We start from the raw sequence: 112861 nt of genomic DNA on the forward strand, positions 1-112861 counted from the left end.
AAAAAGAGAGTCACGTGACTTGATACATATTATTTTCCAATAGAAATACTCCCAACACCTCGGTGATTAGTAAGTTGCATATGAGAAGTCATAATGACTCTTTGAAATGTACAAACCAGACAAGAATCATGAGATTTTCTCAAATTATCAACATTGTTGTACAGTTACATCACTGCTACACTGAATCAAACTTTACATCAAACCTAAGTTGAATCAAACTTGAACTGTTAGGGAGCAAACCAAAATGAAAAAGAAAAGGCTGGCTACAAATCTTTATTAACTTTGTTGTAATATACAAGGGCCATTCTCCACCAGTTTCCAAGTAAGTTAGAATTCCTTCTTTCTGCCAAATCAGATCCGTCTCTATGATACTACAACTGACTGATACTGAGAAATGGTTGACCTATCTCTTCAATGATTGCAACTTTTATTAGTACATTTGGGATGGCAATGCAAACCCAGGGCTTTCATGAAGGCATTGTATTTATCTCGCTTTGAAGTAGCTCTTGCTGGAACTTAACATTCCAGGTTACCAACTTCAGTGAAAAGGGCTTGCAGATGGATCAACTTTACAAGGAAGAATGAACCAGCTTTGATGTCTGGCTCGGAGAAAAAATACGAGAAAAGAAAAACTAACACTCAAATATGAATATCCCATGTAATCAAGCAGGGCTCCTATATACACTCTCAGCAACAAAAAGAATTGTTCTCCTGAAAAAAGTAAACCAATGGGCAGTGTATTGTCAGTTCTTGATGGCACACAAGATGCTTTCATAAAATTTCCCTATTTTTTCATCTAATTTTTCATAATGAACAAGTATAGAACACGAACTAAATCTTTGTCAATAAAGAACTTACTACTGGGAAAACTCTGAATCCATTTAAAGCGTCCCGGAGAAAGAGCGCCTGTGCTTATGTCAGCAGCAAGTCTTCAATTCAAGTCCTCTCTACAAATTCCCCTTTGAAGTTGATTGGAAAAAACGTGAAACTTCACGATAGAGCTGTTCAGCTTCAAATGGTTTGGAAACATATCCATCCATTCCACAGTTTGTGCATTCTTCATGGGTGGCCTGAATTACATCCGCAGTCATGGCCAGAATTGGGACATGCCATATTAAAATATTTCCATAATCCTCCGCAGAAACTTTGCCATTTTGAATACTGTTGCTGATATTGCGTTCCATATCGCGTATTCGTCTTGTAGCTTCAAACCTGCAGGGGAAGATTGATGTTATAGGTGTAGTACTAGTGACCAAATATTAACCCATGATAACTAAACTGGAACAAAATTACCAACAAATAGCCTAGTATGCCACATTTATGAATTATCTGACAGCAAATTAGATGCAAACGGCTGTCATTACATATAAAGTGATTTGTAGGACAGCCCAACAGTGTTCTTTTCTATTTTTTTTGAAGTAAACAAGCAGGGATCTTGCAAAGCAGCAAGCCTCATGCATTTAATGGTATTCAGATCTTAATAAGAAAATGGGGAACGAGGGGAAAAAGAAGTTTTGACATTTCAGCAAGATTTTCAAATTTAATCTACAAAAAATGATTCCTTACATCAAAAGCTTTTAAAGTTAGAAGCACCACATACCCATCCATCTCTGGCATTTGGATATCCATGAAGCAGGCATCAAAATGGTGGGGCGGTGTAAGCAGTGAGATTGCCTTTCTACCACTGTCTGCACAGACCACTTCAGCCCCATACTTTTTCAAAGCACCAGCAGCTACTCTTAGATTGACATTATTATCATCTATAATAAGAATTTTTCTCCCAAGTAGAAGTTTGCAGAGAGTCAAACTTGGGAGCTCCCCATTTCGAGGATTACCCTTGTTGCCAACTCCCATGGCTCTTTGTAGTGAGGCAGCAAGCATACTTGCCCTAAGAGGCTTCATGATGACAGTTGGGTTAGAGACAACTGAAGTTGCAGAGTTTATTCTGCAAGAGCTACTAGAATTAGTAAGAATGAACAGATTCGGTGGACGGCAACGAATTTTCCTTAAATTATTGATGAAGAGAGCTGAAGTGCCCGAATCTTTATCCCAAACTTCCTGTTCAACAAGGACCATATCGACAGATGTATTCCCACAGCTCAAACTGGATAAACCCTGATCCAAATCAGAAACTACTTCAACACGAATTCCGAGCCGTTGGATATGATATCTTGACATCTTGGCCCTAACAGGTCTTTGGTCCACAACTAATGCTGTCATGCCATGAAATTCTGAGGATGGAGCATTTGATTGGCTGTTGATTTGCTGGATCTTAAAATCATCTGAATTACAGAAGGCCTTGGTGAAAACAGCAGTAAATGTAAATGTGGAACCAATCTTTGGAATGCTCACAAATCCGATTTCCCCTTTCATGAGGCCAACCAAACACTTGCTTATGCTTAGCCCAATTCCTGTTCCTCCATGTGTACGTGAGATGGATGGTCCAACCTGCATAAAAGGAGTGAAAACGCGAGATTGGGCTTCTAGAGGGATTCCTACTCCTGTGTCCTCAACAGATACAATAACATTAATGAGATCAGAGGACGATGCGAAATGGCTTGCAGATCCCTCTTGACTGAAACACCTAAATCCACCCCAGCTACGGTGTCTATCTGCAACAGGGAAACCACTCAAAGTGTTCTTCGATGATGATTCAGTCTCAACATCTATTGAGCCGATCAGCTCGTCGACAAGATGAACCGTCACAAAGATGTGTCCTTTCTCTGTGAACTGTAAATTAAATAATCAATTTAGCTACTATTTATATGCAGGAATCGGACAACAAAGCTAAAAATAATTTCTTCCCCTAATTTTTTTTAGCTGCTAAAATACAGTATGACTTGAACAAAAATACAAGGTGATATCCAGGGCAATGAATACGTTCATTCTCACCATGTCACTCTTTTTCTCTTATTAAGGGAAGAAAATTTCATCCAGAAGGCACATTCTTTAAATATATTTGGAGGCAAAAGGAAGATGATCTTTTGGAGTCCTCCATTTTTTTCCACTATGTTTAACTAGACTTGAGAACCCACTAGAAACTTACTTTGATTGAGTTCCCCATGAGGTTGGTGATAATCTGCCGAAACCTTCCGGGATCGCCAATAAGCATTTCAGGAACCTGATCTGAGATGTATACTGCCAACTGCTCTCCACAAATTTGATCATGCAAATTCCAGAAATTTAGTTATTAGACATTGAAAACCTTGAGTAGAAAAGCACGGGTAAAAAGGCAGAAGATTTTTTTTTCTTCTTGGGGGGGAGGATGGTGGAAACATCATTTACCTCTACTCCTTTTTCTTGAGACTTCCCAGAAAATAGTGATAAAACATCATCCAGAATTGCCCGCAGATCAAAACGCACTGCCTCGAGCTCCAGCTTACCAGATTCAATCTTTGCTTGGTCCAAGACCTCATTTATAAGTGCGACTAGTGCTTTTCCGCTGGCCTGGGCAGTTTTAACATAATCTTGTTGGGTTACATCCAGGTCTGTGTCCATTAGCATGTGTAACATTCCTGAAAAATGAACAGAATTGTCGAGGTTCAACAAGGTTCTTTTTGGCCTGTACTTTTTTTCTAAATATTTGGGCAATGCAGAGACGCGACTTGAACAAATAAAGGGGGCAGTCTCACAAACTCACCTAGGACACCATTCATTGGCGTTCTGATCTCATGGGAAACAGTTGCAAGGAACTACAGAGGATTGAGATCTGATTAGGCACAAGCATAGTAGAATCCTAAATAAACTTCTAACTGCATTAACCAAAATCATGAAGTACCTGAGATTTGGCAACATCAGCTGCCTCAGCCTGTTTCTTGAGCTCCATCATCTTATGGAAATCATCCTCCACTTTGGCAATCCTATTTACAGTTGCATGAAATATATGCCCAACAAGCAATGCAATAATGAGGATCCCAATTGAAGTTGTAATGGCTAACCACGGCCATGGTGGCCTGTGCTTGAACCTGTGTAAAGACGAAATTTGGCTTCTGAATACAGTCTTAAAAAACTTTCTAGATGCTTAGGTGCCTCAGAAACAACCAAGGAGAGGCCTATAGAACATGGAAATTCAACACTAAAAGTATAAAGCACACGACTTATTTATTACCTGCAGCGCATCTCATGGATCCTTAAGGGATCTCCAAAACTTAAGGTGCTAATATGCTGCATTTCATCATCTGAAACATTTGAACCATACATGCTGATTGGATGCGAATTATTGGTAATGTCATACACATTCACTAGGATGGTTTGCTTGCTTGCGAGTTGTTGAAGTAACTTCTCCACAAGTGACTCGATATGAAAGACTCCACCAAGATACCTGGTTGGCAGAAACAACCACCTTTATAAAGCTTCTTCTGAATTTTAACCAGGGTGAATCTTCTATATTTTCTAGCATGTAATAGCAAGCCTTGCGGATAAAACAAAGGAATATGAATAGCTACTTATCTACAGAAAATTGCAATACACTTTTCTTAATAGCATGTTCTCATTCAAAAAAAGCATACCCATCAGTAGCTTGAATTCTTTCATTTGGAGTTGCATTTGAAGGCAGATCTCTTTTGTAGACAGCAAACGTCAATATTACTCCAAGGCGCTTTGTTTTAAGCAGCCGAAAAGGAGCAGTTAGAACCCCCTTTCCCGATTCTCTTGCGCGCAGCACATTTTCTCGATCTTCCTGTTGGAACACAAAGGAATTAAACTTCACGATTGAGGATCACAAATCAGGAAATCAACTTTTTTCCTATATAGCATGAAACAATGTTGGAAATGTTGGAAATGTTGAAGAGCTTTCTATACTGTAATCTATGAGTTGAAAGGCCAGTTCAGCTAAAAAATTATCAGGCTATTAAGAAAGACAAAGGTTCTACCATCCATGTTTTGGATAGATCACCCCTACAAAATAAAAATAAAAATTCTTGAATAACTACTAGATGACATGCTGTTTTAATCAAGATGACACAGTTTTCAGTCAGATCTACCAATAAAGTTGAAGAATGAATTACAACAAGTTGACAACAAACAGAATCTAGATAAGGAAATACCTTCCCCGACAGCATATCAAAAGAGATGATGTGTGAGACGGTATCCTGTGCAAAGATGACAGGAGCATATTCTTCCTGAACTGGGGATGGTTCCAAGGCTTCTGGGGAATAGTCATTCTTATGATCTGGGTTTTGTTCGAGGGTATCCATTCTCTTGATAGTCCAGCCCTGCTGCTTCTCAAATTGTTCCTTTTCCGAGTGGAGCACCCTTACAGCATATGCCACACCACTCGTGAGGGGCCTCTCAAAAGCAGTTCTTTCAGTGTACCTCGCAAAAGTTTCCTACAGGTTCAGAAGGTTAGGATGTTCTGTTGACTAGATGCTAGTTACCATAGCTAAAGAAAACTCATATCTGACTAACATATCAAATTAACATTTGGTCAAGAAACCGCTACTAAATTCTTCGAATTTCATGTCCTCAAGTAAATCCTCACATGACAAAAAATGCATCAACTAAGAGTCTAAGACCAACTATAAAACAAAATAGTAAATTAACAGACGGGTACTTGATCAATTACTCGCAATTTGAGTAAACATACACTCAAGTCTGGTAGTGAATCAAGCCATATATACCATTCTAGGCTGAGAACCAATGACAAAACAAGGACACAGAAAGCAGTGAAGCAGTGAAGCACTGACTGGTTGGTGGATGAATATAAATTTCAACAGATTTGGCATCCTGAAATTGCTCAGAGATGAAGGATGATCTAGTTACCTGGTCAATAGCAGATGGGTACTTGGCATGGTGGAAAGTCGAGATCAGCATGGACATGGCCTGAATATGGTTCATGCTCACATTAAATTGATCCTGCAACATCCTTGCCCTCTCATCACACATACTTGAAAGAGTTTCTTTCCTCTTCTCATTAGCTTGTGAGCTCATGTACCAGAAGATCCATAGGCTCCCAATCGTCCAACCAACCACCCATGAAACCAAAAGCCTTTTCCACCAAGTTTTGCGGACTCTCTTGGACCCAATATACTGGTAGTAATGATGACGGATCTTACTAATATTCATTGGGATCTTCTCCCACCATTTGAGGCACATCTTTCCACCATCACCAAGCAAACCAGCCTTGGTGTCCATAATCCCACCAGTAAGGTACCAGTTCATGGAAATCACAGATATAATCCAGCAACATAGCATCCAAAGTAGATGCCCCACCTTTAAACCAAACCCAAAGACATGGAAAAAACTCATCCACAGCAGTAAACAAGGGAAGTTAACTAACAACAGTGCCAAGATGAAGTGACTCTGACTTCTTGTTGATTCCAGGTGGAGAGAGAGAGAGAGAGAGAGAGAGAGAGAGAGAGAGAGAGAGAGAGAGAGAGAGAGAGAGAGAGCCAATCAAATCTACAGGAACTGTCAAGCTTAACCCAACATTAGAAAGAAAAATCCAAACTTGGAAAAACAAATCCACCGACCTCCAATTCACTAAACCAGGCAGATAGATTGCAAAGGATGTGTGGGTGTGGGAAGATGTTGAAAATGTTACCTTATCCACCCACCAAATAACTTCCAATTGGAGAGTGCAAGCAAAACCAGGTCCCAAAATTAGGAAAGACAACAAATTTACAGCACTCCCGATCCCAAGAAGAACCAAAGAATCTCAAGATTCTGGTTTCTATTCTAAGAAGAATTTGATTATCCTCTTGAACTACCAACCAAAGCCCAAAACAAGCAATGGGGCCAAACTGGGCAACAAAGATTCCAAATTTAGTTATCAAATCAGAAACAAACAGCTCCCCAACAAAGAATCTGGAAGGAAATCTAGTCTAGGAGACTCCTTAAATTCCTGAAATCAAAGCAGAGAAAGTTGAAGCATGTGGGTGTTGTTAAGGTTTGACTATTGAGTAAGGCAAGCTGAAGAGATGTATTATTATGCAGTGGAGCAACACCAACACTATAAGGAATAAAGATAATGGTGGAAGAAGCAGTTTTGGGAGAGAAGGAAGAAGCTAACAAGTGTTGATTCATGGACACTAAGAATGATGAAGAATCTGTGACTGTGAGAGATAATTTAGAAGAATATGATGGTAGAAATGTCTGCTAGCTTCACCGGGCCATTATCTCTATCCAAAAACATCCACCCAAGCGAACAAATAAAAATTAAAAATTAAAATGATTAAATAATTTGTTTATAGAATTACTTACAAATAATGTCATTAAAATATTTAGAAATTAAGGGCAGTAAAGGTATACTTCCCTTCCCACTCAGCAGAAATCCCTGCTTTTTTTCCAACTTTCCCTTGCGTTCACATCCCTATCCATCCAATGCCCAGTAGACAAATTCTACACGCTAAAGGAAGGCGCCAAGTCGTTAACTCTGTGTTTGTATGGCTGTACTTTGATTGACAAAAGTACCCTCTGCATGGAAATCAAATTTCACTGATGCCCATCTCTTGCCTTTGGTCCTTTCTACCAAATGGCATTAGATACCCAGTACTTTTCCGAAATTGCCATGAGAGGACCAATAGTCAAAAGAGTAGGTAAAGAGAGAAGGCCCCAATGATAGGAACTTCTAAGAGGTGCCATTATGCTGCTATCATCCTCCTCACCCCCTGTTTTGTTCTCGAATCTAAACCCACTGTTTGGTTGCAGGCTCAGTGTTTTTTTTTATTCTCTTGTTTTTGGATTTTAGATTAGGTTGATAGGGTAACTTTTGTTCTATCTTACATTTTTATAATAATGTTCACAACTTACCGTTGGGCATGAGAAAAATGCCATCTTTAGTTCATTGGTTCATTGTTCTAACACAAAAGTCAAGTGCTAAATATGTTAAATATAATGCAAGATTCCATCACTGTTAATATGATGCCTCATTTCAAAGACTCAAATTCGGAATTGTGAATTAGGTCAGTTGATAAGAATGATGTGAACGTCTTTTTACACTTGAGTTCGAAAATCCCTTTCCGTAAATTATTTTTTATACAACAAATAAGAATTTATATAATAGAATAATGGTTAAAAATAAAGTTAAAACCAACCCCACCAATGATAAAGAAGTTTTGTTAATACATATGCAATCTTCCTCCAACCTAAGCGCTATAGGGTAGGCATCTTTATAGCTTTTTATTTTTATTTTTTCAAAACTTGTTTACCATATAGGAAGCAAACAAAGAAACAAAAGTTGGACAAGGAACAAGGCATGGAAGCAAATAGAACCCAAATGCATGGGCAAAGTTTGTCAACAAGAAGATAAGCAGCTACAGAGAGAACTGGTTAGACGACAACAGTGGCAGAAGAGTAAATTTGTGATAAAGCAGGGGTAAGAACGCAAGGGCACTTTAATCAAGGCTTGTCACGAAGTGATTAGGCCATCACTACTACTACCCACTTCCTTTTTTCGGGGCCTCCTCTCTGGGTGAGCTCTTTCTGAAAGCGACCCTCCCATCCCACGTCAGCGCACCGGTTCTCCAGCGCCGGCCAATCAGAATGTCCAATGTGTAATGTCCATAATGACCCTTTCTTGCTACTTGTCAATTGTGGGGGAGAGGATGGAAAATGAGAGCATCTCTCTCCCACGTGTACTAAAAGCCTCTCTCTCTGCTCCGCTTCGACAAACCTTGTCGGGGCCTGCAGTTCAGCATCGTGTTCGATCAACTTTTGTAACTGTAAAAATTGCTTCTTCACTTCACCACAGCTTTTGGTGAGCAATAATAGTTTTTTAATTTCTTTCTTCATATAAAATATTTGGATCATTTCTTGATTTTATTATGCGCTATTTCTTATGCATGATTTGCGTTACTTATTTTTGTATTGACCACATTGCATCAAATGTTCAATAGCTCCTCTATCCAATCATTTTCCTTTTTCTTCTTGTTGGATATTTCATTCGTACACATTCGATACAATATCATTTTAATATTATCGAAAACAATTAAAAAAAGAGTTTTCAAATGTGGATTTTATGTTCAATGGATCACACTCACCAAGAACAAGTATTTGATTGCGGTTCAACATGCAATCTTTTTTTCTAGTCGAAACATGTAATCATATGAAAGAATGATGATATAATTTAGAAACATTTTTCCCACTTAATCTCATCTCCACTATTGTTCTCATTTTCATTCTCCCTCTTTTTCCTTTACGCTCTAGCACAAAAAATGAGAACTAAAAACTAAAATTGAAATGGTTATCAAACGGGCCCTTAAATTACAATCGACAAAAACAAAAACATTGATTTAATTTAAGTGTCATTCTTAGTGTATCAATCACATGTAATGTTACTTTATATGTATATATTCTAAGGAATCAAATGGGTAGAAGTTAGTTGAGGAAGGTATGGTGTTTGTGGGAGCAAATTTCCCCACGAGAATATTCGCCCAAGATTCCTTCGTCTTCTCCGCTTCTCTTTCTCCCTGCAAAACAGATCGGAGTAAAAGGACCACACCCGGGGGTGTTGGCCAAAGGTCCTCCGATGCCTAAGTTAGGTAGGGTAATTCAAGGAAAACCGGGTGGCCGGAGCCGTGTGTGGTGGCCGGAGCCTTGTGTGAGAGAGAGAGAAAGAGAGTTGGTGGCTAGGGTTTTTGAGAAATAACTTCTGTAGAGTTTAGTAGGAATTTAGGCGTACCTCAACCCTTGTGTATGACTATGCTTTTATAGTAGTCTCGGAGGCTAGGGTTTCTGAGGAATAATTCCGTAGATGGAAGTGAATTATTCCTCCCCTTTTTGGAATTGATTTGACTAATTAGGGATTTGATTTATTAGGGTAAATCAAATCCCTAATTGTGGTAGGTATCAAATCAAATCCCGATTCAATTAGGTAACTTCTCATTTAATTGGGGATCGTGGTAATTAACCAAATCAAATCTCAACCTAATTAGGTAACGTTCAGTTTAATTGGATAATTCCCAATTAAATTGAGTAACTCCTAATTAGGTTGATTGATTCCCAATTTGGTCAAACAATCCCCAAATAGTAGGAATTATTTGACCTAGGGTTTGATTTAATTAGGTTCTCACAGTGTTCTTTTCCTTAGCTAAGAAAGAACACTGAAAACCTATGATTGTTTCCCAAGTTGAGGCATTCACTAAACCAGAATCAGATAGACAGAGTTAGATAGTAGCCACACCTAAAAGTAGAAATAGTGGCCACACATACTAAATACTTTAATTACTGGGGAGTTTAATTGTAGTAAATATGATGCGTGCGAGCAATATGAGGCTTTTCAGGCATTATTAATTGTACCGTACCAACAGTGAATTAATAAGATTATATTATTTTGTCTTTGTGTTAAATGGTGTAAATAAATTGCCTCAACAGGTAGATTTCGTAGTTCTTTTTCCATTGGATCCACAAATTGTACTTGGTTTGTAAGGATGGATACAGTTTTGTCATCTCAGAGGAAATTTTTATTTTTATGCCAGCTCATTTCAGGGCCTAATTGAATTTTATCCTTTCAACTGGTTTTTATTTATATTTATATTTATAATAATAGAATAAAACAAATATATACATATAAATTATGGAGACAAGGAAACAAGGTAGCCAGCTTCCGATAAAAATGGTGGCTGTCCAAGACCCTTAACCCTTCTCCTATTTTGCTTTTTCATTTTTGGTCTGGTTAGGTTAGGTATTGTTCAACTTATAAAGTCCAAATGCTTAGAACATCACCGTCATAGCAAAGGACATAATTACCCACCTCATCAAAGGCTTCATCATTTTTTTTATTAATTTGAAGAATTTTGATGCTCATTCTCTCATGCACGCCTGCGTTATAATAATTATTGATTAATATAACTATCAATCGATCACGTACACGTGACAATTATTCACATTGGCCGGAGCTCTGCATCCAAATATACAGAAAGAATTGTGTTATTTATTTATTTATATAATGTAATCCATCAAAAATGACTTTGATAGTACATATTTGGAAGCTTCGATCAGCAAACGAACAAATTGAGGAGGAGTTTAAAATAAAATATAGAGCTTGAAGGAGGGTATGTCCAAACCGAATAACATAATAAAGGTGAAAGGTGAAAGGTGAAAGGTGAAAGACAGGACAAGTTTCAATATCGATACCCACCTAATTTACAAAAACAAAATTAATTAATTAATAGTAAAACATACTTAGGTCACTCTCAACAAAGCTCCCTTTCAATTCATTAACAAACAAACTAGGTGTCAGAGATTACGGCATCCCACCCGCCCAGAAAAGAATCAGCTTATTACAAAGAGAGAGAGAGAGAGAGAGAGAGAGAATAAAGGGTTAAAGCTGTCTATGAAGCATCTCTAAACCCTACTTAATTATTAATCTCATGATCAAGAGAAAGTAATTTGTGTTAATTACGTTATAATATAATATAGCTGTTTCGTTCTTGCAAGCCATGTTAGGATGCTGCCTGCTGGCGGCCACCGCCGAGCACTATCCCACGCGGCATGTTACGGACAGTCGGATTGTCATTGTTGGGACCTACAAAGTTCTCAAGGGCCCTGATCCAAGGAAATTTGGCATGTGTTGGTTTAAGTGTTTTAAAACACTGCACTAATCAAATAGATTAGAATAATTAATTGAGATTATTGTTGAAGGTGGACCAACCAGTCCATTTAGTGTGTCTCTGTGTGATAGGGATGTGCCCACATGCTCGCTCGACGGTGGGAATTTGCCAAATTTTATTGCTTCCCAACCTAACATCTAATCAGACCAAGAATAAACTGGAACTGAAAACGTACAGGTTTAATTAAGCATGGAAGTTTGGACAAAATGAGGATAGGAATGCAAAAATTAAGTGCGTTTTACATGAAGAGATTATTGTTGTGTGGTACTGAAACTCCATCAATTTTTTAATATATTATAAAAGTGACGGTCTTGATTAATTTAATATGTAGTGATTTTAATTTAGGTACAAGGTAACGGATGATCAACTTACTTAATCTATATCTACAAACTGGAACATATTAAAACAATGAGCAATGATGTGGTATAGTTGTTTATCCTTATTTTTTGATGACGAGCGAATGCAATAACCTCCTACCTAGTTATAGGCCAGAGTTAATCTAACAATAAAAAAGAATTGGATTCCAAAATTACTTGAGTTTGAGAATTCGAGCACTAGATGATTGTAACCCTTAATAAAACTCAAGAAAACAAGTAGTATTATTGATTATAGAAGTGGCGGATCCATTAAGGAGCATTATAGGTGCTTTAAATTGCCCATTTGCTCAACCGGTGTACAAATTACCTTATTTCTAGAGGTGCAGCTGCACCTCCCCCTTGCCGGAAAAATCATTATAAGTGCTTCAAATTGCCCCTGTGCTCACTGGTGTACAGATTACCTTTATTTTCATTTTTAACATTTAAGTAAATGTCTTTGTCTTTTTACTTTCATTTATTTTTATATTACTCCATTTACTTAAGTTTACAATGTGAATAAAGAAGTACTCCCCATTTGGATTCAAATAAAAATACTAGAAAATCAAATTCCCACCAAATCAAAATATGAAAAATCGGTTTTAGTGCAAAATATGATTTAGGCTAAAAATAATGGCTCATTAAGTCAACATATACTTCATACTAAAATATCATAAAATCAAGTTTTCTTATTTGATCTGTAAGGAATAAAAGACGCAAAAAATTATCTTGAGAAAATAATTATTCCGAAAAACCATTTTTCATACTTAGTCAATATTGCACCTCAGTTAAAAGATTTCTAGATCCGCCAATGGATTATAGCATTGATTATGATATTAGAAATAAAACTATTTCAGAACAATAAAAAGCACATTTAGGGACAATGTGGATTATTGCTGATTAAATTTATTACTTCGGTGAGTAGTGCTGAAACATTGTTGGAGGAATCGATGGCTTGGCACTTATTAATGTTCCAATAATTCTCTGGAATATTCAGAAACATTTTTGAAAGAAAAGAAAAATTATTGTCCTAACTGGTACATCACAAATTATGCTGCTACATTTCGACCAAAAAAGGAAAATTTATGCAGCTCCATGCCATCAATTTCAACTCAGGCAGGCCAGCCAAGTACTTCAATTGCAAATAATTTAATTGTATATTTCCCTAAAATACAAGAAGCAATAAAAAATGAGAGAACTTTTTCCAGGCTCCAGCAATATGTGTCTTCAATTTGCATTGGGAATTAATTTAGTAAAAAACAAAACCCTAACTTTTAGAATGGAGTGTTTGGAGATGCATGCATATAGTAGTGGCTGTGGGTATATGGGGGTCCAACAAGCAGAAGCTGGTCACAATCACCAGCAGGCTTGCAAAATGGTTGCTTCAATCATTGTAGTTTTAGCACAAAAGATAATTTATATACATCATTACCCACCAGTTTAAATGATTATATTTTCATTTCAGTTTTATCTAACGAATGTGTATAGAAATCATTTGCGCATTTTATTTTTTGAGTACAAGCAATAGTCTAAATCATATAAGAGGAGATTTCTCACACACACTCGCGTACACAACTAAAATGTCATGGGAGTTTGAAATTGAGACGCTCCTTGACTATTATTATTCTTTATAATAAGGCATTCTAAAGGTTAAAAAATTCTGCAAAAAGTATGTGCAGTATATGGAATATGATGAAAACCTACCAACCGTGTACACGTGGAATCAATGTTAAAATCCAACGGCAGAGGATTCACCAAGAGTTCAAGTTTGTTGAGGTATCAGTTCGGCAGCTTGATGGGTCTTGATGGATCCTATCCTAGTAATTTTTCTGTATCAGCAAAAGTGGCGAGAGCAAAACTTTCCATCTCATCGCCCAAATTGCTAAGTCTCATCATTGACGACAATAGCAATCATCTGCAGTAAAAATCCTCAAATTTGGAAGGCCAATATGCAACTGCCTGTCACAATATTGGAAATAGGATAAAGTTAATTTGACTCATTTTCAACATTATTTTAGGGTCCAAAATATTGCACAAGCTTCCTCCAGATGTTTGTAACTTTATGTTAGATAAACTTCACAATCATCAACTTTGGTGTAACTTTTCTTCTTCTTCTTTCTTTCTTTGAAAACAAAGCATTAATAAATTTTTAATTTTTTGTCCTTCAAACTTGTTGGATTTCTTAGGTACAAGACCCTAAAGCCCATAACTTTTGATTTGTGTCCTCATTAAAGGGTCCACTTTTCCCCCAAACAAAAATTTGGCCATCAAGTTGGGCCTATTATTAATCTCATAGCTTACACGACCCAATAAATTATAAACTACTTCTGGGTTGAGGGGTCGAAACATCATAATCAAAGTTTTGGGTTATGGGTTATGGAGTAGACAATCTTGTTTTTAGCTACTTCTATTGTTTAATTTTTTTTAAAAAAAAACACGGGCTTTAGCCTAGTTAGAGCAGATGTGCTCCCTATTCTGTATTAGTAGTTTCGTTTTTGTTTTTTATCGTAATCCCTTTCTGTAATTTAGATTAGATTAAAGTAAAATATCACTTATATAAAATAATAATAATAATAATAATTTTATCCCTAAATACTAATACTAATAGTGGTTATGCAAGTATAGGGTTGTTTTATATTCGACTTTTTATTACAAAATGTCACTGACATTTGCGAAACTATCAGATTGCATTCTTAAAGTTTTTTTGTATCACTTATGGTCCCTAACATTAATATGGGTGCTCTTAAATAGTCTCTTAGTAAAAAAAACTGTTCAATCCAGGAATATAATCGTTAAATCAAATCCCCTTTGACCTCTTCAATGCCTCATCAACTCACAGTTTTAGTGACGAAAAATCTGAAGAACATCGTCGCAGAAAATGTTTAGCCACGAAAAAACTGATGAACATCCGTCGCTAAAAATATTTGGTGACGAAAAAACTTCAAATTTCTGGGCAAAATAGCAGCTGGGTTTTTTGGGTTTTAGATCCTTTTTTGAGCTTCAAATCGTCCTATGACATTAGAATGTAAAACAATTTCATAGAACTGATGTATAAATTAAATAAATAAACCGCAATACATCATATGATGATATGCAGGGGCACGCAGCAAGATGAATTCCGTCAGGCGAGGAGGAACCAGCTGGACCTTACTCTGGAACCATTATATTCATGCAACCTCTGATGCTTTGCTGCTTGATCATCAATCAGTACAAAAAGAACAAAACAAAACTACATATGTTGGTTTGGTTGTGTATTAAATTTCTGGTTTCTTGGTAAATTTGAACCTAGACATTGCTAAGGTATGTGATCGCAATCCAATCATTGACAGACTGATTATCAAACACAGCCAATGAGGATTTGAACTTTGAAAAACTGTTCTATTTTATTGATGCCATAATTGTTGAGTAAATATATGTATGCTATAAACTCCATATGACTGCCTTTTTGTCTAATTTACTCCCCCCCAAAAAAAAAGAAGCCAGAAATCAGAAATAATTGAATGGTAAATAAAGTTAGGTTACAGAAAATGTTTGAATATAAGACACTATGGTTATGCACAAGAAAAGCAAATGGAAATATCATGTGAATGGAGTTCATATATAAGAGAAAGGTTAATAGTTAGAATAACATATATCTCATTTTGGACCATTAATTCAGGGATTGATTTGAAGATTATATTCCTGAATTTAACAGTTTTTTTAACAGAGTGACTATTTAAAAGCACTCATATTAACATTAGGAATCATGAGTGGTACAAAAAAATTTTAAGAATGCAATCTGATAGTTTCGCAAACGTCAGAGACGTTTTGTGATAAAAAGCCTTTATATTAAGTTGAGCACACGTTAATTTTTGGTGTTTGTGCTAAACTCAAAAAATTATATGTCAATTTCATAAAACATAATTTCCTTTCGTAGAAAATCAAACATCTCATGATTTTACATATTCAACTAACTAGCTCTTTGGCACACGCTCACGCATTTGCCAATTGATTTTATTTTTTATTTTTTATTTTCTTTTTAGAATTAAGAAAATATAATATGGGTAGTTATGTTCCATAAAAATATGACATATTATATAATTTTGTTTTTAATTTTAATTTTTTAATATAAAAAATGTGAATTTACCATATTATCCTTATTTAATTAATAAATTTAATTCTTAATGTTTAAATTAACCAAAGGTATTTTTTAGTATTTTGAATATTTCACAATTCTCTATCTTCTACTTTATATGTATATATATAAATAAGCACTCTCCTAGCAACGTCCGTTTCACTGTAACGTGGATGTCACCTCACGAGTTCGGTTGCTTTTAGATTTTGGCATGTTGCCCCTTAACGTCCGTTACAACTATCACAAAAAAGGAGAGGCTGTTGCCATGGGCCACGTGGTCGCCATGCCTCTTGTATTTTTATTATTTTGGGTCTTGGGTTTTCATTTTAAAGACATTGGACCATATCTCCGTATCCCATTAGATTAGAGTTGCATTAAGAATAGAAGTTTTGGAGTGGCTAAACCCAAAGCAACGCTATGACCACCAACTAAAGTACTCATTTTGACTTGCTTCAATTATCATCTTATAAAGTTATTCTTTTTGAAGGGTATGAAATTTCCATCTCCATCTGGTCTCCATAATAGCAGAAAAAATTATATAAAATGGGATAACACTATTTTATTATTTTTAACTAATTATAAATTGTCACGTGAAAAAATTATCACACGTGGCATATCGTGATTGGTCAAAAATAGCAAAATAGTGCTATCTCCGTATCATGTAAGTGTTTCTCAATACAATAGCAAATCAAAATTTTATTTGTTTGTAATTTCCCATATTGCCCATTTTGTTTAACTCTAAACAATTTTAAAGTTAAATTAAATTATATTAATTTAGAGTTGTTAATTATCGCTTGTAAAAAAAAAAAAAAAGTTTCATTATTTTTTCTTTACATTTCAACTAGGTATTATTGTTATTATTTTATTTTGTCAAAATTAAATTTTTTTTTCTTATAAAAATTTAAAGAATTAATAATTAGCTCTTAATCTAGCAGTAATTCTCTTAAAGAAAACTTAACAATTAAAAAATCTTTTAATAAAATATGGAGAGGCTGAGGATGATGATATATGAAATGGGTCGACTAGAAAATTCATTTTCTTTTACATTTGTGATTAAACAATAATCATCGTCATTTGAACTCGTAACGTTTTCAATAAAGTGAAGACTTGGTAACACTAAATCAAATTGCCATTGACTTCAAAATTCACTATTGAAAATTGATCAATGTCAAGTGAAAAATAAGAAATCAAGTGGGCGATTGTGTGTTAGTTTTTATACAATTAAAAGAGATAACTGAAAGTTGGAATATTATTGTGAAAAATCAAGAAATATGGAATATTATGAGCATATGTTGTTTGGAAATAGTCAAGTAAAAGTTTTTTTTTTGTACATATTCGGTAATTTGACACTTTGTAAAAATTTTAACTCAACATAAAATGTAAAAATAATTTTTTTTTTAGTATAAGCGATAGTTTAAATTATTCTAACTTAATTTAATCTACAAGAAGAAGAACTCAAACTTGAGTGAAGGGAGGGCACACTTGACAGGACCCGACCCAATTTCCACTTTGGAATTCGGGCCAAGTCCTGTGCGTGTCCGACACCTGACGAATGTCGAGCACAAAGGACCTTTTTACCTTTCTTGTTTCAAATTCTTTTTAAACTCTCCCTTAGACTTCCGCCGGAATTTCGGCAGAGTCTTCCCTGTAATTTGACCAAATCCAAATTTTTTCACCTGTTAAACAATCAAATAATTTCACACCAACTGCCAGAATAGGATAACCACTTAATTGCCAGCTTCAGTATTTCACTAAAACCAGATATCAGAGCAAATTCTAAAGTTCACAGGATTTCAAGAATTTTTCCCCAAAATTCTACCTTACTTGGTGGTGCGGAAGCTAGGGATGGCCCGGTGGTGGATCCTGCGCACTTCTACGGCCTGGGGGCGAAAAACAGGTTGAAAATGTGAGTGGATAAAAATAATGTTCTTGAAAACAATTTTATAAACATAATAACCCCCATTTAAAAATAAGAAGGGATCTAAATCGAGGGTTTGTCTATATTTCAATACAGAGTATTCAAATAAGCATGTAAAACCTACTGATGACTGTACTTGTATAACTGAACAAATATGTAAAGATATAAATGCACGAATATCAAAGAAACTGATATAAAATAACTGAAAGTCATAATTGAATAAAAGAAAACTCAAAATCCTTTGAAAATACCACCTATTTGTACCCCTGTCATAACCGTCAATTCCCTGACAGGTCTCGGGCGTCACACAGGCTACCCGAGCCGCAAACTGGCGAAATCGGGGGACTATGATCAGCCTGTCCCGCCGGCAGATTCCTCGATGACACCAAGTCAGCTCGAGTCGCTCTGGCAGGATGCAGGGGACCGTAGTCGGCCTGATCCGCAATCCTGGCAGGTCTCGGGGACACAGAGTCAGCCGAGCCGCAATCCTGGCAGGTCTCGGGACACCAAATCTGCCGAGCCGCAAATCCTGGCACTCACGGTCCGAGCGTCCCCGAAACTCGTGAGGCAAAGTCAAGTGCTCTGACATAAACTGAAATCGGACTGGATGTCCGTAGACATCGGTCCAACTCTGGGTAATCACCAAATAAAGGGTGGGTACATGGTGGTTCTAAAATAAACTATTTTTTAGAAAAATCTAATAACTCCCTGCCTTTTTTTTTTTTGTGAAACTGAAATGTAATTGCTGTCTCCTCTGATAGAGTTCTCAAACTCTGCTTTTTATATTTCTGGAACTTCAGTAACTAAACGACACGTAAATCAAAGCATTGTACCGCTCAAATCACGTTCGAAATGAATAGTTCATAAAACTTCTTCAAGATCAAATAATGACATTAACCCATATAAACTGATTTGTAAAAGCTTATTTGTATAAAATCATTATAAAAATCACTTAAATAATCTCATTTATATAACTCATGCATATAAAATCGTTTAAGATATAACTCATGCATATAAAATCGTTTATGAAAGAAAGTCCACTCATAGATGGTTCGAGCTAATTGGACCCTTCGAAGGTCCCGGCTGCGGGTCGACCGGACCTCTGGTGCCTGATTATCCATAAATAATAAATCAATAAACTGCTGAATAAAAAGAATTTAAATTAAACACCCTGCCCCCGGCTCCTAGAAATACGTGCACTCGTTTTAAAGTTACTCTTATGCCCACATTAGCTTTTTAGACAGTTAGAACGGCCTTAAGAGACCCGAAGCCTCACTAAGCGATAAGCTGCCAGATCGGCCGATCCGGGACCCCGTGGGTCCACGGTCTCCGATGGCCAATCTGGGCTCCTCTGAAGGTTCCTTACAGAGAAGGAACCATGTTCTGCGAGTTTGGTCTGAAACGGACGGTCGGATTAGCCAAAATCGCGTTATCGCTTAAAATCCAAACCCTAGCCCCGGGGTTCGCGATTTCGGAGTATCCGGGACTCCGATTCGCAATCCGTCGAATCCTACACGATCCTGAAATCATGTAGACCGACATATCCAAAATTCAGTGCGATCCAACGATTTGACGACACTGCACCCAAGGATCGCGCGATATGGAAAATCCGTTCGGGGCTCAAAAGGACTCCGAATCGAGATCCGCGAAATCCTACGCGCTCGTGACGACACGAGGATCTCAAAACTGTCCAGATTACTCCACCACCCTCGCCCACGCGCCCCAGCATGCGTGGGCAGATTCAGGTGTCTAAAGTGATACCGGGTGGCTGAAAAATCTCGGAACCAAGACTCCAAACTCCTATCCTAGGTAAAACACCCCATTTGGAGTCACTTTTGTTCTTGGACATACCCCAAAAAGTGACCAGAAACAGTAGTTTTCGGCGGCCGAAGTTTCAGCCAGAATTCAAGTCGAAAATTGATCGCTTTAGAGCTAAAATCGATCGAAACCCATACATCCATCAGCTAGAACACGAAAAATAGCTGAAAAACCATACCTTACTCGATTGATTTGGTGGAGAAACGAAGGAGAAATTCGAGCTGGAAGATCGGGTGAACTCGGGTGAACATCCGTCGGAAATCACGACTTTCCGATCAACTCCGGGCGGCCCAAGGGTGGAGGTCGGTCATGTCGTGACGGCGAGAGGGAGACGGAGCCGACGGTGCCCATGGCGGAGATCAGCTCGACCTGTGGTGGCCGAGCCGTGGCCGAGAAGTCGAAGAGTCGCACCGCTGGGTGCGACGGGAGAGGAAGAGAGGAGAGAGAGAGAGAGAAAACTGACGGGGGAGAGGAGAGAGAGATAAAAATCTGACTTTTTTCAAATTATCGTTTTGCCCTTCGCGGTATTTAGACCATATCTTCTTTGTTACAGCTCCGATTCGGGTCTACTCCGTGTCTACGGACTCGTTTCGCCGTGCTCTACGCAACGGCGTAAACGGAATTGCCAAATTCTTTCTCGATCAAAAAGTCAATTTCCCCCCTATTAAATAATGCGAGGGCAAAATTGTCTTTTCGCTAGAAGATATTATCCTTACCTTTTAGATATTTTATTTCTTTTTAGATATTTTATTTTGAGTTATTACAACACTGCCCTGACTAACTTGCCTAACCCACACATGCTATATTATATTTTTAAAAATAGACGGGCCAATATGATGATTAAAGCTTTATACAAAAGTAAATAATTGTTAGGTCCACCGCGAGTAAATATTTAAATAATATTTAGCTAAAGTTTGATGTGATGTCAATTTGATATTAATTTTACTGCCTTAAATTCATATACAATTTGACTATTCAATTGAAATAAAATTTTCCTTTAATTGTTGTCATCTAATTGTTCACATAGTAATTTGACACATCGGTTCAAGATGGTTTTGTACATACATTTGTTTGTCTTTTATTAGAGATTCTAGAATCATCGAATCTGTACATTAAATGATGTTTCAGTACATGTATCAATACCTTACGAAATATGTCAGTACACGTATCAATACCTTACTTCGTAAGTGGGACCCAAACATAAACCAATCAAACACTGCCACATCATTTGCTGAATAAACACACAAATACACTCACCAAAAAAATTTCTACTCATTGCAAATTCAAGAGTTAAAATTTAACCATGGTTAGGATGAGAAGTTGGGTTAGGTTAAGAATTAAGAATAAATACTTTGGAGAGGAAGGCACATGCCCTTGTGCTATTTTATAATTTGCTATTTGGGATTCCTGTCTAGGTTGTGATAAGTTTTTTTGAGAAAGGGACCAGTTTTGGGGATTTTTAAGATTTAGGTTAGAAAGAGGGGCAAAAAAAAGAAAAAAACTGGTGAAGGAGGTCTGTCCATGGTGGCTCTCTGCGATTCAAATTCCTCAGCCAACACAGCTCATATAATAAGGTGAAGAAACTTATCTCTGAATCTAGGTTTTACTTAAATTTGGTGCTATTCATGTACTGATCACTGAATCTAGGGATTAATTTCCGACTTAAAATTATCAAAATCAGGGTCTTTCATTAAAAAAAAATTTCGTTTTTTGGAGCTGAATTGTAACTGATTGCCCTAGATCCATGGATGAATTTCATTTCTCTGATTTTGGATATGCTTTTTACTCTCATTAATTTTGCTTCTCTGTTAGTTTGTGCCGCATCTCTGCTCAGCTAACCAGTTGAGTGGTCAACTTTAAGTTCGAGAGCTAGAAGAGATATGATTTTGAGAAATGTATCTGAATGAATATTTTGGTTATATTGTGGTTGTGTGGTGGAAATGAGGGTCTAAAAAAGCATTGCTTTATAAATTTTATTTGACCCATTTCGTCTTATCAATTCGTTTTGATAGACATCTTGTTGGTATGCATTTGTTGTTGGATGCTTATGCTTCCATGGAACTTTCATGACAATTTTCTAACTGAATTTATTCTTCTGAATAAACCATAAGGTGGCTGAATTGTTAGAGCAAGTGGGAGCATTATTTCAGCAGTCAGCGAACATCACACTGGAAGATAGTCTAGGAATATGGAGTGCAACAGAGATGAGGCTACCAGGGCAAAAGAGATTGCGGAGAAGAAGTTCACTGCAAAGGATATTATGGGGGCAAAGAAATTTGCGTTGAAGGCTCAGAATTTGTTTCCAGGGCTAGAGGGTATTCCCCAAATGTTGGCGACCCTTGATGTCTATGTTGCTGCAGAGAACAAAATGAATGGGGAACCTGATTGGTATGGGATACTGGGTGCGGATCCAAAAGCAGACGATGAGACGGTAAGGAGACAGTATAGGAAACTAGCTCTTATGCTTCACCCTGACAAGAACAAGTCTATAGGAGCTGATGGAGCATTTAAGCTACTTTCAGAAGCATGGAGTTTGTTGTCTGACAAAGCTAAGAGAGTAGCCTATGACCAGAAAAGGAATGCGAAAGTACACCAAAAAGTTGCGACTGCAAGTGGGGCTTCACAGGCTTCTTCAGGAGCCAATGGTTTCTACAATTTCACAAAAAGTACAACGTCCGGCACAAAGACTCAGAAGGGTACCACACGGGCTAGCCGCTCTTCAGCTTCTGCTTCTTCTCAGAAAGCAAGGCCTAGTACCTTTTGGACTGTGTGTCATAAATGCAAAATGCAATATGAGTATCTCAGAATTTATCTTAATCATAATCTTCTTTGCCCCAATTGCCATGAACCATTTCTTGCTGTAGAAATAGTTCCACCACCTATGAATGGTTCCAAGTCAGCCACTGCATGGAATTCCTCACAGCAGCGGCAGACTCCAAAGCATGAAACAGCCAATAAAAACACATTTAATACAGGGAGGAATAATGCCACCTCTGCAGGTTTCAACGCACCTGATTCATATAACCAAAACAGCTTTCAGTGGGGTCCATTCTCGAAAGCATCCAGTGCTTCTACGGCTGCCCAAGCTGCAAGCGTGGTACGGCAGGCCTATGAGAAAGCAAAGAGAGAGCGTGAGGAGGCTCAAGCTGCAACAAAAAGAGAGGAGGCCTTGCGGAGGAAGGATCAAGCCTCCAAGAAGGTGAGTGGTGCTTCATCTATAGGACACCCTAATGCTGCAAAGAGAAGAAGAGGCATGGAGGAGGTTAGTGAGAGCAGCTATGGAAAGGATGTTACAAATCAAATGGGTGTGGGAGCCGGAGGAGCTGGATCGGTTAATTTTTCTGGATTGAAACAGGCTAATTTTGAATCAGGTAGGGTGAATGGAAACTCCAGGACTATCACAAAGGATATATCCCTGCTTGAAATTCAGAAACTACAAAGGGAGAAGGCAAGGAAAGAAATTCTAAAGAGACTGAATACATCAACTGTAGCAAAAAATGCAGTCAAAGAGGTGGGGAATGGGAATGAGAGAGAAAAACCTTTGGGAAACATTGACGTGCGACGCGACCAAAACAGGTGTCGTGAGCCAGTTGATACAAAAAATGGTGCTAGTGACAGGAAACCTTCTGGAATTTCTGGTGTCCGCACAGATGCAGAAATCTTGGAAACAATGTCAATAAATGTTCCTGATCCTGATTTTCATGACTTTGACAAGGATCGATTGGAGAAGTGTTTTGAAGAAAGTCAGGTCTGGGCCGCTTATGATGGCGATGATGGGATGCCCAGATATTATGCCTTAGTTCATAATGTGATTTCTTTGGATCCGTTCACAATGCGGATCAGCTGGCTGAACTCAAAAACAAATAGTGAATTAGGGCCTCTAAGCTGGGTGTCTTCTGGCTTCTCAAAAACATGTGGGGATTTCCGAGTAGGGAAATATGAAGTGAATAAATCACTCAATTCTTTTTCGCACAGAGTTCGGTGGACAAAAGGTCCACGGGGCGCCATCTGCATATACCCCAGGAAGGGCGATGTTTGGGCCCTATATAGGAATTGGTCCCCTGACTGGAATGAACTCACTGCAGATGAAGTTATACACAAGTATGACATGGTCGAAGTTGTTGAAGACTACAATGAAGACCTAGGTGTACTGGTAGCTCCCCTTGTGAAAGTGGCTGGGTTTAAGACAGTATTTCACCGGCATTTGGATCCTGAAGAAGCCAGGAGAATCCCCAGAGAAGAGATGTTTCGGTTCTCTCATCATGTCCCTTCATACTTGCTTACGGGTCACGAGGCTCCAAATGCTCCAAAGGGTTGTCGGGAGCTGGATCCAGCAGCTACTCCATCGGAACTTCTTGAGGTAACTAAAGGTTAAAGCTGAAGACAAAAAGTAGAATGATGCAAAGTTGAAGTAGATGTAGTGGATGACGATGCTAATGACATAGAGATGGCAGTGTATTCCAGTACTGTCAGGAAGAGAAGAAGACAAAGGGAGTGACTTATAATAGAAACTGTGCAGGATATCTGGAAAACACATCAAGATGAAAGAGTGGAGCATGCTTCAGAAACCAAATTGGTTGAGTATTGGATGACTTGATTTGATGCAGTTGGAATTTATTGACTTGGTTTAAGATTGGATCAAAAGTGTTTCATTATCTTTTACCAACCATGTAATGTTGGGGCTATGCAATATCAGCTGAAGTTTTGTGGGAAGTTCCTAATGATAATCCTTACCTTGCCGTTATCTGCAGCACAGATTTAGTTTGATAGGTAAACATCCCTTGTTTCCTGGAACTTGAAGAATCAGCTAAAAGATTGAAGGTCCCTTTACGGCAGCTCCATCGAGGGTTTCGTTGAAGGAAATAGAATGATTTACATACCCTCTTCAAACAGCCGTGTTTTGTTTTTTGAAAAATATCTCCTTATGGGGTTGCCCATGAGCTGTTGCTCCATTTCCTTGATGTAGTTGTAGTTCTTACCTGCCCAATTTTCATGTCTTATGAAATTGCATGATCTTACATATTTTCTGTAAAACAGGTACTTTTGTTAGTTCTTCTGATTAATGATCAAACAGTAGTGCTACTGATACCCATTTGATATTAGTTCATGACATTATTTATGTGGAAAATCTTCTCCTCCCTAACCTTAAGACTATTTCAAGTTTCCACATTATTATCATTTCTCTTCCTTTGATCTTACATATTGGAGGTTAGATGACACTCCAGTTGAAAACTAATGAAGGTTATGCCTTCTTCCATCTACTTGCATCTCAGTCTTGTTTTAGTGTTATGGTTTGCTAATCTTCTTTTTCTTTTGTTATATATATATATATATATATGTATATATATATATATATATATATACACACACACACATGTATATATATTTGTTGGTTGGTAGCAAGCAGCTATATGTTAATTAATGATGACTTGAATTGAAAGTACAATTTCCCCAATTGCATCCTATCCAACTCAGACATTTAAATAGCAGACCGAGTTTTTGTCCAAATGACTTGTTTGGCTGGGGGAGAAATTTTGGTCAAGGCAAGGGGGCGCTAATTTGTGCTATGTCCTAATTACTAATTAACACTAACCTCTGGGTCAGCGGAGGGTGTTTGAATAGAGTCATCATGGCCCTATCCAAGAACATTAAGACATAAACTAGAAAATCTCTCCCTTCTATATCCAGCAAAAGTGATATTTCTCTCCCTAAACACTCTCTTAATAAGAGAACAAAAAAAAATACCAAACAAAATATAAATAAACAAAAACTTTATAATCTTCACATTTGGGCATGATTGTGAACCTTGTTAGAAATTGAATCTGGGAATGGTAGTAGAGTATCTAATTCGTCAAAGCAAATTCGGGTCCGTAAATTGAAAACTGAAGATCAGACTTGTTTACTTAGAGCATCTCCAGCAAACTCCTTATCCTCTCATCCCTAGCTATTTTTGCTAAAAAGAAGGAAAATCCTCCTTTCAGCAGACTCCCTACTTGGCTCTCTATTTTAAAGAACCAACTTTTAGCTCTCTACATCTAGCAAGGAGGAGAGAGAAATGGAGGTTCGTCAAATTGAAGAGAAAGAGAAAGAGAGAGAAAAAAGGGGAGAGAGATAGAGACATTTGGGAGGTTGCTGGGGTTGAGTTTCTACTTTTCTTTTTAATATATTTGATTTGCAAGAGAAAGAGAGAGAAAGAGGGAAAAAAAAAAAAATTCAGATTAGCCAAAATATAGAACATTGTTGGAGGGAACACCTTTTATGGTTTGCTATAATAGCTTTCTAGCTATTTTAGCTATAATTTGGCTAAAATTTGGAGACTCTCCTGGAGATGCAAGGCATGTTTAATAACCATTTTAATTTCAGTTTTTAGTTTTCATTTTTTGTACTAGAGTATAGAGAAAAAAGAGGGAGAATAGAAGTGAGAATAAGAGCGGAGATATGATTTAGAGAGAAGACGAGATGAGAAAATGGGAGGGAGGAGTAACAAAAGTGAAAACAAAAACTAAAAACTAAAATCTATTTGAAATTATTATCATTTTCACTTTTTATTTTCATTTTTGTTACCCCTTCCTTCCATTATCACTTTTATTTTCATTTATTATATATGTTGCTTTATAGGTGGAATCTCTTCTTGCTTTCTGATATATGTTTTTCGCTTTGCATAGTTATTTTGATTGATTTGTTGAACTAACATACATATGCCACATGATATGATAGTAACACATGCATATGCCACTCACTCGAAAGCAACCAAGCACATCCACACTTCGGTTTTCAAATCCTACCAAAAAAAGATTATTTGCCGACTTCTTTGATATCAGTAAATCTATATATATATATATATTTTAAACTATAAAAAAGCATCTAAAGTATGGTATGAGCTTTAACAATGTTATTTTTTATGTTGAACCTGGCAGTCAAAATCCAACCAAGTTATTCAAGAAGATTTTCCACATCCTATAGGAAACTTGATTAAGCATAATATTCAATGGAAAATCATGATTAAAATTGATTAAAGTGAGATGTTGTATCCCTTTAGCCACTGAGAGATGTTAGTATCTCAATGCAACCTTTGTATCCTAAATTTTTTCGTTTTAAAAGCCACCCAACCTCCCTTGTTTTTTTTTTTTTTGGGTTGAAATGGAATATTCATTCAAAAGGCCATAACAAATAAACACATAATACATATTTTAATATTTACCCGAGCATGTATGAAGATCATGACAAAGAGGAAGAAGATTTGGATGAAGAATTTTATGAAGCCATTAAGATCATAAGTAAAATTCTACAGCAAATCTTTTGATTCTTTGGAGAATACAAAAAGTCCTAAGTTAAGTAAAATCATGTAATTACAATCTATTAAAATCATAAGTAAAATCTTATAATTACACAAATCGTGCTTAAATCCATTACATTAAAATCCTGTAATTACAATCTATTAAAATCGCAATTGAATATACCTTCCTAAAATTGAAATGGTTATCAAACGGACCCTTAATTATCTTAAACCATGATGTCAAAATTATTAATTATTTTGAAGTTGAGTATCTAAACCCTCTCTCAACTTAAAAAATAAGCGGAGCACTTACACTAAATAGTTTTCTCCTACAAATAAAAACTCACTTGTCTTCAACAATTAATTTTGAAGTTAAAAGTGTTAAAACAATGTTTCTCCAATTCTCTCAACACTGGTTTTAATAATGTTAGAAAATTGTAAACACATTAGTTACTCGTCTAAATATATGAAAAAAATTGAAAATCATAAGAGCAAATTAAATATACCTCAATCTTCAGATCTCCCGAGAAGTGTCCTCAACCACTACCGACGTCCCCGATAATGCATTGGGATGTGTATATTTATCTATCTCTTGAATCGAAATATGAGCATGTTTAAAAAAGGATCCTAGAGTGTCTAGGGTTGAGCAAGGAGGATCACGACTTCCATTTTCTTTCCATTTATTCTCTCACTTGCAATTTTGCCGGTGAATAATAGGAAAACAAGGTTTTTGTCTTTCAATTGAAGAAGAAAGAAGTAGTGATTTCGAATTTTCGATGAAGAAGGAAATGTAAGGGGGTAGACGGAGGTAGACTCAGAGAGTAAGAGAAATAATTTGGGGAAGTGTTTTGAGTAAAATATTAATAAGATTTGGGTGTATAAAAGTTTAAGGGAATATTATTCGCACTCCTGATTTGTCATTTTACACTCTTTTTGTGAATATTTAGGCGCCCGACGTTAGTGCTTCATTAAGCATCGGCTGACCATAGATATATAAGACTCAAAAACACACATACAAAGTCAGTTGTAATAAAATAATTTAAAAAGTAGATGGACCAAATAGTTTTGGATGAGAATAGTGCCACTATAAAGTTGTTATAATCTCAAATTTCAAACTCAATTAGAAAAATTAATATACAAAATTTCAAACTCATTTAGAAAACTAATAAGTTAACCATGGTTAAGATAAGAGATAATTATTGGGTTAGGGCTAATACTTGAATATTACTTTGGATGTCATATTTGGGATACATGTTTAAGTTGTGAACATGTTTGGAAATTGCACAAAAAGCACATAAATTTCCTAAATATTTTCATTTTTGGTAATTTATCTTGGTACATATATTGTACCCATATTTTTGTTGATATTTCCTTATTTTTATACCCTCGATATCTTCGCCAACATCAATATTTAATATACTGTATGTGAGAACTTCTCTGAGAAAGAGACTAAGGAGGGTGTATTCAATTTAGATTTTAAATGATTTTAAAAGAGTTATAAAGTTGATGGAGTTCAATTGAATTTAATTGAGTTTGACTGAATTCTACAAACTCCACATAGATTTTGTGACAGGACCCGCCCCGAAATTTTTCAGAAATCGGAGCGGACCCCGTCTTTGTTCCGACATCACCCCGATGCTGGGCCCACTTACTAAGAACCGAGACTCTCTACCAAAATTTTGACAGAGTCTCCCCTGTAAATTGAGCAAACCCAACAAAAAAATTTCAACCTGCAACATACATAAAAATAATCTTAACCAGCAGCAAGCTTTCATCATACAACAAAATATACTAAATGGCATCCGGCCTCACAAGTAAAATCTAGCATAGGCGATAACAGAGCATCTTCTGAATTTAGTTTACAAGAACAGTTGAGTAGAAGAAATTACTCAAATCCTAACTAGGGAAGTTCACAGTTCGAGCCTCGTACACCACTTGCACGCTTTCTGGAGTGACTACTAGCTCAAGACATGCTCAAGACAATATAGTAACCCCATCGTGTAAAAGTAATGCTCAAGACATGCAGGTTCACAATTCATAATTTAATGCTCAAAACATATTTCATTGAAAACCCTTTAAAACAACAAATCACTCCATCCATAAACCTCATTCCCATAATTTTGCTGCTTCTACCAACCCACTGATAAACTCTAATTGCTTCACTCTCACAACTATATATAACTATACAATATACTCATCACACTACCTAGGTACCGGGAAAACAATCCAACTGTGGGATCGTTTAACTAGCCCGTAGGATTTTCAGGTGCTATCCTGCGTCTAGGAATGAGCGGAACATCCAACATCATGTGTGATGATCCCAAGCAATATACAGAGCCTTCCCACACGCTGGAACATCCAACGCAGAGTATGGAAAGTGTCTCACACGCCAGAACATCCAACGCTGCGTGTGAGACTGATAACCTATTCTTCCGACACGCCTGAACATCCAACGCCACGTGTGGGAAGTCTAATAACTGGGGAAGGTACTTACATAGTGTAATCATACAACTTCTCTCAATAACCCCTCATATTCAAGTTCTTCCACAAACCCACCTCAACAACCCAAGTATCCCACCTATAGACAATATATATATATATATAACATACTCTCGATACCCAAATATGCCAAACCCACAATATATTGCCAAAGTGCTATACGAACATCAAATTCAACCCATGAATATAATATATTCAATAAATTATTAAAAAACATTATGCATAAATCTTTCATCAATAAAACCATGCATATGATTGAAAACAAAGTCCACTCACAAGTATTCCCAAGCTTCTTGACCACGAGAGGTTCCTGCCTACAGAGTACGTGCAGTCGGAGCACCTATTTCGAGATACGAACTCTTAATTAATATAAAATTACTTCGAAGTGGAAATCACAAATTAAATACTTCAATCCCCAAGTTCCCAGTACGTGTACGTTGAACGAGGTATCCTAAGGTCCGGGTACAGGTTTAGGAATCACTCACGATTGTACGATTATCGCTAACCCACAAACTTTGCATTATTGAACCGGAACATCCGGGGCTCTGATTCATGATCCGTGAAGTTCTACACGGTCCTAGGAATACCTAGAACAACATATTTTAATTGGAAAAAGATCCAACGGTCAGAACCTATCGAACCCGGATAATGCACAATATGCGAAAATTCGTTCGATAGTCAAACGACGTTCGAATTGAGATCCGCAAAATCCTACGCACTCATGACAACTTGAAGATCTCATCGGGACAAAGTGCAACTTCAGCACCCTCGCCCACGAGCCGCCACACGCGCCGGCAACAAGTGGGTGTGTAGAGTAAATTCCGACGACGGAAAAACTCCACACCCGAGCTCACCCTTCCTACCCTAGCTTCTACTCGAGGTCAAGATCACATCATTCAACTACGAGGAGCTCCAATTCGGACGGCAACTAGCTGGAATTTCACTTTGAAATCCGACCAAAACCTAGGTTTTCAAATCGGTTTTCTACACAGCAAATCGATCCAAACCTATGCAACAGTCATCTAGACCAAGGAAAAAGAGGAAGAAACCTCACCTTATTCACCGGGTTTGGGCGACGGAGGCGACGACTCGATGTCAGGAAGACTGGGGTTTAAACTAGTCGATGCTGTCGGCGATTCTCGAGTTTTCCGACGGAGAAAACTGGCTGGCCTCGACTGGGACGTCGAGACGAAGCTAATGGGACCGGTCTCGCGTCCTCCTGTGGCCGGAGCTGAGAGAACCGAAGAGAGAGAGTCGGTGTCGGGGAGAGAGAGTGACTGAGGAGAGAGAGAGCGAGAGAGAGAGAGAGAGAGAATTGATCACGTGAAGAGAGAGAGAGTTGAGGTGAAAATTTTGATTTTTACCAAACTTTTCGAAATATTTACAGTTCTGCCGCTAAAAGTGTTTTGATCGCCAAAGCTTCGTTACAACCCCGATTCAAGCCTACCGCGTGTCTATGAATTCTTCTTAGTACAACCTACCCAAAAATATCAGTTGTGGTCCCAAAATCCTTCCAGATAAGAAAATGACCAATTTACCCCTATCCCAAGGGTAAATTCATAATTTCACTTTAAATGAATTAAAATAGGAATTAAATTTGGAGTCGGGATGTTACATTTTGACTAAATTCGTGTATAGATTTTAACTGAGTTCGTTAGAATTTTATTATTGATTTTAATGGAGTTTATAACGATGGCGGTGGTGATGATGACAATGGTGGTTTGTAGGGGAGGTAGTGGTGGATGAGGTGGGGGTGAGTGATGGTGGTGGTGGGAGTGAGGTGATTAAGGTGGTGGTGGTGGTGGTGGAGGTGGTGGTGGTGGCAATGGCAACGATGGTAGTGATGTTGGTAGTGGCTGTGGTAGTGGTGACGATGGGGCTGATAGTGGGAGTGGTAGTGGTGGTGGAGATGGGGGTAAGAGTGGTGGCTGTGGCAGTGATGGTGATGGTGATGGTGACTGTGGGGTTGGTAGTGGCGGCGGCGGCGGGTGGTGGTAGAGGTGGCGGCGACTATGTTGATAGTCATGATAAGATGGTGGTAGTAGAAGTGGTGAAATCATATCTTGAGAATAAAAATAATATATTTATCAAAATATTTGGGGGGAAGCAAAGATTTGTCATGGCCTAAAATTAGTCTATTATCAAACGAAATCCGCCACCTTTTGTATTTCCTTTAAAATCAATGAGTTTTTTAATACACCTAAATTTTTATAAAGTATTTTAAAGTCGTGATTGAATACATCCAAATTTGAATGAAGTTTAAAAAGTCTGAATTGAATAGACTTCTTTAAAATCGTGATTGAATACACCCAAACTTTTAAACTTCTTTAAAATCTTTTAAAATCTAAATTGAATACACCCCCTTAAGTTTTGGGATTTAGGGTAAGAAAAAAGGGCGAGAACAAAACATGGTGGAGGTCTACCCATGGTAACTCTTTGTGATTCAAATTCCTCGGCCAACACAACTCGTATAATACGGTAATTAAAGAAATTTTGAATCTCCATTTTACCCACATGTAGTGCTATTCTTGTATTGTTAGTTGACTCTAGGAATTCATTTCTGAATTCTATGTATTAATCTCACGGATCAATGATTTTCATATTAAATTTTATTTTCGTTTCTGAAGTTAAAATGCAATTTAACTACACCCTAAAATTAACTGAGTACACCTTATGATTTAAGTACACCCTAAAATTTTAATCAAAACATAAAATTAACTAAGTACACCTTACTTTACTACCAAAATACCTTTGGTACACCCTAATAAACTCTATCACACAACACCCTATTTGATATTCATGTTTTAGTTCAATAGTTTAATTAGCCAAGTGGTGTTTTCTTTCACACACGACACTGCAATAGAACTGCACATGAGGTGGCAATCTATGTTTCTAGGATGGGTGGTAATTAGGTCTGGGATCAAGCAGGTCCAGCATAGGTAGTGATGTAAACAATCTTATTCATCTTTAATAAATTTCCCTGATGTTTTGACCCAAAAAAAAGATATGCTAGTAGAGTTACAATCGTCAGGAAGCTCACAATCATCCCTCCTAGAAGAAAGCCCTATCAAGAACCCCTCATTCACCCAAACTTCCTTGGGTCTGCTCTTGCTTTTTCTGGGGTCAGAAGCCTATTTCATTCTCCACAGGTTTCCCAACATGGTTCTTTCGCTTCCTCAATACCCTAAATTTTGTTGAACACTAACAAGTCTCATAATGGTTGGAATCAGGGAAGCATTTTTCTTGCTCAGGCCTTTCATTAAGGTTGAATATGGTGAGTAGGGTGTACTTATTAAAATTATATTTGTTTTGCAATTCAATATATCTTTTTTGGTCATTTTATATTATAGTAAATTAGTAATTCAATAAATATTTTGGTAATAGGGTGTACTCAGTTAATTTTAGGGTTCGTTTAGCAGCACTCTTGCCTAAATCCATGTACTTGTGCTATTTGTTGATTCATGTTTTTTTAATTTTTTATAATAAAAGCGATAGTCTAAACTAGAAGGGGATGAGGGTTTCTTAGTTCTTACACACACACACACACACACACACACACACACACACACACACACACACACACACTACCAAGTTGTCATGGGGGCATGGCTGGTCTTGGAATTTCTAAGGCGCAGGGCAAATTTCTAAAGTGTGCCCTTTTTGACAAATTAAAAACTAAAATTACAAAAAAAAATATATATATCAACAAATTAATTTTATTAGGTAACATTTTTTATTTTGCTATAAAAACACAAACACTAACAATAAAAATAATGAACAAAGAATGGTAAAAATCTGGATTTTGAGCATCTTTTCTTCAACTCGAAACTTCAAATTATAAATAACAAGAATCTCTGTTGATTTTTTTGCTAAATCAAATAAAAAAGAAAACAAGTTAACAAAGATGTCTTTGTGTCATTCTATTTATACAAAAGAATGACACATAGAAAAAACCTTCAAATTGCTAATGCTTCCGATGTGTGTTGCTGCCACTACTAGGTCTTTTTTGGGCTAAGATAAGAATGTTTGTTTGTTTATTTTTTTTTTGTCAAGGACTCTTTGTTTCCATATATTTAGTTTCATTAATTTTTATTTTTTAGAATATTATATTATATAATTTATAATTAGTTTCCTAGAGAATCTCGAAGAGGTTTGTGCTGCCATGATTTAATGATTACGGCTACTTCCTATTAGGACATTAACGGGTTTGGGGGTTTTTTTTTTTTTTTTGTTCATGTAAATATATAGGCTAAAAAACCATATTTTTGTGCCCCCCATAGTTTTGGGCCTTGGGCCAGGGGTGGTTTTGCATGGGGATTCGAATTTAAAACCACTGATCTGCAAGTAAAGGTTATTTTTCACTAGGCTATACCCCGTTGACATTTGTTAATTCATGTTTAAATTGAGCATGGTCTAATGTTTGATAGTATCACCGTAAAAGGGGTCTAGCCCAGTGAAAAATGACATTAACTTGCAGACCAATGGTCTTAGGTTTGAACTCTTATAGCACCCTGGTTTGAGAAATCCCCTCCCCTTATAATTTAAACTATCAAGTATATTTATAAATAAAAAAATGTGTGATAGTATCACTGAAACTTAACTTTTCTTTGAGTGAGTATTGTTTTTAATACATTTTATATAGGGGCGGATCTGTGGCACCACAAATTTGACACAATTTTTGACATAATTTTTTAACCATTAGATTAGGCTACAATGAATGGTTAAGATTAAACAAATTAATTCTTTTTCTCTTACTATAATATTTTATCTCTTCATTTATGTTTTCCAAACATCCTAAAAGCATTAACATTTTCTCTCACGTCATCTTCTTCTTCAAAATCTTCTTTCTGCCTTTGACAATTTCTCTATCACTACCAGCACTAAACAAGAAGTAACTCTTCTCCCTCCCATATTTCACATGTTAGCCATTAATTTTTTTCCCCCTAAGATTTCAATCAATATAATAAATAAATGGTATGATCTAATTCTCTGAGTATGATTTTTTTTTTCTAATCCTTTTTTTTTATTCGATTGGGGTTTGGTTCAACTACTGTCTCTCTCTATCTTGCAGCAAAATTTGGAGAGGTTTATCTTGCAATCTTGTTCTTGGCACTTTTGTTATTTTCTTGAGCTTTGAGTCTCTAAATCCTTGGATTACTTTCTATTCGAATTTCTTTTTCCTCTTACATTTGTGGATTACTTTATGTCTTTTACCATGAGAAGTTCAAGTTCATTCTCAAACAGTTTAGCATCTAACTGCAGCAAAAAGTATCCATAGCTTCTTAGCACAATTAACAATTAAAATTTTCAAACAATCTCCATGATATTTAGCGAAAATTGCATGAAGTGTTGGAGTGGAAAAATTTGGAATAGATCCTTGCATGTTTGGAGATCAACTTAGAACTTTTTCCAGATAAAGAAAAAAAAATTAAATAACAAAAAAGTTCAAACTCAAAACGTGAGAATAAATGAGATTGGAGGAGATGGAGAGATTTTAGCCTACATTTATACTACCTTGAAAAGTGGTGAGTTTAATATTTTATTTTATTTGTTATGTTATTGAAATAAAATAAATAAATAATAAAATCACATTTAATCTTAACCTTTGAAAATGCTTGCATCTAAAGGCTATAAAATTGTGTCAAAACTCGTGTCAAATTTATGGTGCCACGAATCCGCCTCATATATATATAATTTCTCTCAATATTGATTCTCATCACCATTTCTGTTGATATATAAAAATATTTTTAATAATACCGTTGATATTTCTATTACCATCGGCATTTAAAAGGCCTTTTGCGACATTTTTTCACATGAGCTAGGGCCCAATTTGAAAGCTTTTTGGATTTGGGTTAGAAAAAAGAATGGTACTGACAAAAAACCGGTTGATGAAAGGGTTGACGCAGTTTGGTTTAGGCCTCAAACTGCAGACCAAATCAATAACATCATGGTCTAGGTTAATTCGTTTTATGCATCAACAACGAAGGTAGAGAAATTAGATGACATCAAATTTGAATGGTTGAGGAATTTTGTATTTAGCATTGAAGGATTGCTATTTTGTACTGCCCATCCACTTGATTTGACTCATTTGTCATGATAATTCCATTTAATTTATTTTGCTATACATTTTGCGTTGAATATATATGTTTCCTTGCAACCTTCATGGCAATTTTCCAACTGATTTTTATCATTCTTTTGTTTGAAGTTGAACACTAAGTGGCAGGCAGCATCGCTGTAACAATACAATTTACGTAACAAGAAGACTGTTATATATCTAGGAAGATGGAGTGCTTAAAAAATGAGACCATCAGAGCGAAAAAGCTTTCGAAGGGTTGTCCGCCCAAAAGGATCTTGCGGGGTGAAGAAATTTGCTCTCAATTCTCAAAGCTTGTTTCCAGAGCTTGAAGGTCTTCCCCAAATGCTGGCAACATTGGATGTCTACGTTCATGCAGAGAACCGAATTAATGGGGAAGCTGACCGTGGATCACTACAGTGAGGAGCTAGGGGTAACCGTAGTTCCCCTTATCAAAATAGCTCATTTCAGGAACGTGTTTCTTTTAAACCGAGTTCCTTCACACCGACTTATTGTTGGAATTTTAAAAAGGTTTTAAAAATTTAACCGTTTTATTTATTTAATTATTTTGGCTATTTTATTTTATTTATTGTGGGAGTTATAAATATATAATATTCAGGTTTTATTCCTATATTGAATGCATTGATTTTCTGGTTGGTGAAGGTTACATGTTATTGGATGCCTATAAAATGTCACTCTTCCTTCACATTTGAACAACCACAATACACCATCAGAATATCACATACCACAATCACCACCACAAACTAACTCTCTCTTTTTCTACCTTTATATATATTCTCTACTTTATATTATTATTTTGGCAATGGTTTTGTTACTTGGATACCTATGGCGGATCTTGAGTTTGTATACAAGGGGTCGTATCTTGGAGTCTTGTAGACCATCAGTACCTGCACGTAGGGAGGCTACAAATGCTTTATGACAACGTATTTGACGTGCTTCATTGTACCAAACTCATCTCTTACTTATTATTTACTTTGCTTGTACTCACTTATTATTTTGTTTTCTTCAATTTCATTGTACCTTAGTTAAAAGTTTTCCAATTTGTTTATAAGTTATTTATAATATAAATATTTTTGTATTTGGCTTTACGGAAAAGGAAAGCTATATTTTTTCATAACACTTACAGGTTGAGAAGGCTCCAAATACTCGAGAGGGTTTTTGGGAGTTGGATCTAGCAGCTACTTCGCAACAACTTCTTCAGGTCATAGACTCGTAACTATTGTTCAAGATAAACAGAAGGTGCAGAATGATGAAAATGCAGAGCCATAAAACAAATCAAGATGAAAGACATAAAGATTGAAGCATGCTGATTTTAGTTCATGAACAATAGATGATTTGCAAGTTTGGCAAGTTTCCCATAAAGAAAAAAAAAATCTAAATTGATTTTGATTTATAAAATCTTATAATTCAGATGTGACACTATATAATAAAAATGTTATATAAATTAAGCGACTTGACACTATATAGAAAAAATTATTATGCAAATTAAATAATGTGTCGCGCTATATAGTAAAAAATGTTATGCATATTAGGACATGATTCAAATCCATTCTCTTTTCTTTTTCTCCTTGAATTTTTAATTGAATCCCTACCATAAAAGAATTCCATCCCCCTTAAAAATACATTGGACCTGATTTTCTGGTTTTCTTTGTCCAGTTTTTTTTTTTTTCTATAGTTGGACTAGCCTTTATGCACTAGATTCCGAGCCTGCGAGAGGCTTTTTTTTAAAAAAAATTTAAATTTATTTTAGAATTAAAAAAGATAATGTGTAGTTGTGTTCCATAAAAATAGGATCCATTATATGATTTTTCTTTTAATTTTAATTTTTTTTAAATATGAAAAAGTGTGAATTTACCATATTATCCTCATTTAATTAATAATTTCAATTCTTAATATTTGCATTAACCAATGACATTTTTTGGTATTTTGTATGTTTTATCATTCTCGGCCTTTTGCTTTATATATATATAGATTAAGACAAATATATAAGTTATTCATTTTAAAGATAATAACGCCACATGGATATTGGATATGGGCAACGTCTACGGTGCACCTGGAGCACTGGTGCGCCAATTTTTCAAAATTGCCACAGCAGGTAGCAGGTAATATTATATATATATATATATATATATATATATATTATTTTAAAAACAAAAAGAAACAAAAAAGAAATAGAAAAGATTATGGTGGTGCTCTCCACACCCTAACATATTTCTCTATCTCAACCCTAATCCCTAATTTCATTTGAGATTTGTTTTTCTCAAAACAGAAAAGCTACTCTTTTATCACTCTCTCGACGACGACCAAAAATCCACCCATCTCAATTGCCAACTCCTCTATTTCTCGACGACGGTGACTGAGTCTTCCTACCATGTACAGATTGCTCAGTTCTCTTCTCTCTCGATAGTGACGACGACTTGATGCAAACTGTGCGCGCCATCTTCGATCTCATCTCAGCCCATGTATGATGTGTTACTGCTGTATATGACGGGACCCATCCCGAATTTCCCGAAACCCGAGACGAATCCTGTGGAAATTCCAACATCACCCCGATGCCGGGCCCACTTAATAAAGACTGAGACTTTCTACCGAAATTTTGACAGAGTCTCCCCTGTAATTTGGACAATCCCAAAAATCTCAACATGCATAAAACACATTTAATATCCCAACAGGCAGCACGCACAATATAATTTCATGCAATTCACAAACTCGGCCTTCGCCCCTCACATAAACTGAAGCGAAACCAAACGACAAGGTCTGCACCACACTCAATAAAAGTTTAACCCAATGCTGCCTACGTACCCTTACTGAGAGATCAAGCCACATGTAGTTCTTTCTACTAAATCCCGTTTCCAAACACATACAATACCTTTATTCATCTCTGTTAATCACATAATCTCCTCATACGCCGGAACATCCAACGCCATGTATGGGGTCTGTCAGCAAGCCGAAAAATCTTACGCCATGTGTGACCTAATAATCACATAATCTCCCCATACGCCGGAACATCCAACCCCACGTATGAGGTCTATCTCAACGCCGGAAAATCCTACACCACGTGAGACCTAACAATCATAAAACTCCCCATACGCCGGAACATCCAATGTCACGTATAGGGTCTATCAGTACGTCGAAAAATCTTACGCCATGTGTGACCTAACAATCATATCATCTCCCCATATGCCGAAACATCCAACGCCACGTATGGGGTCTGTCCTCATGCCGAAAAATCCTACGCCACCTGGGACCTCACAATCACAGGATGGTACTTAGGGTAGTGCGTATAGCACTTCAAACTAACATACTCTCAATTATCTAAACTAAAAATAGAGGTATTCCCAATTTAGTGATACCAGTCTATAGTAGACTGCAACGTAATTTAATCAGGAAAATAATATTATTTTTTAGACCAACGATCATGCACATAAACTTAAATTCCATAAAGATCCTACAACAATTTAAATATTATTCAACGCTTGTTTTCACACAAATTCCATCAAATATTGTATTACACAACTAGAACATTATACTTTATTTATAATCAAATCATATTAATTAATGATAAGTAATAACCTCAAAGGAAAATCCTAAATCGAATCAATTTCCAATTTAATCTCAAATAACAATTAAGATTTGATAAAAAGGTTATCCTAATACCTTCCGAATGGTGAAACTACCTCGGAAGACTCACGGTCAACCGAGGGGTCCAACTACCCAACTGGGTCAAACGGGCCCACGAGGCCCACGACCATCAAATTCCGATCCGAAAGTTCCTATAGATTCCACAAGGTTTAGGATACACGTCCCGCAAGTTTGGTGCGGATCGGATGGTCGGATCTCTCACGATCGCACGATCGGACGGTTACTAGGAACCTAGCCCTAGGGTTGGCATTTCTGGAGTATCCGGGACTCAGTTTTACGATCCATCGAATCTTATACGATCCTAAGAATGTCTAGATTGACATATAATAAATCTAAGACTATCCAACGGTTCAAACATATCGAATCCGGATAACGTACAATATGCGATATCCTTTCAAGACTCAAACAGTATCCAAATTGAAATCCGAGCACACCTACGCGTTCAAGACAACAAGGGGATCGCATCGGGACACAATACCCCTTTCCACAGCGCCCACGCGCCGCCACATGCGCTGGCAGTGCGTGGGTGTCCAAAGCGATTAGGCATCGCCGGAAATTCTCAAAATCATGGCTCAAGGTTCCTACCCTAGGTTTAATACCCTATTTGGAGTCACTTTTGTTGTTGGACATACCCCAAAAAATGGCTGAAAGTGGCCTGAATTTCATCCCCAAATTCAGCCAAACTATGGGTTCCAAATCGGGTTAACTACGCAAGGAATTGATCGAATCCTACCAAACAAGCAGCTAGAGCATGAAAAATAGGTGAGAAACCATACCTCATTCATCGGAATCGATGGCCGGAGGAGGGAGAACGAAGTCGGAGAAGTCACGACGAAATCACGATGGCAGGCGGCGGGACCTGGTTGAGGTTGGAAGAGTATGGTGGCCCAGTCATTTTGGTACCGGCCCCGTCAGCTTTGGTGGTCGGACAATAGCACGACTGGCCAAAACGTGGCCGGCTGTCACTGCCGTCACGAGAGAGACTGTGCGAGAAGAGAGAGGGAGAGAGAGAAATCAGATTTTATCAAACTATTTTCACAAATCAGATTTTATCAACCTATTTTCACCAAAATTACGGTTATGCCACTAAGGGTATTTTGATCGTATGTCTCTAGTTACAACTCCGATTCGGACCCACCACGTGTCTATGAACTCATTTCGTTATGCTCTATGCAACGGTATAGTCTAAATTTCCTATGCAACGGTATAGTCTAAATTTCCAAAAAAAATTTCGGTGAAAAAGTCAACTTTAAACCTAATAAAATATTCTAGGGGCAAAATGGTCTTTTATCTGAATAAAATAATATTTACCAATTTATTTAGGACCGGGTCGTTACAGTATATTCAAATCTTGGACCCCATCTCATCACCCTTTAGCAACGATCATTTTGCTTGATTTTGTTTCTTTTTTGATTCTCTTGTATTTCTTGTGGAGCCTAATATTTTCTAGATTTTATGTTCTGTTGCAGTTTTTTAGTTGAATTAACTCTCAAGATCCACTTGGTATGAAATTTTAGATTGAAATTCTAATTTTAGGTGGGTCAGTTTGAATATCTATAAATTGTTTCTTTATTGAACTTTATACTAGTGTTTAAATTATATAAGGATGATCTTCTCATAATTATTGAAATTTCCATTGAATATGAATTTTTTCTCTAATTACCTCTTCCAAGGTCCACTATAAAAGCTTAGATTTTAAGGTATTTCTTGTCAAAATTTGGTGAATTTTATTTGATTAGAGGGAGTGTGCTGAGCGGAGGACTACCAAGAATGACTCATGTTGGTCCCAACAATGCTTCTCAGAGTGCCTTGAGTGTGCATGAGGGGTTCCCTTTTGGGCTATTATTTAACCTGCTCGTGTTCTTGTGCAGGGTGCCTTGAGTTTATATTTATTTTTAGTTTATATTTATTTTTCTGTTTATCGTTCTCAGTGTTTTGCTGGCCTTTGGTGCCTCTGGCTGATGCTTTAATGAAGCAAGCTTGAATGACCAAAAAATAATATATAAAAAACTGTCGGAGATATATAGTTGGAAATATGAAGAAGAAAAAAAACTTGTTTGATCTGTTAGTGTTTGTTTTTATTTTGGGGAATGGTTAGAGATTTGTTTTAGTTGGTTTTGGAATCTATGAATTTTGGATTGTTTGATTTTGGAGATGTTTTTTTTACAGGTTTGGTGCATATGCTTATATATGCCCATATCTATCATGACAGGACCCGATCCCAATTCCGCTTTGGAATTCGGGCCAAGTTCTGTGCGTGTCCGACACCTGGCGAATGTCGGGCACAAATGATCTTTTTACCTCTCCTGTTACAATTACTATTAAAACTTTCTTCGGACTCCTGCCGAAAATTCGGCAGAGTCTCACCTGTATTTTGATCAAACCCAAAATCTTTCTCCTGTTAAACAAACAAATAATATCACACCAACCGCTAGAATAAATCAATTCAACCAATCACCAGTTCAGGTTTCCCACTAAAATTAGATATCAGAGCATTTTCTAAAAGTTCACAAGGTTTTCAAGGACTTTCCACAAAACTCTATGTTACCTGGTGGCGCGGAAGCTAGGAATGGCCCGGTGGTGGATTCTAGCGCACTTCTACAGCCTGGGGGGCGAAAAACAGGTTAAAAGTGTGAGTGGACAAACGAAAAATATTCTTAAAACGATTTAGAACTATAATAACCCCCGTTGTAAAAATAACTCGATATGTAAATCTAAAATTCGACTGTATTCAACAAAAAGTATTTAAATCGATAGGTATATGTATATGTATGTATGAAGTAAGAAACGGCTCGAATATCAAATAAACTGATATAAGATTTCTGAAAGTAATAATTTTATAAGAATACTGAAATTCCTTTTTAAAACTACCACCTAAGTGTACCCCTGTAAAATCCGTCAATTTCCCTGGCAGGTCTCGGGCGACACGCAATCTATCCCGAGCCGCAACTGGCAGGATTCAGGAGACTATGGTCAGCCTGATCCGCCGGCAGGTCTCGATGACACCAAGTCGACTCGAGCCGCTCTGGCAAGATACAGGGGACCATAGTCAGCCTGATCCGCAATCCTGGCAGGTCTCGGGGACACAGAGTCAGCCGAGCCGCAAATCCTGGCAGGTCTCGGGACACCAAGTCTGCCGAGCCGCAAATCCTGGCACTCACGGTCCGAGCGTCCCCGAAACTCGTGAGGCAATGTCAAGTGCACTGACAGAACTGTAAAACAGACTGGATGTCCGTAGACATCGGTCCGTATGAGGGTAATCACCAAATAAAAATGGGTACGTGGTGGTTTTAAAATAAATTACTTTAGAAAAACATGATTAATAGCTGTAATCTCAAATTATGCTGCTACCTCATCTGATTCAAACCTCAAACTCTGTTTCTGTCACTTTTTCTGTCACTTTTTCGCATAAGTAAGCAGCACAGAATTATAGAACGATTTCTATACTAATCATGCTCGGAAACATAATAAAACTTATTTAAGATCAAATAATGAAATTTACTCATATAAACTTATTTATATAAATCAAGATAAAATCATTTATATAACTCATTTATATAAAATCATTTATGAAAGAAAGTTCACTCACTGCTGGTCCGAACTAGCTAGACCTCTTGAAGGTCCCTCATGGGCTCAGTCTGGCCTCTGATGCCTGATTAACCATAAATAATAAATTAATAAACTGCTCAATAAAAGAATTAAATTAAACACCCTGCCCCCGGCTCCTAGAAATGCGTGCACTTATTTTAAAGTCACTCATATGCCCGCTTAACCTTTCAGACAATTAGAACGGCCTTGAAAGACCCGAAGTTTTACTAAGCGATAAACCGTCAGAACGGTCGATCCGGAGCCCCGTGGGGTCTACGATCTCCGATGGCCAATCTGGGATTCTCTAAAGGTCCCTCACAGGGAAAGAACCATGTTCCACAAATTTGGTCCGAAACGGGCGGTCGAATAAGCCAAAATCGCGTTATCGCTTAAAATCCAAACCCTAGCCCCAGGGTTCGCGATTTCGGAGTAGCCGGGACTCCGATTTGCAATCCGTCGAATCCTACACGATCCTGAAATCATGTAGAATGACATATCCAAAATTGAGTGCGATCCAACGATTTGATGACACTGCACTCAAGGATCGCGCAATATGGAAAATCCGTTCGGGGCTCAAACGGACTCCGAATCGAGATCCGCGAAATCCTATGCGCTAGTGACGACACGAGGATCGCAAAACTACCTGGAGTCACTTCACTACACTCGCCCACGCCCCGCCACACACGCGGGCAGTTTGGGTGTCCAAAGCGATAACGGGTCGCCGGAAAAACTCGAAACCAAGACTCCAAACTCCTATCCTAGGTAAAACACCCCATTTGGAGTCACTTTTGTTCTTGGACATACTACAAAAAGTGGCCGGAAATGGCCGATCACGGCGGCTGAAGTTCGGCCGATTTTGAAGTTGAAAATCGAGTGTTCTAGAGCCAAAATCGATCAGAATCCATACATCCATCAGTTAGAACACGAAAAATAGCTGAGAAACCATATCTTACTCGAACCATTTGGTGGAGTATTGAGGGAGAACGAAGAGCTGGAAGTTTGAACTGAAAACCGGCGGAAATTTGTAGATTCCGGAGAGCTCCGGCCGCGGCAAGGGCGGCGACGGGTCGGGGATGGACGGCGGTGGAGTGGCGGTCCTTTTGGTGCCAACGGCGGAGATTGCTCGGCCTGTGGTAGACAGTGCGACGTCGAGAAGGCGCGGAGGTCGCGCGCGCGGGAGAGGCGACGGGAGGAGAGAGAGAGGAGAGAGAAATGAGGAGAGAGAAGGGAGAAAGGGATAAAAAAAATCTGACTTTTGTCCAAATTACCGTTTTGCACTTCGCGGTATTTTGACCGTATTTTCTTCGTTACAACTCCGATTCGAGTCTACTCCGTGTCTACGGACTCGTTTCGCCGTGCTCTACGCAACAGCGTGAACGGAATTGCCAAATTCCTTCTCGATCAAAAAGCCAACTTTTTCCCTATTAAATAATGCGAGGGCAAAATTGTCTTTTTGCAAGAATAAATAAATCCTACTTTTTTAGATATTTTGTTTTTTTTTAGATATTTTATTTTGGGTTATTACATATCACAGGTAATTTGGTTGTGTTTATGTAATCTTCAAAGAAGTTTTACCTGCAATTGGAAATGATTTTTGCACAGGGCATTGAGCATTTTTCTTTTATCATTTCCTTTCCGTTATTATTTCGTTTCCATGTTTCTGTGATTAATTGAATAATGCCTCTTTCATATATTTATCTTTGCAATGCTTTCAATGATTTTAGTTTTTGATTGGAGGAATCAGTTCAAATTTTTTTTTTTTTTATGCGGCATAAAATTCTACATGACCATCAAAACAAGTTAAAGAATAAAAATGCCATTAAAAATGCAATTTGCAAGTGTTAAGCTATTTCCATATGCAATTATTAGCTCCCTGCCTGGTAATTGCGAGGAATCACCTTCTATGAGTGTAGTCACTAATAACATATGGGAAGTGCAGATGAGGGTGTGAGGTGATCAATGTGATAAAAATGTCCAAAATGTCTCTCAAATAATGTTAAATTTTCAAACTAGAGCCACCAATTACATGCAAAATGGCCATGGAATGTGGGCAACCACTTCGCAAATGCAATTACAATTACACTCTGTTTGGTAATTGCAAATCCGTCCAAATCTCATTCCATTACATGTGCTACAAGACTTCGGGTCCTAATTTACACAGTTTTTCCTGTTAATTAAAATGTCATGATTCACCCCAATCCATAAATTTGTAAAACGCCTAAAGTTAGAAACCAACTTGGACTGGCATAACGATGCATAAAATACAAAAACTTCAAGAAATCTGAACTTGTTCTAGGTAACCTGTAATTGCCAAACAGGGAGACACTAATTGCATAAATAAATGCAATTGCAAGCTAATAAACGCAATTATTCTACAACTCCAAGGTCTACTGGATGTTTGGATCTCCCTGTCTACTAGGTACAGTAAATACGGCTCCTGACGAGCCTCTAACAACAGATTACTCTACCGGTTCAGATACCGGTGCAGTTCCTGTCCGACTTGGGAATTTCATCCCTTTACGTCGGGATATCTGTCTACTTTCCCTACGGACACCACCACCATTTGGGCCCAACTTGAAAAGAAAACGAGGATGCACAGAGTGCGAAGTCTACAGGAAGTAAAACCTATGCTCTGATACCAAATTGACAGGACCCGATCCTAATTCTGCTTTGGAATTCGAACCAAGCCCTATGCGTGTCTGATATCTGGCAACTATCGGGCACAAATGACCAATTTACCCCTCCTGCTACAGTTAGTAGGAAATCTTTCTTTGGACTTCTGCCGAAAATTCGGCAGAGTCGCCTCTGTATTTTGACCAAACTCAAATTTTCCACCTGTCAACAATCAAATAAATCCACACCAACTGGCAGAATAGAATAACCAAGTATTTACCAGCTCCAGTTTTCCACTAAAACTAGATATCAGAGCATTTTCTAAAGTTTACAGGGTTTCAAGGGCTTTTCCACAAAACTCTACCTTACTTGGAGGCGCGGAAGCTAGGAATGGCCCGGTGGTGGATCCTGCGCACTTCTACAGCCTGGGGCGAAAAACAGGTTGAAAATGTGGGTGGACAAAAATAATATTCTTGGAAACAATTTATAACCATAATAACCCCCATTTAAGAATAAGGAATGATATAAATCGATGTTTTGTTTATATTTCAATACAAGGTATTTAAAAAAGCATGTAAAAACATACTGATGAATATACTCGTATAACTGAACAAATATATAAAGATATAAATGCGCGAATATCAAAGAAACTGGTTTGAAATAGCTGAAAATCATAACTGAATAAAAGAACTTAAAATCCTTTGAAACTACCACCTAATTGTACCCCTGTCATATCCGTCAATTCCCCTGGCAGGTCTCGGGCGTCACGCAGTCTACCCGAGCCGCAAACTGGCGAAATCAGGGGACTATGGTCAGCCTGATCCGCCGGCAGGTCCCGATGACACCAAGTCGACTCGAGTCGCTCTGGCAAGATACAGGGGACCGTAGTCAGCCTGATCCGCAATCCTGGCAGGTCTCGGGGACACAGAGTCAGCCGAGCCGCAATCCTGGCAGGTCTCGGGACACCAAGTCTGCCGAGCCGCAAATCCTGGCACTCACGGTCCGAGCATCCCCGTAACTCGTGAGGCAAAGTCAAGTGCACTGACATAACTGAAATCAGACTGGATGTCCGTAGACATCGGTCCGACTGTGGGTAATCACCAAATGAAAAGGCTTGTACATGGTGGTTCTAAACAACTATTTTTAAGAAAAACCTGATAAGTCTCTGTAATATGATAAATTTGAGGTAAGCTGCCTTTTCTGTATCACAAGTCTCAAATTTACTGCTCAACTGAGTAATATAAAAATAAGGATGTTTTATGCTACATTTTATGCTCGGAAAACATGTAATAACACTTATGCAAGATCAGATACTGAAATTTATTCCGATAAACTCCTTTATAAAAACTTATTTATATAAAATCAATATAAAATCACTTATGAAATCTTATTTATAGAAATCATCTATATAACTTATTTATATAAAAGCCTTTATGAAAGAAAGTCCACTCACTGGTGGTCCGAGCTAGCTGGACCTCTTGAAGTTCCCTCCTGTAGGTCGACTGGACCTCTAGTGCCTGGGTCGACGAAAATGGTGGGTGGAAGTGAGAGAACGAGCTCCCAAAAATTTTCAGAAAAACTATTGGAACCGGCCTGTTTCGTGGCAGTTTCCGGCTACTGCAGTAGCTGATGGAGGCTGAAGAGGGGCAGGGCTGATAGAGGGAAGTGAGGTGGTTCGTTTGGGACCGATATTGCCTGAAACGGTGGCCTGAGTTGGGAGAAATCGCTGTCTGAAGTTGGCTGGTCGAAGTAGTTGCAAGAGAGAAGAAAAGCTGGGTTTATAAAACTGAACTTCGAAATATTTACGGTTCTGCCACTGAGACTCTTTTGACCATAACTCCTTCGTTATAACTCCGATTCGGGTCTACTCCGTGTCTACAGACTCATTTCACCGTGCTCTACGCAACAGCGCAAGCGGAATTATCAAATTCTTTCTCGATCAAAAAGTCAACTTTTTCCCTATTAAATAATGCGATGGTAAAATTGTCTTTTTGCTAAAAGATATTAATCCTACTTTTTAGATATTTTGTTGTTTTCTTGATATTTTATTTTGGGTTATTACATAAAGTATATTCATAATCTTGTAAACACAAAGTTTACAAGTTCTACAACATTTTGGATGTTGACGTACTAAACAATGTAAAAAAGGTCCTTAATATTGTAAACCCTTTTGTTTACAAAAATAAGGACCATATTTACTTCTCCAAGGTTCACCATTACCTTAACATTGTAAGATAGATCATTTCTAATGTAAATTATAAAATTACAAGATTATGGATTAAAAGAACCTTAAAGTTGTAATCACGGTGCAAAAACGCGTAAATGAGAATTCAAATCTTAGTAAATTTTTACAAGTTTATGGAACGCCTATGTCCAAACCATTGTAATATGGGTCATTAATATTGTAAACCATTGCATTTACAAGAATAAGGACCAAGTTTACATCTCCAAGGTCCGTTCTTGACTTCATCTTGGAATGTAGATCCTTTTTGTTGTAAATTAAGATATTACAACTTTATGGATACACTTTATAAGTTTATGGAATGTGGACATCCAGAACATTGTCAAATGAGTCCCTACCATTGTAAACCCTTGTGTTTACACGAATAAGGACCAAATTTACTTCTCCAAGGTCCACTCTTACTGGAATGTTGTAAAGAGGCTCCCTAAGCTTGTATGTTACAAGATTTGGGTAAGAATTTAAAAGTTTTGGCACATGTATTACAACAGTTGGGTTCACATGATCCATAACGTTGTAAATCTCATATTTACAAGGATATGGATCCACATTACAAGGAATTGGTAAATATAGACCTTGGAGATGTAAAATTGGATCCATATTCTAGTAAATATGAGGGGTTACAAGTTTTAGGACCTGTGTTAAAATGTTTTGGATACGAGGGTACCATAATGTTGTAAAGAGGCTCCCTAACCTTGTAGGTTACAAGATTTTGGTAACCATTTACAAGTTTTGGACCTTGGAGAAGTAAATGTGGTCCTTATTCTTATAAACACAAGGGTTTAGAGTATTCAGAACGTCTTTTACAGCGTTTTGGACCTCAATGTTCCATAAACTTGTAAAGTGTATCCATAAACTTGTAATATCATATATTACTACATAAAGGATCTCTATTACAAAGTTAAGGTAAATGTGAACGTTGGAGATGTAAAATTAGTCCTTATTCTTGTAAATGCACGGTTAACAACATTAAGGATTTGTATTACGATGCTTTGGAAGCAAGAGTTCTATAAACTTGTAAAGTAAATCCGTAATCTCATAGATTACAATATTTGGGTTCCCATTTATTAGTTTTTGCAATCTGATTACAGGTTTAAGGTTCTTCATAATCCATAATCTTATAATACCCTAATTTATAATAGCAAGGATCCCCATTACAAGTTTATGGAATGTTGAGGTCCAAAACATTGTAAAAGGGTCCTTATTATTGTAAACCCTTGTGTTTACAAGAATAAGGACCACATTTACTTCTCCAAGGTCCACCATTTCTTAACATTATAAGAGAGATCTTTTCTAATGTAAATTATAGTATTACAAGATTATGGATTATATAGAACTTTAAAGTTGTAATCATGGTCCAAGAACTTGTAAATAGGAATCCAAATATTGTAATCCACGAGATTAAGGATCCATTTTATAAGTTTATAGAACAATTACATCCAAACCATTGTAATACGAGTCCTTAATGTTGTAAACCTTTACGTTTACAAGAATATGAACTAAGTTTACATTTTCAAGGTCCACCATTACCTTAACTTTGTAATAGATATCATTTTATTGTAATATATTATATTACAAATTTATGGATACACTTTACAAGTTTATGCAACATAGAGGTCCAAAACATTATAAAAGAGGTCCGTAATACTGTAAACCTTTATGTTTACAAGAATAAGGACCACATTTACTTCTCCAAAGTCTACCCTTACCTTATCATTGTAAAGGGATCCTTTCAATTATAAATCAGGATATTACAATGCTGTGGTGCAAAAAATCATAAACGAGAACCCAAATCTTGTAATGTATGAGATTAAGATATGCATTATAAGTTTATGGAAAGCTTAAGTCCAAAGCACTATAATACGAGTCCTTAATGTTACAAACTATTACATTTATAAGAATAAGTACCAATTTTACATATCCAAAGTCCACAATTACCTTAACCATATAATAGAGATCCTTTCTATTGTAATTTATGATATTACAAGTTTATGGATACACTTTACAAGTTTATGGAACATGGAGGTCTAAAACATTGTAAAATAGGTCCTTAATACTGTAAACCCTTGTGTTTACAAGAATAAGGACCACATTTACTTCTCTAAGGTCAACCCTTACATTAACATTATAAGAGATATCATTTCTAATGTAAATTACAGTAGTACAAGATTATGGATTATAAAGAACCTCAAAGTTGTAATCATGATGCAAAACTTGTAAATGTGAACCCAAATCTATTATGATTGTGCCACGTGTTATTTTTTAATTTTTGGATTTTTAATTTATTTTTTATGATTTTTTATAAGTTAAATCATAGAAAAATAATATTAAATAGTGTATGGTGTCACGTGGTAGAAGCTTAATAGGGCGTCGTCTGTGTTTTGACCGCGTGTCTTTCTATGATTGTGCATGTGTCCTTTTTTAATTTTTTGTGTTTATCTTATAGAATTCATAAATAATTGAAATTAATTAAACATCATAAAAATACACCCAAAATTGTTACAAACTCCTCACAACATTATTTTCTATTATGGAGGTCAAACAACATAATTCCAAGCATTTGAGTTCATAAAAGTCATTGGATCAAAGAAATAAGAGTGATAGTTCATAAAACACTAACAATTATTTTGGTTTGTTTAGAAACAAAGATGAGTTTTTATTTTTTATTTTTTAAAGGTCAAAATTATATTTTTGTAGCATGAGAGCGTATAGAATGTCACATCACAAAGAGTTCGCAGGAATTTTTTGTGTTTTTTTTAATAAAAATTTTGAATTTTTATTTATTATTATTTTTAGAAGTTAAATCATAAAAAAATAATATTAAATAGTATATGGTGACACATAGCAGCAGCTTAATGGGGTTTCTGTCAGATGCCTTCTACGATTCCGCCATGTTTCCTTTTTTTAATTGTTTATGTTTTAAAAAGAATTCATAAAAAATTAATTAAAAATCAGAAAAATATACATAAAATTTCTACGAACTCCCCACAACATTATCTTTGATAGGAGGTCTAAAGTCATGATTTCGAGTATTTGAGTTTATGGTAATGATTGGATCAAAGAAACAAGAGTGTTAGTTCATAGAAACTAGTGCCTTGGTTTGTTTAGAAACAAACATGAGTTTTTGTTTTTGTTTTTATTTTTTGAAAGGTCAAAATTATATTTTTGGAGCATGAGAGAGTATAGAATTTTTGTATGAATTTTTGTGTTTATAACTTATTTATTATGATTTTTAGATATTAAATCATAGGAAAAATAAAATAAAATAGTATATGGAAACATGAGGCAGCCGTTTAATGGGCGGCGTTAGTGTTTTCGCTGGGTGTCCTTCTATAATTGCACCACATGTCCTTTCTTATTTTATTTTTGTGTGTGTTTTTATCATAAAGAATTCATAAAAAAAATTAATTAAAAATTAGAAAAATATACATAAAATTGCTACAAACTTCCCACGACATTATCTTTGATTATGGAGGTCTAAAGTCATGATTCAAGTATTTGAGTTTATGGTAATGATTGGATCAAAGAAACAAGCGTGTTAGTTCATAGAACACTAATTAGTGCTTTGGTTTGTTTAGAAACAAACATGAATTTTTGTTTTTGTTTTTTTTAAAGTGTCAAAATTATATTTTTGGAGCATGAGAGAGTATAGAATGTCAGAAAGAGTTCGTATTAATTTTTGGTGTACCTTTTGGATTTATAATTTCTTTATTATAATTTTTAGAAACTAAATTATAGAAAAAATAAAATTAAATGGTATATGACAACACATGACAACCGAAGAGAGAAAAAAAAAAAGCATGGTATAAAAATAAAATAAAATATAATGCAAACAAATATAAGTTTTAAAGCATGTAGCAAAAAAAAAAAAAAAAAGCTAAAAAAGCCACACACACACACACAAAAAAGAAAGAGAAAAAGAAGAAGTGGAATTATCCAATGGGAAGGGACAGCTGGCTACGGGGACCTGTGGAGAAATTATAGAATGGTACGGTATCATCACGTCAGCGGTTGATACTTCCACTCATATATTGACATGTGTCTTTTTAACCCTACACTAATTAAATTATTTTCCAGCTAGACATTAGGTATCAGTTTTACCCTTTAGAACTAAACTAAAATAATAATATATAATAATAATAATAATAAAAAAAAAAGACGACTGCAGCCATACCCCCTTGCTGCCGCCCCCTCCCATTCTTTTCCTTCATCTCTCTCTCTCTCTCTCTCTCTCTCTCTCTCTCTCTGAATCAATTTATTTAATAGTTGGCGTTTATTGGATCATCTCTTGTCAAGGCCATGCGGGATTGAGAGAAAAGTTGGATAAGATTGAGAGCAAAGTTAGATAAAGAGAACTTGGATTTGGAGTTTTTGAGGGAGATGAAGGCAACCTAGATGAGGAGATTGAAGGATTGGGGAAAGGAATACAAATAGGGAGGGAGGGCGCTGCAGAGGGAGACTGAACTGGACAGAGGTGGGAGGCTGTGACACAGTTTTTCTTCTCTTTTAATTTTTGTGAAGGGTAAAATTAGAACCCAATGTCTAACTGAAAAAAAAAAGTACCATTCTATAATTTTTCTTTTAATTTTAAATGGAAATATCACTCGCTGACGTGATGATACTGCACTATTCTATAATTTCTCGGAACTGTGGGGTTTAATTGTTTTTTAATGGATATAACTTATTTTGATTTGTTTAGGCTCTTTCAAAACACTTTTTTAGTTTTGCTTTTCTCTCTCATACTTTTGTTCTTTTTACCGGTTGTGCAAGTTGCGATTATAGCTTTTTCTACATTTGTCAGTAGCCCTTGATTACAATTGATCCAACGGTGAAAAAATTGGCGCACTGATACACCAGGTCCATGGTAGAATTTGCCATTGGATATGTCCTGGATTCACAACAAGGACAATTTTGAATTCTCTCCAGATACGGGGACCCGACCCGGTCCCTCTACGCTCTACTCTCTCTCTCTTCCCAGGTCCAGCTGTTCCATGTGGACTCAAACTCGAACGCACACGGTGTTACGTTGGTAATTATCTCAAATCACCAAGCGACGCGTGTCCCGTTCTACGTGGTTTAGCCAATCGCCGTGAAGGCTGTGAGTCCGTGACGTCAGGGTCGGGGACCTTATCATGAATTTGCTAAATATATAAACGTCAAAAAAACATAGCTCCTTTTGTGAAAGAGAAATAGGGGCGAGAGTTTGAACTTGCAACTCGCCTTGGCTGAGAGAATTGTAAGAAGGAAGGGGAAAAGCCTGCAAGGAGAAGTAATCACCTGCGACGCTCTCAACTACCGGATCGGATCTACCCGTAACCATGGTAACTCGCCCGTGCTCTCTTCGTCCCTTTCATCCGATCTGTGTAATGTTGGATGAAATCAAATTGGGTTTTCTACGTGCGTATGATTTGATCTAGATCTGTAATAGTATTACAAAATTAGTCGGCTATTTAATTGAATTGAATGGCATTAGGGTTTTGATGGATGTGAAATTGGGATTGTAATGATCATGATGAATTTTAATTTTTGTAATTTTGATTTTGATTTGGGTTTGTGGTGCTGCAGACGACTTCAAGGCGTTTGGCTGATAGGAAGGTGGAGAAGTTTGAGAAGAACATAACAAAGAGAGGGGCGGTTCCTGAGACAACCGCCAAGAAGGGCAAGGATTATCCTGTTGGCCCTATTCTCCTTGGATTCTTCGTCTTTGTTGTCATTGGCTCATGTATGTCTCTCATTATTCAATTTTACGTATGGCAAATTAAATCTGATATGATTCAATTCAATGGTAGCTAGACCTTCCTAATTGAAATCATTCTAACAATCCCCATAATTGGTAAATTATATCTGGATTTTAGCTGCCATTTTAAAGCTTATTTTGGTTGATCTACATTATATTGTGTCTGCGTGCGCTGGCATTTGAGAAACATTGGGGATAAAATAAAGCTGAAACCTTTGAGCACCCATTTGGAAATGCCCATGTGGGTTAAAGCCTGAAGGAAATGTTTGAATTTGTGCCATTGCCTTGATCTGTATGAGGTCAAGAGGGGTTCTGTTATTTGGGTTCATTTTCTCTCCCTTGCATGGTTTATGTGCATTGCATTGCATGAATGGTTTTGGTGGTTTTGTGATCAGAGTTTTATTTGTTTGTGTGAAACAGCTCTGTTTCAGATAATCAGGACTGCTACAAGCGGAGGCATGGCCTAATTGAAGATTAGCCTGGTGCTGATGCTTCTAGGTTGTGAGAGATGGCATCAGACTGCATCAACCAACCAGTCGTGTTATTTACCGTTGTTTTGTTAGCCAGTAGGAAACTGATGATATACAATGTGATGTAGTACTAAAACAAGTGGTGTTTCTATCCTGTGAAGTTAAAAGAAGTTTGAATAAAGGAACCCCTTCCTCTGCTTCACTTAATTTTTGTTTTTTGTTTTTAATTTTTGCATTACACATAACTTATCCGAGCTACACAATTTACCTCCAATTGGGCAGTTTAGGCCATTCTTATGTCTGATGGTTTGAGGTTTGTCGAGAATAAGTTTTGTATTCGTATAAATCGCTTGGTCCATTTTTCACAAGAACTTGCACAATCAAATTGTCTTTCTTTCCCTGACATATAGGAAAAGGTAATTCGATAGTTAAGCTTAAGGCTCTGGATGCCCCAATTTTGGATTTTATTCGTAGAAAAATTATTCATTCCGAGTGAATTTCGGTTTACAATTACCATACAGACGAGATTGGATCACAGGTCTTACAATTTTTTGAGACAAATGAAGCTTACCAAGTTGAAGAATCTTATTTCATACTTGTCTGCGTATGTAATTCGATGGTAATTCAGAAAATGCAAAACACAGAGACGAGCATGTATTGCATTTGTTTACCCAACAACATCAACTGGCATTGTTTAATACAGCAGTTACAAATATATACATAATATATTCTAAAAGAATACACCTGCAAACATTATATAGTAGAGGAGATGGTTTATTTCAGTTCAACCAACAACAAACACATATTATAATACACTCATCCAGGTGACTGAAAAATAGGCATTCTAACCTGTCTTCAGGATTCAAAGCAATTTGTCAAGTTTGCACACAAACGAGGAAATCTCTGGATGTCATAAGACCCATGGAATTGTCTAGTTCATTAAAACAAATAACGAAAATTGGCTAGAAACAAGTTGGCCGTGAAAGCTTGCAATCAACTGTGATGAAACGGATAGTTAAGGAAAACTCCCATTCTTGACAATGCCAGAAACAGAGAAACCTGTTTCAAGCCACAGCAGTCAGGCATGGATAAAATGCAGTGCCACATGCAATCCATTGCCGCTTCCTCCCATGTGGCACCACACAACCAGGGACCTTCAGCCATTCCCTGCTTGACACATTATATGTAACCAATCGGTTCATCTGTCTTGACCTCAAGGACAACATGAGCAAGCCTTTGTTACCCAGGCAAGTCATCCTTACGTGCTTTCCATAGAATTCCAAGCACCATATATTTGGCATTCTGTCAACCTCCTTCCATAGCAGTGTCATTTTCTGCAGCTCCCAAATGCACACGCACGTGGCAGCATTCTTTGTCAACAACCCCACTAGCATGATCCGGCCTCCACATTCAGCAAGTGTGTGGTCAGTCAGATGCAGCGGGGTGGGAATTATAAACTGCTTCCAAATCCCAGTGACCATATCATATGACACAATCCCTTCAGGGTCTGAACGCATGAAGTAGAGTGTGTCATCAATTGAAACAGCCTGCGACCGAAAATTCAGCGACAGGGGCAGCTTAACACTCGACGGCATGATTCCGGGACGGATCCAAGAATTCCTCACGGAATCATAGACTTCATACTCGCCATCACAACCCACCCATAGGATCTTGTACCCCTCACTAGTTGAACTCCCATTCAGAGTCATCCCCACAGCAACACGAGACCAGACCTTGACTGACCTGGCTGGCAACTCTTTAAAAGATTGATTCAGAGGGTTGCACACATAGAAGTTCCTATTACCAATATCAAGAAAACACACCAGGCCCCCCGCTGAAGCCACTGGCAAAACAATCAGCTTTGTTGGCAGAGAAGAAATGGTGGGATGGTGCCACTTCTTCAAGGATGGGTCATACATGGCCCCGGAATTCACATTTTCATGAGTGATGGTGTAAAACCATGGAGTAGCTTGTGGGACCTCCGCACAATGTTGAGAGAAACTTTCAGAATCAAGCAAGGAATTCCATTTCCTGCAAACAGTACGAAATCGGAAAAATGTGGCAATGGGAAGCCTTGCAATGACTGCTTCATAAAGGTCTTCCGGGAAATCTTTCCAAATATGCTGTTCCATAGGCTCGGTGGTATTGGTGGTTCCAGATGATTTACCCCGGGTTCTCTCCTTACGAGATCTCTTAGTAGGAGGAGGCTTGCAAGGTTCCAACATCTTCAAACTTCCAGATTTTCCAGCTGCCATCATAAAACTGTAGTAATCATCTGGAGAACCTTCATCAACGTTAATTGGGCACCACCTGTGTAAAATGCAACAATAAAATTAATCCTATACTCCCTACTTGAGGAACTTTACTGCACTTGCAGTGAAATAAGAAGCAAAATACTGAAACATACACACATAAAGGCCAGCAAAGTCCATAAACATAAACCCGCGAGAAACTATAACAAGTCCTGAACCATTGAGTTAAAAACATGTCAAACAAATGGTTCCTATCAAAATTATAAAATACGCCAAAATGGGAGAGATCATTACTACTAGGTTTTAGTTTTGGTTTAATTTCTTTTCTCAGAGAATTGATTCCAGTCTACTTTCTGACAAACAGGCGAAAAAATTGACTGACATTCTAACTAATTTACCTGATGCAGGTCCCCAGTTAGCCATGATGTGGAACATATTTATCGAATTTTCATCAGGGCTACAGGGTCCCTGGGAACAGAACTTCACTTGGCCTTAAATATTAGTTTAAGAAAATTTCAGTAACTTCTGAAAAGAATGAAACTAACACTAGAGCAAGAAGTTGATGAGAAATGAAAGATATTGAATTGAAGAGCCTAACTTAAAGAGACAGGAAGGGTCATGGATGCAGTAGTAGGCAAGACCTATGACATCAAATTTTGAAGGTTCCACCACAAGAAAACTGAAATCAAACACCATGCATAAGTTCAACAGACATGAAGTGAACAAACTGGGAGACCAAATGAACATATCAAGATAACATTTTGTGCGTTGAAATATTCAACTTTAAGAAATGATGCTCCTCCCAAGTGTCCCTGCAAGATTCTCTTGTACTATAAGCTATGCTTTATAAAGTCTGAGATTGTCTTTGTCTAGGGGAATGAGTGTCAAGCAACATATTGTTAAATGCAGGAATCCAAGTTAGCCAGTTTAACAGTCAAGAAGTGAAGATAACCAAGGAATATGTATAATGCAAAACAACCTATCCCAAATAGAAAGAGAAAAAGAAGCTCATTTCCTGTGGAGTACACAGGTGAGCCATGGTTCTACATCAAATTCTATAAAGATAATATGCTGGCAGTTTATTGAACACTAAATATGAAGAGGTGTTACAGGTCAATGCATTATATGCAAACGGACAGCACAGGAAACCAAAAGCTGAAGTTATGGGTCATATTTAACCAAAACTAATTGTTTTCATTCGTTACCCAATGTAAAATGAATATCACATATCAATTAACACAACGTGGCATGATCAATTCAAAGAAGATGGTTCAGTTGGTGGTCCATATTTTCAATCATGCGTTTATCAGATTATTCAAGTTCTGGGACCTAGCTGTTCTTTTGCTCCTTTCCTTTTCTGGTTTTCTATGATAGACGCTATCAAATGGTTCTAAAATAGAAATGGCAACCGAGAATAGTTTCGAGTTGACCATGAACCTTCCCAATAACAACATCGAACCCCAACCCCAGCTGGACAGTCATAAAAACAAAACCAAAGAGGAAAACGAGAAACTAAAATCAAATACTAAATAGTGCGGTTAAGCCCATCAATTTTGTGCCAGGGAATTGAGCTAAACATAAAAGGAAGACATATATGCGAGTAAATAGATGAAAAGGCAGATTCTTTAAAGAAAAGTCCTTAAAAAAGTAAAACCCAACTCCAACAATGGCAAGCTATTCATCAAGAACAATCAGAACCAATTTCTCAATCCTAAATGTCAAGAAAGCAAACAGAGAAAAGCAACCAACTTCAGCAAGAAAAGAAAAGAAAGCCATGTAATTTACACTTCAGATAAGAAAACTAAAATAAAAGCAAGCAAGCAGAATAAAACTATGAATACCTATAAAGCAGGAAATGAAAGAGGAAGGAGAAATTGAAGAGATGGTGGGAAAGAAAGGGAATTTGAGAAGGTGAGAGAGATCCACAACTAGAAAAGAGTGAGAGACCTTGGGTGTTGGTGCTGCTGTTGAGAGTGATGATTGAGCAGAGGAAGCTGAAACTGAAGAGAAGGTTGAAGATGAAGATGATGATGTTGTTGAAGATGGTAATGAGGGTGAGAGCCGTAGACTTCAACGAGCTCCTGAAGCTGACCGATGAGCTGCCTCAGCATGGCCAGCCCTTCCATGCCCCTCTGAGGCTCTACCTCTCGCAATTAACGACCCAAACTCCCAAACAAAAACCAGTCTTTTTATTTTCCTTTTGTTATTTACTCAAAAAATTAAATAAGACCAGAAGACCTCCAGCAACCAGAGAGCCCCTTCCTCTCCAAAGGCTCCTATCCCCATCCCCAGCCCCCCAACCCAACCCAACCTCCACTCTCTCTCTCTTTCTTTCTTTCTTTCTTTTTTTTCTTTCTTTGCTTCTCTCTCTTCTCTCTCTCTCTCTCTCTCTGATTGCAATAGCTACTCTTCTTTTACCACGTATGCACGCCCATACTATTCACCTGTACTCTCGCTCATTATTATAAAACCCCTTTCTTGTAAAATTTTGATATTACAGCAATATCTATATCCTCTTCTTTTCCAACTTTACCCTTGCACGATGTTTTTTTCCTCCAACTAGGCATGGCATATTTTTTAGTGACAATTTGTAGGTGTTAGTAGGTCGTGTTCAAGTCTACACCCTTCATATTCTAATACTAGTTGCTTTGAATATATATTATAAACAAAAAACTTGGAGCTAAGTCTTTGTTATTATAGATAAAATAAGAACAATGTTGAGAATTTAAAGAAATTTTAGTTGTTGGGGCGCTATTTATATAATCTCTTCAATTCCAGTATATCAGAGGCGTTCTAAAACAAAACTTACGACTGAGTGAATACATATAAAATAAAATTCACTTTCATCTTGATAATGATAAAACCAAGAAAAACATAATCCTACAATTAGAATATGATTCCAGTCTGTAATTATAAAACTTGCCCTCCTTATGGCATACTATATTTTGAAGTAGTAGGGTATAAAGGTAAATTCAAAAGTCATGAAGTTTTTCCTTGGCATTTAAAAGCTGGAATATTATTGGAGAAAAAAAGCGGAATATTGAGTGTTTTTTGCAATCCACGTGTGTGAACGGAAGGTTATAAGTTGATGATGGTCAAGGAGACCACGGAGGAGAAAGAACTTTTGAAGCAGGAATGCATTAACTTTTAGAAAATCAACGGCTGTGGTTAGATCTCTCGAGGCTCTTTCTTTCTTGTCCTTGTTCCACGCACACGGCATGATTGTCCCAACACTTTTTCCATTTTATGATATAATTTTGTTAGAATTACGGAAGTACCTACTTGATGCCTTTTAAGTTTTACTGGTCTTTCTACTCATTATCCACAAGTGCCCCAAGTACTTGTTATTATTGATCTTGTTGTTCCCCTACTACTTTTTCTTCTTCCTTCCCTTTTCTTTCCTTTTAAGTTTTCAGAACTATGATATTTTTTACTTATCTGAAATGGGTATTGAAATCATTAACACATAAGGAATAAAAATATGTAAGTTTTTCATTACAATCCGCAATACCTAAAAAATCAGGAACTAGATTGAATAGGGGAATAATTGATCTCGTACTCATTTATTATATTCCTTATTCTTACGCACTTCTTCGATTTATGACGTACTCAATTCCAAGTAAGGTAAACATGCCATTAGAGTAATACTATGGGGCTACAAATGTGCAATATTACAATTCACTACTATTGCTAAATATTGTTTTGTTTTTTGGCCTACTAAATTTGGTGACAAAGTTCTAAGCTTTATGAATACTTTGTTACAGATTGAATAAAAAAAGATGACATTGATTTTGAAAGCAAAAGCATTTAAAATAGAAAATTCCAATGAGCAAACTTGAAATGCATTGCCTTCATGTGTAAATAAAAACCAAAAATAACATTGATGATACCCACCACTAAAAACTAGATAAAAAAAAAATATAAAGAAAGAAAAGAATCGCATACATTCCCCCCTACAACTAACTGAAATGAGTGATAGCAGCAACCTTGTCTTAAGCAATCATACAATTCATTTTGTAAGCAAAATGGCCAATATACTCATTCAACCATACACGAAATGATGATCATGAAGTGACTAATAAGTGAGTGGGTTTTTTTTCTTTTTTCAAAACTTTCCCAAATTACATATTAAAAGCGTGTAATAAGATGCAAATTGCAAGAATCTAAATCTAGCTTAGAAAGATTGATCAAATTGGTTTAGTGTTATTAACCACATGTTCCTTGAGAATTGAGCATATGGGGATAGTTTGGTGACCATATATAGATGCAGTTATTTGAAAGTTTCTCTCTTCTAGACTTGTGGCACTTTCCTTTACCTAATAGATTTGTTACAAAATGGACTGTCGTACGCCATTTTGATTGCCACACCATTACTTACTCCCTACAACCCCCAGCCCTAAAGTCATTCCCCAAATGATGCAGTAAGTAACAGTTGCTTACAGCCACAGCATATCTGAGCTAAATTGTTGCTTCAAGGCCGCAATTTGAACCCTCCCCCGGTATAAACAACAAAGAATTATGTCATAACTGATTTTAAGTCGTTGATGTATTGTAGAATTAACGATTCACATTTATTTTTTAAGCATGAATGATTGAATTTAGCATTTTTTAATTATTTATATTGGACTCAGTTTCTAATAAAATGCAATCCAACAAAATAAAGTAACAAAAGAAGAAGAAGAATAATAAATAAAAAGTGGGAAATGGTATGGGAGGTAATTTGAGATGGGGAGGTGGAGAATTTGGTAAAGAGTGGGAAGTCATGATGAGTTAGAGAGGCTAAAGTTAAGGTAACAGGGAAGGTTTTGAAATGAATGATTAGGTTTGTCAAAACCAAGGGGGGAATGCGGTGGGTAATGATTTCACATGGTCTAGGGAAGACAAGTTTTAAGTCATTTTGGTGGTGGGTTTAAATGGTATAATTGCTCATCATAATCATCATCATCGATTCCCTTCTTTTACGTGTGCATAAGTGCATTCCATTCCATTCCTTTGCCCCCCTTTTCCCGTGTGATTGCTTTTTTGAACCTTCACGCACTCATTTAACCTTAATATCTTCTCTAATTCGTTTGTTCTTAAATCCAAATTTTGCCTCCCTGAAAAGTAATTATTTGGATTTTGCTTGAACTTAAATTGTTTTTTTCCCCAACTCTTTAGACTCAAATTTTAAGTCATCAATTATATTAAACTGTTTAAGAATGGATTAAGTCTTCTTTTTTTTTTTTTTCATAGATAACTTTTTTTTAATTTAATCTCTTTAAATAACTTCATAATTTAATTTTTAAACAATTTGACCTATAAAAATTGAAATTCCACAAATATAATTTTATTTGAGAAATGAGTGGATATTTATAGAATTTGGAGTGAGGTTTGAGGTTGGATATGATTTAGATTAATTTAAAATATTATTTTCACCATAGGATTTAAAATTCAGCTTTTAGACCTTTTTATTTATCGTTAAAATAGCTTGGATTTAATCTGGATCGTTGATTTGGGTCACTGTTGGAATAAAAACAAAAAGATAAAAAATAGATGTGACACCAGATCGTGACACCCCTATGCATCACAGTAGACGCGACCCCCAATTTTCCCTCCTCACACGTGGGCTGTTTCTGGTTAAGTGGGCTCCACACAAAAAAAAAAAAAAAAAATGCCCGAACAATAGCTGGATTGGTATTCCTCTCCAGATTTGGATTTTCCTGAATTTTAGCCCCTCGTTTTTCTTGGGTTAAGAGAGGAATTTGGCTAAAATTTAGAATTATTTGGGTTGGCCTAGTGGCTTGGAGATGACCTAACCTATTAGGGCTCGTTTGGTACACATGACTGTCTTGGCATGGACTATGCTTAAGGACTGGCTTGGCTTGGCTTGACTTGGTCTAAGTTGGATAACACTTATCCTGCGTTTGGTGTATGCTTGGACTAGGACTAGAATTTTTTTTATTTTTTCAAAAATATCTATATATATATGTATATATGCATTTTATAATATATATAATATATATACATACATATAATATATATATAAACCCTATATATATATATAATATTATTATAATATACTTATATACATGTATATATATAAGTGTATATAGGTGTATATATGTATATTATAATATACATGGGTATAATACATATACATATATTTATATATATACATATGTATATATAATATATGTATATATATTATATATTATGATATACATATATATATACGTATATACATGTATATAATATATGTGTATATAGGTGTATCTATATATTATAATATATACATGGGTATAATACATATACATATATATATATATGTATATTATAATAGATAATATATATGGGTATGTTATAATAATAATATACATGTATATATATGTATATATGTATATTATAATATATATATAGTATAAATATATAATGTATACGTGTATATACATGTGTATATGTATATTATAATACATACATGGGTATAATATATATACACATATATGTATATATATATATACATGTATGCTATTATTATAATATTAATATGTATGTGTATATGAGTATATTATAATAACAATATACATGTATATATATATGTATTTATATATTATATATGGATATATGTGTTTATATATATATATGTATATACGTGTATATATGTACATTAATATATAATATAATATATATTACATATATACATGTATACATGTATGCTATTATTATAATATTAATATGTATGTGTATATGAGTATATTATAATAATAATATATGTGTATATATCTATATGTATTTATATATATTATATATGTATATATGTGTTTATATATATATATATATACATGTATATGTGTATATACATGTATATATGTACATTATAGTATATGTGTATGTAATAATAATAATAATAATAATAATAATAATAATAATAATAATAATAATAGTAATATATGTTATTAGTATTACAATATAATATATGCATCTTATACATTGGTGAACATAGGACTAGCTAATCCTCCCTTTCTACATGGGCTTAGTAGTCCCCTCCTAATGAGGTGTTTTTGGTGGGCCCGGTATTAGCAATCTCATCTAAGACTAGAATTAAATGAAACAAACATGGTACTAAATTTAGTCCAAGCCTGTGTACCAAACGAGCCCTTATATTTCTAATTTGTCCTAAGCTTATTTCCATCTTACACATTGGGCTACTTGGGCCTATAAATGCAAAGTTTAAGTTGGGGTTTGTTCTATGGTAAGGATGTCATATATGAATCATAGATGTGGACCTTCATATTAGCCACACAAGATTCATCTAAATAGTAACTTCACTTAAGTTTAATGAAATGATCTTATGGCTAATATGAAGGTCCACATGAGGAGTTCCTATATGGCACCCTCGCTATAGAATTTCGCTATGTGGACGATCCAACAATTGGAATTGGGTTCTAAATGAGACCTAAGTTTGGGAACGAAAGATTTTGTATTTTTAGTGAAGGAGAAGAGGAATTCGAATTTGAGACATCTACTTACATTAAGAGGAGAATCTAGAATCATTGACATTGAATATGAGATAAATTTTATAGCTGCAAAGTCTCCACGACTAACAGTTCTACATCATATGCTGAAATTGAATGAAGAAAATCAAAAGAGAATTAGGTTACAAGCTAATCAAAGTTTTGTCCACCCCATGGAAAACACAATGCTAAGTGCCACATAGTTTCATTTCACGTGCCCCCTGCATGGTTGCCAATCCCGTGAAATGTCTTTTCTCTTTTGTTAGGCCTGGCATCACCAAAGCGTTGAAAAACCAGTAAACCCCCAAGAAGCTCAACAGTTTTCTTAATTGTAGGGCGGTTTCTTGGGAAGAATTCAACACAACGCATTCCCAGCTCTGTAATTGCAAGACCATCTTCATCAACGTAACCCCAGTCTTCCTGCAAGCTCCTGTGGACAAGTGACCCATTGGGCTTGTATTCCTTCTTGGCCCAGTACTGTACTAAACCGTCCAGTCCCAAATGGGGTTTTTCCACACACACTGGCTCAAAGCCTCTCTTAGCTATTAGGCCTAAGAGAATCACACCAAATGAAAACACATCACAGCTTGTGTGCCAAAAACTACCACCTGAAGAACAAAATGGATTTTACTTTTTGCAAAACCGAAAGTATGCATACAAAACAGTATAGTTTTGGCTTTTGAAAAAAGCACCTTTTGCAGTGAAAAATGGATCAACAAAGCCAATGGAGATTGGTATCTGCTTTTTTAGTGTGGTCATTTCACCAATGATTCCTCCAGTAATGTGTCCAAAATCAAATAATTTTGGCCTGCAATCCTGAAAATCAAAGTAGAAAAAGGATGATTAAGATGAAGCCAGCAGATTGCAAGAAGACCTAAACAAAAGACAAAAACTGAAAGGATAGAAAGGTTCAAGAGCTTTCACGTCTGAATGAAAATGAAAGGCAGTAGGTCCAAACCCAATCCAGCATTATATGAGATGCATTGATGTTCAACACCAAATATGGCTTGTCCTGGTTGTGTAGAAATTCAAGGAGGCGTGCAAATTGGAGAAGCACATTGAGCCTCTGAACCCAGTTGAGATAATCTGTATGGGGTCATATCAATCTTTCCATAGTAACAAAAAACTTTGCACAAGTTTCTTTTGAATTTCAACATGTTGCTTAAAATAAATAAAACCCATAAGAAATTGAAGCTTTAAAACATAAACTGAAGGCACCTTTCACTGTCAAATTATGCAGAGTATCCCATGGATTGAGGTCATAGACAACAGCCTTGACTTCCTTTTCACAGCAATAACCAATCAATTTCACCAAGTTTGGATGACCATTTATACTTGGATGTGTTAAAAACTGAACTTCTTCCTGCAATACAAACCAGCTCAATAATAGCCTAAACCTTCCAAAACTAAAAAAGATTTGCAAGAGAGAGAGAGTTTTAAGTTTTGATACAATCGATATTATACTTTAAACTAATCTAAACTATGGGAAGAGATTCAAACTCGGGTGCAGAGTGGGGAGCAGATCCATTCTAGCCAACTTGGCTAAACCCATGTCTACAAGATAGTTTAAAGTTTTAAAACTTACCTTAACCATCAGAAACTCATCATGTATGGATGTTATGCACCTTGACTTCTCATCCCATATTTTGACTGTAACGGCTCGAGCTTGATCTGCTCCAATAAACCCTAGCTTAATCTGTCCTCTATATAATTTGCCAAACTGAGTATCTCCAATCAGGTTGTTCTGGTGAAAACCATTGGTGCATGCTTTCAAGTCCTCTGCTGTAAACTCTTTAAGCTTTGCTGCACAATCCATCATGTTGCTAAGTAGCTCCTCAGCCATAAACCAAATTTTAAATGATAAATTAAGCACCAAAATATATGGCAAGGAAGCTGGTGGGCTAATTATAATAGAACTAGCTCCTTATCTTCTCCTCTGTACATCCAACTTCAAATTTGAAGATCAAGTTCACAACATATCATCCCAAATTAGTATCAGACTTATTCAACAAGATGTCACTTGTGATTTATATATGAATTTTCTATTTTGTTTGTCCTTAAACGGTGTCGTTTTCGTTGTGATGTATCCAATGGTTGACTAATACTGATTCTACGATCCAGTTCTTGAATCTACTTGCAGGATTTTTAGGTTCATTATAATATTCAAGAATTGCAACTCATACTTTGTAAACAATAAATAAATAAAAATTCTTTTTGTTTGACACCACGTACAAGTTGGAAAATGGAAACAAAGCTATAAAATAATCATGATCATAAAAAGATAGAGAATGTATAAACATCGAACTTCGAATGGTACCTGATTCCATCACTTCACACCAAAGCTAGATAAGTTTTATGCTCTGTTGTTCTCTGTCACAGAGCAAGCCTAATGGTGGAGGCTACAATAACAACCATGTCCTATACAATTATGTATAGCTAAGGCTACAACAACCATATCCCAATTAATTTAATGTAAATCCTAACTCATAACAAATTTACCTAATTCGGCTCATATAAAACCTAAAGCCCTTAACAAGGGACTTGTAACTCAATTGGTTAAAAGCATTTACTGCTGCATCTGAGGTTCTAAGTTCAATTTCTTTTCTCCCAATATCGCTGTATAAACAAAACAACATTTAAAAATCTAAAGCCCTTAATCATATAATGCATATTCTGTATAGCTAAAAGTACAATCACAATAAAAAGGGGTAACTGGTCAACTATAAGCCCAAATAATATTCCATAAAATAGAATGTGATATGTTGCAATAGAAAAATCCCAAAATATGGAACATAAGCATAACAGCATTGCCTTGAGGTTGGATAGCTTGAGAAGCTCATTTTAGAATGAGTGATGTTATCTTGTGACAGATACATGATTTAACAAGTTCTCACCAACCAAAGCCCATGGAATATCTCACCCTCACTTGTTTCTTAACAACATCTTCTTCTTTAACTTACTAATCCCATCTTCATTTTCCCTTAAAACCTGATACTGATCCCACGGAAATTCTCACCCTCACTTTGTCTTCCTTCAAAACACAGGTCAACTCTCCATTACACATCCACCATGGGAACTTTTGTGCACAACTCAGCCCAAGATGAGGAACATATTTTCCGAAGCCGAGCACCGGCTGTCCAAGTACCTGATAATGTCACATTGCCAGAATTTGTGCTTCAGAATGCAGAGTTATATGCTGACAATGTTGCATTCGTGGAGGTGGTGACCGGAAAGAAAATTACTTATGGGGAGGTGGTGAGAGACACTAGGAGATTTTCCAAGGCCTTAAGGTCTCTTGGCCTTAGAAAGGGGCATGTGGTGGTGGTTGTTCTCCCAAATGTTGCAGAGTATGCCATAGTTGCTTTGGGAATAATGGCTGCTGGTGGGGTGTTTTCGGGAGCAAATCCATCAGGGCATGCATCTGAAATTAAGAAGCAGGTGGAGGTAGCTGATGCCAAGATCATTGTAACAAATGGTGCAAGCTATGAAAAGGTAACGTTATCAGATCATAGCCCCATTACTTCTGTTAATAATGCAGGCAGCTGTGAGCATATGAAATGATAATTTATAGTGCAATTTTAATTCTAAGCCTTTGTTTTGAGAATTTGAGATGTGCAGGTAAAAGGCTTTGGGGTACCAGTAATTGTGCTTGGTGAAGAAGTTATTGAAGGTGCTATGAATTGGAACAACCTGCTTGAAGCAGCAGACCGTGCCGGGAACAAAATCAATAAGGAGGAATTGAAGCAGTCTGATCTATGTGCCCTTCCCTTCTCATCAGGCACAACAGGACTGTCGAAGGGTGTAATGCTGACTCATCGAAACCTAGTAGCCAACCTCAGCTCCACACTCTTTGGAGTAACGCCAGAAATGATTGGCAAAGTCACTGTCCTAGGCCTAATTCCATTCTTTCACATCTATGGGATCACTGGAATATGTTGCGCGACGCTTCGAAACAAGGGGAAAGTGGTGGTGATGGGAAGATTCGAACTTCGGACATTTCTTAATGCATTGGTCTCAGAAGAGGTCACATATGCGCCCATTGTGCCACCAATCATTTTGAACTTGGTTAAGAATCCAATAGTTGATGAGTTTGATCTGAGCAAGCTCAAACTCCAGGCCATTATGACTGCAGCAGCTCCACTTGCACCAGATGTCCTCAAAAAATTTGAGAACAAGTTTCCTGGTGTCCAAGTCCAAGAGGTGACACAAAAACAATGCCCTTCATTTTGTAAGTGCTGATTTTAACAGACAATTGTGTGTTTTTTGGCTGATTCAATTGTGCTTATTTTTAATTGTAGGCATATGGATTGACTGAACATAGCTGCATCACACTCACTCATGCCACACCGGGTGTTATGGCAAAGAAAAACTCGGTTGGGTTCATTCTTCCAAATTTGCAAGTCAAATTCATTGACCCTGACACCGGCCGATCCCTCCCCAGAAACACCCCTGGTGAACTTTGTGTCTTGAGTCAATGTGTAATGAAAGGTAAAGGAGAGAGATTGATTGCATCACTAATCTGATGGCTTGTGTTAATCACATGTTGATGTGATTCATGTGAACCTTTTCTCATACAGAAGTAAAATATGTCTGTCCTTTGTTAAGCAACATAATTTGTATTGATATTGTCGATAATGTATCGATAATATATCTCATGTCATAATAACTTACTTTGCAGGTTACTACAATAATGAAGAGGAGACTGCCCGGATCATCGACAAGAATGGATGGCTTCACACTGGTGACATTGGCTACATAGATGATGATGAAAATGTCTTTATTGTGGATCGCATCAAGGAATTAATCAAGTACAAAGGTTTCCAAGTAAGACCACTAATTATAACCCCAGATTAATGAAAGTTCACTAACTCAATGTCATGGATTTAAAAGTTGCGCTACTGATTAACTAGACTAATTCACATTTTCCCAATATAGTTTCTAAATTAATTATGTTATGCAAAATCTGAAGGTGGCTCCTGCTGAACTTGAGGCCATCCTTCTGAGCCATCCCTCAGTTGAAGACGTTGCAGTAGTCCCGTAAGTATCGAAATTCGATTGATCATACATTGTTGTTCAGAAAGAAAATTACTGCAGTTTCTGTTTAGATTAAGGTGTTTTGGGGTTAATTTTCAGATTGCCAGATGAGGAGGCAGGGGAGATTCCAGCAGCAAGTGTTGTTTTAGCAGCTGGTGCAAAAGAGAGTGAAGAAGACATTATCAAGTTTGTGGCCTCAAATGTTGCTCACTACAAGAAAGTGAGAGTGGTGCACTTTGTGGACAGCATCCCAAAATCACCCTCTGGCAAAATTATGAGAAGGTTGGTCAAAGAGGCCATGATAGAGAAGATCAAGGCATGCAAGCTCCACACCTAAACCTAATTAAATCCAGTCTAAAATTAATAACATGGTTTTAAGCATATACAACAATGGAATTTGAACAACAATATATGTATCCCATCCAACTATCCAATCTAACCAGCATCACCAATTCACTTGATTCTTCATCTGTTATTATCAAATTATGCTCTACCATAATTAATAATTAATGAAAGCATCATCATACCAGCAAACTATGCATAAAAATAAATAAAAAAAACCACAAGAAATGGGTAGGTGGGCTGGTTGGTTGATGGGATCTTAAATTCTTTAACATTAAGAATTTGACTGATAGCAAGTGTGTAACAATGATTATTGACTGCTAATCTCGAATGGAATTAACTTCTCAGTAATTCTTGGAGAATTGACTTTGCACCAACGACCATATTATCAGCCTAATACCTTGTCCGAGCTAAGGATATAAATATCATGGGACCTCACGATCATGTCCAACTCCAATCTATGTAGAATCCTAAAGCGAATAAGGTCACTTGGTGTGCACTTGCCCACGTACCTTGATGCAGAATCACACATATTCATATACCAAAATCAAATCAAATTCTTTCCTCCCTAGAAATAGCCTCCACCAGCAATAGAGTTGCTGTGTGAAAAATTCAAATATGTTATAATGGGAGTATATTTATTGATACCTTACTTTAAACTAAAGTATAAACTCGCTTCCTCATCTCAAATAATTTTTTGAGTAATAATATAACACAAAGTGCCGTGAGTTAATAACATTATGTGAAGGAATTTTTCTCCTTTATAGACAGGGTTAATTATTCCAAACTGTATGCGGCGTCGATTAACTTTCAAAACACCAATGGTAGCAATGAACAACAGTGAACGTGCCCACGTGGACCCTTCTCAGCATGAGATCTTGAAATTCTAATTAATTAATTGATCTGATTAGTTAAGTAATTGTTTCCATTTGCCAACCTCAATCCACACGAACTAATAGTTTAATAGACACAAGTTGGTTTGCCAAAATTAGTTAATTATATCCGATGCTAAATTCAATATATTTGTGTAAACAAAAACAAAACCCAACTCGGCTCTCTTTGTCCAACGAATAACTTATTTTTATTCTTTCAATCACATCCCATGTTGATTTTATGTATCATAATTTATAATTAGTCCTAACATGGGGACACTCCGCCCATTTCTTTTATGTTTAGCATCGTCGTCTAAACTAGTCCAACTTGTTTATACAAGACACATTCCTAAGTTTACTTTCCTTAAACAAACAAAAATTCCCAATTAAAAAAACCCACAACATGACATTGTTAACGTCTTTTGCCTTTTAAACTTTAACCTAATTTTTATATTACACTGACTGCAGTCATGCAAATATGTTTGGTAAGGTAAATTTTTTGTTTTCTCTACCATTTAAATAACTTGACCAACATAGATTACAGTCGACTTTATGAAAAAGGAAAATTTTCTCTAAGACAATCATACCACATAATCATCATATTTACGTAGTATAAAGAGATGTCGACTAATATTATGATCAATAGTAACTCACTGGTATAATAATTTACGTGATGATTATGATAACGTGATACAACGTTTTTTTATAATTGATGAACCGAACTCTCTCTCATTTTTTCAATTAATTTTTTATCTTTTAATACAAACGATAGTCTAAATACAAATACTACCAATGATATCATGAGACCAATGATATTAAATTAACGTCATTTTCCATTAGACACTATTGGCTCTTTTGTCGGTTTTGGTGGCTGCTTTGCGTTTACTGAGAAATAAATGGGGCTATAAAATAAAGCTGCCAAAGACCCAAAAGCAAAGCAAAAGTTGAATTTTACAGAAACAAACACAATATGAGTGTGGGAGCAAATGGCGGTACGTCTCTGTGGTCTTTTTCTACGATGAAAGATTGAAACTTGGAAAAGGAAAAGGAATGGGAATGGCAGGAAATGCTTTTCCCTTCTTTTTTTAATATCCCAAAAGCTTCTCTGCAACCTTCCACAATCCACCAAGTAAGTGTTACTAATATTGAGCTCAGCTCAGCTCGCAATCATTTTTCCCTTTTGACTTTCTCTTTTTTCATCTGTATCTCTCTGTTGCTTGATATTCCATTACAAAAGTTGGATTTTTTCTTCACCCTTTAAGCTGAATGAAATCGAAGAATATTACTTATCTGCATAAGGGGATTTGGAATTTTCGGAAAACGACGAGTAGCTGTGGTTCTGGTTCTGCTGATTTCAGATTTATATGTGTTTTTGGGAAACAAGAGAGTAATTATAACGAATCACGATCGAAGCTGCTGAAGTTTCTTAATTTGGGGAAGCAATTTTTAAATTTTTTGGAACGCCTCTCTCTATATTTCCATATTTAGAGGTTCGACTTTATTGGGGGAAAAAAAATAGTTTTTTGATTTATTTTCTTTCATCTTGTACATGAAAATTATTGATCTTTTCTGGACAGGCCTAAATGCAATTTCTTTGAGGGGTCTGGTTCCAGATATGAAAAACCCCAAAATTGTTATTCGTGTTTATGGGTCAATCAATATCTTTTCGTGGTGACTAAAGAAGGAAGAGGCTTGGAGGGGTTTGTTGGAGAAATGGATGAATTTCAGAGCAATTGAGGTTAAAGTGTTAACGTTAGTCTGCTAGGCTGTAGTGTAGTGAGTGGGGCTTATTCAATGACTGGAGATTGCGATGTTATTGAATGTGAATTATTGGAGCTAAAAGGTTTGTAAAGTACAAGCAAGGTATATGAGAAAAGGTGGCGGTAATAAGTAAAAGAAAAAAAACATTATTAGAAATAATTGAAGAGAGAGGGGGAGAGAGACAGAGGTAATATATACATACATGGATAAAGGTGGTAAATTTCAGCTCAAAATTTGCGGAAAAATGGGGAACCCTTGCCCATCCTTACTATGGTTCTGGTTAGTTGTAGTTTCTGAATAGGTGGGGCTTGTTAAAAGTACTAGATTGAGAAGTAATGACTTGGAAATGTGGAATACAGTAGGTAGGGTTTGGATTTATGTAATCAGTTTCTTTGTTTTGGTCGAATGAAGTAGATGGGGATTTAGCTGCAGAAGATTTACGGTTGGAAAGTGGTTTCTCTGCCGTGAGATGCATCAGGCAGTTTTATATTTAATTCCTTGGCGTGCATAGTTGGGCAGATCTGAGCAGCCTTGCTTCTTCAACTCATACATACACAAAGAATTCAGCACTGTTTCTTGCAAGGGTATTTAGGATTTGCTTTCTTTTACAGTTTCATGCTCCACCACTGCAATATTCATGTTCTTGTTCTTTGACAAAGTTTAAGGAACTTTGTATTCTTTTTGACAAAGTATAATGCAAGGTTATTAGTTAATTAATATTGTAGTGTATTTCCACTCCCATTTTCTTGCTTCATATATGCTTGTGTATATACATTCTTATGTTGTGGTTATATGTTTGCAGCATCTGGTGACCAGTTACTCAATTTGCATTATCCGAAGACGGTTTTGAAGTAGTTTTATGAATTCTGTGTTGCTGATGGAGTGGAATGAAAAACCTCCTTCACTATGGGATTTGGAGAACCTTTTCATGTTTGGTCCAAAAGTAGCTGACAATCCAAAGAAGTTACAACCAGCAGACTGGGGTATTGAAGGGGAACGAGGAATGAACTCTGAATCTTTCTATTCAACTGGGGGTGATGGGGGCAGTGGTGTTTCTGGCTCTGATTTAGGAGATGGCTCATCAAAAAGTTCAAAATCAGCTTCCGTCAGTTCTTCAGTTGGGGAAAGTAAGAAACCCAATTTCAACCTTGACGCTTTTGAAGGTTTCCCGAATGATTTCATTCATAAAAATGAATCAGCTAAAGCTGAGGCCCTTGGATCTTCTCCAACTCATGAGGTTTCAGCTGGGTCGGGTGAGCCACTGCTCAGTCTAAAGCTTGGTAAGCGGATGTACTTTGAAGATGTTTGTGCAGGAAATAATCCTAAATCCTCTTCCCTTTCTGTTATTTCCTCGTCAATGGCAAAGACAAAAAGGAGTAAGTCCACTGGTCAGAGTGCATTTGCACCACACTGCCAAGTTGAAGGCTGCAATATTGATCTGTCATCAGCCAAAGATTACCACCGTAAACATAGGATTTGTGCTAATCATTCCAAATCTCCGAAGGTCGTTGTAGAAGGGGTGGAACGTCGGTTTTGCCAGCAGTGTAGCAGGTAAACCTTGTTAGAGACTTCTTTTACGATAATGAAACCCAGCAATTACTTGTTTTCTGATATTTACTTGTTTGTTCCTCCTAGTCTAGCCTAAAGATCGTCTAGATTATCTTGCTTATCTATGTGTCTTAATTGCAACAATGTTTTGTTCTTTAATGTTCAATTAAAATGAGCTTCAGTTCCTTCTTGGCTTCAAACATAGATCTTAATATGCATGAATCCTTTGTATGTTAAAGGTTCCATGGCCTTTCTGAATTTGATGAAAAGAAGCGAAGCTGTCGCAGGCGACTTTCTGATCACAATGCAAGGCGGCGCAAGCCACAGACAGAAGCACTGAGAAATCCAACAAGGCTGTCCTCATCACTGTTCAGTACAGGTTTTAAACTCATACTGAAATTCTTGTTCTTCATGCTTCTTACAGACATACATCAAATTATGATATAGGATGGAGCTAACTCCTTTTGATTTAAACAGTGTTTTGATAATTGTTTTAAAGTATTCAAGAATGCAAATAAGTATACCAGGGTTAATTCTCCCAGCTAATAATTAATTTGGGTTTAGTTCAAGTTAGGAATGAAAATGAGGCTTACCTAATTTATCTCGCACTTCTTGAGCTTGAGCTTTGACCAAATCAAAATATGAATAAGTGAAACCTTGCAGAAATAATGCCAAAGGTTTATTCTTTTTCCTGTGAAAATGAATGAAACTGACTGGCCTCATATGGAGATTCAACTTCTTGACGGGTCACATGTGTTTCTATTGTATATTCTTTAATTTGTAATTGAGTTATTTAGTGCAGATCCATATGAAGCATCATTCAAGAGACCAAATACTATTAGGGTCATTAATCATATTGTTGTTATACCATAGTTATCTGTTAAATTTGTGCTGATTTTGCTTACCTATGCAGATGAGAGGCAACAGATGAGCCTTGTTTTGGACCAAGCCCCAAGTGTTTTCACAAGGCATCCCTCAAATTTAACATGGGATGGCGCCTGCAGCTTCAAGTTCGGACAAACGAAAGAATATTTTCCAAAGCCTGCAAAAGGAGGGGGCACTGGCGGGCAGCTGAATTTGGCCAACAATGGAATTCCAAGTTCAATAACAATGCTGTATCATGATTCTAGTGGGCTGTCACCTTCGAAGGGCACTGCTGCTGAGGTTCTCAACCGAGGTCTGTTATACTTCAGAGTGTCTTATTAATCATGATAAATCAAATTTTTATCATTTGCTATTTGTTAGTTCAACTGCCTGACATGAACCAGTCACTTTTACCCTCAATCCTGTCTTAACATTTGTTTGTTTTTCAACATAAGAAATGTCTGGATTCTCCACGGTCGCCAAAAAGCCAAATGAAAACATTGCTTGAACATTGCAAACCAGTGCTCCTGTTTGCTAATCCCAATTTAAGTGGAGCACAGATAATTGTAGATTCATAGTTCATAGATCGTTCGTATCTATTAACAGGTCATGTAAATTTTATTTGGTGATGTTTGCAGGTGCTGAAGAATCTATGATCTCTTTCAACCTAGGTGCGACACAGGATTATCATCGTGCTCTCTCTCTTCTGTCAACAAGTTCTTGGGTTTCAGGCGAGGCAAAACCTGTTGCACTTGATAATAATACCAACCAAAATTATCAGAACAACATCCCTCAACCTGGGATGCAAGCAATGACCCAAGGTTTGCCGGTCTCATCAGGGTACTGGCAAACTCAACATCTATCCCTTAATACCCAAGAAGCACATGTCTCCCACTCACACAGTAATGGCAGCAGCCGCTTCCATCAGGATCTTCATCAGTTCAAAGGCCCCTATGAGTTTGGTTATCAAACCAACCAATTCAATTAAATTCGACCCAAATGACTGTTCTTTTCTCCATATAAATGTCACCCTTATTAAGGTTAGTTCCTTCACCGGAGTTTGTTTCTGCATTGCCCATCTGATCTCCGGTTGTACCTATTATGTTAATAACTAAGATTTGCATGTCCACATTCAAACCGAAATATCTAGATTATGGTTTCCATGGCCATTGGTTTTTTTCGACATCTTTATGTTGATGATTTTGCAAATTATGACCCGTAGCTATAGCCTGTATACATTTTGTCTAAGAAAAAGAAACGGGTACACTGATAGTGGAGCCACTGAAAACAATGTTGTTATTGTGTGGTCATTGTCTCCCAGGAACTCAGCACTGCTTTGGTTTTACAACCGACAAGGTTTCAGATCCTGCATTGTGTGGTTGCGAATTCAATTGCTGTGTTTAATTTAATTTAGATGTACCATGTTATGTCATAAATAATTTAGAACTCAGCACTGCTTTGCTTTACATTATGTGGAATTTGTTCTTATCCTCTGCCTGACCCAGAATGTTAAATGGAGGAACATTGGACCTTCCTCATTTTAATTTGTTCTGACGACTGGTACATCAAATTGAAGGGCGATGGATGACCCATATGGCCCTTCCTGAGCTCAGATTGCTTGCGAGTTTAACATCGAAGGGAAAGAATCCGTGTCGTCGTTTATTTTTCCGATCATAGAGGGGACCGTGCATGTACATAAATCTCTTGCCAAGACGACCATTTGAATGTGCATGTATTATTTATTCTTCTGATAAACAACGGTTTTGACATACTTTACAAAATGGGATCCAACATAGAGAACCAGGAAGCCAAGCTAATGCAATACTCAAACAAAACTGATTTCTGGCCACAAGTTTCTTATTAGCAGTGGACAGCCGTGCTGTTCTCTCTATGTGGCGCCGACTCATGCTAAGGCGGCCACCAGCGTCTGCCCACACCACCTGTCAAGTCTGCAACTTCATCTTCCAACAACCAACTCCAACTCCTTGTGTGGAAAATAGTAAATGTAGATTGTAAAAATGAGCTCACCGCCATGAGAAAAAGCTTACCTGTCACCGGAATGTATCCCAGTATGTCTATATCTCCATTACATGAAATTTCTCCTCCCGCCCATTATGCCATTAAACCCCAAAAAGAAAGAGAAAAACAATATTGTGCCCAGCGCTATCCTATATTGTTAAGAGGAAAAACTACCTCATTCTTTTGTAAAAGTAACTATAAAAAATTGGGAAGAAATCGGCTTGGTTCATTTTAAGTTCAAAAAGATATAATAACAATGTCATTAGAGTATGCTAAGTTGGGGAAGAATTAGATCTGAAATCCGAATGTGAGGAATAACTAGGTGTTGTTAACTGTAAAGAACATCTACTTTGGGTGAATAGAATCACCTAATCCCTAATATTGTATGTAGCAAGAACCAATGCCTCCATAGCACAAAGATGCAACATATTTAAATAAACCAAAACCAGGAAATTTATCTCTCCTTTTTTTTTAAAATGATCCGGTATGCTAAAATTAATCAAATTTCACTCAGAATCTTCAGACTTGCACCAAAAGGAAGACCTATACGCAATAAAGGACCCCAATTTCTTTGTTGTATACGAGAAATCTATATTTTGTTGAGGCAACAAACACAGGGAAAGATGTATAATAGGGCACTCAACAGCCTGACAAGTAAGGCATGAAATCTAACGCTACCTCTCCGGAAAGACAAGCAAAATGCCTCTTGCTTAATTCTTTCGGGTCACGTTAATTTTAAGGCCACAAGACTAATGACGACTAATGATGTGAAACTACCAGGACACGAGGAATGGGCAACTCAAAAAAGAACTACATGCTCACCCCTTACAATCAACAAACCTTCTATCCCCAGTTCTAACACCATGAGACCTAATCAACCATACCTGGGGGCTTCATATGCTTCTAGCAGAAGCATCTGTTAAATCATAGATACTTCAATGACATAGAGACAATTTGACATCATATGAAAACCAGAAAAAAAAAAAAAAAAAAAAAAAAAAAAAAAAAAAAAAAAAAAAAAAAAAAAAAGCAGACTATAGTAACCTTTTTAGCCAACTGGTAACATATCTTACGCGGTAACATACCCACCAGAATAGATGAGTTGATTCCAAAAGTAAAGGGTCTAACTCATAGAAACCAGAACCAACCTGTAAAATCTTTGCCAGAAGGTACTGGCTGACACAAAATGCATTGTATGATCCACAAAGACCACAAATACCATACCAGTTAATACAACTTGACACAGATCATGAAAAGGTAGAGTAACTCGATAACCGCTGCAACATGACGACGACAAGACTGACTTTCAGACACCCATATTGAGCAATGCTGGATGACAACTCTGGACCTTCTCAACCCTCAAATATGTCCTAGTACTCACTGGAACAGTAGACAATTATAAATTAACCGGTGCACTGGATAAATACATAAAGAAAATTAAAGAGCTAGAATCAAAATCCATCTACAGTGAAAAAATAAATCAAGCATAGAGGGAAACCTTAGAAATTGATCCATTAACACATATTTCAGAAAATATTATGCATATCAAGTTTGTAACGTGTACACAAATCACCAAAAACAATGATGATTCCAAACAACCAATAGAGATCGAGAGCAAATTTCTAATACAACAAACCTGATCATTTTCATCCGGGGCAGGTGAAGGGGACTTCTTTGACTCGGCTGGTTTATCTGCTCCACAGTTCTGTCTGTTACACTTTGTTCTGAATGGATAGTTTATGTTATTACATTTCTCACACTTCCAGCTACCTTCTGGCATTTTTTGCTCTGGAAACCAAAATTGTTATTGAAGGTAAACACAAGGACAAAAAAGTTCAAAGATTGAAGAACAAACGAGGAAAAAGCCATCAATTAGGTGAAAATGAGGCATGGGATCAACTTACTAGAATTTTTGTCATTCTTTGCCGCCTGCTTTACAAGAGAATACATCCCATGTCAGAAAAATCATAAATATAGAAAATTCACCCGCAAGAAAGACATATAAATAAAACATACAGAAAAGAAAAGAAGACTCGCAAGAAAGACATATAAATAAAACATACAGAAAGAAATGAAGACTTACACATATGCATATGTATAGATACAGAGAGAGAGAGAGAGAGAGAGAGAGAGACCTGAGATCCAGGCTTTGGGGTATTGCACTTCCTCATGTTGCAAACAGTTCTAAATGAGAAGTTGATATTTCCACATTTTGGGCATGTCCAATCATTATCACGTGTAGCATCTAAATGTGCAATAAAATTGAACAATCAATGATCATTTAACTTAAGTGTTCCAAGATGTCCAAAATGATTTGATGTTCACAGGAAGACTAAATTACTAACCTGCGCCCTTCTTTTGAGATTTATCATCTGGATAGAATCCTGGCCTTGGCCCCTGCACAAGAAAATTATACATAAATTGTACAACATCCAAGGGCACGAATTCTGTAGCGAGTTCACACAAAAATTATGGATCCTGTGGACTCTGGAAGAATGATATAGGAAAATTTTCAGATCCCAGAGAATACCAAATATAGTAAAAGGATGGACGGCATTATAAAATAGCAATGGAAACTATATGTCAACAAATTGTTCCAGGGCTTGACGATGCCTAAATATAGAGCATGAAAATCCAAAAGCAAATGCATATGAGCTAGTACCTAATTCTAACAATAACAGTAGACTTTTGTACATACCATAGGACCAGGGCCCATGGGCAGACCCAGGCCATACCGTTCCATCATAGGGGGCATACCATACATTCCACCTGCGAGATTAGAGAATAACGAATGAAGAACCATAAGACACTAAAAACCTAAATGGAACCAACACAAGCAAGGTTACAGCAACATGGGAATATCACAGCACTGTAAATGGGAAAAAATTAATAAGAAAAGATTCAATGTACTAATATATCTATAACCCCAGCAAGGAAAAAAAATCAGAATCATCACAAAGGGATAAATGAACAAAGCATACCATTTCCAATCATGGATCCGCTAGAATAAGGTGTTGGTCCAGACAAATGCAGAGGTCTGTAGGGGCTGCCTGTAGACAGGCGGCTGCCGTAGTTGTAATGATATGCTGATCCCCCAGAAAATGGAACATCATAGGGTGGAATAGATGATCCATTGAAGAGAGAGGAACCATATGGTGGGACACCAAGATACATTGAAGAGGGTGCAGCAGAACCCACATAGGGAGCAGCAGATGAGTAACCTTGTGGGGCTTGGAAAGGCTTAGCAGCAGATTTCTGAAAAAGTACAAAACTTGATCTTGATATCTATATATAATAGAATTAAAATATCAATCCTCTAAACATAATATACAAATCTTGAAACCATCACATTCATAACCCTTGAAATAAAAACGGGATACTAACATGTCAACCAAAATTAACAAAAAAAATTATTGTAACCATCACACTCAGCAAAGTAACATCAGTGTTTAGGACAGTTGTGGTCGGACTCTTACTGAATTATGATCCGCTGGCCTTGGCTGAGTGCAATTACGCATATTGCAGGTCGTTCTAAAGGAAAAATTAACATTTCCACAACTAGGGCAGGTCCAATCATCTTCCCTTCTACTACCTACAAACACCACATATAAGAATAATGAACTCCAAAATCATAACATCGAAAATTATACACATGGACTAAATCCCTAAAATACACATTCAAAGCATAAGGAAGCAATACACGCATATATACATTCCAGATCTTCTACTTACATAAACTTTGAGGCTCACAGGCAAAAATTATAATGCCAACACCAAAGCCGAATCAAAGGGACCTCAATGCATGAAAAATTAAAATTATAATTATAATTATAAAAATGCATACCATCGGTTCTAGCACGCTTGGCTGCTGAAGAATTTCTGTTGTCAACCTGAACACCAAGAAATACGAAGCTTAAAGAAACCAACTTCGTCCGGTGCACTGAAAACCCTAACTATGGCTTCGTCGCCGTGATTTGGGGAAATCCCCAAATGTAAAAAGAGAGGGGTTGAGAGGAGAGGAGAAGCTCGATAAATTGAACGAAATGGAAGATGATTACCTGAGACATATCGGCGGCGAGATATTTGATTCGGATTCGAGTGCCAGGAGAATGCAATTTGCCCTACAACAGAAACGACGGTGGCGTTGGGAATTCTCGAGCCTCGAGTCTCGACTCTCGACAAAGATATTGTGAGGGTTTCTCTACGCGCACCGTTTCGCGTTATTACGTGTTGGATTGTGGGTACCGCTATGATGGACGGTCCAGATGAAACTGACTAGGATGACCATTGAAAAAGAGTAACGCGTCCACTTAAACATGTAGCATCTTGTGTTTTTTTTTTTTTTTTGGTCATAAACATGTAGCATCTTTTGGAGGAATTGGAGCCATTTTTCATTCCTCCAAATCACAATACATATGAAAATAAAATAAAAAATCATTAAAAAAATTAAAAGATTTATATCTCTAATCACATGTCAAATTTCAATTAACATGTAAATATAAATAGCTACGTTCTATTAGAAGCATTATATATAGGGGTGAGCACGGTTCCGTTTGGGCCGATTTTTGCCTCAAAAACCGAACTTTTGTACAAAAAAGGCAAACTTACCATTTTAGAGTATTTTTAAAGGAAATATTAAATTGTCATGTGGACATGAAATGATTAAAAATATATATAAAGTTAATTTAACTGAGTAGTCAAATTCATGAAAGATTTGAAGGCTAGAAAATATATGTAAAAAATAACATATCAAAAAATTTGATGTCAAATATTTTTTAATATTTTTTTAGTCATGTACGGATCCCACTATCATTTACTATATTTAAAAAAATTATGCATTATATGGGCTCCATTTGCTTTTTTAAATATAATAAAATAATAGAATATTTGGCATTTCGGGTTGAGTTAAATTTTTTACTATAACTGGGTTTAGTTCATGGGAAAAAAGGCTTGGGGATGAGAAATCAATTGTTTTCTCATGTTTTGAAAGTCGAGGCAAATGAAATGATTGCCTAGAACAGGGGAAAATAAGGAGGCACATGAAATGATTGCCTAGAATAGGGGAAAATAAGGGGTGAGAGGGAGAATGTAACCCTCCTCCCCTTTTGGGTTTCATTTTCCCTTCACATGGAAAACTTGGGGAAAATGGGCCATCATTAAATGCATATTTTTCATGACAATTTGATGCCATTAATAATTTAGAATTCCAATATAGCATTAAATGTATTCTTTTTTATTTCATATGAGTATAATTGAAAAATTAAACAAATTTTGTTTTACATTCTTACGCAAACCAAACATGGAAAATGAAATCAAGTGGTATTTTCTAGTACTTTCTCAGTGTTACCAAACATGGGAAATGAATCTTCCATTTCCCATCCCTTAGAGCACTTCCACTCGTGGAGGCCAGCATGGGCAGAAGGCCCCCCAGCCCCCAACAACCAACTCTAGCGGCGAAGGCCAGCCCGGGTAAGGAGTGGGCTCCATCAGCCTGGGTTTGCTTATGTCAGCATTACATCAGGGATCAATTTAAATACCAAAAAAAAAAAATTAATACCAACAAAATTTTTTTAAAATACAAAAGAAAAATTAGAATTACTTTAAAAAATAAACACCTAGCCATGTTCTTCACTTCTCACACCAAAACTCCACACAAATTCTTAGCTTATATCTCATGTGAATAGTGTTTGCCTTTACTTGCCATGGCAATTGGTGGAAAAGCAAAATAAAAAATGGTAGGGCATTCACTATTCACGTGAATAATATTTGTCGTTACTTGCCCTTGCCTTTTGCCATGACATCATGGGTTGAAATGCTCTTACAACATTTTCACCCATTTGTCATGGCAAAAAACAATGGTTGTTACTATTCACATTAATAGTGCTTGCCCTAGTAATTCTTTTGTTGGTTTTCTATCCATTTTCATGATAACCCAAAGGCAACAACTATTCACATGAGATATGAGTAGAGGAATTTGTATAGAGTTTTGGTGTGGGAAGTTAAGAATATGGCTAGGTATTTATAAATAAATACAAATTTGAAATTTTTGGTATTTTTTTCAGAATTTTTTTCGTTGTTTACGTCATAGCCATCATGCAACAGCTTGGGCTGTTCTTGACTTCAGGCTTGCCTGGGCTTGGTGGAGTCCACACCTTGCCTAGGCTGTTTTGTATCGCTGAAAACAGCTTTACAAGGCTAGGCCCCCTCTTGCTCAGACTGGGGGTGCAGTGAAATGCTCTTAAGAAAAGACATATGAAATTATTTCACATTAAAACTTTTATGTGAATCAAACGGGCCCTAAATGTCAAATTGCCACATGAACCATCAAATTCAAATTTAACACTTTGTATTTAATATTTCATTTGAATATGCACTTTGTATTTGATATTTTATTTGAAGATGCTTTTAACCAACTGACATAATCCACATGTTGTATAATTAAGGGTCGCAGGATCGCATCCCTTGCCCGAACGCCCAACCGACCAATAAATGCTAGTGCTCAGTTCTGTGTACTGGCTGATATGGTAGCAGCCCTGTTGAGTGTTGACTTTGACTGCAGGACTGCGGATTAATGGCACTAGTGCAATAGTAACAAGAACGCGGTAGAGAAACTTGAGGAAACGATTCAATTTTTTGGATTTTCACCATTTACTGTTCTGACTTTTAATTTAATATCCATGAAATCTAACCCCCCCCCGCGGCTCATGATCATGAGTAATAGTTTTGAATGAAGTTTTGAGTTGTAATTGGCTTCAATTATTGACTTTTCATGTCAAATTAGAAATGAGATATTCAATCAATATGGGTTCTTACAAAGTTTTTGTTGTACCTGTTCAAACTTTAGGAAGAACATGAGCAGGGAATACTGAAATACTGAACATTCTCAAGAATTATGAAGCTAAAATTTGAACACGAAACGCTTGGCATGAAGCTGACCAAGACGAAACACGGAGACCAAGACAAGGAAACAACACATTGCCTCAAAGGCAATCAAATGTTAAAAAGAGTCCTACGATTGCGCAAAAACAACCAAGAATTAAAGGACTTGATTACTCCACTACCCCTCAGCAGAGGACCTTCACACTCTCATATGCTTAAACAAACAGATTAGAGATTGATCCAACAACAGGGATTGTAAAGAAAATGATGGCCACAGCCGTTGCCATCAGACCGGCATGGTGGGGTCCGGGCTTGGTAATTCCACTAGAGTCGCCGGCCTTTTCTGGTGCTGATTTTCCGGCAGGTGCAGAAGGAGTTGGCGTTGAAGCAGTATTATTGAAGATAGCCGCCTCTGGTGAGCCAGCAGGTATGCCTAGAAGCTCTGGTGATTTAAAAAACAAAAGCACAATGCAAAGTCAATTAGCTGTGCTTAGCATGTGGAACTTCAATTAAAGATGCATCTATCAAAATATATAGCACATTGAATTGTAGAACATTAATGCACCTATACAAGGATAGTGACCACACATCAATCAAATGAGGTGATTCTATTGCAGGGTAAAAAGTTGACATTATAACCAATACAAGGGAAACCTATTTCCTATCATATATCTCAATCATTCATCTACATACATATATGTTAGTGCAGTAATCCTAATCAAATCATCAAATCAACATATTACATTTACGTACCACATTGTACACCGTCTTTCTACTAGAGATAGGACCCATAACCCATTATATGGGTGGACTTCATCTCTATTAGAAACGTAGATAATGTTGTATCCATAACATTACTCTTAACATTAAGAAAATGCTAGAGAGACCATGCGAGTGTGTCGACGATTCTTTTATTTTAACTTTAGGTCAGCATTTTCAATTCTCCCTTTAATAATGGTACATGCTAGCTAGGTGTCAATGTGATCCATCTTTCTGGTTGGGGGTTGGGGCAGTGGCTAGGTGTGGGGCAATTTAGGACACGTTAGGGTGTGATGTGAGTTAATCTGAGCCGAAGGTGTCAATTGCCTGCCCATGCAGCTCGGTTAGACATAAATGAAACATGTTTTAAGATTTTATACTTTGGTCGCAATTTTTTTCTTACCCAAAAAATTATAAAGAAAAGGGAAAAAAAAAACTCAATACTTGACAATGACCTCAAAGGAAAAGTGAAGGGTATATTTTTAACCCCGGTGATCTACAAAAATATATTTCGTCCAAAATTTTGAAAGGACTGTTGAGCATATAATATACAAAATATTTTATTACTACCCAATTTTACTATTAATTATCATGTCACTTTGTTTTGTTACCTTGATGAGGTCTTCGTCTTTTTTCCTTTTCTTAATTTATTTTTTTCTAAATTTTTCTTCTCTCTCTTCTCGTAAGACATTTACGTATATTTTCGCACTTTCCTACCTACACTTAAAATGGTGGCCGAAACCCTTTCACACCAACTGGAGACCCCAACTCCAATCTATCCACATCAGCATATTAAAACTCAACACAAATAATCTAAATAAACCCACGTAACATTAATTACTAAGTATAAATTAACTTCCAATTAGTTAGGGTTGCATGCAGCTTAAAACTATAATTAAGCACTTCTTCTGTCCTCCTTAGTTATGGTCTCCAAACTAGAACTAGAACATTAATTATTTTAACCTTAAAACGAAAAACGACACCGTCTTCAGTCACAAATGAAGAGGAGACAGAGAGACAGAGAGAGGACGTGTACTCACTAGGACAGTCGCTGGCGCTGGCGTTTTTCAAGCTGCATGCAGTGGGGAGCTGAAGCAACTTGGCCACCTGGATCCCCATCTTCTTGATCTCGTCGCTGCCGCTGTTGGCCTGCTGCATGACGTAGCACAAGCACTCCGGCTCGCTGTCCTTTATACCCTTCACCGACTCGCAGCACTCCTTCGTCGGCGTCTCCGCCTTCCCCGTAGCGTAGCTCAGGCACACCGCCACCTTCTGAAACTGGTTGCTGCACTTCTGCGCCACAGTCGCTTCCGCACTCGCCTCCCTCACCGAACCAACGATCAAAAACAACGCCACCACCAACATCTTCTTCATCATCTTCTTCAACAAGTAAGCTTGATATGAAATTTAGAAGGTATGATATAAAGAAGGGAAAACGAAAATCTATGGAGGGTTTGGACAGACTTCGACTCTATTTAGCCTTTAATTTATTGAAGGAGGGGAGATGGGTGTTGTGCGCTTTTAATTTGGGACGTACAGGTCAGCATCATGGAAGGAGGCTGTTTTTATGGGGATTTAAATGAAGGCCCGTCGGGGTAGTTGGGGTAGAGCAATTAAAGCCTCTGCAATGCATGCAGCTGATGTTGTTGTTGGATTTGTGTAATTGTATTTGTAGAAAAGAGGGAAAAAGAGAGACGGAAGAGATTAGCTTTGCTTTTAATGAAGGAAGTTGAGCTGTAGCGCACACAGGTGTCGTGCCCATTGGCCACGTGGCGGCTCCGTGAGGTGCGAGATTTAGGAAGATAGGATGGTTGGAGTTTTCTCCTTATCGGGAGTTGTATTTCGCAATCAACGGCTCAGATTGTGACCTGGTCTTGTGAGTGAGTGAGGCCATACTACAAACAATTAATGATTGTAATTCATGGGGCCAGACCCCCATCAAAACTCAACCTAAATTTGGGCATTTTCACATTATCTGTACCGTGGAAATGTCGTTTACCGTCTTTGAGGAAAAAAAAGTCGTAACCCAGGGTAAACTAAATACTTTATTTAATTTGTTGAGTGTTTGTCCCCAAATGGGAAGTAATAATAATTAAAAAATAGTTTCAATAATGAATGAGTTAACATATACTAATAACCTAACAATAACAAACACCGACACTTGTTTTTAAAGGTACAATGGTGGTGTTAGATTTTGGTAGGGCACTACCATTTCATCGCTTAGTGGATAGCGACAATTTGATTTCACAATACGCAATTGGAGGGCTTATAAGTACTGTAGTCGTTTTATGGGCCGGCCCTGAAAATATTGGATTAGACTTTGACTTGGGTCGTTTTATGGGCCGGCCCTGAAAATCTGAAAACCACCTTCCATTTTTTTGGGTCCGAAAAACCACCTTCCTTTTTTATTTTATTTGGTAAATGCGTATATATTACTTTCCATAATGGTATGAAATCCTTATCCTCTGCCACACTCATCTCTTTTCGCCTGCAAATTGATATTTGGCCTCAAACAACACAATAAAATTTGAAATTGAAGCAAAGGAAAGGAAAGTCCAAAACAAACTCAAAGAAGCAACATCATGAATTGAATAGGCAATACCAAGCCACCACAGTATCTAAAATTAAATCCCTTCCACAATTTAAGGAAAAATTCCCGGAAAAATTCCCACCAAAATCCGCCTGAATTTGAACTATACTTGCAGTAATAGCAGCACAGTATGGGGAGGGGATTAAGCAAGTCCACGTGCCCATTTCTGAGTCGCCATTTCAAAACTGATGATGGGAAAATATCAAAGCTTAGTCAACTTTTGCGCACCCAAAGCCAGACAAGTCAAGACATGTTTTAGTGCGAAAACGTGCATATCGTATTTCGCTAATGTAGAGCAGAGGTGTTGTCACTTTCAAACTCTTTGTCAAAATTAACCTTTGCCTCCTCTCTACGAGTCTCTCATTCCCATTCTCCGACTTTATATATCATAACCCAAACCCCCTCCTCAATCGCCAAATCCTAAATTCCAGTTTATTTACATTATTCGACACATTTTCCTTTCTTTTTCTTTTTTTATAATTAAATTATAAAAGTTATTGATAATATATTTTGAAACATGAAAGTTCGCAGTTCTTTGTCGGAGAGGCCCGGGTTCCTCGCCGTCGTTTTGCTTATCCTCATCGGCGTCGGGCTCTTCATCTGGAGTTTCAGCCGCGTTGGGACCTCCATGCTTTGCTCGCTGGCGGGCCCCACATTTCTCCTCGCCGTAGACGAGAACTACTCGCCTACGGGGATCCAGCTCCAAGCCATTCTCCACTACGCCACGTCGCGCCAGACCCCGCAGCAATCGCGCGGCGAGATCGGCGTCTCCTTCGAGGTCCTCAAGGCTCGCGCGCCGTGCAACTTCCTCGTGTTCGGTCTCGGCTTCGACTCGCAAATGTGGGCGTCGTTCAATCCACGTGGCACGACGCTGTTCCTCGAGGAGGACCCCAAGTGGGTCCAGACCGTCCTCAAGGACGCGCCGCATCTCCGGGCGCAGACGGTGCGCTACCGCACGCACCTCAAGGAAGCGGACGATCTCCTCTCCTCGTACCGATCCGAACCGTCGTGTTCTCCGTCCGAGGCGGTCCTGCGTGGCAACGCGCAGTGCAGGCTGGCGCTGAACAACCTGCCGGACGAGGTGTACGAGAGGGAGTGGGACCTGATCATGATCGACGCGCCGCGCGGGTACTTCCCCGAGGCGCCGGGGCGGATGGCTGCTATATTCTCGGCAGCTGTGATGGCGAGGAGAAGGCAGGGATCTGGTGTGACGCACGTGTTCCTGCACGATGTGAATCGGAGGGTGGAGAAGGTGTATGCGGACGAGTTCCTGTGCAGGAAGTACTTGGTTAAGGCCGTGGGGAGGCTCTGGCACTTTGAGATTCCCTCCGCCGCTAACGCGACGGAAATTGACGGCGCACGCTTTTGCTAACACGCGGCGCAGGCAAAACGGTTTACAGTATTGGGTGCTCAATTTTTTTTCTTTTATTTTAATTTTATTTTACCTTTTTTATTATAAAAATTATAAAGCGGTTTACAGTATGATAATGGACAGTTCATTCATAACCGTACTACTCTGAGGGATTATGTAAAACCGATGAAATGATTCGTAGTGGGCCTCTAAGGCTATCTCCAATCATGTAAGGGATAAACTTAAATTTTCATGTGCATGCCACATGTAGAAGAGTTGATTTTTATTTTAGAGATATAAAAGAGTTGATAAATGTACAAAATTTAATCCCATGTATAACATAACATAATAAATGCACATTTTGGAATGGTTAAATGTCTTGAAGGTTAGGTTTTGTTAGGCCCAACAGTGACCTGCCCCAAAAGCGGAACTTGGTCAATTTGAGCCCAGCTATGTGCTAGTGGGGTGGTATAATTTGACATTCGTTGTTACTTTTAATCATCTCATCAAAACTAATTATTCTCATTACCCCACTAGGAATAGGAATACGACTTGTAGTGCTTTTTTAACTGATACAAAATTAAAACTCTTCACTACTTAGGGGATAAAAAAAATCTAGTTTCAGCGTCCCAACTAATAATGTTATGTCACGTGAAAGTGTTATCACGTGTATCATAGTATTATTGGTCGGGTACAACAAAATAGTGTTTTTTATTGTTTCATGAAAGTATTTTTGAATACGCGAGCTAAAAAAACGTGGGTGCACAGTGTTGTGGAACACTATAGAAGCCTAAACAAAGAAGAATTTGGTGTTTGTTTTCATATTAGATTACTCAAACTAAACACATGACAAAGCTTATAAACCCGTCGTGGGTGCTCCAAAACTTTCCATGTGATAGATAGATCTAAGTTATCTTTTTTGTTCTTGTTCTTTGCTTGAATTAAGTTGGATTGTTTTTGAGAAGTTGGGTTGTCTTAAGTGTTTGACCGGGTTTCATGTCTTGGAATTTGACTAAAGGTTTTTCTTTTATCAAAGCCTAACAATTTTAGGAAAACAACTAGATAAAATAGAAATAAAATTTGATAAAATTCTTACCCAAGAAGTGAACCCCAAACCTACGAAAGAAAAACCTTTAGTCAAATTCCAAGACTTAAAACCTGGTCAAACACTTCAGACAACCCCCACAATAAAGAAAATAGAAGACATGCTTGAACAATTGACACCAATCAAAGAAAAACCCACTAAACCAGAGTCATCCACAACCCTTAAGGTCATCCAAGTAAACCCAATAGATACAGAGTCAAGCCCTGACATTGACACTGATTCTAGTAATATATCAAAAATAGAAAACGCATTTAACAATTTAAAACTCAGTAGACTAAGGAGTAAAATAAATCCCACTAGTTTAACAAAGAACTGGTATCCTAAGCCAACTACCCCAGATATCTAGTTTGAAGAAAGAAATTTTCAAAGCCAATTCTGAGTCTCTTCTGATAAACTTTATGAGCGGAATCTTGATGGCATGTCTGAACAAGAAATTATGAATAAATTGCAGCACATGTCTATGGTCGCCAATAGTTACATCACTAATCACAACCTTAGACAGTTAGAAATAGAGCCCCTTTTAGAAACAGGATTCACAGGAACTTTACGTTCTTGGTGGGATAAACATCTCACAGAATAGTCAAAACGACAAATAGTACATGCAGTAAAACTAAATGAAGGTGGATTCCCTATATTTGATGAAAATGTCAATATGGGAATTGAAGATGGAGTCAATACCTTATTATACACAATAATTGAACATTTCATAGGTACACCTAGTAACACTATAGCTAGAATTCATGATCATCTTAGCAACCTTAGATGTCCCAAGTTGAGTGATTTCAGATGGTACAAAGATGTATTTATATCTAGAGTCATGCTAAGAGATGACAGTAATCAACCATTTTGGAAAGAAAAATTCATTAACGGTCTTCCCAATCTTTTCGCACACAAAATACAAGTGCTTATAAGTAATGATCAGGGTCACATAGATTTCGATAGTTTAACTTATGGAAATATTATTAGTACAATTAACCAAGTAGGAATGAAAATGTGCGTTGACATGAAAATAGGTAAACAAATTCAGTCAGAAAGAAATTCAGCTAAATATGAATTAGGAGATTTCTGTGAACAATATGGTTTAGCATCTATTCCTCCGTCTAGAAAAGTTAAGCATAAGAATTATGACCAAAACAGTCGAACAAGACGTTACACTAAAAAACGACAATCCTTCAAAAATGATAATGAATTTTATAGTAAAAACAAGTTTAACCCAAAGGGAAAAAATTGGTCAAAAGTACCCAAAAAATATAGAAAAGACAAATTTAAAAAGAACACCGACAAAAGAAAAGTTGAGTGCTAGAAATGTAAAAAACATGGTCATTATGCTAATGAATGTAAAGTAAAAGACACAATCAAGCAATTAAAAATCATAGATGAAGAAAAAGCCCAATTAATTAAAGTTTTAGAATTAAGAAACTCTGAGTCTAGTGGAATTGAGACCCCGGTAACAAGCTCAATAGACTATAGTTCCACATATTCCCAATCAAGTTCCCCAAAAATCCAATTCGGTTGTAAGGATAATTGTTGTAATGTCTTAACTAAGTCAATAAAAGTCCTTACAAAACAAGAAGAGCAAGAAGAATTATTAATTGATTTAATTAGTTAAGTAGAAAATTCAAAATTAAAATCAGATTATTTAAAGAAATTAAAAAAAGTCATTGGTCAGGAAGAAACGAGTCAACACATTCCCCCACAAATAAGTCTAAATACTAGCTTAGAACAATTCAACAAAAGAACAGAAGTCACTTTACAAGATTTACAACTTGAAGTAAAAACCATAAAAAAGGAAATCGCTGTGTTAAAACTGTTCAACCGACAATTACAAAGTGATAATATTGAAATCAAACAAGACTTGATTAATCTACTAGAAAAAATAAAACCTAACAACAACGGTAAAAGACAGTTTGAAGACCAATCTGAAGATGAAAATGAACATTCAAGTACCGACAAAGCTATTAATTTGCTTCTCAGTGTCAAGGCTTGACTCTGTTGTAACATCCCGCATCGATCAACGGAGATGGGGTGATGTGCCTTATACGTACATACCCGCCTACATCTAGCATGAGGCCTTTTGGGAACTCATTGGCTTCGGAGTCATGGGAACTCCGAAGTTAAGCGAGTTGGGCTAGAGTAATCCCAGAATGGGTGACTCACTGGGAAATTGCTCGTAAGTTTCAAGAAACAAAACCGTGAGGGCCGAGAGGGGGGCCCAAAGCGGACAATATCGTGCTAAAGCGGAGCCAATCCTGGGATGTGACATCTGTATCTATTGGGTTGACTTGGATGACCTTAAGGGTTGAGGATGACTCTGGTTTAGTGGGTTTTTCTTTGACTGGTGTCAATTGTTCAAGCATTTCTTCTATTTTCTTCATTGTGGGGGTTGTCTTAAGTGTTTGACCGAGTTTTAGGTCTTGGAATTTGACTAAAGGTTTTTCTTTCGTAGGTTTGGGGTTCACTTCTTGGGTAAGAATTTTATCAAATTTTGTTTCTATTTTATCTAGTTGTTTTCCTAAAATTATTAGGCTTTGATTTGTATAATTATTTTGCTCAACCAATTTTTTATCATTTTGTTCAGGGATTTTAAAGGGACTAGCAGTGATTTTAGCATTTTTATGATTAATTATAATTGTTTCTACTGGTGGATAACTAGTTATGACTTCTGTGTTGTCTTCTTTTTTTCACTTTTCTTGTGTTAAAGTACTTATTTCTTTCTTTTGCTGATAAAGATTTTCAACAAAACCAAGAAAGAATATTTTAGACTTAGTTTGCAACATGTAAGTTTTCCATTCATTAAAAATTTGATGTCTTTGTTCTTTACTTGGATAGGTTGTTCTATATCTATTGCGTCTTTCAATATTTTCTTTTGACTCGAGATGTTTATCAAGAGTTTTCCAATGTATTTTAAATTTCTTATTTAGGGTCCTTAATTGGTTATCTACTGGGATGGCTTCGGCTTCGAAATTTGTTTGCATAAGAGAGTTTGGTCCTTCATTTTCTTCGATTGGTTTTTTATTGTAACATGGGTGACTAACTTGAGAGCTTTTCCTAAGTGATGCTAGCTTCAAGTCGATTAGGGTTTTTTCTAATTCTAAATCTCTTTCTAGAGTAAAGGAGGAAGCTGCGAAAGAATGTCTAGCAGGAGTATGTTTAAAGGATTGACTAGGTGTTGGGAGCTGTTGTATCTGTATTGAGGACTTGTGGGTCTGATTTCCAAAATTTATTTTTACTGTACCATTTATGCTGAATAGGAGCGGGTTGACTTTTTGTTGCTAGTGTCCAATCTAGGAGTAGAGTTACTTCTGACCACTTAATTGCATGGGGGACTATTATGTTAGCATCAGCTTTACTAATTTGGATAAGCAAGGTTTGGTCTTTTGGGCTTTTATTTAGAGATTGGAAATTCATATTAGTTCCTGTGACTTTATAATAAATTCTATAGACTAGGGCTAGAGGCTGAGTACCTGGCAAGACTTTATATCCTGAAGTTTTAATGTTTAATGTCAAAGTCTTTAATATGTGGGGATCACTAAGGCTTACTGTGAAGTCTAGGGAACAGTCAAAATGAATTGGACCATTAAACAGACTCGACTCTATGATTCCTAGAGTACTATCACTAAAATTGGTGAATCTTCCATCACGTAGGCAAAGTAAAATGAAGGCATTTAGTCCTAATCGAGTGAGAGGTTTTACTGCTACTTGAACTAGGCCAATGTGAAGGAAATTATTTCCATCTCTCTTATATTTCTTTATTGAATCAAGATTAAGTAATTGACAAGTTTCGTGTTCTTTACTTAAGGCATAGACTTGCTCAACTGTTTTGACATGGGTTGTACTTTTGAAGGAGGAAAGTGACCATCTTTTCTTCTAAATTTATGTACTAGGGACTTTGGGGATATTCCAGTCTTTGTAATCAATTTCACTATTAGTTTCATATTCTATTTGTTCTTCATTTACTATTTCTGGGAGTTTACTAGTATTGGTTTTGGAACTGCTACTGTTATAAAAGTTTGATCTAAACATCGACTCATCAAAGCAAGCTTACTGGTTCTTCACTTTTGGGTGAGAAGAAAACCTGAAATTCTACTGTAGACTCAAGGCTACCTGAAAACCTAGGAACTCTCTTTCTCTCCGCTAATGCCTTACCTAAGTCTTGTTGTTTGGAATCTAGGACTTATTGTTTGGGTTGGAAGAGAGTGACAGACAAACTGGTAATCTTTGAAATAACAGTATGAACTTACAGATGAACTTCTAACTCATAGGGGAAGCTACCAGCCACTTGGGCGAAATGAGAAGCAAATTTAGAATGACTCTTCAACACTTATAGCTCTGATATCAAGAAGGGAGTAGTGCCAGTAAGGGAGTAATGCATAAATGAAAATAATGCTTAAATGAGAGAACTTACAGAAAATTTTGACTGAAAGATTTTATTGATAGAAAGTAGCACTCATATTTTACAGAAAATCTTGACTGAAAGATTTTATTGATAGAAGTAGCACTCATATTTTACAAGTAGAGCTTTCATATATATATGGTCCCCTTCTACTGAGGGATTCATCAAATAATTTTATTTGAAGGACACCATATAGGGTCCCTTACTATTTTTTTTTTCAAAGATCCAAACCATCTATTTTTTAAGTCTATATTCATAGATCATCCTTGCAAAAAATTAGACAAATAGGAAACACTAGATGACTAGAGCCCTATAAATACATGACTATATTCAACACACAAGTTATTTCGAAATCCATTTTCTGCCCAAAAAACCCTACACTCTCTCTCTCTCGCCGCCGCCCCTCTCTCCATATTTTCCCATCACGGCTCCAACCACCAAATACGACTCCAGCCACCCAGTTCTCACCCTAGAGAAAACTCCGTACCATTTTTTAGCTATTATTTCTCCTTGATACAATCGAACTAACTTAGGCATTAGAAGGCCTTTGACGTGTGGTCTTTTACTCTAGTTTAATTTTACAAGGATCAAGGAAGAGAGAAAAATAAGTTTAAAGGGCGAATGGCGAAGGATTTTCAATACAATCCCATAACCAGGAGGCAAATAGAGTTCACATAAATAATAAGAAGAAGAAAAAAAAAGTTACACATTTATTATCAGTAAAGTAGAAGCAATATGAGGAAGCCAAGCTAGGCTGTATGTGACATAGTATCAAATGTTTTTCTCCTAACCAAGAGGCAAGTGATGCTGGATGGCTGGGTGTGTGTATTGTTAAGGGTGCATAGAACAAAATCAGGGCGGTACAGAGCAAGCGTTAACCGATCCTCCCCCAAAACCAAACCAGTTGCATCAAGCAAAACATGCCATGAGTTTCTGTGTGCTTCTGAGATCCAATGCATGGAGTATTTAGTCCCATTCACAGTGGCTGGATAGGAAAACAGTCCCTTTGGACTGTGCTTGCACTTTCTTCTGAAGTACTGGCTAAGTTGTGATCCTTTGATCCTCAAATCCAACCACGTTTCTGGTGCTGATATGATCCTTGTTTCTTTGTTGGAGGCAAATTCCCTTATGGCATCAGTCTCGTCACTGACAATGGTCATATAGTGATTTCCTCTGAAGAAAGGGTAACTCTCACCAATCATCACCATAGCATCTTTGTAATTGGCCATGAACAGGACTAAATAGTCCTCCTCTTGCAACCCACATTGCTTCAAGGCTCTATTGCTAGCTTGGACCTCAGGAATGGAGACAAAATTGCCTTGGAATGAAGATTTCTTGGTCAGGATATCAAGCAGTCTTGAAGGCTCCATTTGGGTCCTGTCAAGATCAGAGTGAGTGGTGCTAAATGGGGAAAGCTCTTTTGGTGTCACACTCTTGGGTGACTTGAGCTTCTCTTGGGGTGTTGTTGCTGAAGATTCTTCATTGATGGAAAGATTATCAATTTCTAGTTTTTCCACCTCTTCCACTAGACCATTGCAGTATTGTGGGTACTTTGCAAAGATGTATTGCTGAACATAAAGCATCTCACTTGGTGTTATTGGACCTGACCATCTTAGATCAAGGCCTCTGAGTGAGGATATGGCTTCTGCTATCAAGTGAGCAGGAAACATAGTATGTGCCTTCTGTAAATCAAACAAGTTTTAACAGAAAACTAAATCAATATGAAAATTTGGTGGAAACCCATAAAAGATATTGTACCAATTAGTCATATAATTGGACTAACTGACCTTGATCACCATGCTGCTTGGCCTTCCATCTTTCTTTGGACTTCCATCTTGAGTTGGTGATTTTGGTAAAGAACCAGAAGCCAGTTCTTGGATTTCACCATTTACTATATCCTAAACAGTAGCAAAGTGGAAATTTACAGATCAAAATTTCAGCAGTAAATTTTAAGTAAGTTACAGAGGAAACTTTTTCTTTCTGGGATCACAAACAGAAGATCATGTACCTTAAGTTTGCCATTCATGATGTCCTTTTCTTGTATGTTTCTGCCCATTCTGCCTCTTGTCCTTCCTTCGAAACCAGGAGGACTAAACTAGGGCCAAATATACTGCAAACCACAACTAGCAAAGAAATCAGAAGCAAGAGAAAAGGCAAGAGGGCAGAGGAAATAGAAATTGAGAACCACAAGCGTAGTTGTGAAGACAAGTCTTTGTTATATGAACATTATATGCTGCAGGGTTGGGATCAAATTGAATATTAAAGTAAACCATATATATTCAAGACAGAGAGAAATGCCACCAAGTGATGAAAGCAACACCCACACACAACAGTGGTGTAGTTTATTGGATTATAATCACCATGGTTAGCTCAGCAAACTGTAATTATTATGGTTAAATTACACACACGTCTAGAACTCCATCAAGATTCAAAATTCACTCCTTTCTGGGTAACAAAAAGTCCAGTTTTTTCAGTCAAACTAGAATTAACAAAGTAGGCATCCAAATGATGGTTGGGGTTTTGGATTTTAAACTTGTCTGTCAGTGAAAAACTGACCTTTAAAGATTTGCATTCACCGAAATGCCTGCGTGACTGCATCTATCAATCTGAGTTGTAGCAAATAAAGATAATAAAAAGTTGGAGACTGCGAAATGGCAACAACCAGCGTATATATTATTATTTTCAAAAAGAAAAAGATGCTGCTATGCCATGTCTTAGGTCATCAAGGGTGTATTATATATGGAGAAGATGGTGACTTATGGAGGGCTTGGCATGCATTCAGACATACACAATGCATTACAAGGTGAGGAAGTTGGAATCTTTTCAAACTGACAGGGACTGGTTTTGAACCAATAATAAATAAATGATAAGGTGGGATAAAATTATGTGAGGGCCTTTGGATATTTCACAGGTAGAGGGCAAGTAGTCTTAGGGTTTGTTTTCTTTTATGGGGGGGAGGAGGGGCGGGAAATCATGTAACAGTTTTCCTAAGCGGGATTAGTTTATATGTCTAATGATGTGGATTTAAGTATGATTGTCAGTATAATACTTTAATTTATTCCAAACCACTGTTAAGAAAAATTAAAAATAAAATGTCCCCGACGTGCACATCCAAGAACCATTACAAGCATATGCTTCATTATGTAAATTAGTTGATCTTTTTAAGAACGGTAACCATGTTCGATTAGTTTGATAATCATAATTATTCAAGTAAAAGTTCATGTATTATGTATAATCCTTGCCATTTCTCCTTTGAGCCTACTTTTGAAGCAAAGGATTCATATGTTTGCATTAACCTATTTGGAATTTTGCTCAAATGGGATGTCGGCAGCATCTCTAACTAAAACATCATTGCTCTATTAATATGATTTTCTTTTTTTGGACAGACGTGATGAGCATGACGAATTAATGGTCTGCCTTGCATTATTGAGATTTTCTCAAATGGCATCCCAGAGGTATTCATAAGTAAGACATTAGCACTTGATTAGTAAAATGATTACTAACTGAATCAGATGCTTAGGGCTAGTTTGGCATTGCTGTGCTGTGAAAATAATCATTATCAGATTTGTTGTGAGAGAAAAGAGTATGGCTTTTGGTAAACTTTTTGTTAAAAGTGTTGTTGGTACTAATTCCCGTACAATCAGAAAGTGATTCCAGCATAATCATTAAACCTAGCGCCTCTTCGAAACTAATTTCTGCATAATCAGAAAATGAAAACACCTCATTAGATGCTTTCCTTATAGCTTTTTCTCATAACAATTTTTAACAATAAGTGATTTTCTTATAATTTACCAAACGGACTGAGCTTCTCAAATTTTTTTAAAAATCACTTATCACCCTAAATAAGCAATGCGAAACGGGTACTTAGTATCACCCTAAATAAGATAAACCCCTTTCAAAGCAAGGTTAACCCAAGATTAGGATCCTCAATCCATTTAAGTTGGAGCAAAGTCATAGTTATGTGGACATTAGGGAACATACAAGCGGCAAACCAGATTTCCTAAACAAATATCATAGAACAGAAAATTACGACTAAAATTGACTCATATCTGTAGACTTCTGAAACCGACATTTAAAGAAGAAATGCCCCCTAGAGTTTAAAGATTCTATAATTAGAAAACACCTAAAATGTTCTGCAAGGGTCTCTAATAGCCAGCAAAAGAAGGTTTTATTGTAATTTTTTTTTGCCATGAAACAATCAATCACTTTAATGCCTGCTTAGTTACGAGCCCACGCTAACAAAGCCAAAAGCATTTGTAACTCGACCTTCCATAAAAATCAGTAACATATAATAAAAGCATAAAATTGACATTAAAATAATAGAGACTGATAAATGCCTGCCTACTTTCTGAATTATACCTAAATACATTCTGAGCAAGCAGATGGATAGACTTTGAACCAGCATTGCCAGAGACTGCTCAGCCCATTAACATCATGAATTAGCCGAAATCCAAAAGAGCACAAACCAGACTAAATTGGATGGCAACAGTGGGACTAGGGATGGCCCTAGAAAATCGGCACTCTGTACAAAAGTAAAAACAAAATGGGAGTATCAAGCTACAAAAAGTATTTCATCCGATCATCTCTTCTCATGGCGTTGTACACAGCTTGGACCTGGAAGTCACAACAAAACTCCGTGTTAACAAATATTTTCTCCAGTGTCAGTGGATTGAAAAACAAATTGTAAATTTTACCATCAACTACATGGAGATTTTTTCCATCATAGTTATAGAGAAATAATATTAACAAATTCATTGTGGGAGAGTGCGAGGAGGGGAGAGGAAGACCTGTTCACTAGAAATGACTTGAACAGGTCCAATGTTTACAGATACATATTTGCCCCTTGATGATACCTTCTGCCTCACATGACCCTGTCATAAAGCACAATAGCAAACTCCATCAAACTTTTGCATTTATTATTTGTGAGTTGATTGAATTCATCCACTTGAAAGATTAGACGTCATCAGCAAATATATCAACAATCACAATTTCAAAAATGACTATAATTCAAAAGGGACAACAAAAAAGATGGAAGCACAAAGATTGCCGTTAGATGTTGCATCATCCTGCCACTTTCTACAGCAGCCTTTGGGAGTAAATGAATTTCATCATACGGTAGGTCTAGATTTAAAACAAATATCAACTCTTGATTACTACTGGAAACATGATTCATGACCAAGCCCAGAAGCAAAGATTCCCAGTACTTAGTGTTCAATGTCAAAAATGTTTCTTAGATAGAAAATTATGGCATTAATTGATCTCAATTTGCTGCTTTCAAATTAGGCTCAACAGTCTAAACTGCAAAGTGCATTCCCATAGGCCCGCATTTTGCTGCGGCCTAGAGTAGTTATTCCTGTTTCTGAATCAAATTCAACCAGTGGGAACACTGAACTATGGTCAAATTCAACTATTAGTCGTTTCCATATGGTTGGTTCCATGTAACCCTAATAAGTTCACATCAAGAGCCAATTTCAGTTATTAGCACCAAGGACAAGATGTAAACCCCATTTTTCTGGCCAACAGTGCTATCCACCTCACTTACTAGTTAATAAAGCATTGGCAAGTATCTACCACACTCAATATAGAAGTTCACTAGTTCCTTTTATCACATATGCAGCCTACCCAACTCCTTGCAGTGCCAATTCAAATTCAAACCTAGAATTAGTTGAAGATTTTTCTTACACGTTTCATGCTCTTATGCACCTTCTCACTCCTCTTCAGGAGGTTTGAACTTGCAGGATACTTCTGAGTGGCAACTCCATAAACCATTAGTTTTCCTTCATGATTACTGGTCAAAGCTACTCCTAGTTTAATAACTGCTTCACATGTTTAGGATACCCTATTCCTCAGCCTATCCATCTATATCTCAAATATCCAACAGTGATACCTACTTTGGTTGGAAACATAATGTGTTGTACAAGAACAAAGGGCACGAGGGACATGGTAGAAGACATCACTATGAAGATCTCCCCTTGCCCCCAATGAATAACAAATTATTTAAACGTACTATGTAATTTCAAGGACTTACGCAGAGGTTTAAGAAACAACTCAATTGCACCACAATTTTGCTTATAAGGTATGAATTTAACATTGTAATGATTTGTCCCTACACCTCTGGATGGCTATCATAATTCACTTCTATCAGTCTGCAAATTCACATACTTGAGAATTGAACCCTGAAATTAAATGGCACTTGCCAATTTCTGTTCACCTCCTATTAAACTACTCTGCGTTAGTGAGCATCAACACATTCAATGAAATTCTATCTACAAAAATTCGACCTAGAATGAAAACAAAGCCCACACAAGAGTATGGGATTTGATGGTATGCTTTCAAAAATTCTATCACGTAAAACATAATGCTTGCAAAAAAAAAAAAGCACTGGACCAATTCATAAATATATTTATTTATCGAAGAAATTGAAAATGATGGGCATGATGAGCACGCACGCGCGCGCGCGCGCACACACACACACACACACACTGTGTGTAAGTATGTATACCTCAGGAACAGGTTGTTGAATTACGGATTCGACAGCAACAACCATAGCTTGCACAAAATCATCCCCTCCAGTTCCAATCGCTGTAAACCCTCTAACAGTTGGGTACGAATTTACCTTAAAAATACAAAATTTACACCATTTATGAACACAAGCTCCTCAAAAATACTAAATAACTTAATCCTTAACCTTAAAAATATAAAATGGGCTGTTAAATCAAACCTAAGGAAAGCAAAACAAATAAATGGCTTTATATTATTATACCTTCTGGTCCAAGGCGAGCCATTCATTCGTAGAATCATCTGTCACCGTACCTCCAATCACCACATTCGTGGTTTGCCCAACTCTCCCTTCCGTTTTAGACACCTCTATATCCATTACCAATAACGAGTGAAAAAATATTATTTTTTAAAAAACATAGTATAAAATTAAACAAAAAAGTTTCAGAGACGAAACCTGAAATTGCTTTCAAAACAGCCTCTTGGGGCGGGCCTTGTTCGTCCTCAGACAAAGACAACGCGTTTTCGTTGTGGGAGCAGTTGAGGTGCGTCCGTTTGGCGAAGTGGAAACCCCGGGTCCTGAACTGCCCACTCAGCCTGGGAGAGGGGAACCCGTGGGTCCTGAATGAAGCGGAGGCGGAGCTCCGAGTGAGATGAACGGGTCGACACGCTTCTATTAACAGAGCGGAACGCAACGCAGTCCTGCACGCCATTTCTGGTCCCTCTTTTTTGATTCCGAGAAGAAGGTTGTGTTTCTTTTTCTTCTGTCCTCTACTCGCCTTTCTCTAAATTCGTTTCTTTTCTTCCCAAAAGATAAATACAGGAGATTTTTTAATTATAAGGACAAAAGTACCATTTTTCAGTGCCATTAGTCAGGCGCATCAGTAAGGACTTAATCGTCTTTTAGGTGGAAATTGGTATTTGGACTGTGGAGAGCTTATTTCACTTCCCACCATATTCGGTTTACCGTTTACGGGGGAGAAAACCTTCTATGGGGTTTTTAGGCAATTTGACTCCTTCAAACATAATTTCATTTTACTCGAGGAAGCAGTATTTTGTTTTCATTATTCCTTTTATTTTATAGTCTATTCTTTTTTGTGCAGCACGTCGGTTCGGTTTTAACACAAATATTCCTACATATTTTCCATTTTCGAACACATCAAACCATCCAAGAGGTCAATTTGCCAATAACTAATATAGTTACAACCTAAATAAATAACTATAAAGTTCTATCAAACTTTAAGTTAAACATTTTCATTTAGTTATTAATTACAATTTTCTCTAAATATGTAATAAAAGAACTACATATGTAAAATAAAATATAGCGAAATGAATATATAAGTAAGTGATTAGTCTAGTTTAGTTTAGGTCAAATGCTCATAATCATGATCGAATCAAAATTATTACGATACAGTTTGATTTGAAATCAATTGACCATTTCTATGGTCAAAATCAAATCAAACCGGTGATTATTAAGATCAAGCAATTTCATTAATTTCGGTCGGATTGACACCCACTCCTACTCTTATAAGTCACAAAAAGATATTGCATAAAACCTTTTTTTTTTTTTTAGGGGAATTTTTGTTCTGTTTTTACAAAAGAATTGTGTAGTGTACCAAAAATAATAGACTTATGTTGGTATTGGGATTTTGTATAATTTGGCGGTAAGATATAGTTTTGTTAAAAATGTAAATTATTTGTAAAATAAATTACAGAGAAAATTTCGATAAAAAAATTTAATTACAGAGAAAATTATTGCCTCGAAAGGGCAAAAGAGGAAAAAGAAAACCACTGCGGCGACGCGAAAGCCAGAAGTGCGAGCCCAGCCCCCACCTCAGCAGTGAACTGAAAACGCGCGATAAAACCCTAGTGAAACCCCTCCGATAATTACGTCACTGTCTTTCGTGACTCGGAGTTAACTCAACGACCGAGGCGACTCGCTGAAATGTACGGATCCGAATCCAGTATAGTCCCGGAGGATTTGGAACGAACCGCTTTCAGAAGAGCGGAGAAGAAGTACAAGCTGTATTACGAAGACACCTACAAATCATCCAAAAAGTAGAAACTTGTTCTTCGTTTTCCCAACTATTTCACGATTTTCACTTCCAATTTCTTCTGTTAACCAAACATGTAATTTGACCATCTCCCAGGAAACGGAAACCCAAACCCGTGGATTTATCAGAGGTATTGGATTTCAATTCCATTCTAGAATCGTACTATCAAAACGTTGAGCTTCCACACGGTGTCGTTCCTCTTCGATGTGGTTTCGATAGGCCCGTGTTCTCCTTAGAAAATCGCCCAGGTATCAACCTATTCTCATTGTAATTGAAATATATGAATTTGAATATCCTAGGGTTTTTAATTGGAATATTAGTTACTGTTGTTATTGTTTGTTTTCTTTGTTGATTGCAGAATATGTTAGTTTATACAAATATTTCCATTTTTTACACAACACAGGGTTTTATTTCATTCCTGGAGCACTGAGTGTGAAGGAACAATGCCAGTGGATAAAGGAGAGTTTAACCAGCTTCCCGCAGCCTCCTAACAGAACAAATCACAATGCATTTTACGGGCCTATAAATGACTTGTTTATTGCGGCGAATGAGAGGAAAGTTTTGGTTGCGGATTGGGGTTCAAATTCTGAATGTGATCCTTCTGTCAGCAATGGAGGTGTTCACGGTTGGAAGTTCTTTGAGGAACATGAAGTGTCTTCGAAAGGGAGCACGTGCAAATCAGTTTCAGCTCTAGTTCTATTGCGGAAATTGCGTTGGAGCACCCTTGGCCTGCAATTTGACTGGTCCAAGGTTGTGCTGAGCTGATTCATTTTTCCAATTTTGAAAGCATATTAAGCAGTTTCACTAAATAAAAATTGCATTGTCACTTAGATATTAACTGATTTGGGTGGGAAACAATTTAAGGTTGCTCCACTGACATTACATTGAATGTATTTTCTTGTGCATTTGAGTGTTTTCTTCAATAAACAGAAAATAGCATTTCCAAGCATTAAAGTTACGTCACAACATGTATCTAACTAATGTCATGTTCACGATGTAGCGAAACTATGATGTCTCTCTCCCGCATAAGAAGATCCCTGATACACTCTGCCAACTGGCTAAAAGACTGGCAACACCTGCAATGCCTCTGGGTGAAGAATTCCAGCCTGAAGGTGCAATAGTGAACTACTTTGGCCCAGGTATTACTAAGAAAAAATTGCTTATATTAGCAGATTTTTAACCATCAGTTTATTTGTTTTTCCTTTTTTGGTTTGAAAGTGTATACAAGTTAGAATTTACATTTGTTCTATGTTCTGTTCTTTTGTTTAGGTGATATGCTTGGGGGCCACCTTGATGACATGGAAGCTGATTGGAGTAAGCCTATTGTAAGCATGAGGTATCTTGCCATGCCATTTCATTTTTATTTATTTTTTAATTCTGGTTGTTTGTCAAGAAAGAAGAATAGAAATTTGAGAGTATACATCTCCTTAGGAGCTGAAATATCTTTCACTTACCTCAGTTTAGGCTGCAAAGCAATATTCCTTTTGGGAGGAAAGCATAGGGAGGATCCTCCAATAGCAATGTTCCTTCGAAGCGGTGATGTTGTACTTATGGCTGGTGAAGCAAGGGAATGCTTTCATGGTAAGTGCAAATCTTCAGCTATCTTCCTTTTACTTGGTTTTGAGTGCCGAAGATAATAAATCGGTACTTAGTGGCTAATATCTATGTTTTTGTGAAATGGTAAGACCAATCTACAAGTGAGAAAAGTGATGCTGGCAATTTTAGTTTGGTTTCTAATTTTTGCTTTGGCATACTATATATCTGTTGCTTGGGCTGCCTTTATGTCTAACTAACAGTGTTACTTTGCGCCTCAACTTAAGTAACTCTACTCAGCCTTAATCCTGTGTGCTTTCTTGTGATAAATAGAGCAGTTGACTATCCCATTTGCCAGAAACATGTTGTAACTGCATCCTAGAGTCTTGTTTGAACAGCCTCATAAATAGATCAGCTTTGCTTTCTTGAATTGCAGGTGTGCCTCGGATATTCACAGATGGAGAAAATGATGAAATCGTGACTCTTGAGAGGCAGTTCTCACATGAGGATGATTTTAGTGCTTTAGAATACATCCGAAGTTCAAGAATCAACATCAACATCAGACAAGTTTATTGACATTGATATTCTTTTTCATCGAAATTTTGGATTCAATCGAAAGGATTTTTGGCAATGAAGAGTTGTTAGAGAATTGCTACACAAGTTACCCCAAAAAAAAAAAAAAAAAGAGAATTGCTACACAAGGACATGTGGGAGAGCTATGTAGTAACTACAATGGGGCGGCACCCATGAATGTGCGGCTTGTTACAAGTTGGATGCAGCAACAAAAAACAAAAAACAAAAAACCATAAGAAAAGAAATATGAATGCAAGTAGCATTGATTGTCCTAGAAGAACAGGGCAATGCAATTATGCAAGTAGCATTGGTTAGATAGCCTGTGATTTTGTTTGGGGAATTGAATCTATCCAGTGCCAATAGATTTTCTTGATAGTCTGATTTAGCTGGGGATGATATTTTTGTAAAATTCATAGCTGATGCCCCTGCGGTGCAACTTTGTAGTTTTCTCGCAAATCAATTTTGTATTCTGTTTCCAGGCCAAAGGAAAAAATTGTACTTTTGTTTTAGGGTATGAGTAGTTAAATGGATGCTTTGGCGGCGGTTAATTATCTATTAAATAGCAAAATGTATTTAAATTTACATCATTCTCCCTTTGCCCCTAAACAAAGTTCCAGGACTTAAAAGCATCAATCGTAGAGAGGAGCGAGAGCCATGGCAGGCAGAGGAAAGTTCGACCCCGAAAAAAAAAAAAACAGAGAAAAAAAACTATTTGTGTTGAGAGTGGGATTTGAACCCACGCCCTTTCGGACCAGAACCTTAATCTGGCGCCTTAGACCAACTCGGCCATCTCAACTTGTTGTTAAGTTTCACAATTGTTTTATAAATAATCTAATCGGTCTGGAAAATACACTGGGCAAATGCACGAACCTTACCATTTTGTCAGGCTATTGGTAGTTGGACTAGAGATTTTTGAGAACTGCGGTGGTGGTTTCCAATAGAATACTGACAAGCGAGAGCACTTGGGCGGCGCCGCAAATTTATCTTTGCTAGGAGGTCAATCGGTACTCGGTAGACTCGGTACTGAAAGATTAATATATAAAAACAGTTGACTTTGACCGCTTCACAGAGAGTTTTCAACAACTTCAAAATTATATACCAACGAGGTTTATTCCAAATTAGAAAATTTGTATCTTGGCTTAACTTATAGCTGTATGATTTTCACTCCACTAAACTTGTGTCTTTCTTCTAACATCAAACTCAACCTAATACCTACTTCAAAAACTAAGTATAAAACTTGAAAGACTTACTTTATTTACATTAATATTAATCAAGTTAGTCAAAGTAGTTTGAAACTTTGAAGCACGAGCCACGTTTTGTGAATGCATTGAATTATGTTCTGACGTTAATACTCGTGAATTTTTAAATTTGTCTACTCTTTTAAAAGGATCATTTGCATAAATAGTTCATTTCTTAAGATGCTTTTCTTATAAATTTACCGTATGAAATTCGTCAGTTCAATTCAATAGACTTAACATGTATAAAAACGAGACTTGTGTCAAACATTTGTCAATAAGATTTTTTCAAAAAAATTAAAATTAAAAGAGAATATTCTTTGTGCGTCCACTTCAAAGATATTTTTACCGTGATCGATCGAAATTCAAAAACCATTTAGCATCACCCACAAGTCAGAAACATGCTACATGTGACAAGAAATCAAATAGTAACAAGCAAGTGTAGAAGTAGCGTAGAAGCAAGAAAAATCAAAATAAAAAACCAACACGTCCGCAAAATCCCAAAATCCCCAACGCCCTTTAAAAATCCACCCCAACCCAAGCCCCCAACACACACTCGCGTCTACGTGTTCAACTTCAAGCCCACAACCATTTATATTTCTCAATAAAACCCACCAACAAAAAAAATTAAAAAATCTCCCTTCTCTCTACGCCTTTCGCTTCTTTTCTTCGCTCTCTCTGCTCTCTCCTCGCTCCTTATCAACAATGGGTGGTCCGATTGTGTTGACCCAGCTGGCTACGGGTCTCGGCGTATTGGCCGGGGCAGTCCTCGTCAAATCGGTCATGGACCAGAAGCCCATGGCCGGCCCGTTTCCCAGGTGCCCCAGTTGCAATGGCACGGGTCGGGTCTCCTGCTTCTGCTCGCGCTGGTCCGATGGCGATGTCGGGTGCCGGAGCTGTGCCGGGTCGGGTCGCACGTTCTGCAGAAGCTGTGGTGGTTCTGGTACTGGTCGACCCCTTCCGGTTCAAATCTCCGTACGGCCTCCCACCCCTCCCTCGTAGTCGGTGGTTCCGGTTTTGCTTGTTATTAGAAAGTTATAGCGTTTCTCTCCTTCCTCTCAGTTCTTTTTTCCAAAAAAATTACATAATGTATTATAGTAAGCTGCTGATACTTTGAGAGAAGGAGAGAGAGGAGGTGAGAGAGAGTTCATCATTAGGCTGTAATGAGGTGACTTTCCTAAGATCCTGATGAAATGGAATATATTTTTTATAACTAAATTTGTCTGCTTATTGACAAATTTCTTACTTTTAATTGTAATTTGTTTGTAAATTCTGTTGGGTTCATAATATTTCTTAGTTTATTAAGTGTATGATTAGTAGTTGCTTCAATCTTTGCTTGTTGCCGCCAAGTAGTTTGTGTTGATTTTTTTAAAAAAAAAAACCAGAAATTTGCTTGTTGCTCAATTTAACTTAGACCATGATGTTTTTTGGCTCAAGCAGCAAACCTTTGTACAAAGCAAATACTTAGAAATTGAAATCGCCAACCGGTATAGTCCGGTGAAAAAACATCTTGACTTGCACACTGTTAAAAAAGCATCTTGATTTGCACACTGTTAAATCATACGTTTAATTAATCCATGAATCTGGTGTTGAAGTTTCAAGATTTTATGTTCAAACAGTTCGTCTCTTTCATTTGGAATTCATGTTACTTATTAAAGTTTAGTCTATAAAATTGTAAATGGCAATGGGTAAGTAGTTTACCCTTTTTCATTGTCTTGCAATCCAACTAATATCTACTTGGCTTCCATTAACTTAAGCCTCATAAAAGCTGATTGCTTTTACATGCAAATGATAAGGTAGTTTTTTTTTCCTCTGTTTTGTCCTTTTGTTTTCAACTTGGAGAATGATAAATTATATTCTGAATGATGTTTGAATATAATATGCAATATCATATGATTAAATTATTTTTTGGAGCTTGGTCTTGTGCATGTCAGCTGGAATCCAAGTGGATGATCAAGTGACCTTACAACTCTCATATAAAAGAGCAAAAGATTTGGTCAAAACATTAGAAAAAAATGAAAGCTAGTTTGATAAGAACACCACTTTATAAAGTAAGATTGCTCTCTGTTTTTACGCAAGTGATGATTTGGGCCTTTTGATGTTCATTCATGTTGGCATTTTTCTCCATTTTTCATGTTTTGAAATTTGATTTTTGTGTGTTAGTGTAGAAAAACTTATGTGAAACATACATAATACTATTTTGTTATCTTCAATCTATCACAGTTTTTCACGTGGGATAACAAAATAGTGTTATTCCCGCTTCATATAAGTGTTTCTCGTGTCAATGATCATGAAATTGTACATTGACATGCTCTGCAGCTCCATGTTAATCATTGGAGATTTTCTATCACAATAATATAATATGGATGCGTCACCAGCTGATTTGATACATACGGAATCAAAGTCCAGAGAGATTTTTGTACACACAGAAGATCATTCTGTGAAAAAGTAAAACACATCGAGACTCTGATATTACAAGTTTTAGTCCTATAAATTTTCCTTGGAAGAACACATATCTCTAAGACGGATTAATAAAAGAGTATGTGATCACCAATGTTGCCCCTTCTCCCACACTCAAATCCCAATTAGAAATCCCTCACTTTCCTCTCACTTGGGAGTAAAAGCCTGTTGCAAACACAACCAAAACAATCAAATGTTAGCCTCTAATTAAGCACCTGTAAATAGGTTTAACTCTAATTGAGTTGTACTAATTGCACTTACAGCAAAGATGGTGGCATGGCCCGGATCAGCAAGGTGAGCAAAGAGGTTGTCAATTGGGCCAGTGCCAGTGTAAATGTGTTGGAACCAAGCCCCCATCACAGCCAACATAGCCAGTCTCCCATTCTTAATCTCCTTTGTCCTCAGCTCCTTGATCTTTTCAGGTGAACCACTTCCCCATCCAAGTGGGTCGAACCAAAGCCCGCCTGGGTACCCAACGTCCGTTCCGGTGAGCTTGTTGTTGGGGAAGATCGGGTCGGTGTTAACAGACCCAGGCTTGAGGATGTCGGCCCATCTCCTGCCCTCGGCCCACCCAATCAAAAGCAGCTCAACAACAAACAGAGTGGTGGTGTCTGTGAAGTACTCTTGTTCTCCAGCGGTGTACCATGAAGGGGTGTTTAGAATGCCAATTTTGGTCAAGAATTCTGGGATGAAGATGCCAGCTGCACCTAACATAGCCCATCTGCAGTGTACAAGTTCTGCTTGCTGGTTCCATCTCAAGCTGTCAGGGTCTGATGCTGTTACAATAGAACAAAGATTAGTCACAATTGAAGATTATGTGTTCATAAGGTTTATTAATATTTGATGTTTGACTTACAAAGACCAAGGGGGTCAAAGCCAAAGTCTCCTGGGAGGCTGCATTATCATAGTATAAACACTTGATCAGAAACTAGCAAAGCAAGGGATATAAACTACAAGGAGAATAGTATATATGGAATAACAGACACATACTTATGTTGCGCGACTGTGAATCTAAACTACATATTTAGACAAACGTCACCCTGATTGATGGTCTAGATTCACATATTCGCAACATAACATGTGATGTTGACCGACAATTTAATAAGAGAACATGATATTACTAAATATTTCGAACCGACCTTCCATCGAGCCATGGAGGAGGGGTGCTGCCTGGGAACCACAAGGGTCTATCAGGGTCAGCTGCAGCAGCACGTACCGTGAAAGATGTTGATGATCCAGAGGATGCTGTCAAGTTCCTCACTCTGAGCTTCCTCCCACCAAAGAAAGAAGCCTTTGTTGCTGCCAAAGTAGACCCAGCCTTCTGGGAGCTGCAGTATGATTTATGTCTTTCTTGTATTAATTAAACATGCAACTAAAACAGTCCAAATTCAACTAAACCCTAAATTATATTATTAAAGTTTGCACGTAGCAGAACTTGCCTGGGAGAAGATATGGCAACGGCTGCAATGGCAGAAGAAGAAGCCCAAGCGGAAGCCATTCGGAGCTTGAGGCTTGTAACCAAATTTGCTTTGTTTGTTTGATCAGTGAAATTGTATGTGGCAATGGCCTAGAGATGTGAATGTGTTGCTAATGTAAGAATTGAAGGGGCTTATCTTAAAGGATAGGAGAGAGGTATCCGATTGGCTTTTGGGCTGCCATGTGGCAAGTAGAATCTGATACGGGGCCCCAGTGAACCCTTCTCCTCCAGTTGTTGAGCTTACCTGGAATAATCAGAGACTGGTGGTTCACATTACAAGTCAGAATGACTGATATATCTAACAACTGATTGCAACCAATGAGGCCTTGGTATAAGGGGACCCTATAGATTTCTGATATACTCATACAAGGTAAGGATTTTTTATCCAATGTAATATGTGTTTATATAAATGTAACACATAAACACAATATTATTAACACAAAATAAACACAATATTATTAACACAAAATGTACGAGAAGAGCATCTTCCTCAAGTTTCATATTATTCTCACCCAAACCTAAAAGCCTAAATATGCTCTTAATCATACACTTTTCTATTGATTCTTTTAATCAAAGTTCCGTATGGATGTCACATTATTAACTTTTAGAACTCATTTGGTAACCGTATTGGACCGTACTAGACCACGTTTAGTTTAGTTGTCTTAAAACGAATTCACTTGTATTGTAATGTACAGAGTTTGTAATGCTTTTTAGTAGATTTACATTTTTGGAGTTTTAGATTTGAATTTTAACATTTTTTTCACATAGGACATGTCATGGTTTCTTACATTACGCATAGGCCTTAACCAAAAAGAAGAAAAGGAACATGATATTGCTGTGTGGGCTTGTTTAAGAAAACATAACTTCTGAGATGGATTTCAGACCTTCCATCACAAGAAGCCCAGCTGAGATTCATTGGGTCAGGAGGACCAAGTGTTCAACCAAGCATACCAAAATCAAACAAAGGGATGGTAGGACAAGTAGCTTTAAAATGGAATTCAAGAATAATGCAAAGAGCTGAGCCCAAGCAAAAAGGCTAAAAGCCGCTTTAAAATGAATCACTTTTATTCCGTGTGCTTTTGGCACTTTGGGGAAAGAGTGTTGGTTACTCAAGTAATGAACACAAACCAACTGTAAAAAATCATTAGGGAAGAAAGGGAAAGAACCCAAATGATCCAACTGCAGCTAGATCAAACCCAAAACATTCAATAATTTCAGTGGAGAAGTCAAATTATGTGGATTAAAGCACAAAAGTTTTGACTTTTGACAGCATATGGCAACTCACACCCAGATATGCAATGGAAGAGTAAATCTGTAAATGGCTTCTCCACCCACAATGATGAAAACTTTTCAATCATGCAAGGATAAAAGGTAAATAAAAACCATGTATCAATCAAGGTTTACTGAGACATAATTATCCAAAAATTCACCCCATCAGATAAAGCAACCGACCAGGAAATCTGGTTTGGTGGAAAATAAGCCTTTTAAGGAAGCAAATGGTGGTTAGCAGATTTGGGTTAACGTAATTAGTGATTGTTTTGAGGTCTGCCAACAACATCAAAGCATGTTTGATATAAAAAAGGATTTATCGTCCAATCCAGTTTAAGAGCTTAAGCCAAATCTTTATGTTCTCCTTCACTTTGGATTCCTTCTCTATGATTTTTCCATGCAACCATGTGCTGGCTATTACCAATGCAATTATGTCTCTCAAGAAATTATAGCATATAAAAACGGTGTCTTAATTATGTCCCGTAGAATAATTATATAACATTACAAAACCACAAATAATTATAAACTTTGATTGGCATACAATTCTACATATATATATATATATATATCTCTCTCTCTCTCCTCTCTCATCCTTTTTTTTCAAATTGCTTGTTAATTGCGGGGTCAACAAGCGAAGACGCAGTCCTATGAATCATTGTATTTGGTTTACGAGTGTGAATTAGAAAGTAAATAATAAAAAGAAACCAAGTCCCAGAGAGAGTTATTGTTCTGAAAGTACTAAAATGATGCACCTGCGAAAAGCTAATTATATTATTGTGTCGGATTTTATTTCTGAATTGGCCCCAAATAATATCATGCTGCTTCACAATTTATGTTCACACCAGTCATCATGCAGTCACATGCATTTGCTATCGGTGATGAATTTTGTTTCAAGGATTGTGATTAATGGTGGGGGCAAATCCTATGCCAATAATGACCCTGTTTTGTAGCTGGATAGTACATTGCAAGGTAGTATAATTCATGGCGGTAAACTGGTAATCACTACATAATTGTGTTTTGGCAGATCAAAAACCTACTATGGAGTGACCTTTTCCCCTAGCCGAAACACAAAATGGAAAAGTTATAGGAGAAAATCATGCGTGCAACCGATTATATGTAACCAAGAAGTCTATTCTTGTGAACCAAATGCNATATACTTTGTTTACTTTTAAAACTTGTAAGAGCCTGAAATTTTATGGTTGACCCCATCATCGCATATCTTTATATATATTAATTAGTTTTAAGCCATAGATTTATTTAGTACCCTTGACACCATTGACATTCTAATTATATAATTGATTGAAAATTATACTATACAATCGAAATTGACTTAGAATTGGTTTGTAAGTGCAACAGTTTCCACCTTGTGCAAGCAAACGATACAAAGAAGGGAGATGATATGATTGATGTGGCACAATCACATTTATTACCCAATTGTTTGTGTAAACACGAATTTCCTGCGACAAATGAGACAAGAACACGTGTACAAAATAATATTTGTATTGATGAAATTTAGGGTTACAATCTCTGTATTGAATCCTCTGATTCGATCTCCAAAGTGTTTAAAGAAAATTTGTGTTTGATACAAGGGTCGTAGAGACTTGATCTTGATCAAATGGGTAGCACGAACCTTGTTTGGTGTTTGAGATTTTTCTATGGTGAAGGAACCGGCACGTATTTGTTGTGCTTGGTGGCTCTTCCAAGGTAGGGTGAAGATTGCAGAGAGTTTTCTGATTCTTCTGAGTGCTAGGTTTTTTCTCTCCCTCATCTTTCGTCTTGAGGCATCCTATTTATAGGCTCTGGTAGGATGCTTGACCTAAATAACTTTCCCTATTTAAAACCTTGTTTTGTGGGATTCTGATTTGATTTAAATCAATTCCCATAATCTGGCAATTTAACCAGATTATCTTCAATTGATTAACCTGATTAATATTTGATTTAAATCAAAGTCAATCACATAAGATTCTTTCCTTTAATTTTGTCTTCATCTTGAACCGTTTGATGCACTCCGTCGGATGTCGCCATTTGTCATTTTTGACAACTAATCCAATTTTGATGAGTCACACGCCACATGGGTGAATTATGGGGCCCACGATTTAATCCACCGAACCCTAATTATTTTCTTGTCAATAGAATTTATTACACCAAAATTTCTTTGTCTACAAATTGCCCCCACTTCATGATGCATTGTAGACATGGGCCTTTTGACGTGTAGGAGGTGCAGCTTGAAGTGTTCCCCCTTTTTTTTTTTTTTTTTTGGGGGGGTTGATATTATTAAGCTTAATAATATCCAATATTGGTAAGATCTTGGGAAGCAAGATACTTTCCTAAACTAGGAATGAGAAACCCTAGCATCACTAGGAGCTTTTGATGGTCATTGGCTTCTTTAAATAACAGTATGTTCATGAATATTGAGATCAACCAAATAGAATAGCAGAGAAACCCTTCTTGTTGGCGAGAAGGTCTACGACTTTGAAGTTTGCATCATCCGAATCTCAGCAACCAAAGTGGTGAGAGTTGCTTGTTGGTAAGCTTGAACCCATTCTTCTTCTTCTTTTTTTATTTTTTTTATTTTTTATTTTATTTTATTTTA

The 112861-nt window shown here is 37.0% G+C and overlaps 15 protein-coding genes and 1 non-coding gene across 23 annotated transcripts; 7 read left to right on the plus strand and 9 right to left on the minus strand.

Annotated features, from left to right (window-relative positions):
- Window positions 1-46: 46 nt before the first annotated feature.
- LOC117628935 (histidine kinase 3) lies at window positions 47-7291 on the minus strand. Its single transcript, XM_034361480.1, has 11 exons — window positions 5761-7291; window positions 5046-5327; window positions 4509-4678; window positions 4109-4321; window positions 3779-3965; window positions 3641-3692; window positions 3286-3515; window positions 3047-3145; window positions 1601-2730; window positions 859-1212; window positions 47-711 (listed from the first exon to the last, which is right to left on the minus strand). The coding sequence occupies exons 1-10, from the start codon at window positions 6244-6246 to the stop codon at window positions 948-950; spliced, it is 3114 nt and encodes a 1037-aa protein (XP_034217371.1). The 5' UTR covers window positions 6247-7291; the 3' UTR covers window positions 47-711; window positions 859-947.
- A 13850-nt stretch (window positions 7292-21141) lies between these two features.
- Window positions 21142-24880, plus strand: LOC117614930. Its single transcript, XM_034343866.1, has 2 exons — window positions 21142-21326; window positions 21864-24880. Exon 2 carries the CDS (start codon window positions 21941-21943, stop codon window positions 24125-24127), a length of 2187 nt encoding a protein of 728 aa, XP_034199757.1. The 5' UTR covers window positions 21142-21326; window positions 21864-21940; the 3' UTR covers window positions 24128-24880.
- Window positions 24881-52727: 27847 nt separating this feature from the next.
- LOC117616239 (stress-associated endoplasmic reticulum protein 2) lies at window positions 52728-54117 on the plus strand. The gene is made up of 3 exons (XM_034345488.1): window positions 52728-53024; window positions 53269-53425; window positions 53861-54117. Exons 1-3 carry the CDS (start codon window positions 53022-53024, stop codon window positions 53905-53907), a joined length of 207 nt encoding a protein of 68 aa, XP_034201379.1. The 5' UTR covers window positions 52728-53021; the 3' UTR covers window positions 53908-54117.
- Window positions 54118-54559: 442 nt separating this feature from the next.
- On the minus strand, window positions 54560-58526 carry LOC117612568 (F-box only protein 6). 2 transcript variants are annotated; one of them, XM_034341259.1, is made up of 3 exons: window positions 58110-58211; window positions 56561-56653; window positions 54560-56220 (listed from the first exon to the last, which is right to left on the minus strand). In XM_034341259.1, the coding sequence occupies exon 3, from the start codon at window positions 56166-56168 to the stop codon at window positions 54975-54977; it is 1194 nt and encodes a 397-aa protein (XP_034197150.1). In that variant the 5' UTR covers window positions 56169-56220; window positions 56561-56653; window positions 58110-58211; the 3' UTR covers window positions 54560-54974. The 2 variants fall into 2 exon arrangements, with proteins under 2 accessions (XP_034197150.1, XP_034197145.1); XM_034341254.1 differs by lacking the exon at window positions 56561-56653 and having other exon boundaries at window positions 58110-58526.
- A 5336-nt stretch (window positions 58527-63862) lies between these two features.
- LOC117616211 (putative receptor-like protein kinase At1g72540) lies at window positions 63863-65468 on the minus strand. The gene is made up of 5 exons (XM_034345461.1): window positions 65238-65468; window positions 64871-65015; window positions 64611-64738; window positions 64345-64468; window positions 63863-64260 (listed from the first exon to the last, which is right to left on the minus strand). Exons 1-5 carry the CDS (start codon window positions 65466-65468, stop codon window positions 63863-63865), a joined length of 1026 nt encoding a protein of 341 aa, XP_034201352.1.
- A 1253-nt stretch (window positions 65469-66721) lies between these two features.
- On the plus strand, window positions 66722-69089 carry LOC117615362 (4-coumarate--CoA ligase-like 1). Its single transcript, XM_034344435.1, has 6 exons — window positions 66722-67144; window positions 67271-67852; window positions 67951-68140; window positions 68331-68476; window positions 68622-68689; window positions 68786-69089. Exons 1-6 carry the CDS (start codon window positions 66722-66724, stop codon window positions 69021-69023), a joined length of 1647 nt encoding a protein of 548 aa, XP_034200326.1. The 3' UTR covers window positions 69024-69089.
- Window positions 69090-70836: 1747 nt separating this feature from the next.
- On the plus strand, window positions 70837-75840 carry LOC117617767 (squamosa promoter-binding-like protein 2). Of its 5 annotated transcripts, none has more exons than XR_004584380.1 (6): window positions 70837-71029; window positions 72464-73212; window positions 73449-73588; window positions 74123-74386; window positions 74712-75113; window positions 75395-75840. XR_004584380.1 is itself a non-coding variant. In XM_034347299.1 (5 exons), exons 2-5 carry the CDS (start codon window positions 72521-72523, stop codon window positions 75059-75061), a joined length of 1446 nt encoding a protein of 481 aa, XP_034203190.1. In that variant the 5' UTR covers window positions 70837-71029; window positions 72464-72520; the 3' UTR covers window positions 75062-75258. The 5 variants fall into 5 exon arrangements, 3 of the variants coding, with proteins under 3 accessions (XP_034203190.1, XP_034203199.1, XP_034203215.1); XR_004584386.1 differs by lacking the exon at window positions 70837-71029 and adding an exon at window positions 71061-72245; XM_034347299.1 differs by lacking the exon at window positions 75395-75840 and having other exon boundaries at window positions 74712-75258.
- Window positions 75841-77111: 1271 nt separating this feature from the next.
- Window positions 77112-80287, minus strand: LOC117617776 (ranBP2-type zinc finger protein At1g67325). 2 transcript variants are annotated; one of them, XM_034347335.1, is made up of 10 exons: window positions 80151-80287; window positions 79937-79982; window positions 79569-79684; window positions 79074-79347; window positions 78791-78861; window positions 78438-78489; window positions 78228-78337; window positions 77997-78021; window positions 77729-77880; window positions 77112-77472 (listed from the first exon to the last, which is right to left on the minus strand). In XM_034347335.1, the coding sequence occupies exons 1-10, from the start codon at window positions 80157-80159 to the stop codon at window positions 77470-77472; spliced, it is 858 nt and encodes a 285-aa protein (XP_034203226.1). In that variant the 5' UTR covers window positions 80160-80287; the 3' UTR covers window positions 77112-77469. The 2 variants fall into 2 exon arrangements, with proteins under 2 accessions (XP_034203226.1, XP_034203222.1); XM_034347331.1 differs by having other exon boundaries at window positions 77997-78024; window positions 80151-80269.
- Window positions 80288-82883: 2596 nt separating this feature from the next.
- LOC117615911 (non-specific lipid transfer protein GPI-anchored 1) lies at window positions 82884-85399 on the minus strand. Its single transcript, XM_034345087.1, has 2 exons — window positions 84771-85399; window positions 82884-83413 (listed from the first exon to the last, which is right to left on the minus strand). The coding sequence occupies exons 1-2, from the start codon at window positions 85105-85107 to the stop codon at window positions 83187-83189; spliced, it is 564 nt and encodes a 187-aa protein (XP_034200978.1). The 5' UTR covers window positions 85108-85399; the 3' UTR covers window positions 82884-83186.
- A 1209-nt stretch (window positions 85400-86608) lies between these two features.
- Window positions 86609-87993, plus strand: LOC117616822 (probable methyltransferase At1g27930). Its single transcript, XM_034346251.1, has one exon. The coding sequence runs from the start codon at window positions 86838-86840 to the stop codon at window positions 87690-87692; it is 855 nt and encodes a 284-aa protein (XP_034202142.1). The 5' UTR covers window positions 86609-86837; the 3' UTR covers window positions 87693-87993.
- Window positions 87994-93824: 5831 nt separating this feature from the next.
- On the minus strand, window positions 93825-95915 carry LOC117615012. 2 transcript variants are annotated; one of them, XM_034343974.1, is made up of 4 exons: window positions 95726-95915; window positions 95178-95279; window positions 94957-95067; window positions 93825-94851 (listed from the first exon to the last, which is right to left on the minus strand). In XM_034343974.1, the coding sequence occupies exons 2-4, from the start codon at window positions 95223-95225 to the stop codon at window positions 93919-93921; spliced, it is 1092 nt and encodes a 363-aa protein (XP_034199865.1). In that variant the 5' UTR covers window positions 95226-95279; window positions 95726-95915; the 3' UTR covers window positions 93825-93918. The 2 variants fall into 2 exon arrangements, with proteins under 2 accessions (XP_034199865.1, XP_034199864.1); XM_034343973.1 differs by lacking the exon at window positions 95726-95915 and having other exon boundaries at window positions 95178-95692.
- Window positions 95916-97318: 1403 nt separating this feature from the next.
- LOC117637839 lies at window positions 97319-100475 on the minus strand. Its single transcript, XM_034372880.1, has 5 exons — window positions 100125-100475; window positions 99933-100036; window positions 99672-99785; window positions 97957-98040; window positions 97319-97783 (listed from the first exon to the last, which is right to left on the minus strand). Exons 1-5 carry the CDS (start codon window positions 100378-100380, stop codon window positions 97727-97729), a joined length of 615 nt encoding a protein of 204 aa, XP_034228771.1. The 5' UTR covers window positions 100381-100475; the 3' UTR covers window positions 97319-97726.
- A 982-nt stretch (window positions 100476-101457) lies between these two features.
- On the plus strand, window positions 101458-104035 carry LOC117621610 (alpha-ketoglutarate-dependent dioxygenase alkB). Its single transcript, XM_034352181.1, has 7 exons — window positions 101458-101725; window positions 101818-101969; window positions 102125-102471; window positions 102722-102860; window positions 102991-103057; window positions 103181-103302; window positions 103691-104035. Exons 1-7 carry the CDS (start codon window positions 101613-101615, stop codon window positions 103828-103830), a joined length of 1080 nt encoding a protein of 359 aa, XP_034208072.1. The 5' UTR covers window positions 101458-101612; the 3' UTR covers window positions 103831-104035.
- Window positions 104036-104542: 507 nt separating this feature from the next.
- On the minus strand, window positions 104543-104623 carry TRNAL-AAG. Its single transcript has one exon. It is a non-coding gene; the product is annotated as a tRNA-Leu (tRNA).
- A 988-nt stretch (window positions 104624-105611) lies between these two features.
- On the plus strand, window positions 105612-106391 carry LOC117621630. Its single transcript, XM_034352197.1, has one exon. The coding sequence runs from the start codon at window positions 105768-105770 to the stop codon at window positions 106062-106064; it is 297 nt and encodes a 98-aa protein (XP_034208088.1). The 5' UTR covers window positions 105612-105767; the 3' UTR covers window positions 106065-106391.
- A 1024-nt stretch (window positions 106392-107415) lies between these two features.
- On the minus strand, window positions 107416-109111 carry LOC117621619 (chlorophyll a-b binding protein, chloroplastic). Its single transcript, XM_034352191.1, has 5 exons — window positions 108962-109111; window positions 108662-108850; window positions 108379-108416; window positions 107784-108298; window positions 107416-107687 (listed from the first exon to the last, which is right to left on the minus strand). The coding sequence occupies exons 1-5, from the start codon at window positions 109018-109020 to the stop codon at window positions 107670-107672; spliced, it is 819 nt and encodes a 272-aa protein (XP_034208082.1). The 5' UTR covers window positions 109021-109111; the 3' UTR covers window positions 107416-107669.
- Between the last annotated feature and the right edge of the window lie 3750 nt (window positions 109112-112861).

The sequence above is a fragment of the Prunus dulcis genome, chromosome 1 (assembly GCF_902201215.1).
Source record: "Prunus dulcis chromosome 1, ALMONDv2, whole genome shotgun sequence".
In the NCBI taxonomy this organism is placed as follows: Eukaryota; Viridiplantae; Streptophyta; class Magnoliopsida; order Rosales; family Rosaceae; genus Prunus; species Prunus dulcis.

Coding starts and splice junctions, on each gene's coding strand:
- LOC117628935 (XM_034361480.1), bottom strand. CDS start 6,246: ATGAGTTTTTTCCATGTCTTTGGGTTTGGTTTAAAGGTGGGGCATCTA. Junction 5,328..5,760: donor ACCCATCTGCTATTGACCAG/GTAACTAGATCA, acceptor CTGAACCTGTAG/GAAACTTTTGCGAGGTACAC. Junction 3,693..3,778: donor CTGATGTTGCCAAATCTCAG/GTACTTCATGAT, acceptor AATCCTCTGTAG/TTCCTTGCAACTGTTTCCCA.
- LOC117614930 (XM_034343866.1), top strand. CDS start 21,941: ATGGAGTGCAACAGAGATGAGGCTACCAGGGCAAAAGAGATTGCGGAG.
- LOC117616239 (XM_034345488.1), top strand. Junction 53,426..53,860: donor CTTTGTTGTCATTGGCTCAT/GTATGTCTCTCA, acceptor TGTGTGAAACAG/CTCTGTTTCAGATAATCAGG.
- LOC117612568 (XM_034341254.1), bottom strand. CDS start 58,288: ATGGAAGGGCTGGCCATGCTGAGGCAGCTCATCGGTCAGCTTCAGGAG. Junction 56,221..58,109: donor CAGCAGCACCAACACCCAAG/GTCTCTCACTCT, acceptor CATTTTACACAG/GTGGTGCCCAATTAACGTTG.
- LOC117616211 (XM_034345461.1), bottom strand. CDS start 65,468: ATGGATTGTGCAGCAAAGCTTAAAGAGTTTACAGCAGAGGACTTGAAA. Junction 65,016..65,237: donor ATGAGTTTCTGATGGTTAAG/GTAAGTTTTAAA, acceptor TTTGTATTGCAG/GAAGAAGTTCAGTTTTTAAC. Junction 64,261..64,344: donor TCCATTTTTCACTGCAAAAG/GTGCTTTTTTCA, acceptor TTTGTTCTTCAG/GTGGTAGTTTTTGGCACACA.
- LOC117615362 (XM_034344435.1), top strand. CDS start 66,722: ATGGGAACTTTTGTGCACAACTCAGCCCAAGATGAGGAACATATTTTC. Junction 68,141..68,330: donor GAGTCAATGTGTAATGAAAG/GTAAAGGAGAGA, acceptor CTTACTTTGCAG/GTTACTACAATAATGAAGAG. Junction 68,477..68,621: donor TCAAGTACAAAGGTTTCCAA/GTAAGACCACTA, acceptor CAAAATCTGAAG/GTGGCTCCTGCTGAACTTGA.
- LOC117617767 (XM_034347299.1), top strand. CDS start 72,521: ATGAATTCTGTGTTGCTGATGGAGTGGAATGAAAAACCTCCTTCACTA. Junction 73,213..73,448: donor TTTTGCCAGCAGTGTAGCAG/GTAAACCTTGTT, acceptor TGTATGTTAAAG/GTTCCATGGCCTTTCTGAAT. Junction 73,589..74,122: donor CTCATCACTGTTCAGTACAG/GTTTTAAACTCA, acceptor TTACCTATGCAG/ATGAGAGGCAACAGATGAGC.
- LOC117617776 (XM_034347331.1), bottom strand. Junction 78,862..79,073: donor CGGATCCATGATTGGAAATG/GTATGCTTTGTT, acceptor CTAATCTCGCAG/GTGGAATGTATGGTATGCCC. Junction 78,490..78,790: donor CCATGGGCCCTGGTCCTATG/GTATGTACAAAA, acceptor TTTCTTGTGCAG/GGGCCAAGGCCAGGATTCTA.
- LOC117615911 (XM_034345087.1), bottom strand. CDS start 85,107: ATGATGAAGAAGATGTTGGTGGTGGCGTTGTTTTTGATCGTTGGTTCG. Junction 83,414..84,770: donor CAGCGCCAGCGACTGTCCTA/GTGAGTACACGT, acceptor TTAAATCACCAG/AGCTTCTAGGCATACCTGCT.
- LOC117616822 (XM_034346251.1), top strand. CDS start 86,838: ATGAAAGTTCGCAGTTCTTTGTCGGAGAGGCCCGGGTTCCTCGCCGTC.
- LOC117615012 (XM_034343974.1), bottom strand. CDS start 95,225: ATGGGCAGAAACATACAAGAAAAGGACATCATGAATGGCAAACTTAAG. Junction 95,068..95,177: donor TCATGAATGGCAAACTTAAG/GTACATGATCTT, acceptor GCTACTGTTTAG/GATATAGTAAATGGTGAAAT. Junction 94,852..94,956: donor CAAGCAGCATGGTGATCAAG/GTCAGTTAGTCC, acceptor TTTGATTTACAG/AAGGCACATACTATGTTTCC.
- LOC117637839 (XM_034372880.1), bottom strand. CDS start 100,380: ATGGCGTGCAGGACTGCGTTGCGTTCCGCTCTGTTAATAGAAGCGTGT. Junction 100,037..100,124: donor TGTTTTGAAAGCAATTTCAG/GTTTCGTCTCTG, acceptor TAATGGATATAG/AGGTGTCTAAAACGGAAGGG. Junction 97,784..97,956: donor AAGTCATTTCTAGTGAACAG/GTCTTCCTCTCC, acceptor TGTGACTTCCAG/GTCCAAGCTGTGTACAACGC.
- LOC117621610 (XM_034352181.1), top strand. CDS start 101,613: ATGTACGGATCCGAATCCAGTATAGTCCCGGAGGATTTGGAACGAACC. Junction 101,726..101,817: donor ACCTACAAATCATCCAAAAA/GTAGAAACTTGT, acceptor ACCATCTCCCAG/GAAACGGAAACCCAAACCCG. Junction 103,058..103,180: donor AAGCCTATTGTAAGCATGAG/GTATCTTGCCAT, acceptor CACTTACCTCAG/TTTAGGCTGCAAAGCAATAT.
- LOC117621630 (XM_034352197.1), top strand. CDS start 105,768: ATGGGTGGTCCGATTGTGTTGACCCAGCTGGCTACGGGTCTCGGCGTA.
- LOC117621619 (XM_034352191.1), bottom strand. CDS start 109,020: ATGGCTTCCGCTTGGGCTTCTTCTTCTGCCATTGCAGCCGTTGCCATA. Junction 108,417..108,661: donor CCTCCATGGCTCGATGGAAG/GTCGGTTCGAAA, acceptor ATGATAATGCAG/CCTCCCAGGAGACTTTGGCT. Junction 108,299..108,378: donor CTTTGACCCCCTTGGTCTTT/GTAAGTCAAACA, acceptor CTATTGTAACAG/CATCAGACCCTGACAGCTTG.